This window comes from Anomalospiza imberbis, chromosome 6, assembly GCF_031753505.1.
Source record: "Anomalospiza imberbis isolate Cuckoo-Finch-1a 21T00152 chromosome 6, ASM3175350v1, whole genome shotgun sequence".
Taxonomy (NCBI): domain Eukaryota; kingdom Metazoa; phylum Chordata; class Aves; order Passeriformes; family Viduidae; genus Anomalospiza; species Anomalospiza imberbis.
Window position 1 is genome coordinate 7,954,491 of NC_089686.1, and position 124,866 is coordinate 8,079,356.

Sequence of the window (124,866 nt, forward strand, 5' to 3'; positions counted from 1 at the left end):
CAAAGACCCCGCACTACTTCCTTCTGTGTTACTGCTTGGATCAACCAGAGAGGCTCTTCCAGGATGCCAAGCCCCACTGGCCACATCTGATGTCCATGTGGAGCCCCTGGCCCTGCACTGCCTGTTCTTCCCCAGCTGCTCCAACTGTAGCCCTGGAATTGGCCTGGCTACACTCCCAACCCCGCACCAAAGAAGCCACAGCTATTCCTCCTGCTTTCCCAAATTAGGATATTTTCCCTGGGGACTGCTGTCTGACTGTCAGTTTTTCCAAGCTGAAGCTATCCCAGATTTGCATTTCCTCTTCTTTCCCCATACACTTAAACTTTGTCTGTCGGAAGCTTTCTCTCCTAAAAGCACCTGGTGAATATCCTAGTTTTCATAGGCTTCTGGGCTAGGCTCAGGCTGGTGGTAGCCACTATACCTGATGAAATCACTGGGCATGGCAGTGTCAGCCAACAGGTTGCAATATCAGGGTACACAATAGCAATTTATAACCATGAATAATGTATAAAGACTGACCAAAGACTGAGGTTCCATGTCTGATGCACAGATGTTCCCACTGCAGAGAAAGGTGGTCAAAACTGATCTGCAATCCTGATCCTCCCAGTTCTCTGTCGCCTGTTTTATTTCTGTTCATGCAAGTATTTTGTTCATGCAACCTCTGGCAAGAGAGGTTGGTCCTGGGTCTTGCTCAGGTGCAGCCACAGCAGTGTTCTTGTCTGTGCCCAGGGCAGAGGCAGAGAGCCATTCCTTGTCACCTGAACAGTTCTAGAGAAGGAGGAGCCACCACATTTGTCAGTGGTGTCCCAATCCTCCTTCAGTTTCTGGATCATCTAGAAAAGCATCAATGCAGAAGAGGTGTGAGACTGGGTCAGAATAAAGGGGTTTTTTCGGTTTTCATTGATGCTGGCTGAGGTCCTGCTAGAGCCCATGGGTCTTCTATCACAGCCAAATGGTTGGGCAGGAGGTGCCATTGGGATTTTCTGATGGGAAACTGAGGCCAGAGGCGAGTTAGTGACCAATGAACAGACCGGTTCACCAGGGACACAGCACTGGAAGTGCATAAATCCTATAATAAAAAAGATCACCCAATGATGGAGGAAAAGGAGGAAGATATTCTGCCTTAGTCTCTCCTGAAGATCATCACATGTTTGAATCCTGAGTGTAGGTTGGAAGAGGGCTTTTAATTTTACCATGAGGAATGCAGAGACTGGATTTGCTGCTGGAGAACTCACCACTGGAGAGCTGGTGACTTTCCATAAACAACCCCAATCCGCCGAGCCTGACGCCACTTCACAAAGAACTGAATTTCATTCTAAGCAGATATATTTGTTTTGGAAAGGTGTCTGTAAAGCTGAATGTGGTGCAAGTATGCTGCTGGCGGTGAATTTTCTGGCAGAGTCCCTCTTGGCATGCAGCACAGTTACCAGTCCAGCCCCACCATTCATGCTGGGCCTCAATCACCAGCGTGTTGCTGCAGCTTTGTGCTGGTACCATTCCAGAAAAACAAGGGAGAGGCTCCAGAGAGTTCCTGAGCAATGCCATGTCCCGCCTGCATGGCAAAGTCCATGGCAAAGCTGTCTGCCAGAGGCTGGCTCTTTGCAGGAATGTTCCTCCAGCCATGTCAGCATCCTTTCAGTGTCATTTTCCATCTGCCTGCCTGTGTCTTGTTTTCTCTCCTGGCCCTACACCAGGCTGGGTGGGCAGGGACGAGACAGTGAAAGGTATTAGTGGCTCCTGTGCCTCCTCCAAAAAAGCAAGAACTGCGTCCCAGCTGTGCTGCAGGGTGGTGATGACAGCAAGGCCACAGTGGAAACTGAGGAGAGGCACAGAACCCTGGTAAGGTTGGCATCTGACCTATGCTCAAGGTTAGCAGAGCCCTGCCTTGCTGGAGGAAAGAGTCAAGTGGCGTCAAGTCAAAGGTGTGCCTTGTACATACAGGTAAAAAATCATTTAGAAGCTAAAACCCTCAACAAAGGCTTGCAATAATGGGATTTAGCTCTCACCACTGGCACAACGCCCACGCGTCACCCAGGATTGTTATTTCTCCGTGTTTCAGTTCTTCCCCATGGAATGGGGAAATCTGTCTCCAGCCCTTTGCTGCTCCTGCCTATTTAAGCTGCAAGTTGTTCTCACAAGGTGCACACACACAACAACATATTCCAGTGCACATTCCATACATCTAGGAATAAAAACAAAAACTTAGGACTCCTGTTAAACTGACAAGTCTGGATAAGGGACATGCTCACCCTGCAGGCTGTGTCTACCAAGTGGCTGCATATGTGGCCAGTGTTTTGAGAGACATTAATGTGATGTTTCCTTATGCCCTCAGTCTCTTGGACTCCGTGTGCTGCCAGACATCCATGGCTACAGCAAGTCTCCCTAATCACTGGCTGCTGGCAAATACACAATCAGTCACCAGCCACTTTTGAAGTGTGCCAGACACATTGTGGAATATGTGCTCCTCTCAACCCATCTGCACAACAGGCTACAGATGCCAGCTGCTTTTCTTGGAGTGACATGGATGGGATAGAAAGAAGGGAAAAGTACAAAACAGAGTAACTGAAAACCATGTTTTCCACACTTCTTTTAACCCATTTCCTTCTTGCCTGAATACTGCTTGCAAATTGTTGCCCCAATTTTTCTCTCCTTTTCATTTTTCCAGTGATTAATTAGGCCGTCATTGAGTCAATGACGTTTTAATCATATGACAATAAAATAGGAGATGTTCCTAAGCTGACTCTGCAGTTTTCTTTGGGAATATTCACAATTTTAAAAAGGATAAGATAGAAAAGAGCACTGGGGATAAAAACTTAACCTTCTTGTCTCTTATACTTTCCCAACACTGCTCTGACTTCACTGACCATGATGACAGCACTATCGTGTTGCAACACTATTAACAGGGTGATGATTTCACCAGGATCCTTGTCCAAGATCATATATATATTTTGTGCCAAAATTTTAGGAAGGAAATTTATTGAAAATTTTTATCCCCCCTGGTGCAAATCTACATGCAAATCCTCTTTTAAAAGAAACATAGCTGAGTATGATTCTGCACATGAAGGCACATGAGCATGGCTGAATCACCTGAATGAATCCCACTTCAATGGGATTGAACTAAAAATGCTACACAAAGTGCATTGGAATACTTGGACATAGGAAAAAAAGAGGAAAGAGTTCTCACCGTGTGCAACTTTTCCTTTTGAGAGCAAAATGAATGAAAGCAAGCAAAGGTTAATTATTTCATGTGCCTTCAGTTGAAAGGTGCTTGATGAACACAAGAAGTCATCCTGGGAATTCTGTATTTTTCAGAGCACAATTTTTTTGAAATTCTGAATCAATTCTCATCTCCCACATCAAGTTCCCCAGCTTATCTGGGGGCCCTGCACACCCTCCCCTCATATGTAATGAATAAATCAGTATTGCAAACAGCAGAAACCACATTTCTTCTGAGTAAGGTCTGTCTGCACAGATACACCATATGAATGGAACCATTTTCAATTCACAGCTCTTAGTAATTTGGTGACAGAGGGGCAGAACACAAGACTGCTGGGTACAATGAGCTAATTGGATAAAAGGCATGTGAAAACACCATACCTATAATGTACCTTGTTAGCATATGCAAATGACATAATTATACAGGCAGTTAGGCACAGTAATATATGGTCCATGTGAACTGTCCACAAATACTTTTGAGATCAAGAAATAAAAGTAAATTCTTTAAACATCCTAATTGGTTGCCAAAAGGAAATTCATTCCAGCTAGACCTTAACTTAGTGTAAAGTAACGTAACTCATTTGATCTCAATGAAGATCAAAAAAACACAACCATATCCAGAGAAACTTGGATTACAACACATTGTTTGTATATATTTAGTACATAAAATTATTATGCAAAAAACAATCTTAGTGAGATGAAGGCTCTGTGAAATTATTAAATGCTATTTCTTATGTGTTATTTGTGAGTCAAACATTGTCCTGTTCATGCAAGAAGGCACCAGGTCTTCCTATAGTCTGGGTTTGCATGCAGGATTTCTGCAAGCCAAATGGATTGTCAGATGTTTCTCATTCCCTCAATTGCACTCAGTGATTTTGCACTTCAAATTTAAGCCAGCCTCTCACCTCTCAAACTATTAATGTACCTCAGAGACATTTTCTAGGGAATTATTCAGGTAGACAACATTTTTTCTACTTGATCTGCTATGAAATGACAAGCACTGTTAAACCAAAGGTTAATCATTGATTGAGTTTAATGACACTAAAAGAAACAGGTCATGTGAGAAAGCAATTGCACTTTCATTTTTGCTGTCACAGGTCATTTATAGCTTTTGATTCAAATTCCACCCCACGCAAAGAGTTGGTAACAACATCCTACTTCAAATTCTAATGTACTACAACTGCAGAGCAAGCATGTGAGCTGGCAGTAATCAGGTAATTTGTAAAGCATACACAGATTCTTTCATTCATCCTGGCCATTAAACTGCTTGAAAAGATTATTTTTTTGTTCTGCATTAAGAGGCAGTGCTTTTGACAACTTGTTTTACAGAGAAGTGCTCCTTTTTATTTGTGTTCAAGGCTGTTCTGCCATTTTTGTGCATTTCAGAACCTCATACTCATCTTCAACTGCAGCTCTTCCCAGTAGAAGAAGAACTGAAGCTCTTCCCAGTCTTCTTTGGTATGGACACAAAACCAAACAAAGCAACAACAAAAAACAAACCAACAACAAAAAAGGAAAATAGCTTGAAAATAGATAATTTATTTTCTCTGTGACCAATAGTTCTTGTGCCCCAAAATACACGAGGACCTGAAAAGTCAACTGTAAGATTTTATTATTATTTCAAGGATGGCTACATCAGCAGGGAGCTGCCCAGGGAGTAATAGAAACTCCCTCTGATCTCATCTCCTTTGTGCCCTTCCATATTCATTTGGTTCCAGGTCATGACTCTTCCTTTACACCGCCACCAAGCAGATCAGAATCAAATCTTCCACCTGCTGAGGGAGAGTTAGTGGGCACTGTTAATCCAATATTCATCTCTGCTTTGGCTCACTAGACAAAATAATTAGCCCTCTAATGAAGAAAGGACCTTTTAGAAACTTAGACATGGGCAGAAAATAAGCTATAGAAGTAGACCATGAGTCTTTATAAATCCTCTGTCACCTTTCTTTTCTTCCTTTTCATCCATGTAATAAGAAAAAGAAGGGCCCAGTCCTCTTAACTTTTGTGCACTTACATCAGAACCCACATAATTGTACAAGAATTTGCACATATGTACAAGAATTTTCAAAACTGACCTCGTTTGAAAGAAGAAAACCATAAAGACAGTGATATAAGCTCAACTTAAAAATTCAGAATTTTTGTAACAAAAAGCAGTTACAGGCAAAGGGGAACTGCAGTTTCAAAAAACTAATGGTGGAAGAAAAGACATGAGATTGCCTTTATTTGTAGATTGTACATGAATTCAGGGGTGAGTCTGGTTCTTTGGAACTAGGCTGTTGCCAGGTGCAAAGCTGCAGAGAACAGTTTATCTCTGAGGCATAGCACTGATTCTTCCTGCAACAGGCAAACGACTCCAGGTGTGATTTGATGGAAATGGGCTGTTGGTAGAGACCAACTCCAGAGTATCACCAGAGCTCATATCAAAAAATTGGCTTTAAAATGGTAGTAGAAGTGATACAACAAAAGGAATGCCTTGAAGCATTGAAGTGTTTCTCTTTTCAAAGAATGCAGTGAGGATTGTTCAAATCTATAAAACATGAGGAGAGTGCTTGTTCTGCAATAGCGACAAGATTTTTTTTCCCTTTAAATCTGGTTCAGGAATGACCATAAAAAGTCTGCATTAAAACTTCTCGTTTTCAGTGCCACGGACTTTTTGAAGAGTCACTTCACATCCACCTCTATTTTCACCCTTTCAACCCAATTCTACATTGTTACTGCTGAGTGGTGGAGCTGCCTTTGAAAACATACAAAGCAGGTGATTTTCAATTGTATAAAGCCATGTTTGACTTTAGGCATTTGAATTCACGGGAATGGCCTTTCAAAGAGCCTAGTCCAAAGCAGAGTGAAGTCAGTGGAAAATCTCCAGGTGACTTAACTGGACCTTGGATCTGGTCCAAACTGTGGAGCCTCAAAGTCTGGAAGTCTCAACTGGGCTTGAAGTTAACCCTGATTGTTCAAAAAGGGAATAAGAATATTGTTAGGTCAATCTCCTCCACACATGCTGTGTCCTATTTTGCTTGAGAGTCTTCTTGAAGGCTGCAGACATTCAGCACCTTACAAAATGACCCCTCATCTTAGGATTAATCTTCCACATAAGCCACTGCAGTAGATATGCAGTGGTTTCATTATATTGTCTCAATCCAGCTCTGCCAAAATTCATCCAGCTGTGCAGTCTAGTCACCTTTAGCCACAAGTTGTGGTTGCAACTCATCTGCTAAATTTAGCAAGCCACATGGAAATTCGCTTCTAGGAGACTATTCCCTCCAGGCATTGGCTATGAAAAATAAAGGAATAAACACAGAAATACAAAAATTTAAATTAAAAATGTGATCTGACTTCCAAAACAATTCTTTATCCATAAAGTTCCCACCCAAGGAACCAGTTACATGTTTCAAGGTACTATATTGTTTAAAGAAACTGTAAATGCCACACAGTTAAAAGAGAGAGATGCAGCTAGATTTAGTTAAACAATTGACTAATAACTCAGTCAACATTATTCTTACCCTAGGTAGTAGTTATCAGCTTAGACAGCTGTTACAGTCTTTCACTGTAATACTTAAAAGGCAAACCACCAAATTCAATACCATATTGTTTGTGTAGTAGTGTTTGTTTAAAGGTAAATCACTCATAAAAGTGTAATTTCCTGCTGATACATAATGGTGGATAGCGGCAGGAAGCCGGTCGGAGCAGACAGACCCTGAGATATGCAGTGCTAAATCGCCAGCAGCAGCTACCCAAGCTCTGAAATGACTGTGTTTTTACACCCAGTCACACCCAAATCAGCATCAGCATATTAGGCCTTCTTGCAGACACCTCTTTTCTCTTTGTGCAACAGCACATGATAAGAAAAAGTGCTACAATCAACACAATAAAGTCATGTTTCTCCAAATAAAGATTCCCTTCCTGCTGGGGACACCCTGCTGGGCAAAATTCCCTTTTTCTTACTGATTTTCTACAGAATCATGCTTATATTTTGGGAATCCTTCTGCTTACTTTCAGCTGATGCACTACCTCATAGGATTCCATCGTTTTTGGAACTGCTAATTGAAGCTCCCAAATTCACAGTGTTCTGCTCCCTGGTTTCCAAGTGTCAGTGGCACAGACAGAGAGCAGCTGCTGTTGGCTTTGGGAGAGCTGCTCTAGATTCATTCCAGTATGACCAAAACCCCAATTAACTTGCCAGCATGTGCTGATCCTTCACCCACTGGCCCCTCAGCCTGTGTAGGACCTGGCAGTATGAAAGCCATGGGGATGCTCCTAGTGATTAATCCTGGGACACTGACACATTTATCAATCATGGCATGAAACATGCCCTGAGAGAAATAACTTTTTGTTTCCATCTTGGTCCTTGGAGCTGAATGCTTTTTGTCCAAGTTCATCTGCCTAAATTTCAGGTTTCTGAGTCCAAGCCAGCTCACTACATGATTAAATTATAATCAATGAAAAGCGAGGCAGAAGGTAATTCATGCTGGGCATTCCATCTACTGGGTTTTTTTTTGGCAGAATGAATCAGCATCCATCTCCCAGACAGTCCCTAGTGCCCAGGGTGGGTGGATATGTATTTTACTTTCCTGCATTTCTCTAAAGAGATTTCCTGGGATGCCATCAGTATGCCTTGATGGCCTGCTGCCAGAGCACTCCCCAAGTGCCATAAGAATGCACTGGATAAAATCACACAGCCTGTAGCTCAAGCCCACGCAGAGTGGGGAGGAAAGGACTCTCACTGCATCTCTCACCCTTTCTCTGCCAAAGCCTAATTGCTCACAGAGATTAAGGGAATAAAACCAATGTGTGTCCTCTGCTCACTCTTACCCATCTATACCTGAGATGCTGGACCCAGACAAACCTGGATGTAAGCCACAGTGCTCAGAGGAAGTTTTGACAGAATGAGGATGTTGCGCCTCATATGGTAGGAAGGGCAATTCCTGTGGAATTTGTACTGAGATTCTCTTGTTCCTCTTTTGGACAGGAGAGACTTCTGATATGTGTATACACAGATATTTTTACAGAATTCATTTTAGCAGTTCATGGAAAGGAAATAGGAGACCTGCAAAGATTACAGAAGAGTGAATTACTAGGCTAAATTTAAATTCATAAAACATTAATAGAAGGCTAAATTGGAAATCAGTTCCATCTTCCTCCATCTGCCAAGCTCCACTTTCTCAGCAGCAATCACGTAGCTCAGGGAAATTCTCCCATCTCCCTCCATTAGGGTTTGATGTTATCAGCATTTTCCTGTCATATACTAAAAAATATCTTTAATTAGCTCAGCTTACAGCTACACTACCCAGACTTGGAAACTTGTTTTGGGATAAGAGGAACTAGTTGTCTTCTCAAGTGTTTTATGAATCATCATCAGCAGCAATAAATACATCAAAGTCCTGTAGCTCAGGACTGTTGTCTGGCATAACCAAGGCCAATGCTTATCCCTGGAGATGGAGCTCCAGTGCCCATGCCATGCCCACAGTTCCTCATCCAGTCCCGTTCAACCGTCCTTTCCCCTAGGCTATCAGCACTGAGAGGAACAAGAACAAAAAGTAATCTTGCCTTCCAATGCCAGCAAGTGTAGCCCAAATTATGACTGAGATAGAAAAATTGCTTGCCTAAAAATGCTGCTTTTTTCACCTACTTTTGGTTTGGATTTTTCTTTGTTTTGTTTTAAAACTCAAGTGCATTTAGGAACATGAACTTCCAGTGTAGTGTGAGCTGCTCACATTCCCTGAAGTTCAAGTTGTTAGAAGTGAAGGGGAATTCATTTCCTGGTAAGTTGGATAAAATCCTTTTGCAGGTTGCATTAGTTCACAACTAAACATAGCACTTGTCAATGCCTTCCTCACCCAGAGGAAGAGAAGATTGTCTATTGGTTTCCTCTTCATTAAACAGAGGCTAAAATAAAATGCCTTTGTTTAATTGAATGCCTCTGCAGACCTACTCAGGCTAAACCCCTGTTTCTTCAAACAAAAAGATAACAAAGGAAACACGGATCTGCCATATAACCTCATCATTTACTTGGAGGGGAGGAAGAGCCACATGTCAGTCACAGCTTCCCTCAGTGCTTCAAGGACAGAAGGAGCAGCTGCCAGTCTGGGGGCAGCAGGATGGAGTAGGTTCACACACTCTATAAAAGTAGAATAGCATTTGGAGACAAACTGCAATCAGCAGGGGAATGGTTTGGAAAAGGCTGTGAGGGGCACAATTTTGACATGGCAATTGTCTTTGCTGGACCATCAGGCTTCTGCTGTGATAGATGGTTCATCACCCAAAAAGTAATCTTGAAACCAAGAGAGATTTTGCAATGACACTGGTGTTTGTGAAGACATGGTAATTTGGCACCACTTGTGCAAAATGCACCTATTTGGTATAAGGATTGAGCTACTGACCTGAGTCAAGGATTGGGTAAATGTTTGTCCTTTAAAAAATAAATATTATTACTTATGATAATATTTATAATAATTTTGCAGGTTTGTACTGCAACCCTGAGTGAGAACAAGATCTTTTCATACTCACAAAAGCAGACCCCTCAAAATGTGCATTTGAAATCAGTGAGAGAGATGTTGTATAGCAAAGATAACAGAAATAGAAAGGGAAGGATTAGGTTGTCATAAATCACACAAGAGGACAGTGTCTGTGCCTGAATGCTGATTTTAGGATGCTAATGATAGAAGGTAGGAGTATGGGGAAACAGTTACAGAAATCCTCCAGGTGTTCATGGTTGATGATGAAATTTAGGGTTTCTAAATAACACTCTGTGTTATTCATAATAAAAGAATTCAGAATTACACACTGAACAATATCATACATAGCGCCATGGTTTTGCAGTCTGTAGTCCAAAAAACACAGGAATCTCAGACTTTCATTTTTTTAATTGACCATGAATTTGTTCTCCCTTCAGTTACATTTGGGGGAAGCCACTGAGTTATACCAGAATGGAACTCAGAAGACAGCAGACCCACAGCAAGTCCCCTGCCATGCAGTTGCAGTGAGACTCTGCCTGCTTTGCTGCTCTAAGACATTTGACAGCCTGTAAATTATGGGAGCCTGAATCTCCCCATCCCTTTCTCCCCACCGTGAATGGGACAGCACAGGCAAAGCCCCACACTGATCTCAGGCTGGGGCAGTCCATGCACTCACAGCTCATGATCTCGTGATCATTTGCTCTGACCTTTGGAGCAACCCAAGGTGAAGAAATTCATGCTGAAGCTTTTGCTCAACCCTGTGGCCTCAATTTGTGGTTGCTGGTGGTTTAAAAAAATATGGCTTGGTCCAGTCTCCTGATGATGGAGAATCACCACATCCCTGGTCAGGTGCTGCTGTGGTTTGCTCACTCAGTGATTCAATTGAATACAAATCATCTCAAGCCTCACAGGCCTCCTATCCACTTGCAAACCTGGAAGTCAAAACAATTTGCAGATTCTGTTTCAGTACAATACAAATTAAAATCTCATGTTGGGTCTATTATTCAGCCTAAAGCCTCCACCAGAATATGTGGATATTTTCTAAAATGTGTCACTGAAGACTGGAAAACCTACTTTCTACTTCCATCACAAACTTTCAAGTTGATGCATTAGCCAACCCAGATGTTGTTTAAGCCAGTCTTGGCCTCAGAGAGACAGTCTAACTTTGCTAAGAGGTTCTTAAGGACATTGAAACTGAATTTCTTTTCCTATTTGAAAACCTCTCTCACTGAAACACTCTTTGAGGGAAATCACAAATGCAGGAAACAGCAGCTACAGTGCTGCATGTTTGTCCGTATAGAAGGAATGTGATGATATCATTTTGGAATGTGCTTTCTTTCTCAGGTTTTTGTTTTGGTGGTAGGAATGTCACATTCTTAAAAAGTAAAGCACATTCTTGGCTGTTGTCTCCCTCCCCCTCCCTCCAAATTTTGCCTACGAATCAATATTCCCATCTTCTGCCATGTGTTTTTCCCAACCTGTCAGATACCGTTCTCATGTTAGTAGTACAACCATCTGATGTCAGGCATCCCAACAGGCAATTATAAATAGTCATTTACTATTAGTTTGGAAGGTTTATTTCCACAGATATAAGCTTCAAGATGTTCATTGCTATTTTAACTTGAAAGCGTTATTTTTTTGCATAGAGGATGTGAGTGTTTAAAATATGTCCATTTCAACCATGCTGTATTAGAACCCCAAGAAAAACCTTTGTTGTCTGAAATGATCTGTAAACACCTCATTCTTTCAATTTTCAGAGGAGCCCAAAGGCACATGATGTTCAGTTCTCTGCAAGTCTGACTGGGTACCTTTCTTTGACAGCTCTGCCAGAGACAGCCCATTTCCCAGTGGATATTTCCTTATAGCCAGAGTCAGTGCAGATGAAGTTGGCCAAACATGGACATCTACTTTGCTATGATTTTCTGTGGAACTTTCTTATTTTTCCCTATTTATACCTAATCCATGGGCTATGTACTGCTATTACATCCCCTATTACACCAGTATATAAATTCTACTTCCAATTGTTAAGACTAACTTAAGGATAAGTAAGATCCTAAACCAGTTTCTCTATGCCCCCAAGGGACTGAGATGCTGGAAAACACACCTGCACTTCCAAGAGGCAAACCCTGCCTCATCATGCATGGTTGTTGTCCTTCCATCTCATGAAGCAAGGAAAATTCAAAATTAACCAGGAAACAGACCTTCACACAGAAGAATCTGATAGTTTAACACTATTTTTCTCACCTGAAGAGAGCTCTCATTGCAGATTCCAGTGTGCTTTGCAGATGATCAGGAAAGGAATGATCCTTTCAGCAAACAACACAGGGGAAACTCTACATGGTTGGAAGGTTCCCTTGTCCACACACATGATGAGAATGGCTTTCTGAAAAGACAACTCTTGTGCCTCAGGACTTTGTCCTGAGGAATCCTGGACCTGTTCAAGTGGCAATTGGATCCTTGCTGGTTGGAAGAACAAAATGAACTTCTCGTCCACCCCAGCAGTCAGACACACAGTATTTAAATTTTGATATTGAGAAGGGCAATGCATATAAAACCAGTGAGTTGCAATAATCCTACTTATCCCAAAAACCAACATGTTTTCTGAAGTGTGTGCTTCAGCAATGAACATCTGGTAAAGAATACAGCAAAAGAACAGCAGGGCATTGCCAACATGGCAAGCAATTCAAAAGTGAAAATGTTGCATCCTGTATAAAGGAAGCTGATTCCAGAAAGCTGTCTTGGAATCTTCTTGTCCTAGCATATCTCATGTCTCAGAGATGACATGGTGTGATTTCTGGCTCTTTATTCTCAGAGAACAGCAACATTAACCCCAGTCACTCTGCAATTTCTGATTAGGATCATCATGTTAATAGGAATGAAGCAGTTTTAGTGAAACCCAGCTTACTGATCTAATGTTCTGTCTGATCTCCAGGGTCATTTGCAATGAGCGCTACTGTGAGTTTTTTTTATCACAGAAGTCCTTTTGTTGAAGAATGTTTGACAAAACGCTAAGGGTCTGTAATTTGCCAGAGAATCAAAATTATCTGTATAATCAACAACACTGCAAGATCAAATATTGACTTTGCATAAGCATAGCTGTTGCTACAAAAGAATTAAGAAACCTGGCTGGGCAGATGTAATCATGCAAGCATCAGCCAATACATTTTTGTAAGTCTCTATGCTGGCTGCAAAATGCTTATGCAAAACCAGAGGCTTCCTACTGACTTAAATCAGGATTGTGTGTGGGTGTAAGGGTGTGCCTTCGTTGGAGCAGTTTAGATGTCAGAGGCCAGAAATCCAACTCTGTATTCTTGAACAATTAGATAAACCAGTAATAAGTTCATAATTGCAATTCCACAAGGTAATTTCATGTGCCTGGGAGATGACAATATGCATACAATTAAAAGAAGAAAGCTTTTTATCCCTGCAAAATGTATTACTGAATTCTGCAATCTTTTCTACTTGCAGCATGCAGAAGGGAGGGCAGAGGTCACCCTGCACAGGGTGGAGGTACCAGGAGAGGAAGAGGGAATCCCCAAGGCTGTAAATTCACTGAGTTCAGTTCAACACAAAGTATGGAAATGTAGGTCTCTCCTATGCTACCTCTTCTTAGCAATTTTCATCTTTTTGGTTGTATGCAAGAGGAAATGTCCGGGGATAAGGTTCTTAGATCTAGTGTAACAAATAGGGTATGAAAAATCCCCTTTACTCTGACCATCTTTGAAATAACAAAGCAGCTCACTTTCTGAATTATTATATTTAAGCTGTCTTTCAACTTTCCTTTTTCCCTCGACAGTTTTAAATCTCTCTGTGGGTGGAGGTCTAATGTCAGCACATGCAATTCTATACTTTAATCATTTTTTAACTACAAGATCAAAGCAAGTAGGTTTTTATTACTCCAATGTCCAATACTTCAACTTAACTATTGAATATCAGGCAACAGCTCTTCTCAATGCACCACATTAAAATAAATCTTTCCAACTACACTTCCCTTCCACCAAGAAATGTATTAAACAAAAAAATTATGGTATTAGTCATGTGAAAATAACAAATTTGTTTCTACATTTACTCTGGGGGTGTGCTAGCAGCACACTGCCTAAGAAGAAACCCCAGGGAAAACATCATTAATATTCTCATCTTATTTTCATTTCTAACACTTTTCTTCACTTTCCCTGCTTCCACACAGGAACCCAGAGAAATTAATACCTGGCCCATGGCCAGACTGTCTGGGAGAGCAGTCCCCTGGGGTATTATTCCTCTGGCTATGGCAGTGCAGAGCCAACCACATGAGAAGAATGAAGGCATCTTTCACCTCCCAGTGTCAACCCCTCCCTAACTGTGCCCAAATCCCATCTATGGTCTCTCTCCACTACCCTGTGTGTGAGAATTCTTCCCATCCGTTTGCTGCTGTCTCACTCTCATGGCTGGGTTTCACAGGAGTGATTTTCTGAACTGGCTGCACAATTGTTTGTCCTTTCATTGACATGGCCAGTTTTGTATTTGGGACAGTAACTCCAACACAGGGCAGAAGATTGGTAATTCCTTCATGCTTCTGGAGAAAAGGTGTCACTTATAGTTACATATGTCTTGTTAAAATACTCCCTACTGCTCACAGGGGAGTGACATATTCCTGCTTAGCCCAGAGGAACATTAATGGTGTCTTATTGTAATTACAGCAGAAGCTTTGAGCCTTTCTGCACATGAACCACTTTGGGCACACGGGCAGTCGCACTGACTCTCACCATTCCTCTGCTGTGCATGGACATGGATGTGCTGGGCAGCATTTCCATTAAAGCCGTGCACACGCAACTTCTGCACTTTGTTATCCTCCCAAATATTTCTCTGTCACAAGCTGTTCTAATTAAGAAGGCATGCAATAATATCCCTAATTATATTTTACTTTGATGAGAGATCTAGGCATTTTTTGGAAAATGCATGTTGTATAGGGTTAGGAGAATCTTCATTTCAATTCCTTGCATATTTTGGCACGAGCTGTGTCTCCGCCCTCGGTGAGCTCCAGGCCCTGTGGGGCACGTGCATCCCTTCTGCTCCTGCAGCCCAGGCTCTGCATGCCAGACACCAGCAGAGCAACACTGGGCTGGTTTTTGCTGACTAACCCCAACACTACATCTGTGAGCTCTGACAGCTCCAACACGAAAATTGAAAAAGACCCTGAGCAGTCTGGGGGTCTGGATGGAAGGGTCCTGCTGTGAAATGCTCCCTTGGAGCTGTCAGGCTTAAGCAGGCACTTGGAAGGAGATTTATATTTTGTTGATTACAATGGTAATAAGCCACAAACACAAATTCAAAGAGTAAGAGTGAACCAAACCCATGTTCCCTTTGAGTGAGATAACATCTCTACCTTTTACACGCCTATCTATTGATGTGTTCCTGGATAAAATGTGTAATTTTAATTAACTGAAAGTACCTGCCTTTTATATTGGACTTGGTGCTAAAAACAAAGAAAATCACACAGCAAAAATGCTATGCTGGCTGAGTGCATTTTTTTTTTATGCTGAGAAATTGATGTGTGCACTGCTTGCCTCTCAATCAATACACATTAGTGTGTAATTGGTGACTATAAAAATATCCCCCCTCAAGGTGTTCAGTGTCAATTAGCATCACTTTGCTAATTCTCTTGCCAAACAGGTACAAGCATTTATATGTTAAGCTTCTCTGATGCAGGATCCATAGGTAAATTTCTTTCTATTAGTGAAGCAGGTACAGGGAATGTAATTATCCCTAAAATTAGGAAGGAAAAGAAGAAAACCTAAAAGCAAATGTGTTGATACAGAACTAAAGTTAAGCACAATAAAATTAGATTCTTTACAGTAATTGTTTAATACTATTCTAGCATGAAATATTTCTCTCTATTATTTCAACTATTATGTCAAAACCATGTCCATGTAACACACATATTTGTAAGTATGGATGGACGTGTATATATATTGTATTTACCTATGTATACTTCAAGAGTGCTGTGTTTTTGTTGGATCTCAGAACTATTTGGTCAGCTCAGATCCCTTGATCATACTAAAGAAGAATTTTAGGTCAAGAATTTTTATTTACAGTGAGCCAAATATCTGAGCAAATGGGTGTTTCATTAGAGCTAACTTTTATTTCCATCCAGGCCCAAGTTTCAAACACTCCTTCCTGGATATCCTCTCTCTGCCCAAGGGTTTGCCATCTCACTCTCTCTTTCAACACCACCCTGTTGTTTGGCTAGAGAGACACGTTGTTTCTCTATCTCGACCAAGGATTTTGCCAAGTCCTGTTGCTTCCACTTCTGTAGCATACTTAGAATTCCTCCAGCCCTCTCTATCAGAAAATTCCTGGCCCTGCACAACTGTTTTATTTTGGCTGCTAGAAGCCCATACTAACCTCATCAGATTTTGGCTGGCAACACAGACCTTTTTAACCATGTCTGTTTTTCCCTGGGCACATCCTTGTTTACTGAGTCTGCTGGTGGTGGAACCAGTACAGTAAAACTCAGCACACAAAGATACCATGGAAAATCCATGCTGAATCTTTCAAAACAAATAGAAGTGCCACAAAACAGAGTTGAGGACATGGCTTAGCCTAAGTCTCAAATTTTCTTTGTTGGGGCTTTTATTTTTGAGGATAGGTATGTATTTCTACTGACTACAACTTCTTTTTAATGTTTCCAAAATGTAAGCATACAATGCACAGTTTTCATTTTTTCTGCCCAGTTTGCACACAGGTGAATGCCCACAGGCAACTCTCTCTGGATACAGGCAAACATGATGCAGAGACTGTGATTCTCTCACTACATCTGACTGAACTGGGCTATTACAGCTAATAATGTCTGTTAATGTATTAGTGGACTGCTGGTTAATGTACACTGGTAGATAAATGCAGACAGATATTGCTATTGGTGATGGTAGTGATAAAAATATAACAGTACAAATACAGTCTTCTGCTGCAAATCACTTCTTCCTTTATTGCCTTTCCCAAGTGAAAATCAGCTTTGATTCTAGTAGCAAACTTTTAAGCAAAGCTCAGATAACATTTATCCTAGACCATTTTTATCACTATTATCTTCCTTCTCTGGCAGGTTAGATAGAGCACCAACTCCAACAGTTTTCCTACATACAAGGTTGCCTTCATTGAAGAGTTGCTTCAGTGATTTACTAAAAGACAGAGATCATCTTTTTTTTAATTATTTTTTAGAGCTTTTTATAAAACCCATTTTCACTGCACTTGGAAAATGTGACTGTACAATGGGAAAGGGCAGGCCCTCCTTTTTTTTTCTTGTCTGAACACAATGGCAGGATAAGGGAGGCACCTCTCATTACAAGGAATACACTTTAATCAAGTTGCCCAGCACCAAGTGTTTGTCTTCCACCACTTTAGATGCCAATGTTTGTTTTCTCTCTGGGAGAAGAAACAGACAACACTTTTAATTTTAATAAAAATCTTTCAGAATTAAGCAAACAAATGACCTAATTTGGAGAATCTACTCCTTTGCTTGAGTTGCAAATAAAGGCAAAGATGACTGGCAGGCTCCCATACAGCATTGCTGCAGGAGATTTAACACTTTCCTTCTCAGTTTGTTGGCTGAGAAGTGTGAGATGGATTACCATGCTGTTTGATTACACTTTCCCTGCTCCAGTAACAGTGTCCTTACTATCACATGCTGCTTGGCTTGAGTGGGAACTGCAAAATATGCTGCTGTGACTAAAGCTCCAGTTGGAAAGGTGGAAATCTGATTTTATTAAACACATGTGGTTGCCTGTTAAAATTACTTCTGCAGCTAAAGCCAAGACTTCAGTTTCACAACAGTCTCATTCTCTGGTATGAATCCATTGTTTCCAGGTTTAAGGATATCAAAGCAAATCTAATGTGTTTCTTTAACCTACAGTACTGGGTGTCTAAGTAGACAAAGACAAGAAATCATAATCATATGAAAGAGCCATCTTCCACCTAAATAATTCGTTTTAAACCTCCATGTTTGTGAAGAAAAACACAAAATCATTAAAGACTCCCAGTGCAGGGAAATTGAAATGCTTATTTATTGTGAATCCTCATGGCCAATTCCCAGGATTTGGAACTCGAGTGCCACATTTTTTATGCTGTTTACTGACAGCCGATAAAATCTGATGGCTTCAAGCATCTTGTCCTGTCTGCATGTACCATCCAGTAACAGCAGAAACTTATTTTCTGTGACCAGGTAGAAATAACTGGAGCCTGAAGACTCCTGTTCTGTTCTAGGATTCATGTCCTTCAAAGCCAGATCTCCCACCCTTTTCTCCCAGCAGCGCTGAACTCCAAAATTCAAGGGAGGGAAGTACAAAAGGAAGGCTGAAGATGCAGAAGCATGAAACCTAAATCCTCTTTCACCTACTTCACCTTGAATGCCAAGGGAGCAGCCTGGTTGTCACTGAGCTGCAGGCACAAAAGGTGCCCCAACCCTGCAGTTTGACCTCCTGAGGCTCCCTGCTGGGAACACAGGAGGGACACCAAGTAAGAGGACACAGGAGGTGGTGGAGGACTGGAATCAATGTGTTTTCTAACATGCACTCCTCCCCAGACAAATCCCTACTTGCTTTGCTTACAGTCTGCAACAGATGAAACTTGGCGTAATCTATCAATTTGTCTATAAATTACCCAAAAATACCATACTAATTATCAGCCATGAGGTGGTTTCTCTTGGAACTTGTGCTCCCCTGGTGAGTGATGCCCACTGTTGGAAACACACTTCTTAATTTTCATTTAAACTTGCCTTACTGCAGCTTCTTACTGCAAATTCTGGTTATTGCAATGCCATAGAGCATCTCACTGCAAGGGTAAATTGGGCAAAACAGAAGCATTCCACGATATTGTGGGTTTTTTTGTTTTATTCATTTTGTGAACAGATTCTGGGATCTGCTCGTCTGCCTGCCTGCACTAGAGCATACAGCAGGCATTATTGACAGCAAAGCTGCTTTGGGGCCCCGGCTTACTGTGCAATGCAGCAAATGTACAAAAATGTATGGTCTGTTGTATGGACCTTGCAGTGATATCTGGCTGAACAATGAACACCTTGAGGGGGGCATTGACTGATGACAAGCATGGGATTCAATCTTTGTCCCAGATCCATCCATGAATGGATCAGTCCTCATTTTCATAAAATCACTGTTTATTTTACTGGCCCACTAATTGCTACTATTAAAGCAAATGGTACCATGTATGGTCTTGCAGAGCATCAACAACCTCGAACTGCCAGGCACTTAAGTGTGTAGCAAGGTGCTGCATGCAAACACCTCCACCCGGAGGATGGGCATTTCTTTGATTGTTGTTCTGCTTTACCTTTGCCACCTCTTAGGGCAGTTCCCTCCATGGGCACTATCCATAAACACCAGCTGCCTTCCAGTTTCAGCCAGCAGCTGCTACCAGCTCTGCACTATTCATTTGGCAGACCTTTCACTCCTGAGCAGGTTCTTATGGTTTATGGGCATTTTCCTGTGTTGGAAGGACCAGGAATGAAGGTGCTTTCACGTGCTTTTGGCCCATATCCCCTCTGTGTCACATGGAATATCCAGTTCTCTGAAGCCACAGCCCCTGTTCGCTGCTGACATTGGGGAGCCACTTGGCTTCCAGGGTACAAGGTGTGATTTGCTTTGTACTTTTCCTTCCAGACACTGTAAACTACCTTGGGATTTATTTTATCATTTATTTTACCAGGAGGATGTTGGATTAATATTTTCTCTACCAAAACCAGCAACACTGTCAGCAGAGAGTCTATCCCATAAACTGGATGGGAGCTGGACATGCAGGACTCCTGCCTGAACAATGGATTGTTCTGGAGAATAATCTGTAGAAATCCTGCTACATCTCACCCACAAAGAGGTGTCAGAGATCCCAAGCTGGGGCTAAGGAATAACTGTTGGCACCCAGGATAGATTCTTGAAGACTTCACTATACACAAAGCAGCCACTAGGCTAATCAACTCCAGTGTAAGGGTTTCATATAGATCAAAACAGTTCAAAACAAACATCTCACCATTCATCAGTTATGCTCTATTCTCTCTTCTTTTTTTTTTTTTTTCCTAGTTGTGAGAAAATGGGCAGAAAACAAGTGGAGAAATATAAATTTATTTTCCATAGACTGGAAATACTTTTTTTCCCGGTCAGCTCCATTTCTGAGTCAGATATCTGTGTACACTGCTAAAGGAAGCAATGGAAGTTGTCTACACAAAAGAAAGGGAGCACAAATCAACAGGAGAGAAAATTTGGTTTATCTTGAGCCACTGGCAAAAGCAAAGCTATCAACCATGTGAAACAAGACAGGGCTCACTGCAGAACTGCAGAGCCCCTGTACTGTATTGATGATATCTAAGTTGTGTGACTGCTTTGCAGCTCTTTTGCCTTTAATCCAAATAGTGTCAGTCTTCAGATTGCTTCTCAGCGTACGTGTCTGCCTGAAGACACTACTGCATTGATTTCCATCTGGTGCATGTTTTAAAAGTTTTCCTCACAACCTTAAGGATTAACTGCCCTTTTTTTTTTCTTTTTTTTTTTTTTTTCTCCACAGAACTTCCGATTCTGAAGCATGCTGAGGAAAACAATCACAGCAAAGAAGCACCAAATCTCCTGCAAGCTCTCCCCTGATCAGTGGGCATACAAAGATCTACCAGCAGCTGTTAATGTTGTGTTATGGATGATTAGCAGAACTTCCTGTATCTAATGAACATGGCTCTTTCAGTGAGGAGACACAGTACAGTGCTGTCCCAGGAACATAAAAACGATGTAACATTCAGTCAGGAATGCATTTACTACATGGCCTGGAATGGTGAATCGATCTCATGCTTCTGTAACAAAGCTCTCATCTGTAGTCCCCATGCACTGCTGGCACTGGCACGGCTTCAGAAAGAGTCCGATGATCCTGCTCCCAAAAGGAACTGATTAGGAGGGATGTTCTAGGAGCCATTTGATACAGGCAGCACAATCCAGAATGCCATTTATAGAGCAAAAATAAAATAATACAGCACTCTTTAAGTATTTTTATGTCTAAGTATGCCAATGGCATCTTCTAACTGACAGTGAAAATAAGCATTAAACACTCCTATAACCATGGTGTTCCTGGATTTGAAGCAGGTAGAGTGGATGGACAGATGTTTTGGTGCCACATAAGAGAAAAAGGTTCAGTTCGGTTTTTGCTGCTTTCCTCTTGATTTTAACTGGAAATACAAAGGTAGGTCCATTTAAAATCCCTCTGTTCACATCTCTACATCTTGTTTCATGTGCCAGGGAGCCAGGATATCCAGGGACATGTGAAATAAAATGTAAAGTTGTGAGATGACCTATATGGTGAAGGGAATAAGGATGATGTAAATAACACAGGCAGCTTGTAAGAAAAGCTTTCAGGATCTTTTGCCAAATATCTACCTTATGGCGACAGTGCAAGCAAGGGGGTGAATATGTGCTTGGAGTTTTGTTTCATCAATACTATAAAATAAACCCAAGTTAAAACGGGTGTTACCCAAGCCAATTGTCAAACATCTCTGCTGCAATACAAAGACAAATGTTTATTAGCTTAACTTTGAAACTGCAGTAAATGCTCTTCTATTCAGTTAAATAAACAAATACAGGCCAGAGTATATAATAGGGTCCTTTCACGTAAATTATGCTTTCTAAGTCACGTGTAAAAGAAAAATGACTTTAATGTTTATATTTCTGTAAAATAAAAAACTATCAAGGTTCTCCTTCTGCTATATTCTAAATATAAAAAATTAAAATATTGTTTAAATGGTGCCCATTTTATGACAAAGTGAGCAAAGCAAAGTCCATTTTATGACAAAGTGAGCAAAGCAAAGAAGCACAGCTAGGCTGACAATCCAGCTTTTCTTCTCACCATTACAAGAGAGAAGGAGAAAAAATTTCTTTATTCTGTTCTCATTTACAGTAGCACAAATCCCCAGGAACTGCACTGACTTCAATATGTTATTTTGGATTTACAGCACACTAAAAGAGATTAGAATTCAGTCACACATGAATGAAGAACAGAATAGCCACATTCATTCTAAACATATTTTCCTTTCTTGTGCACACAGAGCAGCAATGCTGTCCTTAGCAATGACAGATTATGAGTTGTTGGTTTACCTGCTTGCCTAGAGGTATTTGTACGGGTACCAGGCAGGATGCCTCAGTGCAGGAAGCACTTTGTTACCCTCTCCAGCAAATGCATCCTGATTTATGTCCAGAGAGAACTGCCTCCTCTGCAGCATCAGGGCATCAGGCAAGGGGCTAAAACATACTCACAGCATTATGCATCCAGTGATGAAAACCACCTGTTTGTGAGCCTGTTCTATTGTCTCTGCCAAAGACTGCCTCTAAGTCCTCACAATTTCTCATGCAGATATATTAGCATACATGGACTGTATATCTTCAAAATACGAGCAGAAGACTGTAGTAGTTTTTGGAGAGCACTGTGGTTAAAACAATATATAATTCCTGATCTTGATGGAGGAGGGCAATTTCTTCCTACAGGTGGCTTAGTTATGAGACTCTCAAATTTAGACTCAGCAAAAATGCAGTGCAGTGAATAGATCCCCACCAGTTTAAAAGCAATGATATGCCCTGCCCAGCACAAGCCAACTTCATACCCTAACACCCCATGCCTTGTCCATCGTGCTCAGCTGAGCTGCAAACTCCTCACACATGAGCAGGGAGCCAAACAAACAGTGCCTTTCCTTTGGTATTGACCCCTGTCAACATTAAACACATCCGCCTCTCCTGCTCCACAGGCTTTCTAATGAAGTGGCTGCAGGCAAGGAAGAGGCATTAAGAGAGGGAGCACTGCAAAAGTAAAATGAAAATAGGCTGCTCCGGGAGATCCACAGAGATTAGGGCTGGATATCCCTGGGCTCAGTTTTACTGTGGGCATACTAATGCCCATATCTCCAATTGAAATGCTCTGGAAACCTTCTCTGCAGCCTCCAAGAACACAGTGCAAAATAATAATTCCAGCAAGATAGATCACAAATAGGAAAGAGGAAGAAGGGTTGATTTTTGTGGTTTTTTTTTTTTTTTTTTTTCTGGACTACAACTAAAGAATTGAAAAGTATGCAGAACATTTATTAAAAACAAAAAATTGTCAAGGTTTCAAAGTCAGGCACTTTCCCAAGTTAGGAAAGGTCAGTGCCAACAGTTTTGAGAGTCCAGTATAAAATGCCTAGGATTTTGTTTTTCAGAACTTTGATTTTTATGGAGATTCAATCTCTTACAGACCCAAACATTTAAAGACCCATATTCTAACTTTCCAGCTAGCCCTCAACAACAAATCAGTTCAACTACCTGCAGGTTACTTGCTAAATCATTTCAACTGACTCAGTCCAACCCTTATATTGCTTCCTGACATCAAGTCTCTGATAATTAAATCCTGCTGCTCCGTATCTCCAGCACACATCCCACGCTGCCACAGCACTCCCAGAATCACTGTCTGTCCTGTCCTTCAACCACATGTTTTTTGAAGAAAAGTTACAACTCCTTGAACTAAGTTGTGGGGTCCTTACCCTGTCCTTCCTCTGAGCTCTTCTCCAACTCACTTCCAACCACAAGAATCTCACTAGAGAATTTAGGCTGTTTTGTTCTGCGATTCGATACCGATGAGCACAATAAAGCCCTGGAATCCTAAGTGCTGGTGCAATAGAAATAAACAGGAAAATAATATAATATGCCTAATGAAGAGAAGGCAGGAAAATGGCCAGCTGTGTCTCTCTACCTTTCTATCACATAAAACACATATATATATATTTATATTTAAATATGTTGAAATAGAAACCATGTACCTGCTCCCTACATCTGGTGAAAAAAAACCTCTCTGACTATATTTTTATTTTGGAATGTCTCAATTTACCAAACAGAAACATTTCATCCAGACAAGTATTCAATTAAATTCCTTTGAAAAACAGGCAAGCTTCCACTGGAGCTATGCCAGCCCCAGCTTCTGAGCAGCCCAGCTGGTAGTCTCCTGAGGACCAGGGCTTCCAGCTCCTACAGTTTCAAGAAATCTTGCTGGACAAATTGCCTGAAGATTAAGGACCCTCGGGCTTATAATGCCCCCAGTCCAGGGCGGAGCACCAGGCACAGCACAGTGTCATGGTGACTGGGGAGCTCAGAGATACCAGGTCACGGCTACAGCCACAGCCAGCACTCCAGCATCCAACAGCTCCGGCTCCAGTCCTTTTTTACAGGCAATTTCAAACTGTTGGAACATCAAGGTTCCCTGAGAAATCAAAATAGTTTTCTCCTTCCAGCTCTATTGCATACATATGTGGCAAACAAAAGAAGATCCTTCGTGATCTTTTGCTCTCCTTCAGCTGTTCCTTATTACCGTACATTCGTCTTGTTTGTTCTTTTGTGCAAATTATTTTGCTGCTTTTTTGTGAAAGATACCATTTTTCTACCTGCATTTGAACAGTTCCCAGCATAATGAGATACAGATATTGGTTGTACATGGTTCTGTAATACAAACAACACGGTGTTATCATTTTCTTTTTTCCCTCCTTAGAGAGAAGTTTATTGAAAAATCAAAGCTTTCCCTCTAATCATTTTCACTCTGTTAGCTGTAGGCAACATTTGTTGGATAGTAATTAATATAATATAAAAGTATCTAAATTTTGCATGCATATTGTTTCTTTTTTTTTTCACAGACTGTGTTTGTTCTTCCCCCAGCTGAAAAGCTAAGAATGAGAATTTACTTCCCATGTTCTCACCTCCCCTCCTCTACTTTATACCATATTGCAACTTGTCATATTATATTGTGAATAACTTAAGAACTATTTGACATATTAGTTACACATTTATGTTGCAGAGCTTTTTTTCCTTCACTATTTTTAGAGACCAATTTTACATGTCATTATATCCGTTTCTATATTTATACTGAATATGTTGTTTTTTTTCTTACCATATTTACTTCAAGGCTTTTACTGATGATAGGCACAAAAAAAAAAGCGCTATTTATCAGACCTTCACTTCACAAGGCAGATGGATAAATTTCAGCTCTTCTGGGAAATGACATTATTCTAACTAGACACAGGTGAGTTTCCTACTAGAGCCATGAGACAGTTTTTGACTTTGCAAAGTAAAGACCAAGATGGTTGTTCTCATTAAAAGAGATACACTTTTTCTGAAAACAAGGTGGAGCTAATCAATACATCTAAGGGAAGCAAACTGACATACTCCTCTAACTCGCTGTGGTGCACATCAGCAATACCACACCCCATGCCTGTCTTGACCATGCTGTTAGTCCTTACAAACCAAATTCAGGAATAATTGCTCCAAGTTCTTCAGACTGAGTCTATTCATGGATTAAAGCAGCCCTGAACCAATTGATGGTGAATAAAATTGTTGGAACATAATATTATGTACTGCAGAGTGGACCTCTAATTTTATATTTTGTAACTGAAATGTAAATAATTTTTTAAAACAAAAAGTAGTCTCTCAGGAAAGTTACTACTAAAATCAAAACAAGTTTTCTAGGGCTCTATTTACAATGCCAAAAGAATTGCATAAGCACAATTCCTGACTTTCATGAATGTAACCAGGGTGGTTATGCCCCAGAACTGAATAATAATTAAAAGTTAGATATTGGCAGCTTCAGGCTTGCTTTTCCCCAGGAGCCTAAGGGGTAAGCTTTAGAAGGCAAACTTCACAACAGCCACTTCATTACAGAAAGAACATGCATCTGATCCCCAGAAAGGCACTAAAAACTAACATTTCTGTGGCGATGCAAGGATGGCCCACATGAAGAGAATATGATTTCATGCTGTCAACCATAAGGATTCCCAACATGAGTTTACAAAATAGACTTAATTTGGGACACTTTCATCCATCCTTCTCACTAAGCCTGTACAGGAAAGGTGTTCAACTCTCCTAATACCCCTATGTAACCTTAACAAAAACTGCATGTGGCCCAGGGAGCTGAGGCAGAGGAGGAAGTCCTGGGAGCAATTTCTAGGCAGAAGACAACAACTTTGATGGCATCCCAGCTGGATGGGGCTGATGTGGGCACACAGCCGGATCCAGTGCCTCTTGGTTTCAGCAGCCTCTGCTGGCATTCTTCTGCCCAGAGCTGGGGATTCAGGTTGTCACCCCAACAGCCAAGCCCTTTTACCAAACATGTGGCATCACCTCCACTAAACAGCTCACAAACCATTAAGTTTGCCAACATTTACATTTCCATCATTTACATCTCCCATATTACCCTGCAACCATGAGGGTTAGAAATATTTTTCAAAAATTAAATTTGAGAACTGCAAGTCAACATGCCTCTGGTTGTTGAGGCTTTCATATTTGTAGTATCTTAGTAACTACTGTACTCACAAATATCAAAAGTAATGATACTCTGCAATATATTAAGGAGTCCTCTGGAGATGAAAGGCTCAAGACCCGATGATTTTTTGTTCATGAGCCATGGCATGTCAAAGAACAAAGTGAGCCTGGCAGGGATTGACAGAGATTAAAAGTACATGCAGACATGTACACACACAAAAATCACTATGGAAAATGTGCTGCCAAACTCTGCATGAGTGAACCCAACAGCTCAGGCACCTTGCAAAGCTCCAGTGGGAAGAGGGAAGTGCTACAAGGGACATTCCTGGGTGTCCACTCACTGTGAGCCTGGGCTGAGGCGAGAGGTGTGCTTGGCTCCCGGGGCCACGGCGAACAGAAGGGCAGCAGCACCGGGCTTGGACGGAAACATTCCCGGTTGTGTCCCAAAGCAAACAGCAATAAAACAAACTGCTAATGAGGATGCAACCTGACCCTCTGCAGAGTGCATGCCCAAGGACCGCAGGGCTATAAGGGGAAGGGAAGGACTGTGTCGGCAGAAACTCCAAGCTCAAGGGGATTTTTTAAAAGAGCAACCAAAAAAAAAAAAAAAAAGTTTGGGTACTTTGCTGGTAATAAAAGTTACTCACGAAGTAACACAGAGCAAACAGCTCTTTGAAGGAAAGAGAAGTCTGTTAAACAAAGATCTTTACTCTGCAGAAAGAATTCCTTTTTAACACTAATGTTGACATTTCATTTTTTGTAAGAAATCACAGTGAATCTTCCCTTAAGACTCTTTACTCCAGACACTTCTCTTTTTTCCCCTCTCTGCCTCCTTTCCAGGAAAGACACAAATTTTTATTCACACTTTCTGCTTTTCTTCATTGGGCTGTTTATCACACTGTTACACAAACCATACTCAGATCTATTACAGTCTAGGGAAAAACATCTAGATTTTAGTATTTTACAGCAGGAGACCAGCAGCTCCAGGAGACTGAAGAACCCATGAGCAAACTACACATGACAGCATTCACAACTTTGTATCTGGGTTTTTTTTTTTTTTGTTTTTTTTTTTTAATAACAAGAAAACAATCCAGAAACCACTGTTAAGGGAGAAAAAGGAATGTATTTAATGTAGTGAAAGGCAACCTGTCATTCTGACACATTCTCAGTTTTCTGGAAGTCAAGTTAGTAGTCATACTTGGCAAGGAAGATGTGATGGCATAAGGCACTTGGTTTGTGGAAGGACATCAGAGGTAGCTGTTTTGATTAGAAGTGCATTGATAAAGCTGGATAGCACCCTGCAAAGAAACTGTGATAGCCAAGAGTAATCCAGGATGTAAGACGTTTGGGAACTGATGAACTAGAGACAGGATTGTAGAAATGTAAATGATACTGGAATAATGCTAATCAAACCCGAAATATTCTGCAAGCAGTTAAACATGGACTTAAGTATTGTAAATATCTCATTGAAGGTAATAGGCAAGAACACAGTCCTTTAACACTTTGGACATCTGTTTTCCCAAGTTTCTGGACACATCCCACCACTAGTAGTTCTGCTTTAAAAAGGAGTAAACACACAGGGATGTCAAGGAATACACAACAAAGTGGTTGGGGCAGTTTAATGAGCAAACATGCCATGTCCTTTGGAACCCAGGTGGGAACAGAACTCTCCTGACCCCTAAGCTGAGGAGCTGAGCAGCATCTCTGCGTTGTATCATCTCCTAATCCTTGCTGTGAACTCAGTGCACCTTGAGCCAGGTTGATGTCACTGTGCCAGACAGCCACAAAAGCAGTGAAAGGGAACAGGAAAGCAGGAGTGTGTCTCACCCATAAAAAAGTTATTCCCCTTTGTTATTATCCCTTTGAATAAATGGTAGCTGAGAGAAATTTCCTTCTTGGGATTGTTTCTGGACTAGCAAACGCAAAGCCACTTGCTGCAGAGGGTATCTGAGCCTTAATAAAGAACTGTAATGAAATTCAGGTCCAGGTGCTGAATGATAGTCCCACTATGCAGAACATATTTTTCCTATTTATTTTCTTGCTCAGATTTCACCTGTAAAACAGGAACATTAAGGCAACTCATCAATCTCAGCCTGTTAAATCCTCAATTCAGCTGGCATACTCACAAAGATTTTCCAGCAAAGGAATCAACAGCTTTCCATTGCAATTGCAACACCAGAGCATCTCAAAATGCATTTTCCTGTGACACTGTGCTCAACTGTTCCAGGTACATTAACGAGACCAGGTCTGTGACACATCACAACCCCAAAAGCTTCCCACCTAAGCCTAGGAATGGAATAAGCAATCCATCATACAGTGTGACACTTTCCCCAAAACACACACACACTCAAAACCTGAAAGTGGTGTCAGAATGTTTATTGAAGAGGGCAATCTGACTGGCTGAACCGACCTGGGTAGCCGGTAACTTTTAACATAAGCAAACAGAGATACTGTAAACCTGCTGTGCATGGAAACTGTGTTTATACTTAAATTGGACTTGGAAGACTGAAATAACTTACTAGAAAAATATAGCTTAAGTTCCCAGGAGCTCTGAGTGACCTTGAGATCATTCTGAAAAAACCAGAAATATGTAGACATATACAGTGATGCAAACAGAGTTACACAAATATTTTTGAAGTCAGCTAATAAAACACATTTACTTGCCTATTTTTTATGATAGCTTTGCAAACATACTTTTAAAATCACACTTTTCAGCCCCACCAAGCATTTTTTTTGCCACTTGCGTTATCAGAACTGATGGTAAGCATTCTGCAATGTAAGTGCTGCCTCATTTACTTCTTAGTGAGTTTTGTAATTGCTGGATCTGTTCCTTTTAGATATACTGCTGAAATTCTTACTACCACGTGACAAGACAATAAACTTTCTTACTGATGAAGTGGAAGTACAGAGGAAGACAAAAAAAGGAAAAGATACAAGAAACTTCAGATTTTTCTCAGCGTGGCCAATACATTGACAAAATATTTTGATTTATATGGCACCTAAATTGCTGTACACAGGAACATCTGCATGGAAAGTGATCACAAATCAGAGAGATAACAACCACCACAAATAGTGAGCTCTGTTGCTCATGAACCTAGAAAATAATTATTGGGAGTATTACAGCACCCAGAGTAATGGAACCTAATGTTGCATAACTGTGATCAAACTTCTACAAAAACCAGGAAATTGCTAAATCTAATAGTGTTCTGCTTAAAAAATGCTGAATAAAAGGAGAGGTGGTAACTATTTTATAACCTGAAAACAGCCAGAGGAGTCTAACCAAGCTGCTTTTATTCTCCAGCTAAAGGCTGGGTGCATGGCCAGTACTGGCAGCTGACCCTGAAAAGGAAAGTTGGAGATGCATCGAGCGATGGATTGCAGGTTATCCAAGAATCTGTATTTGTAGCTGCATTTTCCACACCACTCATGCAATCTCCATTTAGCAGGAAAGCACCACACATGCAGGCAGGCAGAAGGGACTGTGCTTTTCACAGCAAGGTGCTCATTCTGCAAAGGCCGAGGATGTCCAGCCGTGGGATGACCTGGGAGCAGGTAGATCGCATCAAGGCTTGGGAGGAGGGGGGCGGGTTTCAGTTCCCAGTTATGGGCATACCCCATAAATTTTGGTGTAAAGTGTGGGAATAACTGACCCTCTGAGAACATCCGGCAGGCTCCTGAGAAAACAGGATCGTGAATAGTTGTTTCTGGAGAATAATTCTACTCCATGACCGGAGGTTGTAGTGAGGTGAGTGGGGGCCGGTCTCTTCCTCCGTGTCTGCAGTGAGAGGAAAAGAATAAACTGCCTTAAGCTAAGAGAAGGGAGATTCAGAATAGACAGCAGAAACATTTTTACACTGTTATAATGGTCCGACATTGCAACAGGCTGCTCAGGGAGGTGGTGGAGTCACCTGTTCAAGAGGTGTCTGGATGTGGCACTGGGCGATGTGTTAGTGGTTTAAGGGTTACAGGGGCAGTGCTAGGCGGACGCTTGAACCGGATGATCTTAAAGAAGGCTTCCAACCTTGGTGATTCTGTGAATGAAGGCGGCGAGGCTCCTGTGTCCCGCTTTGCGGGGGTGAAACGCAGCATTCCGTGATTCCGGCTCCCTCTGAGGGCAGAGGCCGGAGAGCACCGCAGCCGCGTCCGCCAGCCCCGGTGCCGCTCTCGGCCCGTCCGCCGGCGGCTGCGCGCGCCTCTCCCCTTCCTCCTCCTCCTCCTCCTCCTCCTCCTCCAGGCGCGGCCGCTGCCCCCGCGGCAGGGATGGAGGCCATCGAGGAGCTGGCGGTCCAGCCCTGCACCTCCTCCCTCTACCTGCGGCCCTTCCGCCTCTCTTACCGGCAGGTGAGTGGCGCCGCCGGCCCGCCCGCCCGCCGTGCCCCGTCCCTGCGGGGCCCGTCAGCCCCTGCCTGCGCCATTTTGGAGCAGCGCCGGTGCCGCCTCATGGTACCGCCGGGGCGGCCGCGCTGCCGCCAGCCCTCCCTCGGCCCGCCCTGAGCTGGGGTTCGAGGAGGGCAGCGCAGGTGGGCCGACGGGCCTGGGGTCCCTGCCTTGGGGTGCCACCGGTTCCTGCGTCCCCATGGGTGCTCCCTGTGCCTGCCGCCCGCGCTGGGCTGGGGCTGTCACTGTCAGCCCGTGCTGGTGTTGGGGTCACCTTTCTGGAGGCATTCCACACCCGCCTGGACTCATTCCTGTGTTACCTGCTCCAGGTGACCCGGCCATGAGAGGGGGTTTGAACTGGGTGATCTCCAGAGGTCCCTTTCCACCCTGACTATTCTGTGATTCTGTGAATAGCCTCAATGCCCGCAGGTAGGAAGTGGGGAAGGAAATCCTATCCCTTATCATGTCTGTATCAACATGAGTCACTTTTCACAGGATCACGGAGAACTGGTGCTTCCAGCAGCGGCAGGCATGCGAGCTTTGGAAGGAAAGTCACTTCTCACAGTGCAAAGCATTGCGTGCCCCTTGGGTGCTTTCCTTGGGCCTGGTCGTTGGCTGGTCCAGGGTGAGCTTTCACCCAGGCAGAGTGGTGGAGGGGAAATGAAGGAGAGTTTGGACAGCCCTAGAAATGGATGGTGGAAAACACATCTCTCATTCCTTCTTTGCTTTGCTTCTAAACACATCAGTTGGAAAGGCAGAAGAGGAATGTATTGAGTCCAACAGTGAGATAAACTACAGAAGATGAAAAGCAAGGGTTCAAATAGGTTTCATCAAAGCAGATAGGCTGATTTTTAACATTTTTAAAATACATTTTGTACATGATTTTCCTAAAGAAAGCTCTTTTCTCATTGGTTGGGATAAATAAACAATCTTGGTTCATGAACAGCTGAGAGCTTTATACTGAGTTATATCTTTTTAGGTATCAGAAGTAAACCTGAACAACATTCTTTCACGTTCTGAATTTTTGCTGGCTTAGCTTACAAGTGATGGGTCTTACTACTTAACTTAATTTTCACTTCTGAGTCATGCTCTATTTACATGAAAAATGGGATTTAATTAAAATGTTTGAAACAGTATTGCAAAATTACATTTAATTGAATAGATGCGCCTTAGATGTGATGAGTATTGTAAAGAAGAAATAAGGATATGTTTGGTCATGTGCTGTGAATTGACAGAGATCAGCATTGCCACTAAATGAAGTAGCCTTGCCCTTCTTGCTCCTTGCACAAATGTTTCTGCAGCAACTGAATGAGCTGGACCAGGGTAAAACCTAATCTAGCCAAAAAAATATAGTCAGTTTTAAGCTAGACAAGATCAGTGATTCAGTTCATTATGCTGGCAGAGGGGAGGTGGTAATGTGGTAGTTAGGGATGAGTGTTTGGGGTCTGGTGAGAGATTGTTTCTCTTGGCTGCAGCACTGTCTTAAAATGAACTTGAAAATGTAGTTTCTATGGCATCTGTGCAGAGGCTGGCTTGGGTCCAGCCCACTGAGAGCATGAGCTCAGTGTGAGCACAACTGTCTGTACCTGACCTGAGAAACAGGCCCTACGTTTATTGAAACCCACTTTGCATTTAAAAACTGACTTACTAACCAGAGGAAATACTAAATATTTTCACTCATTTGACTAATTGTTTCAAAACCATTTAGGTCTGCTGAAAACCCCATTAAACAGTCAAGTGTCTAAAATCCAAGCAAGTTAGATGCCTGTTGTGCTTAAGAATTTTGAAAATTCCACCACTCCTCTAAAACTGACAGTTGTTTCCAAAACCTAGCCCTTGATCTTAATGCTTTTATACTGACTAGGTCTTCCCTTGTCCAACTATTTTAATTCACTAGCTGGAAAAAGAAAAGAAACTTTTCTTCTTCCCAGTTCCTAATTGTTCCTAAGTAACATTAATATCCCCCATCCATGAATTCCCTGCAATTGCTTGCTGAACTCAACCCAAATCTAATAAAAAAGTCTTTCTGGATAATAGAATAATCTGATGGGGAAAACTTTAATAATGGCATTTGTTGCACTGTGAAAACTGAAACTACTTTGGATACTTAAATTATGCAATATGTGGAATTATGATGTATTTGGAAGGGTTGGGGTGGTCTTACAAGTACATGTTGTGAAGTTACGACACATCCCTTATAATTCATTGTAGTCTGAAGAAGATTCATTGGTGCATTTTTGATGTTTATATAATATTAATGGAGGAAATTGGGGCCTCGAAGACTGAGAATTTGAAATCTATTTTCAATAAGGTATATTCCTAAAATAGGCATTGATATTTAACATATATCTTCTGTCCAGGGACATGTAGAGAGTCAGAGGCTTTTTTATTAATTTGTTTTCTTTCACAACTACTGCTTTTCTGTACAAATAGGAAATTGAAAGAATTTTTACATACAGTGTAGGATTTTAAGATTATTTCTAAGCATTCCTGAATGTTTAAATCAAAATCATGCTACTTGTGTGGAGATAATTTGAATCCTACTAGTATATCTAATACAGCAAGGTCTTTAACAGAAAAATAAATTTTATTATTTTAAAGATAAATGTAGAGAGATTATTTAAATTTCAGTGTGCCCTGCTAGTTTGATTTTATCCACTCAACCTGCACCCCACTGGTTTGTACACCACTGCTGTTCTAGCAGCTTTACAGACCACTCAAAATCTGTAAGACACCAGAAAAGGATCCATTTGGGGGCTGAAATCCAAACAAAATGCTGAGTAAAGTAGCTCAGCTGGTCAGAGCATGGTGCTAATAACACCTCGGCCACAGGCTCAGTCCCTGTATGGGCCATTCACTCAAGAGTTGGATCAGTGATCCTCGTGAGTATTTTCCAACTCAGAATATTCTGTGATTCTGGAAATACTTTTGTAAACACATACAGGTTACACATCTGAAGGAGGCTGTGGTCACACCTGATGAAGAGTGGAGCTACAGAGTCAGATCATTGTCTACCTGCTCTCAGAGACATTTTACACATTGACAGTTGCAGGCCCAAGGATTGCATTAATGTTTGGGCCAGTTTAGTATTTTCCTTGGACGTACAGATGCTCAGACTGGGAGCTGTGGACAAACAGAAGAACAGAGTTGTGTTTACGTAGAATCCAGTCAGACAATTATTATCATGTTAGAAAAAAACACAGCACTGTCCTTGTAGGTTTGTGCTTGAATCCCAAGTTCCCCTGTGTTGTAAGAGCTTGAGTCATCCTTTAGTCTGTATTTGGTTACTTATAGAAATACTCTTCCAAAAGTCTGTAGAAAAATGTCCATTTCTGGCTCTTTCACTGAAGTGAGGCTTGTAAGGAATCATGGCAGTTCCTGAAGAAGGAATAGTGGAAAACCATACAGCAATTTATGCCCATGGTGGATTCTGTTCTTCCCATAGAGGGTCATGAGAGCTTTTCATATGAAGAGTTTAATCATCCTCTCCTTCTGCCCATCTGTATTTTAAATGAAAGCAATGAGCTCTGAATTTTTCCTGTAGAGCATAAAAGTAGTTGTATACCCTTCTGAAAGACTTCCAGGTTTCAAATCTTGCAGATTGAGGCACCTTGCAGCTTCGTGTTGGGCATCCAAGCTATGGAGAATAGCCTGGCTTGCTGGACAAATCACTGTACCAGTCAACTCATTTAAATTATTAGTTCTGTCTTTGTGTAGTGTAGAGGTAGAAATGGATGTGCAGCCAAGGAGTTGTGGAATTCAGCAAACTGCGGTCAGATTTCAATGAGGGCCAGTATGGAGGGGTAAAGGACAAATTAAGATCATATTCTTCAAAATAGGTGTCTGACACTTCAAAGGGGACCTCAGCTTCTATTTGGGATTTTCAGCTGTCATCCCTACTCTAGGTGGGGCCCTTAGTCAAATCAACCATGTTTGAAGTGAGGTAGCTTGGGGTTGAGAGATGTACAAGGTACCTCATTTAGCCTGAGGAATATTCTCTTCATTTTGTCAGTAGGAACCCTGTATTCCTATATATTTTGGTTCTACTTGGTACTGAGAGAAGAAAATAAATTTTTCTCACATAGAGGATAGCATCTGTCTAGCTTTAATGTATACTTGCCCCCAAAGTGCAAATTGATTTGTTATCTAAATTGGCTTTTTTTTAAACATACATCACCTCCTGAAGAATTGGCTTCTTTACCAGGAACTCCATGGTAAATCTCTTTTCACTTTTTCCTATTGAAGTTTTTCTGCTTTTCATAAATAATTTATTCAAGAGACCAGAGGGATGGCTAATGAGAGATTAACTCAATGCCCAAGGGCTAGGGCATTTCCCTGGGATGTGGTAGAGTCAGGCTGCAAGATCTCACTTCAATTAATATTGCTTCCCACATCACAGGAGAGCGTGCCCACTGCTGGGATACACATTTGTGTGTAAATCTTCACCTCTATTTTGTATATGCTAGCCAGGCACTAGCCTATATATTAGACCAAAAAAAAAAAAAAAAAAAAAAACCCACCAAAAACAAAACCCCAAAAAAAACAAGTTTAAGAGCTCTCCTGAAACTTCAGGTTGTTCAGTCAACTCTGAGTAGCAACAGTTAAGAAGAGTAGTTAGGATTTTGAGCAACATTAAGTATCCAAATGGGAATTGGATACAACAAAGTCTTCTCAATCAGCACCTGAGCAGGAAGGGATTTCAGTGGTTCTGTGTGTTGGATTTGGACAGGATTTCCACAGAGCTGTGGTGAATCTTGCTGTAGCAATTTAAGAAGTTACTGCATGCAAGTTTTTCCTGTGCTAATGGTTCTTACCCCCTGGGAATCAGCAGAAGGTGGCTTTGCTCCAGCTCTTGCTCTGTTGTTCCAATCCAAACCCACTGCCATCAGCCCTTTAAGCCAAATCACTGAGTTTTACACAGAACTAAGTGAATTGTCTTTGCATATTCTTTGTGGTGACCTCTGTGCTAGGGACAGCACCCTTCAAAGGGGAGGCACAGCATCCGTCAGCTGGGGGGAAGCTTCTAGCTGGTGGAATAATACTTTGAGCTGTTACAGGAACTTTTGTCCAGCGCTCACATATCAAAGCCTTTGTGGACCTCTCCCAGACTCATATACCTTTTTTTTTGAAAGTTGTTCTGGCAGGGGAGCTCTTTCCACTGTTTCCTTGCATTCTATAAACATATATGTGTTTTCTGCCCAGGAACTTTTAGAAGTTTGCCACCAGCCTAGAATCAACTGTCAGTAATTTTCCCAGCGTATTTGTGTGTGAGTGTGTTTGTGTTTTGACTCTGTGGAATGGTGAATGGGCATCTGTTTCAATGATGCAGGTGGGATAAACCTCAAAAACTCCACACATATCGACAGAACCATGCAGTCAGTAATGGTAAATTGGAACTATTTGCTCTTTTCTGAGCTTCACATTCCTTCCACACTTCAGAGTAGGTCAATGCCTTAGCATCACATTTCCTCAATTGATTTAATACTTAGAAAATTTTTTTTTAAAGTTAAACATGAAAAATGCTCCCTTCAAGTTCGTTTTAATGCATGATGTTTTTTATTCACTGTTAAGGGAATTAAATTATTATATCTTTGAGTTTTGAGTTGTTCTAAAGCAGTTTTCAAGGCTGCTGTAGATTTTAACACCTCATTAAGTTTGTAATGGGTAGAAAATGTGCTTCATGAGCAGAGTGCAGTTCATCAGTAAAGAAAGAATTTCTTCTGATCTGAGTTTGCTACTGCTTTCTTTTGTGACCATGAGCAACCACTGTGTCTTAAAATTTTAACTGTCTTGGAGATGTCATCAAGATTAGAACATGTGTGTACATGGAGAAAGAAGTGAGTCCTGTATCATTAATGCCATAAGAACTTTGAAGATGAAAAAGCAAAGCAGGGCAGTGTAACAATAATATTAACAATCTTATTTTGCATTTAGGAATTTTTGTATATGTTAATAGCAACATGAATATGCCCAGCTGCCTGAAATATTGGAACTTCCGTCTGCTTTTTTATAAACATAAAACATTCTTTTCTGTTTTGACAGTTAAAAATTACGCTGTTGAGGGAGTAAACAGATTTTTAAGTTACCTGTTCAAACAAGTAAGTCTTCTGTTGAATCTTCAAAAGGTTCCAGTAGTAGGAAATATGTTACTAAGTAACACATTTATTTGCAGTTCATTTTTTAAAGCAGTAGTGCAGTGAAAGGCGATGCCATTTTTTCCCTGTGAAGTTTGTCTCATTTTCTTCAGCTTGTCAAGTCTGTTATGTCAGTGTTGAGTATTAATCTTAAATGGAAGCATACTGCTTCCAGCTCAGGGAGTCCCTGAGCTGCAAATTGCAGGAGTCTGAGAGTGTTTTAACAGTATGTTCTTACTTGGGCATCTTGGCTTCTGTCAGAGGTAGATCCTGGATGAGACTGATTTTTGATCTTACTGCTGCTGTGTTAACAGTGATTGTGGTCGAGGTGCTGTATAATTCTTTCATATGGTTGAAAGAAAAGAAAGAAAAGTTTTTGCAAAAACAGCATTAGGGAGTTGAGTACTGAGGGAACATAATTTCCTTTGAGAGAAATGGTGTTCTCTGCAATTAGAACACAGATTTAAGGAAAGGAACTAAGTAATCTAGGCATATCCGCTTCTGACTCTGCCATATGCTTTGAATTCAACTCTGAAAATTGGTACAAGTTATTTTTGTATAAGACATTTATTAATTACTGAAGGGGAAATGAAAAGCATTAGTTAATAAGAGCAGTAGTTGAAAAGAACACTAGTACTTGTTTTTGTTTCAGTGAAATTATGTCGTGTTAGTCTTAATTTCTTTATCCAGCATGCTTTGACAAGTGAATGTAAGCTTTGAAGTAAATGCATGAAAAGTAGTTGGCAGTGACAAAACTTCGTATTTTTAGGTCAGTCATACTACGATTTAACACACTTGTGACAGCAAATGTCACATAATGGAAAGACTAAGGCCTTGTTGAGCACCTTTTGTAGCTGAAATATGTCTGCACTTACATAAACGATCAGTAAAATCTCATTTAATGCCATCAGACTACTTGGGTTACTGCACAGTAACTGTGAAGTTAAGACTGAGTGTAGGAGGAGGTATTTAAGTTGTAGTGAGTTTAAATTGTACTTCTCAAGTTCTGATCTGCTGCTCACTGAGGGCAGCAGAATACTTGCTGGAATTGGAATACTTGTAGGTCATCCATATGAGGCAACTTAGAAAAGCAGATAAATTATTAGCAGGCTTAATATGCTACCAAGGCCTGCATCTTCCCTGGAAGACGTTTCCAGATCTGCAGATGAAGAAGTTGAAAACCATCAGCTCTGGCAATACCACTCCAGTAGCCTCATCTGCAAGGACTTGTCTGCACAGGACTTTCCTGATTAACTCCATGTCTCATTCTACAACAAAGAGTCTGGTTCTGTTTACGTTAAACCATTTTCAAAGTACGACTGCACTTTGAATTCGTACCCTACCTTAATCCATGTTAACTTTCCAGTGTGTGCCCTCAGGGAGCAGTAAACTAAACTGGATGACTGTGTCCACACAGGGGTTTAATGGAGTTTAAGTAGCAGAATTCAAGTTCATCAAGGTACTTCAGATTCATTGTCTTGATGTCCTGGTATAGACAAGCCCTAAGAATAAAATTGGTTTAGTTCTAAGTGAATGAACCATGCTATAAAATTCATCACTAAAGTTTTATTATACTTTTGTGTGTGAAATACAGTTACTGTAGGGTATAAAGAAGGCTTTTTTGCCTTGTTTTGTACCATCTCTTTTGTAGTAATTGAAGTTAGATCTGAGAAATAAAATAGTGTTCATGTTCTTCCAACAACTAAATGCTGTATTTGTTTTTCAGTTTGGATCAAAATTCATGTGTTTGCTTAACTAGCAGAAACTTTTCCTCATACAAAAAATGTGTCATCTGAATCACAGTCTCAGCTATGACATTATGTGTACTTGATATGTTTTCAAGCAGATGAACACTGTAAAATTTTAAATGTTTATAGCAAATCTGAATATCATGGAAATTAGATTTTCTGTAAATGGCAGTATTCTTTAAAATGTCAGGGTTTGATGTTCTATAGGGGATGAAACTATCCTGCTCTATTTCTGAAAACAAGTGTATTTCAAATAATTTTATCTCAACTGCTGCCATATTTAAAATGCATTTGTGTTTTCAGCTGTAACTCATAAAAGGTCAGCTCCCATGCTTTGAAAACTATACAAGTTGATACTGAATAAATGAGCATGTTTTACACAGCAGGCATATAATGTTATCTACCCCTCTGACTTGCACTCATTAATTATTCTTCATAATTGTTAACTAAAGTTAAAGAACTTAGCTTTTTGGTACTGTCCTTCAGACACTGATCAAAATCTTGTTAATATAGTAACTCTAAAGTTTACTGAAGTTTAAACAAAGTAAAGCTCAGTTTTTCTTAGCGGTCAGCTCATGTCACACTAAAGCCCTGATCACTGATCAAAACAGCATTAATTATTTGTTTCACGTTGAGGTTGCTGTGTCAAAATCCTTTAAATACCTCTTGGAGAAGAGAGGGAATCTTACAGCCTGTGACAGAGCAGCTGGTGTGGACATGGGCTGATGCCCCAGTTGACAGGTTGTTGGATTAGAAAGAATATCAAAGGCAGTGAGTAAGATTAGGGATAAGTGAACATCTGACAGCAGTTTGCAGCAGGGGAGAGCAGATGATAAACAATGGGAGCGGGGTGCGTGGGGGGGTGAGAGGTGAGAAGGCCATGGGAAAAGTGTGGCGGCAATCACTAAAGCTCCAGGTTGCTGAGCCTCATGAATAGAACAGGAAATGGGATTTGCTGGGACAGATGTGCTGAGTGGTGATGAATACATTATAGGGAAATGAGGCTAAACTCCTGAAGATGAGAGGTGTTCTTTCTTTTGAAATAGAAAATATGGGAAAAGAAAAGTTTAGCCCGCTGGAGAAGTAAATATTCTTGGAAATTAATGTAGAAAGAAATAATGCAAATGCTGATTTTAATTAAATTATTATTCCACGGGAGCGTTCATGATAAACTCTAAGTTGTGTACTTCCAGCATAACAATCTTACAGTGCTATTGCACATACAGGATTGAAAGTGTTTATTTTAGTCATGAGACTGCACAAATGGTGGAATAGTTTGAATGATGGAACAGCCTGGAATGGAGGCTCTGACTGGATAATGCTTAGAAGCATATTCTGTATCTGGCATGTATTACATAGCACTCACATAACATATGTTTGATCCTGCCACTGTTAAGAGACTTCTACTGAGAGATCTTGTGAGGTCCTTCCAGCCTTAACATTTTTTCAATTCTGTAAAGTGACTGAATGCTTGTAGAATATCATACATAACTCCTCCTGTTCCTTAGGGTATTGTTTCTTTACTTCTTGGACTTCCTTAGTTTATATTCTTGATAGATCCTTTTCCAATATTTATGATACAGTATTGTCAGAAAGCAAACAAACTTTTTGCATGTTCTCTTATAGGGATGTATGTCAGTTTTCTGACTTAGAATTTCTTATGGGATTTTTTCTTTCAAATTTCTGTAAAGAAAAACTCATTAAAAAACATCTCACACTAACTTTTTAGTAATGTATTACTTTAGCTGAAGGGAGGACAAGCAGAAAGTATAATTGTTAATATTCTGAGAAAGTACCAATAAGATTTGTTCACAAGACATCTAGAAATTTATTCCACAATGTATTCTCACAGTTTGAGTTACAAATACAAGCTTGGTAAAATAATGTAGAAACACAAACTGTGAGAGTCGCCAACTGGTAAATATAAAGCTCAATGTTGTAAGGACAAGAGGTGACTTAGCTGTAATGGGAATGCCTGCCATCTGTCCTTCCTGACCTCAAATCCCTCATATGTGCTGCCCCTGTCCTCAAGTTGAGGAGACATGAGGCTGGTCTCCTTCAGTCCCTGTTTGCTGCTAGCCATGCATACTGTAACTGTAGCTCTCATTTTAAAAGAACAAGGGATTGTAGAAAAAAGAATCTGGGATTGATGTGTCCCATAGCCCTGCTTCATGGAATTAGCTGTTCACATTTGAGAAATTCTATGTTCGGTATCTTGACCACAGTGACATCACTTGAATACAGCAACTGAAGAGTTGGTAGAGCTTTGGAGTCACAGATGTTCCACAAAATTAGCAATCAATGAAATTTGTCCTTCAGTCAGCCATAATCAAAGAAATAAAATTATGGTGAGCACAGCAAAACAAATCCTCTCTGCTGATTCTAATTAGTATAAGTACTGTCCCTAATAGGTGTATTTTCCTTAAAACTGGGATTTCTGCATTTGCATGAAACTATAACCAAAGAATTTACCATTTGTTATAGGCAATTCCTGTTTTAATGATCATGTATAGTTGCCTTGCACATTTCTTTATGTCTCAGTATTGAAACTGTTACGGGGTCACTGTCATGCAAGTTCCAGAAATACTGCTGTAACAGATAGAACTGCAGATAAATCACTAATCAATTAATCACCAATTCAATCAATTTACTGAATGGCAGTAGTATATGGTATTTAAGTAACAGGTACATGTCTCACTAGTAGTGCACTGTGTTAGAATGGATGACAGATTAGAAGGTGTTCACAAGTTACTTGAGTCTTTCTGTGTGTGACTTTTTCCCAATGCGAAGATGATAAGAGAACGGCCTCTGTGGGAATCAGATTTCAGCTGAGTCTATCAAAATTGAGAGGTAAAAGTGAAATTAAGAAAAGAGCAGAGTCTGGAGCTAGTTGCATCTGTCACTTTGAACTGATTTTTGAGAGGGGGTGGGGAGAAAGGAGAGGATGAAAAGCCCTGAGGATCTTTGTGAGGAGGGTCTGTGAGAAAGTCTCAGGAGAAAAATCTAAAGATTGTTCCTAAGCCTTGGCTTCTGTTAGCCCCCTGCTGCTGTTCTTCATCAAGTTGTTTTAATGGCTTTCAAAGTAAGTGAGTGGAAAATGGTTTCTCTGGAACTTTAAGGAGTCTGAACTGAAAACTGTCATTGCTTTATAAGTAAAACACATCAAAGATTGATGGAAGAATTGCTTGTTAAACACATTGTAGATTTAATTTAAAAAATGGCTGATGTCATAAAAGAGACATCGGATGATCATAACTACCTAAAGGTGAAAGTTTAATGGCTTGTCATCTGCTCAGGAACCTGTGTTAAGTATCTCTTTCATAGCTTTTGTGACCCTCTGTATATCTGCAAGATGTTTTTTTTTTCCACGAGTGTTGCGGTTTTTTTCATCATGTATAGATGGAAAAGTACCAAAGCATAAAAATATGTAGGTGGTCGTTACTGTGCTTTTTAATTTTCTCTCTGTCTTAAGGGATGCCTTTTTCTGGTATTTTTAATTAACTAGTGCTTCAAATTCTTATCTAGTTCTGATATAGTTGTTTTTCTTTGTGTTACAGTGCATAATATTTGTTCTGTGTGTTCAGTGTGTGCAAAGTGCATTTGTGTATCATCTAGTAATTGCATGATTCTTCTGGAACCTGCCCTCTTATTTTCCTCTCCTCTCCCCACTGTCAATTCCCTCCAGAGTCCTCCCAATCAGTAAATAGCATTTTTTTTTACTGTTGTGTTGTAGATCTAAGATGAAAAAGTGAAGGAAAAAAAAGTATACATTGAAAAGAGCATTTCCACTGAGACTATGAGCCTCATTTTATTAAACCAATGCTTTTTCTGATCTCATGCTGCATATAGTCAAGGTGCATATTTAGTAAGCAAATACAAACAGTTATTTTTAAACACTAGAATAATTCCTCAGCAAGCTGATAAAGTACAATATCCATCTTCAGATTTCAAAAATATTCAGTGTTTTAATTCCAATTTTAATTCACAAGTTCCTTCTGGAGTAAAACAGCTACATCTATGCATGATTCTGACTCCAGAATTCAACATTTCTATGAAATGCAGAAAATTGTTTTTCCCAAGAGCCTAATATGTGATGACTGCAATTACTGGATTTTCTGCAGATTATAAGGCTTAGAAATTGTATGTTTCATCAAAAAGCATGACATTATTTGAGTGACATCTGTAAGATTTTCATTAAGTACGAGATCATTTAAATAGTAAGAATATTGACTATCCAATCAACTACATAGAATTTGGTCACTTGATGTTACAAGGATTCTTTTCCATGATATTTGTAATTTTAGATTATATTTTAATTAGCTGTAATTACTATTTGTGAACTTAGATTGGATATAGCATTTTGGTTTGCTGCATAAAAAGATTCTAGACAATAATTGGGTCTGGCCAGATATTAAGATCCTCGGCATGATTTTTGTAACATTGTGAAATTCCAACCTTGCTGAATAAAATGGCATTTTAGCTCTTCTCCTTGATGAGGCCAGGTTGTCCCTTACATTGTTTGTATTCAGTCCTAATTAAAGCAAATTCGAAAGCAATTTGATAACTTTTTTTTTACTTAGTAGGTAAGCTGATTGGAGTAGCAGCAGTTCAGTAGTTTTTAACTAGAAATTACATATTCTGACAAACTGAGCTGGAAGACAATATGGGGAAAAATAGGGACAAACAGTATTGATAATAACATTATAAATAATAAAAAAAAAATTAGGCTATGACGCTGTATAGCTCTTATATATATTCTTATCCAGACCTGCTGAAATAAACTATCACTGTTGACTTTGTTTAGTTTCATTTTGGCTTCATTTTGGTTATCATTATGCCACTTAAACTTGTTGAGCTTTTGAAGCAGCAGGATTAGAAGAAAAACTGGCTTTCAAAAATCAAATCTTTTGGCAAATCTGCTGTAGGATTTCATATGTGTGTCTGCACTTAGCACTCTGCTTTCAGCATTGTAACATTTCTGACACTTGAAAACATTGGACACAGGCAATTTCTGGCTTACTTTGCAAAGCTGTGTTGCTCTTCAGAGTGACATTTCCATAGCACTGCAGTTTGTACAGTCTGAAATTTTATCTGTAACTCCTATGATTTGTACTGTTCAGATAAATTAAAAAACAATATGAGATTATTTCATGTTGTGATAGGACAAGGGAGAACGTCCTTAAACAGAAAGAAGATAGATTTAGATTTTCTATAAGGAGGAAAATCTTGGCTGTGAGAGTGCTAAGGCATTGGCACAGGTTGCCCAGGGAAGTCGTGGGTAGATGCCCCATCCCTTGAAATGCTAAAGGCCATATTGGATGGTGCTTTGAGCTCCCTGGTCTGGTGGAAGGTGTCCCAGCCCATGGCAGAAGGTCTGGAAATTGGTGATCTTGAAGGTCTCTTCCAGCCCAAATCGTTCTGTGAATATTGGCCTCCTATTCAATGAAACCAATCAGTAATCATTAGTTTGGAAATTACTTCTATAGTATTTTACAGGATATTTCCACCAAATCTGAAACACTAATGTCTCCCTTATTGTTTCTGTAAACCACCCTTATTTCTTGACAAGGAGAGGTGGTTGACCTGTCAGTCTGGAGAACCCTGTTTCTTTTTAACTCCTAACTTTCTCTTTGATCTGTCTAGGAGTTCAAACCTCTTGGCAGAAATCTGACAGGACTCACAGGAACATATAAGCCTCCCTAGAGCATTATGGGACACTCCATAGAGAAAGATTAATTTGTTACAGTAATAATATGAATGTTAAGATTTAAATGTAAGACTTATGTTGAGGGGTGGGAGAGTAGAGATTTAATCACACCCAGGGGCTGAAAAAAGTCAGGGAAACTATTTCATTAAACAGAAAAATTGTCAGGATATTTGCTTTTGAAGTGTTTCTGAAAAAACCTAGATGAATGACAGCTGGTATGGTGTTTTCCCTCCCCTCTGTGTGTACACTCTTCTGCAGCCTGTAGGATAGAGCAGTGTCAGGCCTTCCAGTCCTGCACTAAGTGGGATGATAAACCACACCCAACAGTTGTGCCTTGGGGAGAGGATGAAAGGAAGGAGAAACAACTTTCTGCAGTGGTATGTTATGTATACGTTTTAGTGAGAAAAATGTGTCTTGCTCTTGCAAGGGAAGGTGTGGAATTGCCTGTAGTAGTTGTGAATGTTGAATCTTCATTCTTGGGCCAGCCCTGCTGACCCTGTGGGGTGAACTTGTGACCTTCATTCTTTGTTTAAGATTTAGGCTCTTCTGTATATGCTGAGTTCATGCCATTGCATGCTCAGAATGAAGTCTTAGGGCTTAAAGTCTCTTGGTGTTCTACTGAAGGAGACAACAGAAGTGGCCAAGAAACAGTTTTAATATGCTGACAGTATTCAGCGCTGCTGAGGAGACATGCTCAAAGTCCTGGGACTCTCTCTGTGAACATACTGAGAGGATGTGGTAGCCTTGAGTTCTGGTGAGATTTGCTGCATAGGATGTGTCCTCCCCTGCCCTTACTTCACCATGGAGACACAGCAGTGCTGCTCCTGGCTTTGTTCCCAAATTTGTTGACACTCAGGATGTCCCAAGTGCTGCTTACTAACCTTGGTCAAGCTTGTTAATGGTGGATCTTTGTTGGCGGGTACCAGCCTGGTGTGAAAGGCAAGGTGTGCAGTTCATTCAGCTGTATTTTCTGCATTGATTTGAATGCTGCATCAGAAGTATTTTGTCCTTCGTAAGTTATATATATAGATGAATAGATTTGTTAACTATTTTAAAACCATACTCATGTGATCCGTGATACTGCTTATCAGGTGCCAAGTAACTTGGTAGCTATGCATGATGGATTGTTTTGTGTGTTGTTTAGGGGTTTTTAAATTTTTAAATTTTAATGACACAACAGTCTATGGACAGGGTTTTTCTTGTCAGCATTCTGCTTCAGGTGACACAGTCAGTAATTGTTTAGTTTTTTTTTTTAATTAAAGCAGTGTGCATCAACTGCATTGTTTTTTAATGCTGATTTATTATCTGTTTAAATGTGGAGTGGCCCAGTATTGTGGTAGAAGAGGGATAATTTTATTTTCCTGCTGGCTCTTTGTCAGCCAGAAAAGATTTTAATCAGACCCTATATGAGTTGCCGTGGATTGTTAGAATGACTAAAGAGGTAATGAGAAATATTAGACAATTGATGGTGGTGATTAGCTTTTGGCTGAAGTACTAGTGGCAACTTAAACTGTGGTTTTCTGGTGTTGTCAGTGTTGTTTTCCTGAATGACATAGCAAAATTAATGATGAAAGGACAGTTTCTTTCCTTCCTCTCTTGGATAAGGGTCATGACCTAGGGTAGCAAAGAAGAAGAAATTATGCTAGTAGGCGTAGTGGTTGCCTTGGGACTGATGATTTTAAGATTCATTTACTCCTTCTACCTACTATATTTGTGTTTGCTTTTCTCCCTGCTGTGCCTTCAGAGATGAGGTGAAAGCCCTAAATCCCAGCAAAGTCAGGGGGGTGAACCTCTCTCTGAGTCAGAGATCCTACATGAGGCTGTGCTGTACCAGTAACTGACCAAGGAATCATGAGCTGTGGGAATGTGATGTGGACCAAAGCAGTGTTTGCCCTGTGTGTAGCATTTGGAGAATCCTCTTCCTAAGGGGTTGAAAGGTTATTTTGACTGATGAGTGCACAGGATGAGTACAGGAAGGAGCTCAAGAGTATTCAGCGAGAATTCTCATCAACTGTGGGGTCTCGAACTTGCAATGGGTACTTTATATTGAATTTCACTCTGTCTTGAAACAGCTACTACAGACAGACATGATTGATCTAGGTATGTTATGATGAGTGCAGAATTATTGCCCCTGCCTGTCATTAAATATCACTAGTCTGAAATTTCAGTCAGGCCCTTTATCTTGGTAACTTGTCAAAAGGAGCAGCTGCCAGTGGACAAGAAAAGATGAAAACAGGTTTCCTGGAAATGTTTTTAATTCTTTTTGGTCTCTCTAAAAAAAAAAAAAAAACAAACCAAAAAAAAAAACAAAAAAACACCATTAAACAAAATTTATTTTCCTCATCGTTATGTGAGTCTCAGTAAAATTTAGACAATATTGTCTTTAGTAACTTATGAGTTTAAGTGCCATTTTACAAAGGAATTTTCAGGAAGTGGTCTGACTTAATTTCACTAACGTTCCATCAGGTGGTAGAGCAGAAATAATTCTGTAATCCTAGACAAATATTGCAGTTTAAGTCCCACCCCAGAAATTACATTATTCCAAAAAGATGTTTAGATGCAGCTGGGGGGTTCTGGCATTTGGCTGAAAATGCAGTGGTCCGCAGTAAAGTCTAAATTCAAGTCTTCATTTGTCTAGTGAGGGTCTTAAAGGTGAAGGTTATTGAATGCTAAAAAGTGTTTTCATAAATCTCATCTTTAGGAGTTATTAATGAATTATTATAAATCTGGAGTAGGGCTGTGAACCCATGTCTGTGTTCCCCACATTAATTTATTACTGAACTACAAAGACCATGCTTGTTTGTTTGTTTATTTGTTTCCAACTGCAACAATATGCAACAATTTATACAAATAAGGAAAACTCCAGAAAAAGTACTGAGGCACAGAACACCCAGGAGTTCTCAGCAGCCTTTAGTTGAGGTATTTCCCTGGCTTTTATTCTCTGAGCTGGAGCCAGCAGATGTGCATCCTGGACTTATGCTTCTCAGCCTTCTATTGTAGTTTTTGCAAATTGTGTGAGATTTTTTTTAAGCAATATCAGAAAAAATATTGGTAAAAGATTAGAGAAAAGGCCTTTGGTGGGGAGGTTTTCAGCAAGTATGGATACAAGTGTGAGATGTGTAGTACATCTGTTTGAAAGTACAGCACTTATTTACAGTAAAGTATTTTGCTGTCACATTAGCTGAATGCAATTTCCAAATTATATTATCTCTGTTAAAACTTCTTTTGTTATTAGGAATATTTTTTCTTATCTACATCCAGTCACAGTTAAAACTTTTATGTTTTCCTATAGTGTTCTAGAAAAAATGGTGTAAGTAATTTTGGAAATATGGAAGGTGTATGTTCCTTTTATCCCTGCAAAATAAGCAAGTGTGTTACAAACTTCAAAGGGAAAATGTAGTTTAGTGAAATTGGCAAAATACATGCAGCAAAATTCAGTAATATAACAGGAATTTATGTAAAAGAGCAGTTGAATATTCACTTTAAATTTTATCAGTTGTATACAAAGAGAGAGGAATCTGAAGACTCTTCCTGTTAGCAATTGATTCCTTTGTACAGAACTGGATTTACTTTAATATTAGGAAACCCCCGTCTGTACCTCAATTTATAACCTTAAATTATATGCTGACTTGGCAATAAAATGATGTGAGAAAAGCCATAAATTTGACCTTTGTGCATATTGTGTTTCTCAATGTCCTTATTCTTTCTAGTATAGATTTCAGTGCACTGCTGTGCATTTGCCTTGAAATAAAACGTTTGATCTGTACATGCAATTGTTCCTGATAATTATGTATATTAAAAACAGAAAAACAAGGTGAAAAAGGAGATGTGATTGTATTTAATGTACTTATATATGCTTAATTCTCATGTTTTATAAATTTCATTCAAAGGCAAGCGATCTTAATGATAGCTGGATGCCAAGGTAAACTGCAACAACTCCATTGTTGAAAAGTACACACAAAAAAACAAACTGTGACCTGAAAAGTAAACTTCCAGAGAATTATAGGAGAAAGTTTACTTACACATCAGGTATCTTAGTTGTAATTGTTCTGGCAGTTGATGTACATAAAATGAACAAAGTGGCTTGGCCCAGTATTGCATTAACAGTTGAATAAATTAATGCATTCTCTATTGTTTATTTTACCTCCCAAAGTGTGAAAAAAATTGCACCTTTGAACAGTAAACTCTATTGCTATAACCATCTGTTTGCAGTTTCATTACACACTCCTACCAGAATAACCTTCTCTTTGAAGAGAAAATTGATATGGGTTGTAAAAATTACAGTCTCTGACCTTAGGTTTTGTGTCCCTTGAGGTATCCCTGGTGTGGTCTCCACTGGTAGATGTTAAAGTTTCTTCAAGAAGTTCCTTTATGTCTTCCAGCTAATTTTAGATAAGAAGCCCATGCATCAAAGAGTTGACTGTCTTACAGAGCTGAGCACTCGAGTCTCTTGTTCAAGCCTTAAAATGAGCTGAGTGAGACCCCAGCAACTTTGTCCTGCCCTGCCCAGAACTGCTGGACACCTGGCATGATGTCCTTTAATGTAAAGGATGTTTTGTCTGCATGGACTTCACTAGCTCAGTCTTACTTCTGAAACTGTTAATATTGTCAATTAAAGCCAATTAACAGCACTAGTATTTTGCTTCAGGTAGAATGTTCACTTTTAGTTCTGTTAAAATGTCATCAGTTTGTGTATTTTTGGATGCATACTCTACAAAGGCATTAAACTGAGTCGTTTCCAGCTGAAATGCTGGAATAGGGAAGTTAAAAACTGAAAAATGCCATTATTTGTAATCATGATGCTTTTAAAATAAACACTCTGGATAGTTTAGTAATGAAATATTACAAGCTTTGTTTAAAAAGCAAACACTCCCCCCCTTCCTCTTGAGCTTAAATAGTGGCTTGTTTAAAAAAACTCAGTAAAATTCCATAACACTTAAACTCTTTTGAAGTAGTTTTTCAACATCAGCAAGTAATTCTGCAAATTGCTTTTGAAGATGAGGCTTCATTTACTCCAGCGTGTGCAGTCTGATGGAGTGGATTGGTGGGTGTGGACTGAAATGGTAATTTGGGCTTTTTTGTGTGCTTGTGTCTCTCTATAGAACACTCCTTATCAGACACATCTCTGTCCTCCTGGAGTAGTTGTGAGAGGACCAAGGCTGTTCTGCTTAATAGTCATTGCTGAAGACTTGCAATCTGTATGATGGCATTGCATTCATGTTGACTAATAATTTTTCATTATTAATTTTTCACTTTCATTCTACTAAATAATGTTTTCATCAGTTGTTTTTTCTAGAGAAAAAAAAAAAAATTAATTGAGTTCCCAGAACCAGCCCACACAAATATAAGTGGTGGGGTAAGGGTAGAGTAAAGATGTGCAGGTGGAGTAAGAAAAGGGGCAGCCTGGTTTTTGTGTGACTTACACTGTTTTGGGACTGCACCTAGGACAGACTGACTTCAAGTTTGCATTTGAATTAGTAGTTGTGTAATAAGAGAACCCAACATAAGACAGTTCCCTAATACTGATGTGTGCATTCAAAGGGAAAAAAAAGGTCACTCAACTAATGCAAATTGAAATTATTTTATTGATTTTAATATTTTTGTAACAGTGTTGCATGGTTTTATGGTAGCTGAAAGTGCTTCCTTTCATTTTGAAAGATAATGTAGAACTTTCTATGAAGTCTGTAATTATATAAAAAGAAGACAGCATTCTCCCTGCTTGCTACAAATCAAACCTTTCAAGTAGACAAAAAAATTATGATAAGTCATTATTCCAAACAGATTTGAGATGCAAAGTAGTCTATTCTAGACAGGGTTTTTCTTTTAGATGAAAAAGTTGAATATTAAATGCCCTTGAATTTTTGACTGTTCATTTGCACATTTTTTAATGGATGAAGATTTTTAGATATAGCATGGCAATTCTTTAGCTTCTGTAAACAAAATCCATCCCACTGACTCATTAATCCAATAAAAATATTCAACAGGAAGCAATGAAGCTTCTGAAGTGTATTGAATAAGTATTGAATAGGTATTTTATCATCATTTGGAAAACTTCAGGAGTCCAAACTTGCTTTGGCTGTCTATCTCAGTTTGATTTCTGTTCTTCATACAGGCTTCACAGCATTGTGATGACTACCAATGCTTTATTTCTTAAAATAAATTCCAAACTTTGTATTTTGAGGGTGATTTCTTTTTATTCACTTAATTTTTGTATATGCTGAAAATACTATGAAAGTTCTTCAGACAATTCAAGGTAATTTGGTGACTAATTGTCTCTGATAGTGAAGTGAAAAGAATAAAGTCCTGAGATTGTCCTGGAAGTGCAGTTTCTGCAGGCACATCATTGTGGGCATTGAAAACATTTTGTATTGATTCTATAGAACAGAGACTTCCAGCATTTATAATTTAGCTGACAAGAAATTGTTTACATTAGGTTATCAATGCTCATATGTTGCCACTGAAAACCACTACAGATGTGACATCAGGTTCCATTAGGCTGAAAAAAGAAACATAAGGAAGCCTCAACTGATAGCAGCACTTCTTCAGTAGAGAGTGGAGAAAGGAGGGGAAAGGTTCGTTTGCAGAGGGATGAGGACATAATTTTTATGGCTTTACCATAGGAGAAGTCCACTCTGTTTAGCCCAGGATCTGGGACTTGAGAAGCAGCAGCTCACACACATCTTTCCTGTTGTGGAACCATATATTTTATAAACCAAAAAGTTCTGAATTACTGAGTTGCTTTTATTGCAAATTTATCTCTTGGCAACTTTAACTGGTCATAAAAAGGTGAATATGGCTGAAAAGCATTAAGCTGAGACCATGTAAGGAAATAAAGGTGGCGGGAGGTAGCAGGAGCTGGCTGTGTTGGTGCAGATTTTTGTCTTCATGAGTCAGTTCCTTGACCGCTTATGTGGATTAACTTGACAAAAACCCATCTAATAAAATGGTAAGTTCAGTGTTCTCTTGCTATGAAAGTCTGGGCAACAAGTAGACACCTCCACAGGAGAATGCATGGTGAATTTCCAGTTAGAGGCATTGCTTTGCACCTTGATATGAAACTGTGTGAATACATTTGTAGAAGATTGGTTGAATGTGAAAATGAGTGTAATAGAAAAACAAGTTTTACACTTTTTGAAAGAAAAGCATAACCCTCAAACCTTTTAAATTTTTTTTGAGAGCAGAAAAAAAGCAAAAAATTGATTATTCCTCTAGGGAGTTTTACTGCTTTGGTCCATGTAAATCATTAAACAGGGACCTCACTCTTGCTTGACTTTGCTGACTCTGGTTTAAGACCGTTATTTGCCAATTAATTCTCTTATCTGTTTTTCTGCACCTCTAATACAATTATTTTATTACATGAAGAATGGTCATTATTCCTTTGCATTGAGGACATTAACTGCTTTTGAGACTTAGGAGTGTGGAAACAGAGTAAATGGAGCAATGAGGACAGAATTATTTTTATGTTATAATTGCTTCAACTTCTCCAGTTGGATTTTTTTTTTCACAAATAGGGAACATTTACTTCTTGGGTGACTGCTTTAAACCCAATCCAAATGGTAGAGACTGGAGGATCATGACTGCTGTTTGTCATTTTAACCCTCATAACTACTGCATATAGCTTATCTAAACCATAATGTATTTGTCACTTTTCTTAACTGCCTCTGTTTGTTTACATCAACTTTTGTCTGGGCTCTAACTGAATTGTAAGATCATTGAACAGGAACTGTTCCCACTATATGTGTTTAGTACCTTTCACAATGGGTCGCCAAACCTCATGTTGTCTCTCCTGTAATGTAAACAGAAAGAAGTTAATCATTGTCATGGACAGATTGCTTTTCTTTCTCTTTTAGTGGTATATGTGATGTTAATTTGCTTATTTTGGACATATTTTGGACACATGTCTTCTGCATTTTAAGTGATCAGCCTGCGTGGCCTGTTACCTTTCTCTTCAAAAATATGTAATACAAGGTACAGACCCTTTTTACTGAGGTGGTTTTGGTGTAACTTTACAGTTCTTGGCCACTTAGGCTTTCTCTGCCCAAGCAGAAGTCTGTGGATAAATGTGGGGGATGACATAAGGCAGTGCCTTTAATTTGGTCACTTTTTAAATTTTTAGATATTTGTATAAGGCAAATAATATAGGAGAAGCTTTAAGTAGGTTTTGGGTAAAGATAATTTCTCCTTCACTTGTGTGTTGTCTATCCAAAGCTCATTTCAAGGAGTCATTAAATAAGTGACAATCCAATGTAAATTTTGTTTTGTTGAATAAAACTCCCAACAGAGTAACTACAGGAAATCTGTAACTGTAAACCTGTGTGTGGAGGATTTATTTTATACACCCTTGTGTGATGTTGTGAAAAAAGCTATTACACAAAGTTAAAGGAAGCATTAGAGCAGTTTTGTGAGTGTTCTTTCACTTGTAACACCAACATGTTTTTGGCTTACTCTTCAGAATAAAACTTGTAGCAAAATCTAAGAAGAATAAGCCTTTAATTGCACATGTTTGAAACATACATGTAATGCAGTTTGTCTGTTTCTGTTTCAGAAGCTGGCAGTTAATTCTTTTATACATAAGCAAGGCAAACCTCTCTGTGCAGCTGCAGGACTTGAGCACTGGTTCATTGAGATGAGGCCGATCAGAGAAGATCAGTGCCCAGAAAAACCTAGCCTTTTTCCCAGCTAGCCAGCTATGACATAGTGCTTCTATATTATGAGAAATAGTGAATACTTTTTCACATCCACCCTCTCTGTGTGATTCATGGTTTTACAGACTTGTGCTGTTTCAGCCCTTAGTGTGGCACTGTATCAAGGTTACCATAAGCTGCGTGCCATGGACTACAGCATCCCTGTCCTTTCTCTTCCTCGCCCTGAAACTCAGTAGCATCTTATAACTGGAGTACCACAGCTCTAACTCAAATTACTTATGAAAAGGATCTCATTCTTTGGGAAGATTCTTGGAATGATCCTTGAGGAAAGGCCTACACCTCTCTCTAAAATTGTGTTGAAGTACTTATTCCTTCCATTTGAAAAAGCTGCATCTGCGGAGAAGTTATGAGTCTCTGGAGGGCTGTACACCACAGCAAGACTGAGGGGATCGGTTTGTTTGGGTTGGGGGTATTTTGAAAGCCCAGGATGGTATCAAGTCTAAGAGTGATGAGTATTGGTACCTGTGCAGACACATTACCTCATGTAAGAGCTGGTTCAAGAGCTGGTTCTTCTCATGTGGCAGATTGTGCATGGGCCCTGCCCTCAGGGAAAAGAAGGAGGAAGGCATTGAAGCTGCCCCAAGTGAAGAGTAGAAACTTCCAGTGACTTGAGTCAGAGCATGTCCAGGGTCTGTCACATGTGGAGCATACCCAGTATCACCCTACAGTGAGTACCAGTGAATGTTTCTTTCTACATCATTAGCACAGGAAGTCCTTTTTTTCTTCTTTATTGGCCTGCCTGGGCTAAGTCTTAGGCGAGTTCCTCTAGCAAGCAAGAGTTATCCTTTAGGCATTCTGGCAGTGACTTGACCTTGCTGTTCAGATATTTTATTGCCTCAGGTGGTGGACAAAAGCAAAGGAAGGCAATATCCCTGGCACAGTGATTCTTAAGGCATTTTTGCTAGAGGGCATGTGGTAAAAAGAACGGTACTTTGATAGGCTGCAGACAAGTCCAACTGATCCATTACAGACTGTGTGAAAGACTCCTGCCTATAATTATGGCACTGAGCTGGTGCAGGAAGAGTCTAAAGAAAATTGTTTCAAGGATGGTAGCAGGACAGAGAATGTGAAGATCAAGTATGGGTGATATAAACAGCTCTGCACAGGTAGGAGTCACATCTGCTAATACTGCAGCCACTGTCAACACTTGTCTAGCAGAGAGCACTTGGCAGTGCCTGGTTGTCCTGGAATCACTTGAACCAGAAGACATTGAGTCTCCTTGTGCAGACTGTCAAGCTGGGAGCGAGCTGCTGTTAATTCTGATTAAGTTATCAATGCCATTACCAAGTCAGTCTTACAGACAATATGGTCTTGTGACCCACTTTGCACATTCAGGTAGTACTGAAATGGCTATTTGTGCTTGCTTTTTAGAGTTGAGAGAGGACTGTGTTTAATTTGGGTGCCTTTTTGAGGCACTGTCTTTTGCCACCCTTTGGTGCCTTTTTCCAGACTTGGAAGAGTGTTCTGGGGAAGCATTGCTGTGTGCTTTCTCGGTTCTTAAATTTTAGAGACTGGTTGCCAGGCAAGATGGACATCTCGTCTGACCTGGTATGGCTTTCTTATGCAATTAGTACTTATGTAAGTGATCCGTCTTCTGTGTAATGTGAAACGAGGTTGTCTCACTTGCTGCCTCTCCTGGAATACAGCTTTATTAATTTACACATACTATATGCTCTAGTTGAGTGTTGCAACATCACAGAACCTGATCACTGAGCACAGAACTAAAGTGTGATTACTTTGTGATTAAAGATTTACCAAATCGATTATGTGTTACACAAGGTTGTTGCAGTATCTGAACTGCTATTCTGAACAGACTAAAACTAGTGTAAAATACTTCTGACATATTTATCTTTATAAACATCACAGGATACATTCCCTGTTTGAAGAATAATTTTTTAAATCTTTCTTAAATGTCATAAAATAATTTTTTCTCCTTTCTGTCATCAATGTTTAGATCTCCCAGCAATCAGTTATACTCAGTTCTCACTGCATTGAGAGATGCTGTGATTGTTCCTTATCCTAGACATTGGAGAATGGACTACTTGTAATAATGCAATTACATATGCTTATTAAAATGAAAGATGTTAAGGGTTTGAGAGAGCCTTTGTGTTTCACAAAGATACTTCTCTTCTTCAGGAATGATGTTGACCACTGATACCTTTAATATTGCAGCTGTCTGTAACTGTGGTGATAGCAGAGCTTTGTCAAAGACCAGGATATGTAGAGTGGAACACTTTAACAAGTAATCAGAGCCACTTGGCTTCTAAAAGCGTGAATCTTGATCAGTTCAGCAAGTAATACTTCTGTCTCAAAGATAAGATAGAGATACTACATGCAGCTTGGTATAGTTGATTAGAAGCTGGCTGGAATTAATGTTCTGTAAAGTATGTAAAACAGCATAAGAACCATTGGTAACTGTTTACATGCTATTAATAATTAGCAACCTTCCTACCAGTCTGTTAGGAAAGAACCATGCATTGGGTACAATAGAAACTCAGCTCCATTCGGTTGGGTTCAAATTGCATTTGACTTCGACAATAGGGCATGAATGGGGCTCATTTGAGTTTCTGCCACTGTAAACAAAGAGATGTTGGAATGTTTCATTTATTGATTGATTTATTTATTTGGACAGGTGCAACTTGATCATATGAAAAACATTTTTAATTCAAATATAGGCAGAATTTATCTTAGTAAGCATTGTCCAGTCAGAGTATGTGATACTAACCAATGTTTTGACTCAAAATAATTTAGCCTGTGGCTGGTTTTGAATTTGGGTCTTAAACTAATCAAATCATGTTCTAGAGAAAATGCTTTACCTGGGCTTAGAAAATAGAAAATACAGATTTTATTTTCTGATTAATTTCTTTTTAGGTACTAAGTTCCTTCTTTTACTTTCTGTTAAAAATTATGTGCACGTCTGTGAGGTAGGCGCTGTTAATGGTAATAGAGCTCATCCTTGAGAAGAGGCCAGTCAGTTCTGATGCATCCCATCTGTATGAGGATGATTCTCTAGGGTGTAATTTTCCTCAGCTATTTGAAACCCTCTCATAAGTGCTCCAAAGTGATCAGGTTCTATGATTTGCAAAGTGATGACAAAAGGAAAGAGCTAGGAAGATTGTTGGTGGGACTGTTTGTTAGAATGCAGTATCACAGGACTACTAGCCTAAATTACTGCTAGGAGAGACTTGATTCAGGCTTTTTTTTGGCATCTCCAGCAGCTGGACACACACACTTCTCCAAACTGGACACTACAAAGGGAGAACGGATGATAGTAGCACCAACTTATGATTTGGAGCAGGGGAAGGTTGAGGCTAGAGAAACAATATGAAATTACATGCAGGAGAAATTACCCTTGGTATAAAGTTTTCCAGTTTTTTTGTCTTAAATGGAGAATTGCTCAGCAATCTGCTAACAAATCCAACAAATCCAACCTTGCTTACAGATAGAAATAAACCTACAGAAAGATTGAGCTGACCTTGCACATTTAATAGTTTAATTATCTTACCATACAACACAGCCCATGTTGCAGCTGTGTATTGTATCATAGTCCTATCAAAGTTGTTCCTCTATCTCTCAGCAGGTGGAATGAATTGGATATACACTCAGGTTTTGAAGCAATAGCTTTAATATTTCAGTTCACATTAAGAATTTGCGGTCTTTATTTCCCTTTCAACATCATATTGCATTTAAACTATGACAGGGCTTCTCCTGTAACACACACATTGGATTCCTGTCGCTGCTAACAGAAGGTATGTGCACACACCAATGGAAGCATGGATTAGAGTTTCTCTTGAGATGAACAACTGTTTATAATTAGAGTTGTGGGAATGAAGAAAAACTCAGCTAGCAAGCAAACAGTGCCTCTTCCAAAAAGCTTGGTAAACTCATAAAGCTCCAGGGCTTAATCTCTGAACCAGAGTGCTTGTTATCTAATCCCCACCAGCTGTTGTGTACTTGGTAGCCATGACATCTGTAATAGAGCTGAAGGGCCTGTCTATATTGGTTGGCACCTTTACCCACCAACTGAACTTGATTCTTCTCTCATTGCTCACATTTACCTGCTTTAAATCATTAACCAGTTGCTCAGGGTTTGATCATCCATTTAACCATACTTTATAATGGAAGTCAAGTGCTGCTTTTCACATTAAGCATATTTTAGGTATGTAGGTCTTCAGCAGGTCTCGTTTTTGTGTTGCTTATAAGAAAAAGGTATCAACCACAAGAATTTCCTCTGGTTTCATACTGATTCCTAACACAGACTTAAAACCAACCTGGGAGTGAAATCTCTTGAGTTGTATTTGAGCTGAAAAACACCATCACACTTCTAGTAAACAGAGTAAAGAATTATATGCATCTCCATTAACTGATGTGTATGAATTGCTATAGGTAACTCTACAAGGTATAATATAAATGTAAGCAAAGTATATGTGTTCATTATAATTATGAAAGAACACTTGTTTTCAGAGATCACTGTCAGCTGTGCTGTAGTGGATATTGTTCTTCTTAAGTTGGCAGAGGACAGGAATTGGCCCATCCTGAGAAAATCAGCCATTTTATGTCTCCCAGTTCTTGAGTGAGTGCTGTGATTTCAAGCCTGCTGTGAGGCAGTGCCCTCGGCACCAGCAGCAGTGCAGAGGAACAGCTGCTGTGTAGAGTGGAGTGTGACTCCTTCATGTTAGGTGTGGATAAAACTCCTATTTTGGTCCTTGGAAGGGGTTAGAGGGAAGGTGTCTTGTTCCTGGATCCCACATGGGTTTAGTTAGGAGGTAAGTACTGAGCTGGTGTCAAGGTAAGAGCATTTTTGGACATGAAAGGACATACCTGTGGGTTATTTTACTGGTTAAAACAGAGCTGTTTATGGCTTCCTGGCACTGTGAATGGTTCGACTGGGCAGCTGAAATTGATGCTGTGGCCAAAACTGGGCCTGAAGGCTGCAATAAATGGCTGCTAGCTGTCATCATACTATTGTGGTTCAAAGATTTTGAGCTCTCCTAAGACAGTTCTCAGTGTCTGTAATAGTAACTGTCAAAATCCAGAATATTGGCCTCATAAATAAAACTAACTATACTAAGTTTTCAAAGAAATGCCTCTCAAGTTTTGTTAAATTTCATTATAGTAATTTTTCAGTTGGAATTAATTTGATTGATTTTTCATTTTTTCCCCCCCAGAATGGCACGAAGAAGTTCTGGGATTTTATGAGGACACATGACAGGTAACAATGGCATCACATTATTTCCCATTGTCTTCATGTTGTATTTCATACTGTATTCTCTTTCATTGGTCAAGTGTTGTTGATGTTTTCTTTCCTCCAATTTCCTCTTCAATTCTCACTTCTTGTGTAATACCTGCAGGTAGTTCTCTACTGTTTAAGATAGAATTATCAGAAATTTAAAAATCTCCTTGTAGTTTATTATGTTTTCAGTGAGTTTTGTCTGTGCTTGACTATTCCAATATTAGAGTTTTAACACATAATTATACATTTACACATTATTGTATACATTATTTACACATTACATTGTTAACACATTATTGTACATTTTAATGATTCCATAAAAGATGAAACTGAAAGTTTGGATTGTATGAAATCCTCTTTTTTGAGTGGGAATTTATTACCTGAAGGAAAGAGTTTCTTATATGTTTCTCTGATCAGGGAAGAAAAGCAATTAACTCCCGACTTCAAAGATCAGTTCATACAGGATTATAACAAATAAGGTGTATATAAAACAGACCAAGTTTCAGTGTTATTAAAAACTAAAATATTTATATGTCTTTCAAAAAGTATTAATATTTAATCTGTTTGCTGAAAATTCAGGCTCTAGAAGGTAATAATAAAAAGCAAGGGTAACAATTTCTTCCAAGAACAAGATTTTTCTAAATCTATTAAATGTAAAAAAATGCAGCAAAACACTAAAATAAATTGTGACATAACCAGAACCGCATCAAGAGATAGTTTTTTGTATGCATTAAATAACTAAAATCAGTTGCATTTTGGGAAATTCTTCTCTGTTGGAACCCTTTAAGTCCTTTCATGAGTCTTTTTGTGGTATGAGTCTTTACATGCATGTGGGTGCCTGGGAGGGATATAAAATTCTAGCAACATTTTTTATATATATAAAGATTCTGAAGGTAAAATTTTCAGGAGGACTGGGAAAGCATTAGCTGGATTAAAAATGCCTGTACTGCTTGAGAATGAGGACAGAAAAGGGAGTGATATTTCAATACTGAAGTTCACACTTGCTTTTGGAATTTGCCTGGAAGACAGTTCTGTCTTTGCACTTTGTCTGTCCATATGGGCATGTGCCTGAATTTATGATGGCAGATACAAAGGCTGAAATGATAATTGATTGCTGGAAATTTAATATATTCCTATTCAAGCAAGTGAATCCAGCCTCAAGTCACAGTGCTAAGAACATGACTTCCAGATGAATTTATATGACTATTTTTGTTTAAACTTTAGTTTATCACTGTGTGATAATGTGTGAATATATGCAACTAACTGAGTGGGGTAAGTATTAAAGGATCAGTTTTCCATGAACTTCTTGGGAACAGTATTTCTGAAGGACTTTTGTGGACATTTTTAAAATAGTTGAGAACATAACTTTATAAAAAGGCTACAGCCACATGTCATGCCAGTCATCTCTGGTCACATAACATTTGTTAGCTTCAGATGCACAACAGCTGCCACCCCAACTTATTAGTGACTACTGTTGAACTGCAGAATGTCTAACACTCTTTCACAAGGAAATTCATTGCAGCTTCTGACACCAAAGGTAGTAATGTGAACTTCCTGCGTAGGAAATCCATGGGTTTACATCATTTTTTTTGTGAATAGGAAGGCAGTTATTACCCAATATATTAGTCAGATTCAAAAATCCCTTATAATACTTTAAAGCCCTACATTTTGATGTATTTTAATAGCTGTGATACTTATTATGTGGAAAAGTCAGGTTAACTAGTTCCTGAAGACTACAAAGAACTTCATGCTGAGAGAGCTCTTTCAGGTTCATTACTGCCAATGAAAGATAAATATTGAAGAAGAGGAGAGGTTTCTGGGACACAGTTCTGTTAGTCAGGATTTCCTGGTGTGTATGTCTGCTTGAAGAAGATTGTAGAAGTTTTCCAGAATTAAGATCCCTTTTCCATAATACTTTTTCATAAGTATTCATGGCTTACTACTTGTGGAAGTGCTGTAAGACTGTTAAGTGCTCCAAGTGTCTGTAATAGGGCTGTTTACCTGAACTGAGCATGTTCTTTAAAGAACACATGTATATATTATTTACATAGAATTGATATGTATTATGAATTTAGTGATGATTAATTAAAAAAACAACTGTGTAATCATATAAAACCAGACATTGTGCCTAACTCATGTCTTTATTTGTCATCCTCTTTCAGCAGCACAAGTAAACATGCTTAAGATTGACTTCCTTGCTGCATGGTAGTAAACTGAGAGCTTGTGTGCTGGGTTCCTTTGGGAGCCCAGTGTTCTGTCTCTCTTCAAATTAGGTCAATATAAGCCAATGTTTAATAGATTTGTATCAAAAGATACAGGAAAATGTTTACCAAGAGAGATGAAGTTATTGTTGTAGAAATGTATCCTTTCCAACTGTTCAGATGAACAGCTGATTAAATTATACAACGACAAAAGCACAAGGACTGCAGTAGTCACTTCATTTGCCTTAGATGTGAGTCATCTTTTAAAATCTCACTATATGTTGCAGTGGGGTAAGATCATTTAACTATATGTAGTCTGGTGGTGTAACTCTAGCACAAGGTAAAATAGCAGAATTGGTACTACTTTTCTGTTTTTTCCTTTTTTTTCTTTTCTTTCCTTTAGTTATTGCACATCTGGGCATGAGTCTACAGTATGTGGTTCATGAGCTTTCTTAAGATCAAGATCATTCAGAACTAGACATCAATCCTGAAGTCACTGCTGTAATTCATGTTGAACAAGTAATTGTTTATTCCCAATCCCTCCCTGCCACTTGAAGACAAAAATAGTTATGTGCAATTTATTCCTGGTCACACAAGAAACTGTGTTAAGCCAAACCTTCGGAACCTGTGCCTTCAAAAGTCAACTGTGTGTCAGCATAGACAAAAGAAGCAGCATCTCCTACCATATTTAGGTTTACATTCTAACAGAAGGAAGATCCACGACACAAGGACATACCTATGGACAATAGTTTGGTCCTGGAATGCTTTGCCCAGAGAGACTGAGGAATCTCCATCCTTAGAGAAATCCAAACCTTGACTGGACAAGGCTCTGAGAAATCGGGCCTAACTTGGAAGTTATAGTGACTTTTAACAGGAGATTGGATCAGATGATTTCCAAAAGTCACTTACATCCTGAAGGTTTCAGTGATTTTACAAGCATATGAAATGCTTCATGAGTGTTACAGTTCCCTTCTGAAAACTGTCAAAAATTTGCAAACTTGTCGAGGAATCTGTCAATTTCTACGCCATTTTTCTATTGGAAAATAATGAGGTTACTATTGTTCTTGTCCTGTGGAGTTAGATTTAAGTTAATCTTTCTTTGAAACATGGAGATGAACATTATCAGAGCTCATTGGAAGGTTGTACTATGTCATTAGAAACAACAATGAAGTTTACTAAAAATGAATGAAGTAAAAATCCTTGATTACCTCTTCTCCACTGTAATTATTGAACAAGTTTATTGAGGTGTTGCTCCTAAGGGTTACATAATTTTGGCCTGTTGTGTCAGGCACACAGCAAAGATGCTTTTTTCAGTTATGCACTGCTTACTTTTCTAATTAAGTGTAATTTTCCCTTTAATACTCAAGATGATGTGTTTGGTCATTATTAAACATATCCTGATGAAAATCAGGCAGAGTGCAAGCAATGAAAATTTAGATACAAGGTGTATTTCAAGATTCTTTTCAGACTTGGGTCTGTCAGAACTGGTTAGCAATTTGTGGGGGTGTGATTTGTGGGCTGAAGAGCTGTTATTTTTTTTAAGGGCTCGGCTTTTAAAAATAAAAGTCTTTATCAGGAGAACATTTTCCTTCTGCAAATTTGTGGTGATTTTCTGTTAGAAATAGAAACATACTAAATTTTACAGAGTAACCATTGATACCTGTAACAAAAAAATATTCTCTAAAACCAGACTCAGGTTACAGTTATATTCTCCCTCATCCTAATTTTGCTATATATAGTACAGTAAGAGCCTGAAATGTAATACTTAAGTTCTACATTCATCTACTTTATAAAGCTATAGACCACGTTCGTTTCAGGTTTCAGCAGCTCCCCTTAAACAGATTCAAGGCTTTTAAAAGGCATAATTTGGGAACAGATGAAGGTCAGTGTACAGTCATGTGCTCCCTTCTGTGCTTTGAGTAATAACGCTTGAGAGCAGGGACACAACTGTACCTTTTCCTAGTTGACAAAACAAAAGTATGTCTACCCCTCTATCTGAAAGTATGAAAAATTCACTGGGAAGTTCACTGCATTTAAAAGAGAACAAATTTGAGGAGACTGAATTGTGTGCAAGATAGTTATGTGAGTTCCTCTCAACTGTGAAAATATCATGTGATGAATAAAAAGGATTTGGAGTAAAAAACTTGCAACTCTGCACGTGCATTGTACCCCATTCGTGCTGCACTTTTACCTTCAAAAACATGTTGCAGTGACTCAGCAATAGCTCCTGACTTTAAAAATTCGTAATGAAAAAAGCTGAAAGCTTATATTCCTACTTTATAAGATTTGCCTTTTTGTTTTTTCAAGTAAAGAGAGTAATTTGTTTCACATTTCAAACAAATTAACTCCTAATCTAATTTGCTTCCTCAGAAGAGATGACTTTACACTTTATCTATCACATAGACAACTGAAAAGTGGAGTTTTCCTTCAGGAGTGAGTTTACAGGGTGAAGGAAACCAAAGCAACCTCCATCTCAGCTTTCTCCTTCCTGCAGGTACCAGTCCTGCAGGCAAACAGGAGGAGGTTCTGGAGGCAGGGTAGCAATGAGCATAACTCAGAAGGAGGAGATGCAGGTGTGGAGGCTGTGTGCTGTGCAGCTACCTGGCCCAGGGCAGAGATCAGGAGGTCCTGCCTGGGGCACTGAGGAATGCAGCCCAGCAGCTGCGGCTGCATCCCGGCCCTGGCCACGGGAGCCGGCCAGGGTTGGGTCACCAGAGCTGGCCATGGCCTGCAGGAGCCACGGGTGCTATTCTGGCTCAGTGGCTGCACAGGCAGCCATGGAGACAGGGTGGAAGTCATGTGCCCTGACCACATTATAGGAGTGGGTTAAATCCCTTCTCCTATTTCATATGCCAGATCATTTGGGCTTTATGGAAACTTAATCCTGTATGTATTTTTCTGGTTTATGTCCTAGTGTATTATAAGACACCATGAAATTTAACTCAGATACTTCTTTTGTGCAAGAATTGTCACAGTAGCTTTAAAATACAGCTTTTAAACATCATTACAGGTAAAAAAAAAAGAAAAAAGTTTTTTCTTGGGTGGCATATGCCTTTTACTTTCAATGATGTGCTGTTGTTCTGTAAACCTTGTCTGTCTTTGTAATGTCTCCTCCGGGGTGTCAATGATGTGGAATTTTCTTGGTTATCTTCAAAGATAGTGTGGAAGATAATGCACTGTTTAAAATCAACTGGAGGTAGTTCAACAAACAAAAATCATGAAAAGTTTAGGGAAATAATAGCTGAGAGAAGGGAATGAGAGCTGGGCATGTTCATGCAAAGGATATCTCAACTGAGGAGAGAAATTACCACTTATCATAAAATGTAAAGGAACGTTACAGAACAGGCCAGAAAATTTTAATTTCATCAGTAATCAATGACAGAATGAGAAATGATGTATGGTGGGGAAAGTATTTTTAAAATTAAACACTAAGAAGCTGGTTTTACCAATAAGCAATAAGATAATCCAGGAAGGCGTGTTTTGTAATCACTGTCATTGAAAATGCTCAGGTCTAGGCTTGATATCTGTCTATCAAGGATGTTATCAGGATAATGATAATTTTCCTGGTACTAGAAGGAAAAAATGTAGTAGTCTATTAGTTTCCTTCAACCCAAGTAATTACACGATTTGTTTACATACAATATTTGCAAATAAAATGCACTTAATGCTGTGTTTTTTGTTGTTCATTTTTGGGGTTTTCTACAGTGAAGGCTTGACAGATCCTCTGCTTTTATGCCAGGAATTCTGCAGGCGTATTTACTGTCTTTTAAAATTAGTTAGTATGTTGTTACCTTAGGATCCAATTTAAATAAAAGCATAGGAATGAGAGAAACATGAGATGAGGTGCTGTAAAGTTATCAGAGAGGAACATGAAGTCATAAATTTTCAGATTCTCATTTCATCTTCTTAAGCATGTGATATGAAAGCACCCTATAGCATATACTCTCATCTCTGCTCTATCACTGAAACAGGGTAAAATGGCAATAAAATCTTTATAGAGGGCATTGCTTCATTGGGAAGTTAAATATTTGCCTAATTTTAAGAATAGAATCCATGAAAATTCTTATAACTAAGCAGGTACACAAGAATTTTGGCTGGTTAGTCATTAATTTCTGAATACAGGTTTCTGGTATCCAGGTTAGAAGCATCTTGGGTTTTTCACAAGTTTAGGGATTTAATATTCTAGTGTTTCCAATGATATGCAAAATAAATGAATGCGTTCATTCTCTTACAATCACTGAAATTAGAAAGGTGATTTCAGGTGAAATTAGAAAGGTGACTTCTCCTTTCAGGTGATTTTGAAATCAACCTGTTCTGTGTGAAGGGTGCCAAGAGTTTGTGCATGGCCTAGAGACAGTAGCATGATCATGGTCTGCATTTGGGATGGGTAAAAATAAACTTAGGAAAGCTAGGAAATGTTCTGTAGTTGGAGTGCCTGTATTTTAGAATTTTAGCTGAAAATACCTCTTGGAAAAGATGGAATTATTTAAGCCTTATTCTAGAAAATTGAGGAAAATGAGAACAACTACCAGTTTCTCACTGATGGTACTGAGACTATGCAGTTATCCGTGGCAAAAGGTGGTGTTATGCACAGCATACTTGGATTTTGGTAGGTATAAACAAAGTTGCTGGTTTCCCTTACCTTAGTGCAGAACACTTGAACTTTTTTGTTTTGTGAGCTATCCTTGAAACCTGACGGTGTTTTTAATCTTTGACTTTTGCCATTTCAGAATGGAATAGAGGCATACTTAGGCTTTTTTTAGGTGGTCTTATTATGTGATAGCATTTATAAATGGCAGTTTCACAAATAATTAGGAATTGGAACAAAAGCCCATCAGGCTCTGACATCTGTTGCACAAAATTCCCATAAAGCTGTATTTAATCAAATGAGTTAGCATAAAACCTGAATTTATTTATTAAAATATTTTGAAAGAATCCCATTGAGATGCAATGTGTCATTTCTAAGGGTATCCTGGGACACTGGCCAAGATATGACACGTAAGGAATGTTATTGAGAGCAGCATGCTTTGATGTCTCATTTATTTTGCAGTTGAATTTTCTTTCTAATTTTTCTTTGTTGTATGAAAATAAGTTGCTGAGATAATTGTTTATTCCAAAGAAGTTGTCCTGATGATATTCTCTGGTTGGCAATACAAATTGCTACTTTACAAGTAGATACAAATTGTGTTTTAAAAGTGCATGTATATGGGTTTGTTACCACTTCTTAGTTCATTTTTATGCTGGTCTGATGATTAACCAAATATATGCTTTCTGCTTTACGCTATCATGAACAACTTCCTGCTGCAGTTCAGTTTACTGAAACCAATCTTCCTTTTGATTTTTTCCAAAGTAACATTTATTTTCTTAAGCATACATGGCTCACCTCTTTATTCTGGGTTTATTTAGTATTAAATATTTACGTTGTGTTGGAGAAAGCATTCAAATTTCATCAGAATACAGAAGTCTTTTAGATGTCTCTAATTATCTATTGCCAAATCCACTTTATCTGTGATTAGTATGAAAGAGTGAATGTTTTTGTCAGGAGCTTATAGCTTTGCTTTTGTAATAGGCTGCATTTTAAGCAGCCAATTGGGTTGGTGTTGGCCTTTGAAAGATGCAAAATGCTTTGAAGGAAGACTTAAATGAACCAGTAAAGATTGTGCAAGTGCACACATTTAATCTCAGGACTATCTGCATTATAGTTAAAGCTCTGGGAAACTGAAGGAATTGCACTGGAGAATAATCAAAGGGTACAGCTTTATTACATCTCTGTTCTGAAAACGAAGGGGCTGTTTTCTCTGGCTTAAGGTACTGGCTGCTGTGCTGATAAAAGGAAGAAGACAGTGCTTTAGACACCACATTAGAAGTTTTCAGAACATGTCCAGCTGTGAAATGGATGGTTAATTTGACTACAGAAGTGGCACAGGGGCTACATACAATTTTTTCTTACAGACATCAAAAATAATTTTGAAATAAGATGAAGTAGGCCCTCCTGAAGGTTGACTCCACCCAAGGAATTGCTTTTGAGTGTTGGCTCTTAAACAAGTTTAGGTGGTTTTTGGTTATCACTTTCAAGTTGAAAGCACAGTCATTTTAGATTCAAACAAGGAGAGGACACGTTCCCAAATGGGAATGTGGTTGTGTGGAGACCTCACAGCACCTTGCAGGATCTGAAGGGAGCCCACAGAGAAGCCAGAGAGAGATTCTGTCAGGAACTGTAGTGACAGGACAAGGAGCAATAGGTACAGATTCAAAGAGGGAAAGTTTAGGTTAGATATTAGGAAGAAATGGTTTACTGTGAGGGTGGTGAGGCACTGGAACAGGTTGCCCAGGGAGGTTGTGGATGCCCCAGCCCAGGAAGTGTTTCAAGCCAGGCTGGATAACACCTTGAACAACCTGGTTGCCTGGGAGGTGTCCCTGCTCATGGCAGAGGGGGTTGGGGGTAGAGGATCTTTAAGGTCCGTTCCAACCCTTTAGCATTTTATGGACATACTTTATTTGTGATCTGGGGTGTTTCTCAAACACGGTATTTTAAAAAGACTAGCTGGAATGACAGGCTTGACATGGAAAACTATGAATAATCAATTTGTCATCCTTCTATGAACAAAGAAAGCCAAATTCATATAAGTTCAAGAATAAAAACAAATTTATACTTTAAAGCTAAAACAATTATGGGATTTCTGAATTATTTATTTATTATAACTTTTCATCTAGTATGATTTGTAAATCTTGACATTTTCTCCTTTATGAGCTATGTGGGCAAAAATATGAAATGTATGTTTTATATTCACATGCTCTCCAGCAGAGATGAATGCATCTCTAAATACCTCTGTGGTTGCACACTACATTTGATTATTTTCTTCTGATTGTATCAAAGGGATTTTTAAAACCAAAAATCTGTTGAGAGTCAAAGGGGCTGATTAAATCACTTACTTGCTTTTATTCCTGCATGCCATTTTTGTGTCTCCTTTTGGAATCTGCCATTCCTTTTTCTTTGAGAATGGTAACTGAAATACTGCAGGCGCTGTATTAGTAGTATTGGAGGGGTTTTGGTAGTTTGGTTTGGTTGGTTTGTTGTGGTTTTTTAGAAATCATACATCATTAGTTAAAGTCTCCCCCATGGAGCTGAGATTATTGTTTCTAGGAAGCACTTACCAGTATTAGAAGCCTTAAACTATTTTTGAGATACTTTTAACCTTTAAAAGTAGGTGAAAGTGGCTGAGGTTAATAGCTGAGAAGTCCTGGCTTTCAATGTTAATATCAGTCTTTTTTTAGGTGCTTTATCTTCCACTGTCCATTTCTGATCACAATTTGTGTGTGTCACATACATACCCATCATGCTTGACACAAGCAGCTCCAGAGTTGCTCTTACAAGGATTTAAGAAAGGTCAATTTCTTTGCCTGTGTTACCTCATCATTTACCTAATGTATTAGTATTTCAGTTAGTAGTACAGGATTGTCTTTAAAAGTCCTCATCTTCAGCCTTGAGAGTCTTAGCTCACTGACAGAAATACAGGAGTCTTGTCCTTGTCTTTGCTATTGCTGTACTGTGGGGATTTTCTAAAATTATTTTTTAGTTTAGAAATTCACATTTGTAAAGTCAACATTGGGACCACATCTAAGAATAAAGAAAGATTGAATCCATCTTTATTTATTAAAGGATTTTGAAAGTTTGTCTCATAAAAAGCAATTAGTAAGTGTCAGCAGTTGCATGTGGATTAACTATAGCCCTAGAAGTACACATTTAAGAAGCTGTGGTGGAGTTCATTTGCTGATCTCAATTGCTGGGATGTATTTCAAAAGAATTAACTTTGCATGGTCCATATGTGTGAGTGCACATTTTAACAAGATGTCAGTTTTCATCTGTCCCCTACCTCAAAGCTGCTGTGGTCAAATGCTGTGTGTCTTGTGCTGCTCCATGAAACACCACCTTCCTTTCTCAGGCTTGAGAATGTGAAGTTGTAGTATTTCTAGCTAAATGTCTGCTGAGCTGGAATATCACAAAGCATCAGTTACTGTGTTGGGGGAAGGAAAAATGTGGAAGTAGTTTTCTATGGCACACAATGGAGTCATTTTCTAAACTATTCTCAGTGGTGTTTTCAGCTGTAAAGGTTGTATTCAGGTGGGTATTTTCTCTTTTCCTAGGAGTCTTAAAGGTGGAGGAGGAATTAAGGTTGTGCACTCATATGTTACAGTGTCCTTGAGTCAGCTGTCTGATTTCTGCACATTGACTTAGTTTAGGGAAGTCAAATATCCATCAGAGAATCATAATACCTATTTCACTCAGGGATTTTTGAAGTTTAAATGGTTACATGAGAGCCTTGGCTGAAGAGTTGGAATCCCTTTCAGAAAACATTGTGTAAGGTACCACAACCAGACACACTTCAACTGCAAACTTGAGTACAACAACAGCTCAAGTACAGGTTAAATGCTCTTTGTATGTGACATTTTAGGTACATATCTTTCTTAAAAGATTTTAAAGCTACTCTAATTGTTCCCTTATTTATAGAAAGAACACTATTCTATATCATTGCACAGTAAGCTGTTTTCATGCAAGCTTGCTTTGAGGAAAACTACTGTAATTAGAGTAGTGATTTATTTTATGTATAAAGTGAGTGGGAGCTACTGCAGTGGGAAGTTGAGGATGAAGTTGAGCTGAAGGCTAAGTAGGTCTGTGGTCTTCACGAGCCCTGGAAGACACTTTACACACCCTGTCATCTCTTAATAAGTTCTTTTTCTGTTTGGCTGTAGTCCCTAATGCAGCCACAACAGATGTGGTGTGGAGGAGCCGAGTCTCCTTCACTGGGCAGTGGTATTTGCATTCCTGAGCTCTCCTTTTACACCTCTGATTTCCCCCAGAGTCAGCTGCTGGAGGAATAGCCAGCAAAGATCCACACCTCTGGAATATGGTAAAAGTAATCTGCCACACAAAGTGTAAAGATTAGCAGGTCCGAGCTGAGACAGTGTTTCCTTAGTGCAGAGGTTGTTTTAAGGCATGGATGGAAGCTTGGGATTTATCATGATCCTTTTATATCTGGGTATTGCTTTCCTTTGTAAAGTATAATAAAAAAGTGTTCTTGTGCTCCTGTTTGAGACAAGAAGCCTGTTACTACATTAGGACCTTTGATATCCATTTTAGATTAAATTCTTGTATAATATTACTGCCTTCTTTTAGGGAATGTGGCAGGGCTTTTTTCTTTTCTAGTGCTTCTGTGTGTTTTCCCCAAATGTACAACTTAGGCCTAATTTCTTTTCTGTATCTTTTAGTTGTGGAGATGCTCACAAAAGTCCTTGTGGATGTTTTAATTTTTTGTATGTTTACTCCTCACTTAAAAGCTGTGTATATAATACCCTAAAATAGACCTGGTTGTAATACTTTGAAGGGAATTGCCTTGAAGCATCAAATACTTCTGTAATACCTGATGGTATGGCACCACTGAAAGATGAATTTGGACCTACTAATGGATTTGTAGTAATTCTTTTTGGTAGCCTGTATCATCTGTAGAAATAGTAATTTCAAACTGATTTTGTAGTGAATTCTTTGTATGATGGTTTAAAATTCTAGAAGATAAAAATTTTCATTACAGGCAAGACCAATCATATAAACCCACATTTTGAGTCGCTCTAAGGAAACCCACTGAAAATGGGAGTGAGGCTCCTCCACTTAGCTCAGCTGAACTATCTTGTTTTAACTTTGTGTAATACTCAAATGACTGTCCTGAATGCAGCCTTCAGTGGGTTTTCAGAAGTTACAGACCTGGTGACCCGTGGAAATATTTCATGTTACGTTGTTTCTTGTGAAAAATGAAACAGCAAATGGCATTCCCAATGTTACCCCCTCCTAAGAAGGTATAATTCCGAACTTTCTTTTCCATGACTCTCCAACTCAGACAGGAAATATTAGAGCTTGTGTGTTGTGGTTTGTTAAAAAATGTACATTTCTGTTCAAAATTGTTTGTCAGGCTCTCAGAAAATTAGAAGTAATTAAATAGAAGGTTCTACAGATTTGTGCCATTTCTGTACCCTCTCATCTCAAGATGGTGTGAGAAGCAGACAATTGTAATAACTTGCTGCTACTCCTTTTCAGCTAATTTGATCTTGTTCCTTAATTCTGACAGATTGTTTTTAATTTTCCCATCTGTTCCATAAAAATCTCAAGTGATTGACTCCTAGGAAAAAATAATGTCTAATAGCTGAGCCATTTTTAATGAGTTGGTATGAGTTATTTAATGAGACGTGCTGAGGAAGGCAAGCCAAAGGAAAGATTGGGCCTGGGGTGGTGGATGTAAAGAAAGGTAAAGGGCAACCATCTGCTTCAGGAAGCTTCCACTCTTCATCAGCAGCTTTAGGCTGCTGCTCTCTCCAGTTTCAGGCAGTGTCCGTGGACAAAACAACAGAGGTTCAATGGCAGTAATTCCTTTTCCTCTTTTATTTAGAGCAGTGTCTGCCCTCAGACAGTACTGCTTTGGGGAGAGGAATGGTCATGAAAAGGAAAAAAAAATCAAAGAATAAAAGAATAATGTTAAAGTAACCTTAAAAATATTATGGTCTGTGGTTTAACTTCATTTCTTCCCGCACAAACTCCCAGATATTCCAGAAAGAACCTTAGTGCCAGTAAACAGAGTGAATGTTCTCCTCCAGCCTCTCTGAAGGCTAAAACCTTTGCTTTAAAATTGTCTGCAAATGGCATCTCCCGGGACAGGAAGCCATCAATATGCAGTACAGGTCTTTGAGAATAGCAAGCATGAACATAAATACTAACATCTGGACTTCTCCATTCTGTTTTTGCTTTTATATATTATTATAATAATAAACATTAATATTGTTTTTAATAATCATCAGATAGCATTTTCTTTGGCAGCTTGAGACTTCATTATTAAATCAAATAGTGAAAATAAATATACAGCTCTTTTACAAGGAAAGTTGAAAGTTTGACTCAACCCTGCAAATATGCCATTGTGAGTCTTATCCATTGTAGAATTCATAGAATAATGAATCAACGTCTCAGTTGCATACAGTGAGGCAGAACAAATGAGAGAATGCTGCCACAGTAATGAACACACTTGTTTTTTCAGGAGGCAGTGGGCTACCAACTAAGGAGAAAAACTTTTGTCTGCATTTCCTTAAACTGGTAAAACCTGGCAATGTGTTAGGCAAGCAGAGAACATCAGTACTCTACACATCCAGAGCATGTCCAAATACTCAGCCCATCAGGTGTCCCCATGACATGTACTGCAAGCAACCAAAGAACCACTGAATGTAGCAGGTGAAGCTACTGGATTAAGTTTGTACAAAATTGGACTTGGATGGTGTCTGTTTTGAAACCTGAGCTCAGCAAGTAGCTGCAGATAAGAGATGCTCTGTGATTTTACAGAAGTCACTGGCTCTGAATGAGACTAGACTGCCTGAGGTTTTGACTATCCTAATTTGAGACTGGTATAAGGGGGAAAAATGTTTTTATTTGTAAGGATTTTTTGCTATCTAGTACCAATGTTCTTAGACTTGAAGAGAGGGTGGTGGTGTTCTTGTTAGGAAGAAAGAATTGATTGGTGCTTATTTTGCATGCCAGGAGACAAAAGGGACTTAATTTTGGGCAAAATTGTCATGGGCTTTGGGAACATGATCCGTTATCTATCTCTCTAGATGGATTTTGGACAAGGACCTTGCTGTGTTGAGGCTTTCATAATAAATCTTACGTGTATTTATGTAGTTGAAATTAAATTCACAAGATTTAAGTTTAATAGTTCTGCATTAATCCTTCATAAAGCATTGATCTTTTGGTGTTTTTTATCTTCCTCCTCAGTGTGTCAATCCTGATCTTTAATACTTCTCGGCAGTGCTTTGTTGTGGTGAAGCAGTTCCGCCCAGGTAATCCTCTCTTTCACATTTACTTTTACACTCTAGTAAGGCAAGCTTTTAAGGGTTTAGCCGTTAAAAGTTGGTGCATCTGTGGCGATAAAATCTTTGTTCTATATTCTGTTTCTTTGTATGATAGCCCATCCTTTTCATTCAGTCAGAATTTCTAACCAGAGAAATTTCCATTACAGATGAAATGAATGATCAGGGTAGTCTAACATTCTGCTCTTGGGCTGGTTATTGTCCTTTTTTGGATGGAATTACAAACAGCTCTACAATGATTGTGCAAGAAATTGCTTTAATTTGAAGTTCCTTCTTGACCAGCTTGTACAGAAGCGCAGTATTTTCCTTTTTGTTTTGTTTTGTCTTAAATATTCTTTTTATTTGTACTGTCTTATTGTGCATTGTATGGTTGGGGATTTGAAATGAGGGGGATTCAGGACTGTATGCTTTTTCATCAGTATGTGGACAACTTCATTTTACCAGGTATTATGAATTTATGTTTATATACATTTTTTCTGAGTTCTTGTATCAGTTATTTTAACTCAAAGCAATATTTACTTCCTGGAAGTTAAAACTGAAATGCATATTCGCTGCATGTTAATTAAAAGAAATGACAAGGTATTTCACTGACTGTTGCTAAGAGACCATTTCAAGACTGCTCATGGTAGACTTTATAGAAAACTTTCTAGGGTAGTGTCACACTGCCCTTTCTTCCTGACAGTGATTACAGCCTCTTCAGTGCTGTGCAGCAGTGTTACATTGAGAGTGCGTCCTTCTCATCAAGTGCTAATTGACTTGTATAAAGTGTTTGGTTATTTGTTCATCACTGTCTTTTATTTGCCAGAAAATACATGGCTCCCATAGCTCTCGCTCTCTTTGAGCAATCTTAGGGAGAAGCCTTCATAGGTGTGCATGCACACATATATATATATATATATGTATATACACACAGGTATATATATGTGCTGATCAGGAACACATTTGTTTCATTATCTCTATGAAAGTGTCAAATCAGCCTCAAAAGACTGGAGTTAAACCATTCCAGAGGCTGGAGCTGCTCAGACACCTGGCCGTAGGCACAGTGGTCAGTCGGATACCCCACAGCACTTCAGTGATCACAGCTATGCCCTGCCATTACTCACATCCCCATATTTATAGTTATATCTCCATTCCATGGTTATTGTCTGCCCTGGTGCCTGGTCCACAAAGCCAAGACAAAGGCTGAGGCTTTTCTCCTTGCCAGATCCCAGCAGGGTCCCACCAGGAAGGCGATCACTCGTTGCTGTGAGGGAACAGCTCTGCAGGCACGTCCCCTGCACATGTGCTGGTGCCAGGTGTGCTCGCCTTTCCCTAGGCTGTGCTGGCAGGAGCAGCTTTTCCCACTGATGTCTGTGCTGCTTGTAAAGGCACTCATCCCTCCCATTCTGTTTGGCAGCAGCAGCCCTTATGCAGCCACAGCAGAATGGCTAAAGACAGCAGGTTTTGACAAGCAGGGAGCTGAAGGAGTTCATGCTGACTTGAGGGTGGCAGAAGCACACAACCAGTGAGGCAAATAGTGTGCTCTGGGATTAGATCATCTTGGATGATCATGAAATCACACATTTGGGAGGAGCGGAGAGAAGAAAGATAAGCATGTATCTCTGTATATGTACCTCACCCATGACTAATTTGCAAAGGTATTGGTCCATGCTTATTTTGGTAGGCAATTGACCACACATTTTCAAATATAATAAAATTATATGTTGCTTGGGTTGGGACCTATGAAAATGTACTTTGGTTTATTAAGTGTAAGTATAATGACCTTTCAATGGATTGTGATGTTTGTTTTTCCACTGACTTAAAATGAGCAGTATCAAAGATTTGAATCATAAGCTGTGTTCCGTTTCAGGAGGTACGAAACTCCAGTGCAGTCAGACATTTAGAGAGGAGCCAGCGCCTTCCCAGACAGCCAAACCCCACTGGCTCCTTAGTCTGTACTGTTGTTTTCTTCTGCTTAGGAACAGCAAACAAGTCCCTGTATGTGTCACCTACAAAGGCTGCTTTCAATAACAGCAGTGATCTTATTTGCTCCGTTTGGTTGAACCATCTATCCTTTGTCCCACATTACAAAAAGGAAGGTGAGAACATCAATTCTACTGGAGTTTGTACTCTAAGTGGAGTGCCTCCTGGGTAATTAGTCCAGATGTGGATTCCGTCACTTCCTTGGGAAGTCTTTTCCAAAGCCTGACAAGCCTTTCTGTTGTCACTCTTCCTGATGTGCAGCCAGAAGCTGCCCTGGCACAGGTTGGTTCCTCACCGTGCTGCTGCTCAGGGCCACGTCCATCTGGCGATGGAGGAGACTGCCCAGCCATGGTGCAGGGGCAGTTCCTGGCCAAGGAAGCATCAGAAGACAAGGGAACAATGGACATGGGACAAGTGGGTGGGTGACTGTGCTGGGGCTTCTGGATTCTGCTTTCCAAGCTCTGTGGATTTGCAGTAAGAAGACAACCTCTGGTGAGGAAGAGAAGGGTCACAGATTTCCCTCTGAAGAGTGTGCCTTAGTCAGTAGGTCACACACTGCTTTTCCATCCAGTTCTTCATCATCCAGTGCATCACTTGTGCAGTCAGTTTTGCACTTTCAAGAGAGTTATGGGAGATTCTCTGTTCCCTGACATGAGAAGGCAGCTTGGCTTTCTAGGCTTTGCTTATCTGTGAGAGTTGAGTTTGAACTTTTGCAAGCCTGCTGATATTAAATTCATAATCAGACTCCTTGGTGAATGCTCTAATATTTGGGCTCTTACAGAAGTGGCTTCTTTTCTTCCTTATCTACAGCGAAAAACTGTTCCTGGGCTTGAAGTGTGGCCATATCACAGGTCTTTGCTCTGAAGAGGACTGCTGAATTAGGTCCTTCTGGGAATGTAGGTTTTGATTTCCGTGGGGCCCAGTTGTGCTGAGGGAGAAGGAGAATGGCAGGTGCCTGATGGAATGACAGGATGGGTTTCAGGGATACAGAAGACTTTTAACGCTTTTAAGTCACAGTTTCATATGTCTGTATCCCACACTCTTACCTGCATCCTGGTTTAGTACCCAAAGCCTTTAATGGGATGCATGTGTTGTTCCTTTCTAATTATCTGATATGGGTTTGTCAGTACTAAAAAAGAAATAAAACTTTCAGAGGATTTGGCTCATCTCAGAGAAATCTTGGATGTGGTTGTCATTTATGATAATTTTCCTAGCTTTAAGAAGTTTTTGGAATAATGACAATAGACACCCTTCAAGGAGCTGTCCCTTAGAGCTGGCAGGGAATATTTTTTTTCTGGCTTCATGCTGCGCTTTAAAAAAAAAAAAACAACTGAGCTCTAACTCACGTCTCTCAAGTAAGAAATGGAAACTCCGATCCATACCTGTTTGAATCTCTTAGGATATACCTAAGACTAGCAGCTTTGAAAGTTTTAACTTCTGGAGGAAGATTATATTTTGGATATTGGACTGATCTGGATATCTCCCTTTCAAGTGCAGATCTTGCTATTCTACACTTCTGAGGTGTCAAAATGAGCGCTGCAGAAAGAGTCCAGGCACAAATTGCTGGGGTGTAGACTCTGCCTCAGAGACCAAGTGCTTAAGGAGTCACTGTAGTACTTCACTGTTATGCAACAATATTTCTCCAGAGACCTTTTTTTAAGAAATACCAAGCTACAGTATCTGGAAAGACAAAAAGTTGCCTATTAAACCTGAGTTGTTATTTATCCATACTGCAAGATTTAGAATGGGAAATAAAAGAGAAACTAATCTGAAAACCATGTTACGTGTATGTGAAGTATGTATGTAAAATATTTTAATGGAATAAAAATAGATTCAAAGTTTAAAACAGTTTTATTCAGGGTGGTTTATAACACTCTCTTGGAAACGTTTCATGAAAAGCAAGGGGATAGACATAAGGAAATTTCAAGGAAAAAACAAGTGCAATTATGCCTGTATATTAAAGTTACAATGATCTGAAGTTGTCTGTCAGTAGGGATTCTTTGTGTGCTGACATCCAGTCCTGCAGTTCTCACTCAAGCAAAATTTCTTTTGACATCAGTGAGAGGTTTTGCTTAAATAAGGACTAAAATCTGACATTTGCACTTTCTTTAGGAGTGCATTACAGTGGCAGCTGTTCGTAGATTAGTTCAAGAAGTCTTTTTCAGACTCCACACAGGAATCTGTGCAAGGAACTGTATGTTCAAAAGAGGATTTTTTTTCAAACAAACATACATGTTTTTCATACCCTTTCTAAACAGCTGACTTGACAGGCTGAAAGACTCATCATTGTGCACATGGTACTTTATGTGCAACCCAACTTTCCTGCAAGATAACTGCATAGTTTAAATTAAATCCCAATATCTGCATTGCCCAACCAATGGGAGCTGTATGGTGTTTCTGGCACTTAGATTTCTTGGATGAACTAGCTTCCTTTTTCAATTCTTATTTATTTTAAGGTGTGCATGAATTAATTTCAGATGATGTAAGTACAAATAAGAGTTTAAAGAATAATTTTACGGACATGGCAAGAGAACCTTTGTTCTTTAAAATTCCAGTTTGGTGTGTCATTATTTTAACAGATAACACAGCTGAATTCCTTGTTACTCTCAAGTACTCTCATGGTTGTCAATTTCCAGGCGAAATTTGTCTACCACCCTTTTTTATATTTAATATGAAGAGACTAACATACTGCCCTTTGTTTCTTTTTCTTTTGTCTTTTGGGGTTTCTTTTAAGCTGTTTACATGTGTGAAATAGAAAGGCATCATCCTCAAGTCTTTGAGAATCAGGACAAGGAGAGCTTCACTTCCCTGGAGAATCCCTTACCTGCTGTGGTTGGAGTGACCTACGAACTCTGTGCTGGCATTGTGGACAAGCCTGGCCTTTCTTTAGAAGAAATTGCTTGTGAGGAAGTCTTGGAAGAGTGTGGCTATCATGTTTCCATTGCAGACCTCAGGAGGATCACTTCTTACAGGTAAATAGCAGCAAGTTACAACACTTAGCATTTTGTTGTTTCACAGATTGCTGAAGTGGCCTGAATGTTCCCTCCTGCCTTGTTTAAGCAGAGTGTTGGAGGAACATGGACATCTGAAGGCACAAGAAGGGTGTAATTTTTAGCAAGTGAGAAGAGTATGTACAGAAATTTAAGGAATTAGAAATATATAATCTATAGGATAATTATGGGTTTGGATTCCCAGGAAGAGTCATACTATTGTGACTTATTCCAAAGACTGTTAGAACAGGAAAAAGTTGCATTGGGCTCTTCAGAGTTTGGTACAGCACTAGAAAACAGCCCATCTTTTCTATACTGGGTGTTTTCCATCTCTGATTCTTATTATTCAGATTAACAATAGAAACTGCCCAAGATGCTCTCTGATTAGACTTTAACATGATTTTGCAGAAGCATGAGAACCTGTGGCATTAGATCTCTTCATAATATTTGGTCTGTAATTAAAGCAGACCAATTCTTTGAACTGGACAATAATTACTGTTATATATGAAGATTTTGTGGATTTGACTGTCAAAATTATTACATTGTATTTTTGCAATGTTAGAAATAGTTATTGAAATAGCTTTTAACATGTTTTAAAACATTTATTAGAAGTAAAGGGAAAAATTAATATGTAAGTGGAAAAATACAAAGCATGAGTTGTTGGTGAAAAAAAACCCTCAAGAGAAACTTTGCACACAGTTTTAATCCTATTCTAACTCATTCCCAGCTTTTAGTATTGTTATCCAAAATGTATGTATGTTTGTATTTTACAGAGAAAGCAGCAGGTTTTTTACTTTCTTTATTTTACTTGACATCTCCATTGAACTAGGCACTGTCATTGGTTTTTAATTTGGGAATTGAATACAAATCCACAGCTGTCAATCCTGGCAAGTGTTATTTCCTGCTGGATTAACAAGCAGTGCTTCTGTTGAGGGGAGGGGGTGAATCACAGGAGCTGTCTTTTACAACTCATTGAAACCAGATTAAGGGTTTGTTCTACTGAAAGAAAAAGTGTCTTCCAGATTTATGAGTAAAAGCTGTCTATAGAATTTCATAGGTTGGGTGACACTGACAGGCTGCTGCATGCAGATATATACATATGCATGTGTACGTATGTGTGTGCATACAAATGCAAAAGAGGAAAAGTAGAATACAATTCCTGTAGAAGGTTGTAGATTTAGTGCAGAAGTTTGACTCAATATTAATGATTTATATCTGCATAAAACTCTGTGTTTTGATGTTGATAAATGTCTTTGTATGTTACAGGTGGTTGTTCATTCACTTGCTTTTTTTTTTTTTTTAATTGCACTGACTTGTGAAGGGTGTATGCAATTGGGGTTTTCTTTGTTGAGACCTTTGCAAAGAGCTGGTAATCCTCCATTGTCCATGTGGACACAGCTTTCTGCCCATGGAGATCCATGCTGAAGTCAGAAAGGCCTGTATAATTTTTACATTTTTAAATTAATATGAAAGGTTGACACCTCAAAGATGATATTTCACAGGGGTTTTTTGTGTGATTTCCCATGCTTTATTATTAGGATTTTATTCCATATATGTTGGTATTCCTATTAGGAGTGTTCTGTTTTCCTCCAGCCAAGGATTGGCATATCTTTCTGATCCTTGAGGACTTGATGCAAAGACAGGAAGTAATCTGTTCATTTATGGTCTCCTAAGGACATTTTTTCTGTAATGGCTGCACTACCTATAAGAATTTCCTGGGCTTTTTCTAAGTGTAGCAGGTTTTTCCAAGTGGTTTATGCTGCTGTTTCATGCTGTGACTGTCAATACAAAGCACAGGCATAAAGCATTACATTAATGCATATGCATGCCATTACAATGCATCCTGCACTTCTGCTCCTATCTCCCATCCCAGCAATCTGTGTAATAGCTGCTCTGCATTATTTATTGATCCAGTGCCTCAGGTCAGAGTTTTGGGGGGCTCTCTCTAGATGGCTTCTCTTCCAAAGATCAGCCTCAGCTGGATTGGCACCAGTTGTGACAAATGTGCATCTGTGCTTTCTCTCAAATCTGATCATTCCATGGCCTCTCTTGGAGGGTTTTGGCATTCTGTCTGAAGTGTCTTATCTGTCTGTACCACAAGCAACTTTCCCTTCATGTCTTGCCTAAATTTCCCTTTCTTTACTTCAACACTGACACTTACTACTCTGTCCTCAGTGGACTTGAAGTACTTCTGCTCCTTCCACCTCCTTGTTAAAGCATGTTCCCTTTATTTTATTTTTGCCTGTGCAAAACTATTTTAGTTGATTTAGTCTTTATTTTCAGATCATATTTTCTAGATATCTGATCATTCCTTCTGCTGTCCTCTGCCTTCTCTCCATCTGGTCTGCATATTTCTTAAAAATTTAGTGCCCAAAGTGAAGCACAGTACTTTAGTGGGGGCTTTCCTGGATAGAGTGGAAGCATTATCTCCCCTAGTCTCACAGATCATTCTTTATACACTGCAGTTTGCTGTTTGCCTTTTTTTGCAGCGGCATTACATTATTGATGTAATTTATCTTCCACAATGCCTCCCCTGTCTCAAAACTAGGATTTGAACCTGATGATCCTTGTGGATCCCTTCCAACTCAGAATATTCCATGATTCTGCATTGTCATTCACCTCCTGTCCGTATTCTGTGTCATCAGAGCCTTTGATCTGAAAGCAGGGAGTTGTATTCCTAATGACACCCCTTGCTGGAATCATGGTCATCAGAAGGAAAGTGCCTGGCTGAAATAAAAGGAGTTGAGCTAGACCTGACAGAAGGGCATGATGAGCCAAAGACACATCAAATGTAAAGGGAGAAATGGTTTTGGCTAGGGAGGTCAGTACATTTCCATGCCTAATGGATTAAGAAAGATGGAGCATGGACAATCCATAGGGAGAACTTACAGTATGGGGAAAAACTGAATATGAAAACCTTGAGTGGAAAAAGAGGAAGAAGAGATGAAGGAACAATGCAGAGAAAATCACAGGCTGAGAACTAAATGGACCTGGGGAAAGTACATTCATGGTGGTAGAGAAGAATTCTCCGTAAGGAAATGAGGAAAGTATTTAGACTTTGCTGTGTTCTCTGCTCTATAACTGTATAGGTTAGAGGTAATCTGAAGATAGCAGGGATTCTCCTCATTTATTATTAGGGCCTGTAGCAGTGGTTTTGGGGGACTTTTTTTTATTGCTTCTCAGCTAACCTGGAAAGTGTGACCCCAGTACTGCCACAGGTAATTCATACACATGCAGGTACCCACTGGACCCCTTATTAAGCTCTGTCGAAGCTCCAGTGACTTAATACTCATCACATAGAAGTCATACAGTGAATTAAGCAGATCTCACATTTAATTACCTTGAATGATCCACAGAGGAGCTGTGGAGTCAATGAGGAATCAGGAAAGAAGCCAGGAGTTGGGGAATTTGCACCATTTAAGTAAGAGTCTTTGGAACAAATTGTTCCAGCAGCAGGAAGACAGTGTGGTGTGGGTGAGTGAAGGAGGCTGGGTTGGAGGCAGATAACAAGAAACACAAACATGCTTAGAGGAACTTGACTGGAGGAGGACAGAGGAATCACGCGTCGAAAATCAGAAATATCTGTTCCTATTATAGAAATATGCCAGACAGGAGGTGAATTAAAATGCAGATGGTTCATGTTGCTGTGTAGACAGAGGAGAGATCATTCTGAAAAGAATCTGCATTGTTTGCAGCCTGTGTGGTGAGTTTAGTATCATCACTCCACAAATTTCTATGTGTGTGCTTGGCATTCAGTAACTTCATTTTGGTATTGCAAAAAGGTTGCTTAAATTATGGCAGCAGCTAATTCAGTTTAGGAGACTTCCAGGAAGTTTTGGTGGCTGCTAGTGTCTTGAGTTCTTGTCAGTTGTATGTATGGCATCAGTCAAAAATAGCATAGGTGCTTGATGTGAGGGGTATAAAGGAATTACCTAAAATAACAAAATGAAGCTAATCCAAATGTAGCTTAATTATAAACTGAAGATTCATGAAGGTCGAAGGTTGCAGTTAAATTCAACATTTTTAAAAGCTCTAAAAGAAATCTGTGAGCTTCCCTTAATGTTTGGGGTTTTTTTTCACAAATGCACATTTTTTTTAAGTGAACGTCTTTGGACTTACTCATATACCAGATATAACAATTTTCTTTCTGTCATGGTATCCCAGCAGTTTTCTGATTGAATCCCATTTGCTGAAATTCAGCTGTGAGTTAATTTCTTAGGTTGAAGTACTTCCAGCTATCTGCCTTGAGACATGTTTCCTTACAAGACAGGGGCAGGGAAATAAGTTGTTGTCATTGTTGTTATTGTTCTCGTTGATGTTATTGTTGCTGTTGCAAAGTATTTTCTTTTAGTTCTTGAAAATGTTGGTTGTCCTGAAGAATATCTATAAGATTAATTGGGCTTCAATAACACCTCAGAACATCAGGGTAGAGTTGAACCAGAGCTTCTAGTTCAGCTTCCTCTTCCCTTCATTACATCTTTATTTCCTCCCAGAGGCTGTAAAATACTCTTGGCTTTGACCTGGATACAATAGGAGCTGTAGGTTTTCAGCCTCACTGCAAAGAAATCAGATGGATTAGTTTAAAGAACTGACTATATTAAAATAGGTACTTACTTTAATCTTCCTACATTTGATTTTTTTCCTAAAGTGTACAAGAAGAGCATTCAGAGAATTAATATTGTATGTTCCAATTACTGTGCCATGGCTTTTAGCCTCTGTGCAATGAGGTAAAAATGGTTTGTATTCACAGGTTTTTATGTAGAAGGAATAATAGCCCTGAAAATGTTAGAGTGCATTATAATTAGAAAGATCACCTGCTAGTACACCTGTTGGGTGATGGCATAATGTAATATAATTTTATGTTAATTACTTCTGTGCTTTTTTCCCTGCACCTGCTGCTTATAATGTCAGAACTGTTCAAAGGTCCTAAGAAGTGACAAAAGGAGCTGTATGTCAATGATCATCAGTTTACATGTTGCATGCCTAAGTGGATCTTGATTTAAGCATGAATAACAGAGATTTGTTTCACATTTATTTGTAAACATGAATTATGTATTCAGTCTATACCCAAATTCTGCATCCAGATGGCTTATGTCTTAGAAAAGGATATATTGCTTTCAGGAATTTGGACATTACCTACGTAAGATGAAAACCAAAAAAAGAGATATATTTCTGTGTTGATAAGAATGTTAATTGTGTGTATATTTTGTATTTGTTTAATATTAACACATTACAAGAAATTTAGCTTTTAATTGCTGTCTATCAGAAATCTGAACTAAAGTAATAAGTCTTCACAAGGATAAACCAATTTATTTGTTCCCCATGTTGCAGCAGAGGAGAAGAGTATAAAATACTGTTTACATTCTCATACATGCTTGTTTCTTCAAATTAAAAATATAATATTTACAAACATGATACTTATGAATAATTGGTTGGCATAGGCGAGCACCCAGACATGAGAAAAAGGCAAACATAATCTGAACCAGAAGCTTTGAAGTTTGGCCCTGATTACCAACGTGTTTGTGCATGGACATGCACACATGTGCACACTCATTGTGAAGAAAAAACTCACAGACTGTTGGCAAACTCAATCTCACTTTGGCTTCAGACACTACTAAACCTTTTTTTTTTTAAGCCATAAGATACTGTTTCCCACTTCTGATAAAAAACGTATGTACTGTATCTTTATGCTCATGAACTTAGGACAAGTGAGAAGTCCCATTTTGTGAGCTTGATTTCGAGCACTGTGTATTTCCTCATGCATTTGATAAAAGGGAACAGTTAAACAAAGGCTTTATGGTAGCTGCTATTGCTGTGCTTCAGAAACAGATTGGAGTGACAATCTGCCCCCTGTGTTTCCCCTGGTCTGAGGAGGAAGTAGATGGAAATACTGTACTTAGAGCCTCGTGCTGCCAGCCAGTCCCACCCCTGGGCAGGAGGTGAGAAGTGCTTCGCAGTCATTCTGCAGAAGCTCCTTCTCTGTTGTGGCATTGCCTAGAAGCGTGCTGCCCAGGACTTTAAAAGCCATAGCATGATTTAATCTCACTATTTGAGTGTTTTATTCAAAATGAAATATGGGAAGGCAGCATACAATCTTGTTTTGATGTGTTAAACTTATATATAAGTTACTGTTGTGATGAAAACCATACGACTTGGGCATCCTTACTTTGACGTGCTTACATTCCTAGACTTGCTCTTGTCAAAGGTAATGGAGGTTTCTAACTGTCTCAAGCAATGCAGAAAGTTTAGTACTAACAGAGTTTTGGGGTTTAAAATCTCTCTGAAATTCAGGGCTTGTGAGCTTAAGCCCTAATGACTTGACAAGGAGTATTTGTGAGCCCTGTAGCTGTTAATTGGAAAGACCATCAGCTCCTCGGAGGAAACCCATCCTCAGGATGAAGAGGCAAGAAAACCGAGCTGTGTTTTGTGTAGATCATTTGCCTTTGTCCCACAGTGGCAAATAAGCTCTGTGCAGACACATCAGAATATAGCTGGAACAGTCAGCTGAGGTCAAGCCAGGCTTAGTAGGTCTGGGTCAGTGTGAGCCATGACCTGCTGTGTTTGGGCAGCGTGCTGCTAAACCCTGGACTGACACCAAAGCCTGAAGTCTCACCATGGGCTGGTGCTGAGTTCAGACCTGCTCACCCTCCCCCCAGCCAAGCCTCTCTTGTGCCAGGAAGGCACCTTTATCAGGAAGGTGGCTTTCCCAGGCTGAAACTCATCACTTACAGTTCGGGTGTGCTGACCCCTGTGATTTCCACAGATGCAAAGCTAATGAATATAGCTGTAATCTGTTAATAGGTGACTCATTTCAGACCATGGCAAAAGTGTTTTATTAGTAGTGGGAAATACTGGGGTAAGGAAAAGGGTATGCCACCTATGTGGGATAGAAGAAGACAGTAGCAGAAAGAGGAGTATAAATAGGACTAAAGGCACATCAAAATTCTTTAAGCAGCATACTCAGAAAGTGCAGGTAATTGTGCCAAAGCAGAGAAAATTCCTAATGACAGATTAACCTGAAAGCACACTGCAAACATAATAATATTTCCTGTAGCCTATTCACCAGTCAGACCCACTTTCTCCCTCTATATTCTCTTCCAGTGCCCAAAATCACTGAAATGTACAATGTTTTGCAACGTTATGTGGAAAAATGCTTTATTACTTCTACCTGAAAAGCTTCAAAGCAACAAATCTACCTTCTGATTTCTATAAAAGCCAAAGGTACTAAGACAGACAAAATGTGAATAGCATTGATTTGTGTGCAATTTTCTAAGGACAAGCAGGATACATTAGCAGTGTGGAAATGTCGTGAAAGACAGCAGTAAGCAATACTGAAGAGTATTTAATTTAGTAAAGGGCAGTCCATGTGGATCTAAGCAAAAATGGTCGACTGGCAGTGTAAGCCAGAGCATTTAAAGAATAAAATATCAAGTGAAAAAAGGTAGGATATTTGCCTCTTTTAAGAATTAAAGTATATTTCTATATCTTTCAACTTCTTTCTGAAACCATTGAAATAGTCTTTTAGAATCAGAGACTAATGGGATGTACTGAGTTGGAAGGGACCCACAAGGATCATCATGTACAGCTCCTGACTCTGCACAGGACACTCCAGGGGTCACACCCTGTGCCTGAGAGTGTTGTCCAAAGACTTCTTGAGCTCTGTCAGCCTTGGTGCTGTGACCACTGCCCTGGGGGAGCCTGTTCCGCTGCCCAAACACCCTCTGGGTGAAGAACCTTTCTCTAATATCCAACCTAAACCTCTCCTGACTCAGCTTTGTGCTGTTTCCTCGGGTCCTGCTGCTGGCCACAGGAGTGAAGAGATGGCTGTCTGTCCCTCTGCTGCACCTCGTGAGGATGTTGAAGGCAGAATCCAGCACTTGCCCTTGTTAAACTCCATATGATTGGTGATTGCCCCTCTCTTAATTCGTTGAGGTCTCTCTGCAGAGCCTCTCTGCCCTTGAAGGAGTCAACAGCTCCTCCCAGTTTAGTATCATCAAACTGGGAGTAACTGTCAACTCCCTTGAGGGAGACTAGACAACAAATTAAAGCAGTGAATATGTTTATAAATAACATCCTGCAACAGTCTGCAAAGTCGCCATATAAATAGTGAAGGGATTCTAGGTAGGCTTAAAAATATTAGATTTGCTGGTTTGGGAAGGAAAGAGTAGAATAGAATGTAATGAGTATTAATACCAGCATTCTTTAATTTTATTTATAGCACACTTGGAAGTTTTTGTTACGTTGTGACTAATATCTTGTGGCAAAAATGCACCAGAGAAGAGAAAGCTAGGTAATCAAGTAAGAGAGGATGATCATGTGGGTATGTCCTGCTTTGAATATGTATTGTTAGAAATGTTTGTTCATTTCTGTGGTTAATTATATACCAAATAGATGTGAAGAAATACCATAACTTTGGGCATCATAACAAAGGGAAGACCTTGATGTCCAGGACTTTAATATTTTCAAGTATATTAAGTGTAGTAGCTACTCTTGATATATTTAGTTCATTACAAGGGAGTATCATGTGAATAAGTACAAATAAATTACACCATATGGAAATCAATCCTGCTATTTGAGCTGTGGTGGCAAGAACTTGAGTCTTACAGTGCAGCACCTTGGAAACTGGTTTTCCTTCAGAGAAAAGATGTGTGGAAAGTGAACTGATTTCCACAGCTGTAGCTGTTTCATGAGGAAATGGTCACAGGTGCTATAGAAGGAGATTATGCTGTAAATAATCAAGCCAGAATGTTCTTATAGAAGTACTTCTTATATAAATTTGCTGGGTTTGTATATAACCTTTATATAACATCAAGTGGACATGGAAATACTCAGGTTAGGATCATTTTCATTCTCCAGGTGGAACATCCCAGAGGAAGGTGTCAGACTTGATACTCATCATAAATAACAGGACATTAAATATATTATACACAGTCTTGTGTTTTTTCATGGAACCTGTGGCAACCAGCAAACTGCATTCTTTGTCTTGCAAATTTTACAGTTGGTTAAAACATGGATCAAAAAGCCCAATCCTAACACTGGGATAAAGTGATGAGCACAGAATGAAAGAGGTCCAATATCAACCTTCAGAGTTCCTGAAAATGCCAAAGATGGTCAAGTTTTTTCTCATAGGAATGATCCTGGAGGGATGACACATCTTATCCAAAGTCACAGAATGCATCAGAAGTAATTTTAGGAAAAGAATTCACTGATTCGCTCCCTATTCAGTATTTTTTAAAAGTGTATATTGATATAAGAAACCAATTTCAATAGTCACTATTAGAAACCAACTTCTGTAGTCACTGTTAATTCTCCAAATAAAATAATTGCCAGTGTTCTTAGAAAACTGAGAGACAAATGATTAATTCCTGCTGTGGGGTGTGATGTGTGCTGGATTAACTGAAAGATTTAGTTGACTAATGGTTGGGTAAATCTGGATATACACTCTAAGATCATAACGCTGCTACAAATCTGAGAATCCTCTGTATGTGTAATAATATAGAAGCTAATTTTTCATCTTGCCCTAATGCCTCATTCATAGTTTCAGTGAACTTTGGATCCAGATTTAATGTGAAAAGTCGCTTGTAATCATGTGAAATGAAGAAATTGCAATTACAATGTGAATATTTTCTTGGAAGGACTAAATGAGTGGATTATCTTCTTATCCCTTATTTAATAATACCTAAATTAAATAGTCCTAAGGAAATAGAGGATTAACAAATAAGAAGTATAATACGCAGCAAGCAGTCTAGCTGAAGAAAGACTACATAATCTAAAATATCCTCAACTAAATCCACTGAAGCAAATTTAGCAGGGAGACTGAATTACTTTGGACATGTGCGTGCTTACAGTGGTCCATTTGGGTCAAGGCTAAAGTTCAGGAAGGATAGAGAACGAGTCTCAGACTGCCTTTCCCTTCTTTACCTACACAGTCCATGAGTGGAGGACTCCAGCTGTGAATGGACATAATCTTCTTAAGAGTAAAAAAAATCTAAATATTTGTGTAAAAACAAGCAAACAAATGTAGCACGACAGCACACAGACACACTGGGGAGCTTCTTCCTGTTGTTTGTGCATCTCTGTGAGTCATCCTGCAGTTTGCTCTCCCTGAGGTCAGCTGGAAGAACTTCTGTTGACTTCAGTGTGTGTAGGACAACAGTTCACCAGTACAAAATCTTTTCTTCTTTTTTTTTATTTTCTCCCAAATTCACATATTTCCAAAGAATATATTTAAAGATGGATCTATTTTATATGGAACTGTATTCAGAATTGTTGGTATTTTTGCATGAAAGTTGCAATCAATTTCTGTCTCAGTAATTCTGCCTCAATCAATTTCTGTATCACTCATTAAGGACCCAGGTTTCCATTCCTAGCTCCTTGCTGCCTTCTTTCTATCTAAACCAGAGTTTCCTCTCTGCTTTTTTCCAGGTCTGGAGTTGGTGTGACAGGTTCTAGGCAGACTTTGTTTTATGCAGAAGTAAACGACCAGATGAGAACCAGTGGAGGAGGTGGCCAGCCTGAAGAAGGAGAGCTGATTGAAGTTGTGGAAATACCTTTAGGAGAATCCATGAAGTTTGCTTATGATGAGACTTTCCCGAAGACAATGGGTGTCATCTTCAGCTTCATGTGGTTCCACAACAACATAGCACCTAAACTACCCAAAAAGTAAAGCACCATGATTGTAAGGAAAGCTTTTCTGCTGGTGCTGTGCATGCAGAAAACTGCAAATCTGCTTGCCTCAATCAACTCAACTTCTCGCAAGACAAATTTTTCTTTAAATAAACTTGGATGTAAAATCTGAACTAAAATCTTCACACAATTTCCATTATTAGCAAAACACTAACTGGCTTCACGGGGCCAGGATTTGCCTTGGAGAGACAAATGTTGATTTTTGTGCAAAGGTTAAGTGAATGTGTCCAGTTCTCCTTTCACACAGCACTGTTTTGAGGAGCTGCCCAAGCCCTCAGCACAGCTGTCTCAGGAGCCTCTCACCGTGTCTGTACATACTGGCAACTGTGTATTCATTGTCAGTTTTGATATTTTTTTGAAGAAAGCAGCAAACCTTAATAGTCACAGATACCTTAACAGTGTTCCTGAGTTCAGCACAGCTTTCAGGGAGCAGCTTTCTCTGTGGTGCGTGGCTCCTGTGCAGAGGAGGCATTTGCATTTCTGAACATGCAAACCTTTATTTCATAAGCAAACAGGTCTGTAAATCCTGCTAACATGTCACTTTGGCAATGGAGCAGCTGTAAGATTATGTGCTCCTGTTTGTTCCCATCACAATGCTGGGCAGCAGTGATGGTGATGGAGGGGTGAAGGATGGGGGCTTCTGCTGGAACACATGCTTCTTTGTTTGCTTTATGGGCAATAGTTGATAAATTAGATCAAACTTTGTCCTCGAGAGTGGGACCAGAGAGGCCAAATGCTTTTAATTTGACTATGAGGTGATTAACTCAAGTGATTTCTCTGAGGTTTGCTGTGGTCTCAATTTCCTTACCACCCAAATGGGAGGAATGGGACTTACCCCTCAGATAACACTTGGAATCTAATGATTGGAAGTGCTTTATTGTGATTTTATCATGATTTGTGCAGTTTACATGAAAGCCTGTGCAGCCTGCACAGACGTACTGAGGAATGTCTTTTAAAATCAACGTCTTGATTTAATTATTTGATATAATTTGATTTAATAAAGTGGTCTAATTAGAACATATAGTACATGTTCTATCAGTGTAGGTTGGATGTGGAGTGTTTGTCATGTGAAACTGTTAAGAGCATGAATGAAACAGAAACAAGTCTGGCAATTTAATTAAGCACTGGGTTATGTTATTCTCTGACTTAATCAACATGCCCATATTATAAATGCCTCCAGGGGTACTGAGGTGCTAAGTGTGTTTAGAAGAGAACTGCAAATATGCAAACTTGAACTTAACATCCGAGATAAATGCAGCAGGGGTGTCCGGTGGTGTCCAGTGGCTGATTTTAAATCACTGCTTATCTCAATAGGTGTATAAATAAAAAAGGGTTTTTTTAAAAGGAGCTTTTAGAATTGTTGCTTGCTGGTTCTCCTCATGATAGGAAGGAAAGGTCCTTGGAAAGCCAGCGAAGAAAGAGCAGCCTCTGTCTGTGGAGTCAGGCTATTTGTGGAAGTTCAGACACAGCTGTGTTGAGCTGGGCCTGGTCCATGGTGAGTCAAGGGCTGAGTTATTGTGAGAAGCAAATAAATTCTGTCTGTCTGATGTATTTACATTGGAAGGTGTTTCAAGGTGGGGTCTCCAGTGCTCTGTCTAGTACAGTGTGTCCTGATTGCTGCCGAGGCCTTTATGAACTGCTACAGTCCATAGAATAAATAATGCCTTTTATTCCAGGCTGTAGTAACGAAAGTTTCTGTTTGATTCCACCAAAATTACTGGTCACACAGCAGCTTGTGTGCATACATGTCAAAAGCCTTTTTTCTTTATAATGCAGAAATTGGGAAAAATAAACTATTTTGCCCCTCCAAGGTGCTGTGACTGTGCCTCTTAATGTACCAAACCTCCCCAGGGGCAATGCCAGGCTTGCCAAAATCTGGCCCCAGGTCCTGCTGCTGGTCAGCAGGAGGCTGTTCCCCATCGCTCACCAGCGTGGTGGGGCTCGCAGGAGGTGTCTGCTGGGGCCATCAGGGTGACACCGAGGAGCCATCGCCACCAGAGCAGCAGCAGAGGCTTCCCAGGGCTGGGGAGAGAGCTGGAGGTCACCCTGTGGGAAGAAGGGGACATGTGGCAGTGTGGAGGGGTGTGGGAAGGAAGCCACAGGGGTGGCAGGGTGGCATCAGTGCTCTGCTTGCTCCGAGGTGACCTCACCACCACAACCTACAGCTTCAGAGTGCTTTTAGGCACTTGATACTCGTGGATTGTGGTGATGGGGCAGTGGCATGAGCTGGGCATTCCCTCAGCACTCCTCCATGATGTAGGCAGCCAGACAAGCATTGTGCCCACCTCCCAGGCTGCTCCTCCCCAGGGGTCTACTGGGCACACACCTAAAAACTCCTGGGGGACTGCAGTGGCTCTGAAGCTTTACACCCCAAGGGATGCTGGATTCCATCTCTGTGCTCTGCCTCACCGTCCCCGCATTGTGCAGTTCTCAAACACACAAAACAGTCACAGGATTACTTCCATTTTCTTCCACAGTTTGGGATTTTTCACAGAGAAGCAGTATACTGAAAGCTGTGCATAAAGCAGTGGGGGATCTGGAGTTTGAATCTCCAATATTAAATATGTGTCTTCCACCTCTTACTTTTTCAATGTTAATTTTGGTGGGAGATTTTATAAGCAATTATAAAGGTTTGAAAATGTGGGACAAAGGGCTTGGCCTTGTTGAGGGTTTTTTTTTTCAACACAGTAGATGATTCATATTTATAAAAATAAAACCAGAACAATTCAGATGTAATTTCACTCACCAGGGCTCATTTCAAACACCCTAATTAGAGCAAATCCAATATACATTGGCCAACCCAGGCAGGGTGAAAGTTCTTCTAATGGAATCTCACAATCACATCTGTGTTTTAGATGCATCCTTTGGATGTGCCACCACACATGCATCCATGGAAGGTGAACAGTTAGCATAAAGCAGGGTCCCCATTTGCTGCTCATGAATACTGGCTGCAGCCTGCAGAGCTCTGATCTGATCTCATCCCACCATCCCCATGAGATCAGCATCTTTTATTGAGTACAATTGAGTGGTCCACATTTATAACACAAGTCTTAGAATCTCTGCTGTCTTTACGATGTGACTTTGAGATGTAGAAATAATCTAACGAACCTGAAGTTATGACTCAGACTTCTAATGAAGCCTGGAATGATAAAATCATCAATGCAGTGTCGCTGTCGGGCTCACTATTGGGTGGCAGAAGAGAAGGCACCTGCACCTTGCAAGTCGTCCATGGATCTCCTCTGTTACTGCTCTTTGGGACCCTATTTGTAAAGTGGCTGCTCCAGGCTCTCAGGAGCAGAGATATGATTAGAACGGCTTCTCTAAAAGGCTGTCACTGTAAACAAGCCAGCTGAATTGCCCGGGGGGGCTGGCGGGGCGCGGGATTCCCCTGGGAATGCGGGGATGCTCCCGCGCCGCTGGAAGCGCTCCCCGGCGGGAGCCCGCTCGCCTTTCCCCCCTCCCTCGCCGCCAGCCATAAAAGCGGCGCTCCCGACTCCCCGCAGGGCCAGGGCCGGGGCCAGGCCAAGGGCAACCGAGATAATTGCTCCTGAAATACACGTGCCGACCGCGCAGGGCGACCCGCTGGACAAATAGGATTTTTGCTAAATTAGGACAATTGCCGAGCACGCTCCATCCCCTCGCCGGGGCTCTATACATAGATGAAAGGCACACCCAGTTGTGCAATCTGTTGCAATGGCACACCTGGTGCTGTCTGCAAGTCTATTCACAACCGTCAGCAGGTGCGACGTGGCCTTTGTGGCCATAAAAGTCCGTCTGGGCCGCCCCTGCTGTGCTCCCCGCGCTCTGGCAGGAGAGGCTGTCACAGATTAATGCGGTTGTTTGAAGCTGCTGGGAGCCACCGCCTGAAGCTTGTAGAGGCTTCAGGGGGATCAGAGCGAAGCCTGTGCACACAGGATGGATTTGCAGCTCCTGTCGTGGTGGCTGTGCCGGGGTGGAGGTAACAGGCAGTGCCGCTGCCTGAGCAGGGACAGGGGCGAGAGCAGCCTGGCGTCCGTGAGATGGGAGGTGTCCCTGCCCGTGGCAGGGGGGTTGGAACCAGATTATCTTTAAGGTCTCTTCCAAGACAGTGATTGTATGATAGAGCAGGTTCCTGTTTCTGCAGCCCCGGGGATGCTGCCCCGTGGCTCTGCCATCAGGTACCAATGATTTGCAATCCAGCCCCTGTCTGGGTTCAGCCTCTCCAAAAAGGGGTTTGCTTGCTTCGCTTTGCGATGCTACATCTCACACAGCACAGCATTAAGGTGGAGTTCTGAGACCTCAGGCCCAATCCAGACTTGACTTTCATTAAAAGACGGATGCCATGGACCTTGAAGTAGGTTTTCAGTGGGAGTTTTCATTCCCACTGGGTCATGTGGGATTTTGCTTGATACAAATAAAAAAAAGGATGCCCAAATCCCACCCTACTGCAAAAGGTACTTCTCAATTTGTCCAATCCTTCAGAGCCACTCTCATATTTTAATTGGCAATGCATTTTTACAAGGACTTAAATGCTCTCGAGATGAATCATGAGGGAAGAGAGGAAGAATTCATAGCAACTAAATGGCCCAGATTTGTGGCGCTTGGAGCTCTCTGGCCTGCCTCAGGACTGGCTTCAGTGCATTTCTCGTAATTGGAAATACAATCAGATCCATATTAAACCCTGCCAACCACGCACTGTATTGCTCTGCTGCCGAAGTGCTCAATATCCTGTACTGGCTTCAGTCTCTAATAAAACATTCAAAAGCAGTGACACGAAGAGAAACCCTTTTTGGACCCTTGGTTATGAGGAAAATGGGCTGGGAATGGGCAATGTGGGAATGTCTGTCAGCTGTCATCATTAACAGTGGCCCTCGTGCCCCAACCTCGTTAACAGAAAAATCCCTGGGCTCCTCCTGTTCCCACCTGTGCGTCAGTTCTCAGGGAATGGCTTGATGGGTAGAGCATTCAACAGTGAGAAAAGCATGATTTGATCCTTTTATGACAGCAAAATGTTGCTGTGTGTGGGAAGCCCCTGGGGTTGAAGCCACATGTGTGAGAGACTGACCCCTCCAAATGATGCCATCCCAGTCCGTGTCCATCATGCTGTGAATACAGCCTGGGTTTAACCCTGGTTCCTGGGACTTGTGGAGAGGGGTTTGGGGAAAAAAAAAAAAAAAAAAAAAAAAAAAAAAAAAAAAAAAAAAGGTTGGCTTGTTAATTCTCTGAAGGAATTAAGCCCAGAAGGACATCTCACCTGGCCCTAGGTGCCATGGAACATCTGATGAGCCTTGCCCCAGTGCTTTGGGGTGTCTGGCACAGCACTGACCCCATCCCAGCCCTTTCCAAAGTCCTCAGCAGGTGATGGAGGGCATGGATGGTGCTGTGCTCTGTCTGTGGCACAGCCCAGCCATCCCGAGGGCTACGGGCAGGACCGGGGCCATGAGAATCACTGTGCTCCAGCCTGCTGGTCCCCTCCAGCTCTCCTGGGCCTGGGGATGGGGACAGGCTTTGGGTCCAGGGTCACTAATCGGGTTTCCAATGTGTCTGGCCGGGGAGGTGGTTGGTGAATAAAAGGTGCCTCCGTCTCCTGCCCAGCGTGTGAGTCCCTCCAGAATCCTGCCCTGTTTCATGGGGAGGGGGTGCTGGGGTAACACTTGCTCGTGCAGCAATCGCTAAAATAACTGTTCAAGGCACAATCACGCTCTTGAGAGTGCTAGAAACAATTTAAGAAATGTTCTTGGGACGAGCGGCGGGCGCTGTGCAAACAGCTCGCCGGGGTTTGTGCGAGGGGCCCCGGCCGCCGGCCCGCCCGGCCCCGCAGGAATGCGCTCGCACCGATAACCCACACGCTCCTTTTGTAACCTCCTTCCTTCGCTCCTTCAGGCTCCCCCCCGCTCCCACCCTGGCGTTTGGAGGTCCTCCTTTTGCAATAAAGTCAGGAAAACAAAACCGGATTTATCACAAGCCATGCCACACTTTCTTCAGCGCCCCTTTTCTAGTCACTATTAAAGCAAGGGACTTTGGGAGGACTTCAGCGCTCCCCATGGGTCTCCCCAGAGGCAGAACTTGGGTTGTGCTGCTCCAGGATTCCCAGTGTCCCAGTTTCAGCGGGCTCTCAGTGGGAGCTCGCTGGCCTGGCTGGGTTTGTGCCACAGCCCGAGTGCTGCTGACCCCGGAGCTGGCGCTGCAGCAGGGATGCAGAGGCTTGGGTTACAGCAATCCATCAGCTGCTCATCCACTTGCCAGCCCCACTGCTCTCCTGCTATCAATCATGTGGGAGCCCCAGGGCGGGTTTGCAGCCCGGCTGATCCTACTATGGCAGCTCAGCAGGGTGTCCCCGAGCCCGCGGGGCCTGAATGCAGCCACGGAGCTGGGACCTTCCACATCCACAACAAATCTCCTCGGTCTTTGGGACTGGCATCAGGATCTGTCCTGTCTCTTCCTGTCATGGTTGGCGTAGGTGGTGGGGCCGCATCAGGGCAAAGCAGCCAAGATCACATTCAAGGTTTATGCTTAGTCATGGAAGTGCTTCAGAAAACCCCATTTGCTGGAGTGAGCGACCTTTTGTCTGATATTTATGCAGTATCTGCAAAGAGCAGGGAGAGGGGTTAGTAACAGGCTGCCAGGAAAGAAAAGGGAACAGAGTTAGGCTGGTGCAGGGTGTGTATGAAAATTGCACAGCCTCAGGCTGACCTCCAAAGCGGCCACAACCTTTTACATCCCCGACTAGCTGATTTTGTAAGAGTGGAGACTGTCCCATCTGCAGCAGCAGCATCGTTCAGCAGCATCATGCAGCAGCAGCATCATTTTGGGCTGCCCAGAGCTGGAGCAGGACATGGCCAAGCCAGGTACCAGCTTTGTACCCAATGTTGTCACCTGCTGCATCTTCACAGTCATGCTGCCAGCTTTATTTTTCCAAATGGCTTTGTTTTACCTCTAATGTCTTTGTTCAGGGTAAATGTTTTACTACTATTTTTTCTCTCTTTTATTGCTCTTCCACACAACCTGATTCCAGCCTCTCAGTCAAAATCACACCAATACATCACCATAATCAGATCTGATTGCAGGGGCTCTCTGGGAGCCAAGGCACTGAGCGAAGGCTAACAAGCTTATTGATCACAGCAGAGTGACGGCTCTCTCTAGCACAGGATTTAGCTCCTAGGTGGACTCTAATATGTGCATTTGTTTTTTCTCACTGGCAAAAGCATTGTGTAAATATTCTGCTGTTAATGATACAGGTCTGTTCCTGGTTAATAAATAGGGAAACAAAAAGATTAAAATGAATGTCTTGCCTTCTAAAGCCTCATGACCGATACTAATGCCCTGTCCTTTTTCTATCAATCAAGGCTGATTGGTAAAGCTTTTTAATTCAAGTCTCTAAGCAGGATGATCAGCATTTACTTAGCTAGTGTTGATTTCCACTTGACCAGGCTGCTCTGGAGAAAGGTATCACCTTGTAGTGCAAACCCTCTTACGAGGGATAAAGAAACTGAGAGCACCTCCGTCCTCATTAACGATCCTCCCCAGCAGCTCTGGGAGTGGGTCAGGGCAGGGGGGTCCCCCAGGAGCTGGGCAGGCTCCCATGAGGTCTGTGGCTCCGAGGGCAGAGCCCAGGACACCTCCTGTGGCCCCAGCCCAGCTGTGGTGCTGGCTCGTGGCAGCCCAGCCCCAGCTCTCCCTTCACAAATCCTGGTTCCAGGCACAGTGCGTGGCCTGGGACTGAGTCCCAGAGCTGCTGCAATATAAAACAAACCTGGCAGCGGGAGCCTGCAGCCCGTGGCACATCCCCCCTGGCTATTTTTAGCTGCTTTTCCAGAGAAACAAGGCTTATGCAACCTGCCTGCAAGTGCAGGGGCTCTGGCTGCTGCTCACCACGGCACCTCCACCTCTTGGATGGGATAGTTGCTCCAGGATGAGTTTAACAATGCTGCTGGAGAGGGCAAGCCCCTGGAGCTGTAACACAAGCATCCCACAGAGCTGGACCATGAGCTCTGCCACTCTCAGGGTGATGAATTTCTCCCAGTGTTTCTTCTGTCACCTGTACCTGAGCCCCCACCCTGGGCTGCCTGGCAAGCAGAGAGGGGAGATGGAAACATGAAGTGCAACTAGGATTTAACAAAATTACTCATTTTTGTGAAGTTTTTTTGCTAGCATTTAACAAAATGACTCATTTTTGAAAAGTTGTTTGCTTACAAAACACGTTTTTCTGTAAGGTCCTGTTTCTGGATGGGAGAGGGTCGGAGCTGAGAGTGGTGGTCTGGCATTGCAGGACTGGTGCTCCCAGGGCTGGTTTTGTCTCACTGGCTGCATAAAGCACATCCAGGACCTGCATAGAGCACTGCAGAATTTACATAGAGCATTTACACTTCATGCAAAGAAGAGGAACTTTCTTTCCCTCGGGTACTATATTTAGATCTTCTATGTGGAATAAGAATTTGGGCTGTCTCTTCAAGAAGAGACTTTTCTTGAAAAGCTGAGCCCCTTGGAGCAGGGGAGTCTGGAGCTAGAAAGGACCACTCTAAATGTTTCAGGGGGCTCAGGACCCATCTCCAGCCAAGACTTCCATGGCGTGAGGAAGTCTTCAGTGCTTGGGAAAAGCCCACAAGGCTGTTGGGGCAGTAGTCTGATGACTTTTGACATGCCCTACTGCTACATCCATGCTCCAGCTGCAAATATCCCTCCTCTCGTAGTTCAAAACAAAAGCAAAGAATTTGTCTGCAGGACAGCAATCAAAGGTAGTTTGAGTCATTTCATAGCCCCTCTTGTTTTGCCAGCAAACAGCACACACTGCCATGAAACTCCAGACTGAGCCATAGGGGTGACACAGAGGAGTTAAGGGGAGCCATCTGCACAGGTTAGGAACTGTTTCCTTCCCTTGAACCAGTTTTGGGCCGGCTGAGTCATTCTGAGGTACAGGGAAGAGTGCCTGCCTCTTTATGCCACCTGGAGATGTCAGATCCCATGCAGCAGCATCCAAAACAGGGCAGCTCAACAGTATTCCAGGTCGTAAGCAGTGCTCAGCCCTCCCACCAGCCATTTGTATGCAGATGATGGGTGCTCTAGATCAAATAAGTTCTTCTAAAATTTCAGAAAAGGGAATGCCAGACAAAAAAATATTAGACACTTGTTCTAAGCCTGTGTGTGCACTGATATTCCACTGATACAAAACACATTATTAAGCATGGACAGAATATTGCACTAATGCTATAAAACCAGCCTGAGTTGGAGTACTCAGAAAGCTGCTTATCTGCTCCTTTGTACTAAGAAGACTCAATGCCTTTCAGTTATTAAAAGGTCTGAATTATGTCTGTCTAAACTTGGAAGTCAGAGAAGACACAGACCTCTCCAAGACCTCTGAAGGAAGTAAAGCCCTTTAAACCCCAGCTCAGCTTTTCAGAAAGAGCTTTTGACTCCAGGAGGGATCCCTTGTTTGCTTGCTTGTTTGTTTACTTGTTTGTCTCCAACCAAGCTTATTCTCAAGCAATTTGCATTGACACCCTTTATGAGCTTGGGCTTTTCCAGAGCTTCAAGGAAGGTTCCATTGCAAAGGATTGTGCCATCCCAGGTGAGAACAGATGGATGTGCAAGGAGGAACTCAGTGCCAACCCCATGCTTGCATCCATTTGACTCCCTCCCCTCACCAAGCCACCAAACAGCCTTTTACAAAGGACATTGTTTCCACCAGAAAACTTGGAGACTGGGAGGCTCAGTCTCCAACCTAATGACCAAACGAATGCAGCCCTGTAATCTTAGAGGTCCCTGCATCAAAGGCAATCCTTCCACTGGCAAGCTGCAAAGGCTTTGTAAATCAAGTGTGTGTTTGTGGAACACCAGCCCTGGGTAACAGCCAAAGTCCTGAAGGTTAAGGGATGATATGGAAATACAGCAGACCCCAAGGATACTGGATATATTTTCTATTTTCAGATTTATGTGCCTGTCCTGGCATGTGTTTTTTGTCATGTGTACAGCATGAGCCCTGTATTTGACACTTTAAATCGAGGAACAAAGGACTGTAACTGTAGAGGGGGCTAAATTGAATTGAATTAATTTGTTTATCCTGCAAATCAACATCTGCTCAGACCTATTTCTTTCAACCCTGAAGTTGTCATAACGGAATATTTTGCCTTCTGCTCAGTCTAATTATAGATGCACGAGCCAAAAGCTCTTAGTTTTGCTCACAGCCATCAGTGGCAGCTTTTCTGCCACACAGCTAAATGAAGGCTCTTTCTCAGGAAGGTGTTTTCCCCAGTGAGTTGTGTGTTGATACCCATCTAAGGGGATGTTTTTGTACTTAATTCATTGAAAAGCTTCTTTTCAGCACTGATGAAAACCATTACAGAAGAAGATCCCGAGGGGTCAGGTCTGCTCAAGCAGGGATGGGAGGAAAGTTCTCAGAGGCACCCAGCTCTGTCATTGTCACTCTGCAGTGCACAGGAGATGGACTTGTGCCACAGCACAAACAGAGCACCCTCCACCCCTGAAGGCTTCAGAAAGGATCATAACTCCATAAGTATCTGGCAAAAAAAAACATTTCCTCCATCCTCATATCATCACAGAATCCTAGAATGGTTTGTGTTGGAAGGGACCTTCATGATCATCCAGTTCCAACCCCCCTGCCATGGAGAGGGACACCTTCCACTAGATCAGGTTGTTCCCAGCCCTGTCCAACCTGGCCTTCAACACTTACAGGAATGTGGCATCCATAGATTTCTTGGTAGCCTGTGATCATGCCTCACCACTCTCACAGTGAAGAATATGCCAGGGAGGCTCCTGTAAGATGGAGGTGCCCAGGCTGGGGCAGCCATGGGGCTGGTGAATCTCCCCAGCCCAGCACAGACATGGCCACAGCTTCAGTGGCATCAACCTGAGGAGCCTCAGTCAGGTGCAGACTTGTCTCCACACCTTTGATGCAGCAAGTGTGTGACTTTACCAACCAGGGCCACATTTCTGATCACCTCAAACTGTATATAACCTTTTTCTGCCACCTCCTAAAGAAGTCCAGATGTCCCACGCTGTAATGATAGAGAAGTGTGGTTTAATCTTTCAGATTTCATCAATTTTCTTAGAAATATGAGGCATCTCCACTTCAAAAGGTCTCTGAAAGCAGAGGGGAATTTTCAGCTGCTCGCTGATGGAAATTACATGGTTTTATTTGCCAAACCAGGGCCAAACCAGGTTGGATGCAAATAAATACAGCTCTGTTGTTTCCAGAGAAGGATCTCTGTTGACTTACCCTACACAGAAAGATAGAATTACTTTTCTTTGCCTTGATTGTTTTGGCACAGCTCCGGGTGCAACAGCTTACTAAGAACTGTCAACACCAAAATCCAGCTCTGCTATTGAGTAAAATGAGCACTTGCTGCATTTCCAGGCCTTCTGACCACAGACCCTACCAGAAAAAGGACATAGGGATAGAAATGTGAAGAGAAACAACTCTTCCCTCCCTCCAGAGCTGTTCCTGTCTCTGAGCTCCCTACAGCACTTTTTCTGGTCAGGAAAAGGTCTCCAGTGTCTGTCAGTGGCTGCTCCCAGTGCAGTCCTGCCCTGAGGCTCCTCCAGATGTTGTCTGCCTGCCTACTGCTGCTGCCACTGCTTATCAGCAGCCCTGGCTTGAGGCTACCCCAGCAGTGCATGGCCATTATTTCCTCTGTAGAATTGCAGAGTTGGGTAAAACAAGAAGCTTTTGCCAGCGTTTGATATTCTCAGTTGGAGATTGCAAAGTAATTAGCTCCTCTATCTGAAGTCATCTTCAGCACACCAACTGGGGCTTCTTAAGTAAGGCTCATTTAAAAAGAGCATCGTTACCAGCATTGGGCCTCACACTTAAGAGTTTTTTCAGAGAGGCTTGAGGAGGTGAAGAGTTTTGGCCCTTAAGTCAGAGATTTGAGTGCTTTTCTCTCCTTTAGAAATGTGGCCTGGAAAACACAGTTGCCAAAAGCAATCCCATTGTAGGGTCTGTATTGGCTTACACAGAGGAGGGGTCAGGATGGATGTTTAACTCCTGTCCACGTGCCTACAGCACCTTCCTTACCTGCTGTCTCTGGATCCTCTGTCAGAGTGGTGACCTCAGAGGTTTCATCCCTGGATATGATACATTGGACCAGAACTTATGGCAAAAGTTTGATACTGTCATTTAAATATAAAGACAATGTAAAAAAAAAATCCCCTGAAAACCAGCCTGCTGCAGTTCTTTAAGGAATGGTATCACCCTGCAGCAGACCCCCACAGATAGGAATGTTAGAATGACCCTTAAACCCTAGAGGGAACCTATTGGCCAGAGGCCAGATGGCCCCAACCCCCCAGAACCTAGATAAAAACCCACTCCGCCATTGTTCAGTCTCTTTTTCCTCCTTCTCCCCTGAAAATAAACACATGGAAACTAAGCCTCTCTCTCCTGGCTTCTGAAACTCTGCTCCTCGGCCGTTCCCCAAGACTGAGCTAGCGTAACAGTTTAGGGGGGCAGTCAGAGGGGATTGCTTCACCAGCCCACTCATTTATACCAGGTAGCCCAATTGCAGGTTCATCCTCCAGAATCCTTAGAAAGGCACAAGACCCTGAGAGCAAATGCAGGAGTGGTCCAGATCCTGTAAAATGCAGAATAAGCAGCTGGAGGGCAGTTAATGCTGTAGTTAACAATACAGCAGATTCTGCCTGGTAAATGGGCACAAGAGACCCAGGACAAAGGGACATGGCAAAGGAGTCTGGAGGACTCCTTGTTCCTCCAGACACTGGAAAATGCATTTCTCTGACCAGTGCCTGGGTGGTCTGTTCAGTTGGATTTTAAGTTCTAATGAACAAGGATAAAAGGTATGAAGTTGAGCAGGAATGTGCCTGGTGAAACCCTGGCCTATGCCAGAAAATCCACAAGTTTTTGTAGGGCCAGGATTTGACATTCTGCCAGCTGGCCTGTGTCTGTACTCCTGTGTTAGGAGAGTGGCAGTGGCTGGATGTAACTGCTGTGCCCCAAATATCTGCAGGACCTTCCCTGCAAGTGGCACAGGCTTTCTCCAAGATGAAAGCCTGGGGAAACAAAGGTAGCACTGAATCAGTATCCTCTCCCAGAGACTGAGCAGGAATTTGGAGCACTTGAATAGTCCATCCCCAAAGAATCTTTTCCAGGTCTGACTCTGATCCTGGTGCATGCTGAGACAGGACTGTGTGAATTCGTAATCAGGGCTGTAGAGGTGATTTAAGGCCCTATAATATGTATCTAACTATCACATCACAATGCTTTGAATTGAGGAGCTCCAAGAATTGTGTTTTCATGCATATAGCCTGCATCTCAGATAACTCACACCACTGTAAAATAACTGTCCTTTCAAACAAGTCCTTAGCTAATCTGCAGCCTCAGATAACCCAGGGGTCATCCCAGAGTATCAGTTATGTGTGTGGAACCATGGGGACAGGGTGGCAAAGTATCCAGTCCCCTCCTTCCTCAAAGCCTCCACCATCCCTTCCTGCTCCCACCTCCTTCCCACAAAATGCCAGGTTTTCTGCAGTCCCCATCTCCCTTCCCGTGTGCAGCAGATGTGAGATGGGACAACAGAGCCAACAGCATCTCAAGCTGCTCACAGCTGCCTTCTGGTCCAGTATTGTTTCTACATGTAACTGGCGCTGAACATGGACCATTCCAGGGGCTCCAAGGGACAGTCAGTGTGGTGGCAGCCAGCAACTGCCAGCAGTTCATATAGGGTAGAAAGATGGTTAAAGTCACAAGCTGGACCCTAAAACTGTGCTGAAAAACAAAATAACTAATCCTTTCTCTATTGCTTGTGTTGCCTTCTCAGAGGTAACTCTGTCCAGATAATCTTCCTGAGTATTTTTTTTTTTCTTATTTCCACTCAGAGTGCAGACAGTAAAGCCTTCTTGATGCAAATTTCCACTCCTGCCTACAGAAGCTTGGCAGAGAAACTGAGCATTTACAGGGATGCTTGCTGCAGCCAGGAGCCTAAAATTAGACTTTTGATGCCACTGCCAACACCTGAGAGGTGACCTGGTTTTCAGAAGTCGGGGGAAATGTCAAAGCCTGGTCCATGTATGGCTCAATGCTCCATGACAGCAGCTGAGTCTGCAGCTGCTCCAGATCAGCTGCTTAAAGCCTGGTCTGTGGCAGTCAGATCTGCAGCACAGAAAACCCAACTGCCCTCTCCTCAGGGACCTGCTGCAGAGTTGTGTCATCTGTGGCAAATTTATTCACCCACCTTACCTCCTCCAACCCCTTCTCACTCACAAAAATGTCTGATCATGGCTTTTAAGTTCTGCTGTTGAACAATATGGCACATAGGTTTATTCTGCTGACGAGGTAGTGGCATCATGTATTTGCAAACATCAGCTCATAGGCATTTCCCATGCCCAGGCTATGGGGTCTATTTAAAACCATAAAATGTATATTCCAAATTAGTCAAAAGAATAGCTACCCTGCCCGGCAGCAGTGATGCTGCTGGGTATGCACAAGACCAGCTAGCTTTGGCAAGACAGTGACACATAAAACCTCTTTTATAATGAAACCTGTGTGTGTATCAACCCCCTTGCACGTGCTGCACCTTGGGGCCTGTGTTTATTTTTGACCAAGGTCATCACATGAATTATATCCTCATTGTAGGGTTTGTTAGAAAGGTCTTTGAAAGCAGATGGGATTGTGAAACACTCCTTTACTACACCTAATGCATTGCAAATAGCAGTGAAAAAAACTGACAGCAGGCTGGAATGCTGAGAAAATTGCTTTGCTAAACTAAAGTGTTTAAAATAAACTTTAATGTTATTGATTTTAACCCATGTTGGGAAGCTGAAGCAAGAAACATTCTTTCTAGTGTAAATGAGTTCAGCTTCAAGTCTCTGTAAAATTGAAAAAAAGCCACAACACAGGGAGTAAGAATTAATCTGTGAAAAACTGGAGATGTGTGAGCACGTCAGGAGAAAATAAACACAGGCTGGGCGTCCCTTAACACTTGCTTTGGTTTTATTATTTTCTTTCACCACGAAATATGAACATCCTAGCTAATGCTATGTGCTCCAGCTGGATGAGGGATGCAGGCAGCCAAAGCCTACTATCCACTGTCCTTTGTGCAGGGAGAGCTCATGTAAAACTTGTGCGAGGCAGAACCAAAGGGCCATTGCCTGTCCTGGAGCTGAGCCAGGACCCTTCCAGAAAACATGTTTTAGGGCACAACTCGTTTGGTTTCCATTACAAAGCCACCACCATGTCTTTGGAAGCTTCTGTAAGTGCCACAGGGAGGTGATGTTCCATGCTTCAGTCACTGAATCTGAGCTGGCACAAGCATGTTCATCACCAGGGAAGGACAGGGGGGAAGGGGGGATGCTGAGATCACATGAAATTTCCTATTCACACTGTGAAATGAGAAATCAGCACTTTGTGGGGCAATGCCTGCAGACAGCTGCTAAACCTCTGGCCTTCATCTCCTCCCATCTCATCCCCATCTCACTGGGGATGTGGGAGTTGTCTTTGCACCGCTGCAGAGAGGGAGGAACAACAGTGACCATCTCAGTCGGTGGCTGAGGTAAGTAAGTGTGAGGGTGAGGGTTAGACCGAGCTGTACCGGGGGTTCCCCAGCCCGGGACAGCCCTGGCGCCCGCCGGCTCCAGCAGTGAGGTGGGAGCGGTGAGGTGAGGACAGCGCGGTGCCGCAAGCAGCCAAAGGAGATTCAAACGGCCCCGGGGAGCAGCGAACGGGCAAATGGGCAAAAATTGACAAAAAATGGGCAAATGGCCAATGGGCAAATGGGCAAGAGATGGACTAATGGGCAAATGGGCAAGAGATGGACTAATGGGCAAACAGGATGGGCGGGTGGCCCAGCAGCTCACCCTGCCCTTGGTCCAGCAGTTTGTCGGACAGTTTGCAGGGCAGTTTGCAGGGCAGATTGCAGGACAACTTGTAGGGCACTTGGCAGGACAGTTCACCTGGCAGTTTGAGAAGGGCTCCTCTCTGACCCCCCCAGAGCAGCCAAGAGAGGCAGCAAACAGACTCCTGGTCTGGAAGGATGAGCATGAAGAGCTCCTTTCAGCCCATCCCATTGGCATTCTCAGTGTAAGCTAGCACAGGGCAGCTGCCCCATGGATGCATGGCTGATGGCTGTGCCACACTGGGATGAGAAATGTGCCTGGTGGGTCAGGCTTACTGAACACCAGTCCTGCCAAGCAGAGTGGAGGGGCAGCCAGAGCCATCCCTGGGCACTGGGATACCCCCTGTGCTAGCTCTCAGTGTCCTCTGGATCATCCCTCTTGCCCCATCCTGGCACTGATGGAAGCTGCCAGGGCTTCTCCAGCTGTGACTGTTTCTTATATAAGCAGCCAGTCACTTGCCTTCAGGAGTGAGAGTGGAACATATGACAGTCTTCTAGGAGCTTTTCTACTTTTCAACCTTCCTCTAATCCCATACCCCCTTTCTGGCTGGGCAAGTTCCATTTCTGCTCAGGGCTTATATTGTGGCCATCCACCTCCATTCAATGGTGACCCAAGCTAAACACACAACCTTTAAAAAGCCAAAGAAACTCTATCAAAATGAGAGCTGGGAAATGCAGCCTCCTGTCCAGGCCATGTTGTAGAGCTGAGCTGGGAGTGAGGTCTTTGAACTGACCTCGCATTTGAGACTTTAATGCCCCATCCTGCCTCATGTCCCAGTCTCCTTGCAGGGGCCCTGAACTGAGAAGAGGGTCAGATTTGAAAAGGCTGCTTGCTTGCTTGCTTCTTTTTCCTGGAAATTTCCCAGCCAGCTGCTGCTGTGGCCTTGTCTTGTTTGGCTCACAAGGTCTGATGGGATCAGAGCCCGAGATAGTACCCAGATAGGCCAAAATGACTGGTGTCACCTGCTGCTCCCTTGTAGGAACAAACTCTCTAAGACCTAATGGTGACAGGCCTGTGAGGTCCCTTTTTGGGGTCCCTCTGGCTGCAACACCCTTCTCTACAGAGAGGATGTTGCCAACATGTCTTCTAGGTCTCTCCCTTTCAAAAGAGCAGTGAATAACCCTGCATTTATCTCCAGGCTTTAATAGACATTGTAATGCAAAGCAGCTGCTCAGCCCCTGAGGGATCCGTGCTTTCCTTTTGGCTCAGTCGCAGGATGTGAAAGCAAGATAAAACCAAAATCTCCTGATGAAACATCCCTGCTGGACTGAGGAACTGGAGACCCATGATGGGAGTGCAGGACACCCAGGCCCAGCCCCATCTTGGGTTGGGCAGCACAGTGGATCAAGTCATCCCCTATTGTGACTTGATCTCTCTCTCCCATAACTCCACTCCACTTTCCTGCCGCAGCTGAAGCTTTGGTGCTTTGATTTTTGCACATACCAATACAACCATGCTGGGTATTAGATCCTACCTCAGGTCTGAGTTTTTAAAAATACGTATCAGTGTGCATCATTTCTGAGAGACTGTTTGCATCAGCAAAGCCCCTGGTGTTGGATTACGGGAATATTTGAGGGGTTAATAATAATAATAATATCTCCAATAAACTTGTTTAGGATCATGACTAGTCTGTGGGTGGTCACTGCAGTCAGGGCCCCACATGACAACATCCCTCCATCCTGTCCCATCCCAGAGTGTGCTTGTGCCTATGGAACTACCTCCATTTGGAATCAAATTGCCAATTGTGGGCCAAAAATGGCAGAGCACAGCACAAAAAGAGGGTGCAATTTGGCCCTGGAGATATATTTTTAGACTTTCTATTTTGGACTACTCATCTTTAGCATAACATCTGTTGGATCATTTTATAGCTGTGATTGTTTACTGGTGACCGGCTGCCACTGACACTGCAGGGATTTGATAATAGTAGTTTTTCTGTGTGTCTGTGGATACGTGTTACTAGAAGGCAGGGGGGACGGGTGAATGAGCTGTATTTAAACACCACAGCAAAGGGAATAAATTTTAAGTCAATCGTTTTCTTGCTACTTGTAGGATTGTCTTGTCTGCAAAAGACAAAAGAAGGGATCTTTATGCTTATGTTTGCTGTTCAGAGATTACCTTGAATTTGACCCTTTTGTTCAGTTTACTTTGTTGAAGCTGCTGAAATTGTCATGTCCTAATGCCACAGAGTCAATTAATCCCAACTGCACAGTTGCAACCCTGGCCAGGGACTCCATGGTTTCTGCACTGTCGGTTCCTGTGAAAGCCTTATCTGCAGGGCATATCAGAGAAAGGAGAGTGAGGGGGTTTTAAATTATAAAATTGTGGTTTATTACAACAAAAAGGAGAGATAGAGAAGGAGAAAGGAAGAGAGGAGCAGGCAGTTGCCATGAGAGGAGAATCAATCCGGGCAGAATTTCCAGCAAGGCACATTTAGAGGCGGTGTGTAATTGAGATTACATTGATTTTCCTCCATTTACTGTAAGGTAACTGCGAGTGAAACTGTAACAGGAAACTTAGAAATGCTCTTCACAGAAGCTATATTTAGGCAGACACACTGACATGATACCACTGAATAAAATAAACATGCAGGAGACAACCAGTCCTGAGAGACTTTCAGCTCCATCCGCCTGACATGAGCAAGGGGAATGCATTATTCCCAAGCCATCTATGTGACCTTTATGGTAGGAACCTATAGAAGCCAGCAGGCTGCTGGGCACCTTGGGTAAACTGGGAGGCTTTTCCTTTAAACACAAGGGTTTTGCCATTCCCTGCTAAAATAAAATGCCTGCTAGCTGGTTTGAGCACAGATCCTCTGGCTGCTGTTCTCCTTTATAATGGGATAATTTATGGCTTGTTGTCAACAGAAAGAGCAACAATTTGTTTGCTGCTCAGGCTGGAAGAGATGAGTTTTCTCAGAAGTCTGGGTGATTTTTGGAATTAGGGGGCAGCTGCTTCTTTAAAGTCCCTGGCATGGTTTCCTGGGTGAAATTAAGCCGTGCATGAGGTAGAGCCGCCTGGTCTCTCTGATGCTATCACAGTGCACAAAAGGATCTGATTTTTTGATGGGGTGCCCAAAGCTTTATCCAATTTTCTATGCCAAATTCCCTATTGCTCCTTTACCCCAGGCAAGGGACACCATTTCCCAAAAGCATGGCTCCCAAAGTCCCAGGGAAAGAGAGCAACCCTGTGCCCCAAGAGCTCTGATGGATTTCAGGTCCTGTTAGGGTCCAGATCAAGCATGGAAAAGTCACTTAACTCCCCTCTAAGAGGGAGGGATGATACTTTCCCTCCTCCCCATCTACACGTGACACACACTATGTAAATATTTAGTATTTGAGTGTACTAACGCTTGCTGGAGCAACACAAGTGAATATCAGATCTGCAAACATTAAATCCAGGAATGCAGTTGAGAATGTTATTTATTTTTATCAGATAACTGCACACCTTCTCCCCTTGGTTGCAAAGACTGCTCTGTGATGGGAAGCAAAAGCATAAAATACCTGAAAAAAAATCAAATTATTTCTCCTTGCACAGTGTCCACACTGAAGTTACTTTCCACAGGCTTCTCAGCTAAATCAACTCTGAATCAATAGTCTGCTTCTGCATCTGGAGGAAAGGTGCAGCAGCAAATCCCACTGCTCATATAGCAGCCCAGTCTCTGTATCCAGCATGCCCACTTTGGCACCAGACCCCTGGCAAGGCCATAGGATGACTGATAAGGTAGAGAAATTCAGGAGAAATTAAACCCTAATGAGTTGCAGCTCATCATGTGAGATAAGATGGGCAGAGTGCGAATAGGCTGAATTTCTGATTAGAACCGATTCAGCACAATAGGGCTGGTGGACGACAATAAGAACTTGCACAATCCAGATTCTGGAACACTGTATTTTATAGAGAAAACAGGAAAGCAGGAATAAATACACTAACTCTCCCTACTGAGCATATATCCACTAACTGCACAGTAACTACTTATCAATTGGTGGATAAGTGCACTATCTACATATTAACTACTTAAACATGAACTACTTCTAATATACACCAAGTCCCTCATCAGGTGTGAGTCCCTACAGCTCAGCTCTGTGTGTTGGGACTCATCTCCAGGACTTTCTTTGCCATAACATTGTTTCCTTCATCTTTTTCGGTCTCGTCCACATTGTTGCTGGGTGGATCTGGCTCCTTTTTTGGAGGAGAAAGAGCAGAACCAAGAGCAGGACCAGGACTGCAGCAGCAGCCCAGAGCAGCCATTGCTGCAGGGTAGCCCAGAGTGTGACACCCTAGGAGCTGCCACTCTGCTCCGGGTCCCACAGCAGCCGAATCCTCTGCCACTCCCGGCACTTGGCACACACTTCCATGTGCAGACACATCTCCTTCTCCAGCCCTTCCCTAACCACCTGTGTGTCCTGGATAGGGCTGTGCACAAGCCAGACCAGATTATGGCCACCATGGCCTACAGGACAAGGGACACAAGGGATGAGGGAGGCTCTGAGGGATATAGGAGGAGGGGAAGTGGGGATAGGAGCCTCAGAGAAGTGGGGGGAGGAAGGAGAGGGAGCCAGGCAGCTGGCAGGCACCAAAGCCGAGCCGCTGCCACAGCCACAGCCACAGCCACAGCCACAGCCACGGCCACGGCCACAGCCACGGCCACAGCCACAGCCACAGCCACAGCCACGGCCACAGCCACGGCCACGGCCACAGCCACGGCCACAGCCACAGCCACAGCCATCCTGAGCTGTGCCCAAGACGCTCCTGCGAGGGGCACTGGGTGCAAGAGGGGAAGCACTCTCTTGGATGTCTGAGTTTGTGCTCTGGCTCTCATCCAGCACAGCCTCCAGCCTGGTACAAGGGACATCATGGGCAGGCCAGCCCTGCCCTTTGTCCCACCCCAGCTCAGCCTCTCACCCACAGCCCTGACACCCAGCAAATGCAGACCCGCCACTCCAGATTGGGCACCCAGGGCTTTCCTTTCACAGCAGGATGAAACCTTGTCAAATATAAAACTGTATAATGTGACCCAGGGATGCTTTGCTCCTTGACATCCCCTGCGATGAGACGGGATTGTTTCCCTTGGTGCTGACATCTGTGCCTGTGAGGGTGCTCTTGGACCTTTGAGGCAAGGCCTGAAGTTTGATGCAAGGATCCCAAATTTGATACAAGGCCCCAGGTTTGACACAAGGGCCCCAGGTTTGGTACAAGGGTCCCAGGTTTGGTACAAGGGCCCCAAATTTGATACAAGGCCCCAAGTTTGATACAAGGCCCCAAGTTTGATACAAGGCCCCAAGTTTGGTACAAAGGCCCCAAGTTTGATACAAGGCTCCAAGTTTGATACAAGGCCCCAGGTTTGATATAAGGCCCCAAGTTTGATACAAGGCCCCAAGTTTGGTACAAGGGCCCCAAGTTTGATACAAGGCCCCAAGTTTGGTACAAGGGCCCCAAGTTTGACACGAGGGCCCCAAGTTTGATACAAGGCCCCAGGTTTGATACAAGGCCCCAAGTTTGATACAAGGCCCCAAGTTTGATACAAGGCCCCAGGTTTGATACAAGGCCCCAAGTTTGGTACAAGGCCCCAAGTTTGATACAAGGCCCCAAGTTTGGTACAAGGCCCCAGGTTTGATACGAGGCCCCAGGTTTTGTACAAGCCTCAGGAGGCCTCTGGCAGAGGCAGGGACATCTTTGCCACCTCTTTGGGACAGGGGTGCTGTCTGTGCAGCACCAGAAGTGTGAAGCAAGTGGAACCCTGTCACGGGGAGCTCACAGACACACTGGTGGCACCTGGATATCTTTAAACAGGAGAAAGGGCCTGCTCCAGTGGTGGCACCGCCAAGAGATGATGTGCTGGGGCATGATGCTGCGGGAGGGACTGGAGCCTGCAGAAGGGTGAGACAGGCGTAAGGAATTGCGGACACCACACAAGCCGTCGGGTGCCATCTGCTGCTGTCTGGAGATGATGTGAGCTCTGCGAAGGGCACGACACTTAGGGGTCTACCTAATATGGAAGAAAAAGCAGGAATGAGCTCAGTGGTGCTGCATCTGCTCTCCCAAGCTAAGGACGAGGAAGGAAGGGGTCTGGCAATTGTATAGATCCACCAGCTGGCTCAGCACAGTCTCAGCGCACACAGGAACATCTTTCCCAGTGATATTTTTCTTGCCACCAGAGTTTAATAATGTTTTGAAGTTTTTTGAGACAGGTGTCTGCTGCCCTTTCTCTCCTCACTGCAGAGCTGTGTGGTGGCATTTCTTGCTGCTGCCTGGCTGGCTGGTTGTCTTACACCCTGACACCCTGCATGGTCTTTAGCACTGCAGAGAGCAGAGCATGGCTGGCAAATGGCTTGCAGGAGCAAAGGGGGATCTATAGCTCCCCAAATAAGTGGATTATGCCATTTTGGTCCCTGTGGACCAAATCCAGATCCATACAGAGTGATTCTGAAGCTGTTTCAGCAGGACTCCCTGCTTGCACAAACCTTGTCTCCTCTGGATGGATGGAGCTGCTGCACCCGGGTGTGACCTATGGGCCACCAAGGGAATCTCAATGGAAAAAAGCTGTTCCACATACAGGTGCCTTCCCTCCTCCAGCAGCCCACAGCTCCCAAAATCATGCCTTGAATTGTGGTAGGGTTTTGCCAGAAGACAGAGGAGACCTTCAGTAGCCTTGAATTGTGGTAGGGTTTTGCCAGAAGACAGAGGAGACCTTCAGTAGCAGCCAAGCAGTGAAAATCCTCTCACCCATGCCTGACTCAAGGAAATGCAACTCTTTACCTTGGCTTCCTTCCTGCTTGACCTTCCCATAAATGCAAAGTGAGGTCCAGCTCTGGTGTCCATGCCTTGACTAGAGGCATGGTGAGCTCTACCCACAGGGCTGAGGTTGCTGGATTACTTTACTCTCAGGCAATGCTTGAGCTGCAATTTTTGAACAAGTGCTTCTGTGATTTTTTCATTACAGTATTGTATGAGTTGGCCCCTCCTGTCATTCCCTTAAGAAAGACTGACTCAGGAGGAGAGCAGGTTCATTTGTCAGTGGTGTAACAGCTGCAGTTAAACACAGTTCTCATTCCCACTGTGCAGCTGACCAGCTTGTTCACAGGCCTGACCTGATCACCCAGCCCCGAGGCCATGGCCCGGTCTGTGCAGTACTTAGCACTGAAAACGGTGATTTCTGAAATATAGATACATCATAGAAATGATGAGACAGTTTCTGGATGGAAAAAAATGATGAGACAGTTTGATTTCTTATGCCAGAACCCACCTTGTGCGCTGCAAACCCTTTTCTTCCTCATTGAGAGAGAAAGCAAACAGGAAAATTGGGGGGTTTTGCCACCTAGATGGGTCTTTGGATGTTGTGAGCTACATCATGGTGTAATTTCCCTGGCCCCACCAGCAGCAGGACAGGTCTGGGCAGAACACCTCCGCAGTGCTGGGGATGGGGGATAGCAGAGGAGCAGTGCTGGGGCTTGGTATGGGGGCAGGGGTGGAGGGACCAGCACCTGCTGCCCCTGCCAGCAGCACCTGCTCACGTGTGAGTCAACTGCGCGGTGGGAGGCTCTTGAGAGAACATAAGAAGGAAAGCAGATATTTAAGAAATTAGTCACAAACATAATGGCTTAATCAAGAGCCTGTTGGAGGCATTTGGGTTCCATTTCACCAGAGGCTGCTCCAGCCACCTGGGCCAAGATGTGGGGATGAGGGGTCTTGTTCAACAGTGTGGCTGGTTCTTGACATTCCTGCATCTCTCCACACCTCATCCTGAGCCAGCACCGGGGAAAATCCCTCCTGACACATACCTGCCCATACAGCGTGTCTGTGAGCCAGCCTAGGAAACTGATCCAGCTGGAAAATAACACAGAGAAGGAGAAAAAAACCCATATTTTCCCCACAACCAACTCTGATCTCTGACATTGTCCTCACCAGACCCCAGTACCTTTCCAGAAGCATGGCCAAGAGAATGGAGCAAGTTACTCGGAGGGAGGAGCGAGAAGGGATTTTTTGGCTGAAACTCAGCATGGCCAGAGCTAATGAGCTAATGTCACACCACCCTGTACCAAGCTGATACCTGGGTCACCATGTTCATCCATGTGGGCATCACCCTGAGGCCTCCAAAGGCTCCAAAAGAGACAACAGAGGGGTGGCCTCCCCTCCCTTGCACTGCCTGATATTCCTTTAGCTGCTGCTGTTTGTCATAACAGCAGGTCATATTTGTATTTATAATGACAGCCTGGGTACCTTGACAAACCAAGGGAGCAGAGGGATGAGATGCTTAAAAGCATTTGATGTTCATACTATTCATATTTGGCAACTTTAGTGCAAAATGAATATTAAAGACAAACCAAGCATGTACTGAACAGGGAAGGAGGATTATTACACGAACAAAGAAAATTCAGAGGGAATCATGTGAACATAAGAATTCAGAAGCTGAAAGTAGTTGTATTAATAGCTGTCTACTTCATTTCAAATTCTGTCTGGAATATATTCTAGTAATAGATAGGAACAGAGGCACACAGCTATTAGTCAGTTTAGTTGAAACATTTCTGCTGAGACATTTTTGCTATAAGAAACTGGAAATTTTACTATAAAAAGTGCTTCTATATTGTATAAGAGAAACTAGGTTTTCCTGAGGAAAGCCAAAATGCTTCACTGCAATTAAAACTTCATTTTGTCAAAAAATATGTCAGTGGGAAAAGGGCAGGAAGAGATAAGGAGAGGATTTTCTTAGTCTGCTCTAGCCATTAACCACTTTGAGGCTTTATATCTTGATTTCATAACCCCTAATAAAAAGTTAAGCTACAGGACGAGTCCCTGCATGATGAAATTACTTTTTTCTGTCCCTATAAAATGCTTCAGAAGATGTTTGCCACTATGCAAGAAGTTCTGATAAGAGATACTGTCAATAAATTCCCAGCTGCATTAGGATGTAAACATAAAAGATAAGTATTAGCAAAAAAAAAAAAGAAAAAAAAGAGTAACAATTTATGTTAAGAGCATTCAGAAAAAAAAAAAAGTAGTTGGTGTAAACAAAGTTAGAGGTTTGAATTAGATCTCTGGTTAGTCCAGCTACTTCAATCTGGCTCAGGAACTGAAGGCAGAATCTGGCTTTTTCAGTGTACACCTACCATTTGATTATCAGGTCTATGAAAATGTACTATCAAACTTAAATTGAATTATTTCTTATCTCTTTCCTGAAAATGAACCCTTTGCACAAAGAAGTAAGACTATGTGGCTACATTTTCCTTACAGTAAAACAAAGGGAACAAGGAGGGGATAAAAGGCACCAGCAAAACCCACTCCTTCTGTTTAAAATTATAGATGTAAGCAAAGAGCCCAGGGAGCAGCCCATATTAGGCAAAGTGCACTCTTTTCTTGTAAAAAGTTTGAAGAATTGAAGGTCTGCTCTCCCCACTTAGGACCGTCAGTGCGCTTGTGTACTGGGAATGAAAACAAGAGGAGATGTGAGGATACAGGAGCGAAAGGAGGGGCTGTCAGCTCCCAGCCGCAGGGACTGAGGGGAGGATGGGGTGATGAGGCCTGCACAGAAGGAAATCATGAGGCCACCTCGGCTCCAGCATGGTCCCCATGGCCAAACTGGGGTCAGCATCACTGATGCACCTGCTCTGCCACCAAGGAGGACCTTGTGGCCAGGGCAGCTGCAGGGAGAGCCTCGTCCCAGGGGCTTGTCCAGCTTGCCCACCTCTATGCTGCTGGTGTCAGTGATGGGCCATGCTCAGCCCCATGCCTGACGATGCTTTGCTTGGCAGCACCATAAGACAGACTGCGCTCCCAAAGCACCATCAGACAGACCCAAGACAGAGCACTCTGCCTGTGATGACAAAATCAAAGCTTGTTTTAGCTCTGAGAGCCTCACTGTACAGCACAGCACTGGGTAACCTAGTGAGGACACGGTGAGTAATCCAACCTGTCCCAAACACCGTGTAACGCTACACCTGGGTCAGGATCCCAGGTATGCTTTCTGCCAGCTCTGCAGCTGAAAATGTGCCTTCTGGTATCTGGTCTCTATCAAGCTTCAGGGATCAGATTGGTTTATGAACCTGCTTATATTAAGAGCAAACAATTTATCACTGCGGATTTTCCATGGAGTTGCCTCACTTTTCCTCTGGTTCCACAGCTACCTGCCCCCGAGAGCTCAAACCTCAACCCACGTCTTCTGGGAGCTGTGCAGCATGGGGTGACTCTGTGGGTACCTCTCCCTCCTTCTGCCCTCAAGGCACAACTCAGATCTGGCATTTTAAACCTGACTTTTTAATTTTTCTGCCATGCAAAGTGCTTTGGATCACAAACATCACACAAAGAGTTCTGGTGTATAATATGAGTGAGAATGGTGCACTCTCTATGCTTTACACAATTTCCTTCTTTACCTGCCATGGCTTTTGGGTTGGTTACACCATGATCAATAAGGTGTGTTTTGTTCCAGATAGACTCCACATACCATATGTTTAAAATTGCTGCATCCACAAATCAAAGTAAACAACCTTCTCTCCCCTGTGAGATGATGAAAAACATAAATTATGTAGTCTTTAAACAAATGGTAAAGAGTTTCCTTATTAGGCTTCAGGGTCCTGTGTGTGTATATGCCCATTGTAAAATCCTTGTCATTCCTGGGTCTGTAGGTCTGTATAATGTTCCTCACAGGTTCAATTGAGTGGTCAGCATACCAGGCTTGGACTGGGGGATTTGACATTCACACACACACACATCCATGCACATATATATATATATAAATATACACTTATATAAACTACAGTGAAAAAGTTAAAATCTCTGCTGTTTCTTTTGCAAAAAAAATTCTTGATGGTGAAAGCTTGCCTTGCTTTCAGGAGAAGTTTTTCTTCCATTTCCCTTCTCTAGCATTTTCTCCATTTCTTGGCTTGCATAGAATTATCTCTTACAGTCAACATTTTGCTTTACCAGGTAAGAAAAACACATCATCCCTGGCTGGGGACACAGTGCTGTCCTTCCCATCCATGTGAGATCTAGTCCACCTCCATGTCCCTCTGACATTGGACCCAGCCACATCCTCACCCACTGCCCTTCCCAGTGCCACCTTCTCCTGGCCACAGCCACCAAAGCACCTGGAAACCAGGAAGGACCTTGGCTGAAAACTGAAAAAGGACATTGAAAACACTGACTAAAATTGTATCAGCAGCTTTGCTCAGTCTCACCATGGCCAGCTGGGCTGTGGCAGACATCTGGGTGAGCTTCCCAGGGACAGTGGATGGGAAGAGCCCTGAGGTGCTGTGCTTGTTGCCCCAGGCTGGCCATGGCTGTGACCATCATCTACCCAAGAACACCTGTGAGTGGAGAGTTACAGCATCAGCCATTCCCTTCATAAATAATTTTGCTTAAACAAATAGCACCAAGTTCATTTTACTTGTTATGGGAATTATCTTGAATAAGGCAAATATTGAGGTTATCAGAGAGATATGTCTTATCTAAGGCAAATGGCAATTTTTAGGGGGGTCATCACTGTTGACTTATTAAACATGTTCCTGATGGGATGTCTGGCATGTACTTATCCATAGAAATGCCTCACTTTTTCTGAGTAGCCTTTGAGAACCAAAGCATGTCCTGGTCTCTTGCCCAACTTCTATTTCCCATGCAATTACCTGTTATCTCAAAGCAAATGAGCAAGAGAGGAGGAGAACCAGCAACTCTCCAAACTGAGGTGCTGGACCACAGCTGGGCCTCCAAGTATTACAGCAACACAAATAAGAAGTCTGTGTAGCCAAATGGACCCGATATCTCACCATCCTGGCCATTCTCCATCTCCTTTATACAGAAGCTTTCAGCCCACCATTCTGCTGTGTCTCATTTGAGATGTAGCTGACATTAGAGATAGAAAATCTTTCAAGTTATTTTAACTGAGTCAATGAACAGCCATCCCAGGATCAAGCCATGAAACTGCAATCTGAGGATGATCTTTTTCTTTCCCTCTTACTTCTCATGGACTGGCAAGGAACAGTTTATATCTTTGAAACTATAAATAGGACTGGAAAACTAAGTACTGCACAGGTAAATCAGAAGCATTAAGGATGTCTTCAACTACATCAACACCTCATTTTTCATGACTCATTCAGACAATTGCTCTTTGCAGTATCTGAGCAGGTTGCCAGCATTGAGGAGACCACCTGCATGTCCCTGAGAGACCTGGTGACATTACCTCTTTTGGAAAGCTGAAAAAATGAGAAACTAGGACATTAAGGTCAAAATTGCTACTTTCCAATTACTAAGAGGGCTCAACATGAGATATTTCTGAATGTTCCATGTTTCATAGCATCAAGCAGACTTTGCAGTTTGAACTTAAAGACTTTGCACTGCCTCTGAGCATTCAGACATCAGAATATCTGAAGTATTTGTGCAGAGCTTGTGCCCTTACATCCCTGCTGAAGCACAGCCAAATCAGTGGATATCTCCCACCCCTCCCCTCTCTTCCCACCTGAGATGCACCTGTACATGCCTGTTCAGCAGACCCATGAAGTGACAGGAGACACAAGAGAGCAAAAAGCAAATGATCATTCCTGTCCGGGGACTTCACCTTGGCTCCTCATGTGGAAGGCACTCAGGTGCTATAAAGTGTGGTGGCAATGCATCACAGTAAAATAAATGAGCGTCTGATACTGTGCACAGAAAAAAAAAAAAAAAAGAGGAATACACCAAAAAAGTGTGTGTGGATAGTTCGCCACATACTTTGTGCAGCTTGCATGAGGGAGGTGAAGGGAAGAGATGATTTCTCCATCCTGGTGTAGGAACACCCTCCTCAGACCATCTGTTCTCTCTCATCTAACCCACCACCTGCTTTCTTCAGCAGTCACTGAAAAAGCCTCCCTGGGCCCTGTGTGCTCCCAGTGAGCCCCCAGCCCCTCCTGGAGTGCAAAGACTGAGAGCTGGAGGGAAGTGGCACACAGCACATGAAGAGTGCCCCACCTCCTCTTACAGCTGGATTCACCTTGTGTCCAGGAGCAAAACAGAAGGAAATCACCTCTGTCACTGCCACTGAGCAGGGTTTACCCCTTGCCAAGCCCCCTGTTTGGCTGCCCATCCCCAGGCTGTGGGAGAAACCAGGGAGTGCATGGCACAAGGACACCAAGTTGTTACCATGCCATAGGAGTACTGGCCAAGTGGGAGACATCCCAGCTGCTGAATACAGCCTTGGCCAGATGGAACAGGGGCTTGATGAAAACAAGTCTTTGAGTTTAGTTAAAGAGATTGTTTTCAATTAAAAGTGTATTTACTAAGGTGATGAGTAATTTGAAGGCGATTTTTGGCTTTGATGTCTCAGCACATACTGCAGTTGACTTCTTTTATTTCCCTGCTCTTTAAGCACATCCAGGTAAGACTATCCACAATTTCTTCCCTGATTTTGGCACTATCACTCTTTCCTGGTGCCACATTATTTTTATCTGATTACTCCTAATCAGATATCCCTGCCCATGGCAAGGGGGTGGAATAGGATGAACTTTAAGGTCCCTTTCAACCCAAAGAATTTTGTTATTTTATTAATCTAATTTTGCCTGTCCCCCTGGAGTATCAGTGCTCACATCATCACCCTTGGTTTTGAAGCAGAAAGGTTAATTATGTGGAAAAGTGAGAAAAACTTATTTACTGTGAAAAAACAAACAATGAAACAAAGCAGTTCACGCAAGGAAAGTAGAGATAAGCATTTAAAAATCTTAAATATCTGACATTTTACCTGAGTTGAGATTTTTCTGCCTTGGCTAATTCAATGCAGTTTAACATGACGTTAGGGACCTGACTCCTGTTCCATTTATCTCACTGAAATAAAAAAAAAGAATAAATCCATTCTATTCTGAGGAACGAAAGCATTTTTAAAAGGGCTGGAGGTCACCAGTAGGCGTATCAGATCCAGGCAAATTTACATGGTGTAGGAGTCCCCAGCTTTTGAGCCACAGTGTAGCTATTAAGTGAAGGATCAGGGGTTCATTATGTTAATCTGGCACTCGGTACAAGGCAGCAGGTGACTGGGGAGCACGTTTCAAGCAATCACTGTGAGTCAGATTTAACTCAGCTTTCTTCCAGGGCTGCTTACCATTATCTCCCACAGAGACCTTTTCAGGCATCAGGGTCAGGGGAGCATGCACCAAAACACTTCCCTCCCCACAGATGGAGGGATGGAGAGCGAGATGGAGCAGGAGGTTGATGCCTGCACACCCACATCCAGCAGGACCAGGCTGGGCTCTGCAGGACGCAGCCCCTCCATGGACCAGCAGGGCTTCAAAGCCCCATTTCAGCATCTCCTACCCAGGGTGGGAACTGCTGCCCATCCCTGTCCTCCCATGACTGCTCATGCTGGAACAGGACCAAGAAGTAGATGCTGTTTACATGTCCACTTCCTCATTCTAAATCTCAGGAGGGTTATGGGGTATATTTTGCTTTATATGATGTGTTCCTGAGGTGCGTCCTACATTTCCTACTCTTGCTTTTGCCTGTGCATGGACTGGATGTGTGGATACTGCTTTAGCTTTATCCCAGCTAAGCTTTTGTATCTGGACTCTACTGTTTATTGCTTAATACATCCCCATATAGTCATTTGGATGCTAAACACAAGGAAGAAAAGAAGTGGAAGGGCACTTAAAGTAGATTTAAAGACTTATTACATTAACCAGCAGTTTGTGCCAGATACTATATAGTCAAAGTACTGAAAAGGATTTCAAAACCTACCATAACCCAGAGGTTTCAGGCTGATTTTTTCTGTTATTTCTCTATTCACCATTTTTAGCTCAAAATAGTGCTTTTCAGTGCATAGGCCTAGTGCTACATTTGCACATGAGTTAAAAGAAAGACCCCAAGCACAAGTGCACAGTTCTGCAGTGGAGATGTGAATTTGCAGTACCGGAGGCTGGGGAAATGCTCTCCTGAACACTCAGGGAGGAGGAGCAGCACCCATGACCCAGCAGTCTGCCACAGAGAAGAGCTGCTAATGGCATTTCGTATCTCTTGGCAAAAGCTGCTGCTGATTGTAATTTCTATTTTCACCCATTCCCACCTCCTATTAGGCCATTTTGTCTCCTGCAGCAAAGCAGAATAACATATTTGTGATGCTGAAACACAGTCACCTCACTGGCCAGCAAAGCAAGCCCTGCAGTGCAACTTACTTAGAAAGTTATTGCCATGATTTTGAGATGTTCTGGTATTTTCTTAGCTCCTTCCTCACTCATCCTTCTTAATCCCTCTGTTTTTTGCCACCAGGACTGCTGTCATAAATTCTGCTTTACACCACAGGCAGAGGCATCTGTAGTGACCAGCTCCATCTTGTGTGTGGCTCAGCCTGAGCCAACATCTGCACAGCTTTTGGAGCAGCAACCTGCTCCATCAGGTCCCAGTGCTTCCTTCACAGTCATGGAAGGACTTAGAAAGTAACTATTGCTGTGTCCAGTGTTCAGATCTGGGAACAGGGTTGACAGTTCTAAATCAGCCACAGTACCTCTCCAAAGTGCTTTCTGAACCATCCCAGCTTGTAGACCCTGCCTTCCCAGGAGGTCCCCAGAGGAAAGCCAAGGGTTTGCATTGCTTATGCTACAGATCCATGCCAATGTTGTTGGGTGGTTAAGTCAGGTGTGCCAGCTCAGTCGATGGATGGAGTGGTGAGAGCATTGGAGAGAAGCCTTTGGGGTAATGATGACTCTGTATGGTCACACTCTTGTCACTTCTTGAGCACTGGGTGAGCCCCAGCTGTGAATCTCGCCATGTACCATGTTTTCTTTATCTCCCACAAGGTGTGTGCAAAAGACAGCACTGCTCCTTGCTCTCTTTTCCTGGGACAGAAGGCTGGCAGATGGGGATTGGCTGCAGAGCCAGGCTTGGAGCCCCTCAGAGGGCACTGGAGTTTAGATGTCTGTTCCTTCAGCCTGCAGTGAAGGCAGAGCCTGTTTGCAAATCTGGATTTCAGCAGGGCTCAAAAAGTCAAAAGTAAAGACATCCTGTCATTTAAATAGGTCTTAAATGTCTGACTTAAATGTTCTCTCAGAGAGGAGTTTAGCTTTTCATCCTTCCTCCACGGGCCAGAAGGCAAGGATCAGTCCCCTCCATTTTCCCTCTATTGTGCAGCCCCCTCTGAAAGATCACCAGACCCTCAGGGATGTTTATTTACACTGGTGACAGGCACATCTTGAATGCCTCACAAAAATAAATTTGCTATGAGTATTATAAGTTAGTTGGGTAATTGTTTTCTTTGTAGCCCAAAGCCCCACCTCTTTGGTGTCTGTGTTGGTTTGAATATGACTGGAAGGCCTAATGTCAAACATGGGCTTTGAACAGGACCCCACGAAGCATTTGCTTCATTCAGAGCCCAAATGTGATGGCGAGTACCCAACAAGTGAGTCAGTGAGGTTCTGTGAATCTGTTTATCAGACAGCAACAATTATTTGTGGAAATGTCTTTGGTAGCAACAGAAGAGTCTATTTGATGGTAGCACTGACTAATGTAAATGAGGATTAATTAATGTTTTCCTGCAGTGATGTTGGCATTGATAGTGCCTTATTCATGTAATTTAATTTCTATTGACAAGCTGCTAAGGGAAATGGATAGCAATGGTTGTCTCTTCCATCAGGCATGCTCTGCCACAAAATAATTCTCCAAACTGGCAGTTGGACTCATTCATTGCTGAAAGCGTGAGGCAGTAAAAGAGGATGATTCAGGAATGAGAAACAAAGCAACTAACTGTCTAATTCACAGCAGTTTTCTCCCAGGTATTTGAACCAGGATAAATCTGGGGGTTCAGGTCTGGTTTGGGCTTAACTGCCTGTGGAGCCCAGCTTCAATTTAGCCCCAAAACATGGACATGCAGCTTCACAGTGGGAAAGAGCATATTCCAAGTGGGCAGGTGGATGTGCCCACAGTCCCACAGCTCAGGGCACAGGAGGGGAGAAGCTCAGCTCCCGATGGCAGCCCAGCACAGGGGCCAGGAAGGAAGGGTCTAGCAGGGTTAATGTGCACCAAGTTGGGTCATCCCCTCCCCCTGGAGAAATCCAAAGCAGTCCCTACTGTGAACAGGGCCCCAGGAAAGCCACTGGTGTTATTCTAAGACAATAACCAGAAACAACTGCTGGTGTTTGGGGATGGTTTGAGTTCAGCAAAAGAGTCAGGTTGAGACACCCCTGTGGATTGAGAAAAACAGTCTTCTGGTTTCCTTCCAGTGTTCAATTCCACAGTGTCCTCAATTGCTCCCCTCAATGTTTGGAAGTGCAGTTGAAGAAGTGCTGCTCATGAGAAATCATAAATGTTGGAAAGCAGAAAGAAATACTCCAGTGGAAAAACATCTCCCCTCCTAGCTAAGTAAGTAATGTACAAAATCTAATTGACCTGGGCTAAACCATGACACATAATTTTTTTTTTCATTTTTATTTAATAATTTTGCACACTGCTTATTTGTTGAGGAAACATATCATTTCCAAGTCTCCTTTTGCCCATGGGATGAATTTCTAAGGGACTGCAATTTTCCCCTGTATTGAGGAAGGTCCACACAAGGATGACTGAAAGGTCTCCTGGGAAACTGGGAAATTACCATTCCATCAGAGCCTGACACATGCCATCACCTCTCCCCTTGAAGAACTGAATGTCAGGGAATCATCTTTGAATGCCTCTGTATCTTCAAGCCCCACCAAATGTCTGTCACTGAAGAAACTTTAGCTACTGAAGGTCTTCCTATGATCACCCTGAAATATTCATGACCACATTTTGTCATACTCTTGCTTACATCGCAATCAGTAGAAAAATACTTTGAAATGTGCAACGTGCCTGTTCATAAGAAGTGGTAGGGATGGAACAAGAGCAGCACAGAGCAACCTGCTGTGAGCAGCCTGGAAAGCAGGCACAGCAGCACTGTGAGAGGCAGCAGCAGCAGCCCCAGGAAGAGCCCCGTGGCCAGCAGCTGCCCCACAATTCTGCCTGTCCCCACATGCAAGGGCCTGCAGCTCTCCCTCTGATCTGATCACCTATTTACCTGCTCACCATTAGCATTTGCTTAATCCTCATGCCTTCACTGCACTCCATCCTTGTCCTTTCAAAGCAGAGCCATAACCTCTCCCCTCCGGGCATGCTGCTGCTGCTGTCCCCATTCTCTGTCCAAACTGGAGGCTTTAGTTTGATGCTTCTGCTGTGGTCTCATTGCAGCAGAAGCGAGGAGAGTCTGGCACCTCGGAAAATGAGATCTATGCCAGCTCAAGTCAAGCATCCAGGGAATACTGAATCTGTGAGGGGCTGTGATGTCCAAGTGAATCGCAGTGGTACCCTCTACATCAAAGTCTGGGGCTGGGTGAGATCAGCAGAGCTCAGAGCTGTGCCCTGGGTGGCGGCAGCAAAGCTGTGGTGGCCCAGTCTGCATGAACCTTCCCAATGCCCTGGTGCTGAAGCCATTGCTGCAGTATAATTTATTTCCCACTGCTTTCTGGGATCTCTCCTCGCTGCTTTGGACGGGGAGGAGCCAGCTGTGGGAATCAGACTCCCTGGCTGCCGCTGTGGCACACTCAGATGAGGAGCCAAACTCACTGAGAGTCCCCAGGAGGCCATCCACACTGGGCTGGGATGAAGTGGTGCTCCCCATCCCCTCTCCCACCGATGCCAAAACAAAGATAACTGTGCCAGGAGGTGGGGAGAGCAAACAACTCCCCAGCCCCATGCTCGAGGCACACCAAAGGAAAGCCCTCTGCATTTAAAATTGAACAGATGTGGAAAGATTTGGGGGAACAGGGACAAGACCACAGGGCTTTCTTCTCCCTGCCATTAAGCAAGAGCAGTGTTGTATGGAAGTATAGTGACCCTCATCAGACAAACTCACATGGTTAGAGAAAACAGGCAAGTTTAGAGTTTTAAAATCCCTTCTTTGGGTTTGGAAAAGAAGGAGCAGTTCCAGTCTAGGTATATCTGAGCAAAACTTACGGAGTTAAATTTTGTTAATTACTCAAGGTAAGTGAAAATTAGGGTTAGCACCTGCACAGAAGGGAGGACTGTTTACAAGATGATAAGATTAAGGGGGAAAAAAGGCAAAAATTACTGCCTAAAGAAGGGAGAAAGGTTAGTTCAAGGTATGACCTGAGGAAAATGTTAATAACAGCATGCAGAATCCTCAGCCTTTTGCAGTCAGCAGAGCTAGGGAGGCTGGCTCCCAGGCTCACCTTTGTCTCAGAGGTATTTCTCCCCTTTGCCCTCCCTTCCTACAAGCCCCTGCCTGCACAGAGTCCTGAGCATGCCAGCTGTGACCGGACACCTATTGTGCTCCCTAAGGGGCAGAGGGGATGGTGTTTGGACCTGTCCCTCTTCTGAAATGCTCTAATTAGGTGACTGCAGAAAGTGACTTCAGTCCACCTCCTGCTCCCTCCCTGCCTGGGGCAGGGACCCGAGCAGCAGTCCTGGCCCCTTTTAAAGGAAATGCCAAATGAGGAGTGCACACTAGGACTTCTCTTTCCTCTTTCAGCATCTTACAGCCATGTGCTGCAGCTGCTGCCTGGATTGGGCTCCTCACTGCCAGCAACATCCCAAACCTCAGTGGTGCTCTGGCAGCAGGCAGGGGAAGCAACAATTCTATCCAGATTGGAGGCATGCAGGGGGTGTAGAAGAGTCAATGCATTCATGTGCTGGACAGAAACTTCATCTGTGTGCCATGGGATGCTGGATGCTCAGTGTGCAATGCTCCCAGCCCATGCTCTGGCCATGCCTGCATGTTCTCCTTCTCCGTGGCTTTGGCTGTGCTGAGAACTCATTAGTTGATTTTACAGGGCTGCCTGAAGGTTTTGTGACAGGGTGCAGCACCCACAGGACACCACAGCTTGGAGATCTTGTGCTGAGGCTGAGCATCAACCTGCTTCTGGCTGAGCAGTGGTGGGTGCCCAGCAGCACCCCTGTGAAGGTGTTGAAAGCCATCACCCCAACAGAGGCGCTGCTATGGAGGCCGGGCAGCTTTGTGGTGGGTAGAAGAGGTTCAGCTGAGTTGTTTCCTCTTATTTGTATCACCAGTATCCCTTGCTGAAGAGCTGACAGCAGCTCTGCAGCAGGTGATGTCCCACTGGAAGCACAGGGCTGCCCAGAGGCTGGCAGATGCCACAGTCCTGGAACTGAAATGGCTGCATGGACAGTGGGATTTCTGAAAGTCACTTTTTCACTGTTAGGTGGTTCTACATTTTGGGCATTGACAGCCATCTTAAAAACCACTCCCACACATTTGATCCCTGAGAGGCTGAGCACACAGCCTCTATCTCCAAGCTTTAGGATTTTCTGCTGGGCTACCGATTATTTATTCCCCCTCCCCATGCATCTACTGCTTGGTGAGTCCATGTACTGACCCCTGTGAACACAATAATTTAGCTCATCTGTCAAGGGGATGTGACTCAGGACTCACAAAAGTGAGTCTTGATGCTGGATCCATCGAGAGCACGTAGCAGTGTCTGACAAGCATGCTTGCTGATCTTCTGATAATAATACCATGTCACCCTGCATCTTCAACACTGCCATCCCACACAGGCTTTCTGTATCTGTTTCACTTACAGAACACAGTCATTATGTGTGCCACACGTGAAGTTACAATGGCAGCCCAGCATTGTTCAGCTGGCAGTGTTTCAGCTCTGGTTGTAGTCTACTCTGGCTGCCCGAGAGGTAAACAAACAGCCTATTTAATGAGTACCAAATTCTGTCAATGCTGGTAGTTGCTATGGTGAGAATTCCCAGCACAACGCTTCAGCCCTTGGTCACTCCAGGCAGAAAAACGTGGGCGTTTCAGATCACAACACTCTGTTTACCAAGGTAGGTCTGAAATGCACAGAAGGGCAGGGGCGGAGGCTGCTGGAACGGGGAGCCTGCTAAGGAAACTACCAGAAACAAACACTTGTAGATGGGAAGATTTAGGAATAATCAGAAAACCAGCTCAGGTCAGCAGCACCAGATTCAGTGCTGGCTCAGAGCTGCTCAGTTGCTGTTGCATTGGTATTTTTCAGGGCAACCTGGAGCATGCAGGGATCCATAGCACAAAATCCCTGGCCACAGCAGTCAGCAAAGGCACCAACCAGCAGCTGCAGATGGAGAAATATCTGTGTTTTCAGCCCTCGGGGAAGGCTATGCAGAAGAGATGAGAGGGCTGATAGCACTTTGCATGATCTGCCTGCTGCATCCTCACTGCTCCAGGAAGATTGCAGTCTCCAGGGCTGTCAAGCCGTCAACTTTCACTTGGTTTGACAACAAACTCACTTCACATACATGGTTACAGTTAAAGAAAATAAGAGGAAGAAAAAAAGAAAGCTGTTGGAGCAAGCAATGCCCACAGATGCTTCCTAGAAGTAGAACGTTATTTTGCGATCTGGCACCAACATTTTAGCAGCCTATAAAAGGTAAAGTTGGTACTACAGCCAGCCATTTGTACTGTACAAATAAGAGCTGTGAATATATTCTGGAAGTAATGTCAAAGAGGACCAGATGGGAAATGAGCAGCATTC

General features: G+C 41.9%; 1 protein-coding gene and 2 long non-coding RNA genes across 3 annotated transcripts; 1 reads left to right on the plus strand and 2 right to left on the minus strand.

Annotated features, from left to right (window-relative positions):
* Window positions 1-28,306: 28,306 nt before the first annotated feature.
* On the minus strand, window positions 28,307-30,096 carry LOC137475188 (uncharacterized). The gene is made up of 2 exons (XR_010999733.1): window positions 29,967-30,096; window positions 28,307-29,720 (listed from the first exon to the last, which is right to left on the minus strand). It is a non-coding gene; the product is annotated as an uncharacterized lncRNA (long non-coding RNA).
* Window positions 30,052-89,396, plus strand: NUDT14 (nudix hydrolase 14). The gene is made up of 5 exons (XM_068192219.1): window positions 30,052-30,286; window positions 57,785-57,828; window positions 71,854-71,918; window positions 76,645-76,882; window positions 87,326-89,396. The coding sequence occupies exons 1-5, from the start codon at window positions 30,206-30,208 to the stop codon at window positions 87,564-87,566; spliced, it is 669 nt and encodes a 222-aa protein (XP_068048320.1). The 5' UTR covers window positions 30,052-30,205; the 3' UTR covers window positions 87,567-89,396.
* Window positions 79,106-80,819, minus strand: LOC137475189 (uncharacterized). The gene is made up of 2 exons (XR_010999734.1): window positions 79,399-80,819; window positions 79,106-79,305 (listed from the first exon to the last, which is right to left on the minus strand). It is a non-coding gene; the product is annotated as an uncharacterized lncRNA (long non-coding RNA).
* Window positions 89,397-124,866: the final 35,470 nt, after the last annotated feature.

What these genes read in the sequence shown, in the direction of transcription:
- NUDT14 (XM_068192219.1), top strand. Translation starts at nt 30,206, where the DNA reads ATGGAGGCCATCGAGGAGCTGGCGGTCCAGCCCTGCACCTCCTCCCTC. An exon ending in GGTGAAGCAGTTCCGCCCAG is followed by an intron (nt 71,919 to 76,644) that starts GTAATCCTCTCT and finishes GTTTCTTTTAAG; the next exon opens with CTGTTTACATGTGTGAAATA. An exon ending in AGGAGGATCACTTCTTACAG is followed by an intron (nt 76,883 to 87,325) that starts GTAAATAGCAGC and finishes GCTTTTTTCCAG; the next exon opens with GTCTGGAGTTGGTGTGACAG.